The sequence below is a fragment of the Podarcis pityusensis genome (genome assembly GCF_964106645.2).
Source record: "Podarcis pityusensis genome assembly, chromosome: 5".
In the NCBI taxonomy this organism is placed as follows: Eukaryota; Metazoa; Chordata; class Lepidosauria; order Squamata; family Lacertidae; genus Podarcis; species Podarcis pityusensis.
The window spans coordinates 64,719,387-64,847,247 of NC_138032.1; the positions used below are offsets into that span (position 1 = coordinate 64,719,387).

Here is a 127,861-nt window from a genome sequence, read left to right on the forward strand (position 1 = left end):
GGGCTCACTCCCAAGAACCCCCTGGACCTGCCCCTCCTGCTCCCCATTGCAACCTACTTGGTTTCCTGCATCTCTCTCATTTCTGCCTAGGCAATGGTGCAGCAACAGGCAAAGGATCAGTTAGTGCTACTCTGCGCTTACTCATTAGCTCTCTGCCTGGCATGCAAGCAGGGGATAGCCGTGATAAGGAAAAGCAGCAGCAGCAGCTGGTGATAGTGTTGGTGAAGAGCAAGACTTGCTGTGGGAAGCTTATGGAGGATATCTAGCCAAAGTGCCCCCCCCCCCCAAAAAAACCTGGAGCCATCCCAATTGGGAGCTGTCATCTCTATCATAATTCTTATTGGCGAGTTCCAGTAACACCCACATAAGCACTGCAACTTGAAAGGGTGGCATACGTCACATGCGGTAGTGGGGCTGAAGACCCAACAAGCACCCATTTCTTCAAAGGCTTTCAGGCTGGGCGGGGAAGGGTCCTGGCCAGCAACTAGCTGTGTTTATGGGATTGTCAGAGGTGGCACTGATGCTCCAGCAAAGACAGTCCTCAACCTCTTGTGGCTTAGAGGAAAAGGTGTGGTGGCTCCACTGGCACTGTACGGATGCCATTACTAAACACAGAAAGCATCATGCAAGAGAAGATCTCTTCTACTAGCATACTTCATGGCCTTCTATGTCACCTCCCCACCCTGGTCTCTGTATGCAGCTCTTGCAGATGTGAGGTCAAATATAGGGCACCATCCACACTCTGCAATAGGTTCAGTTCACTTTGGAGCGTATCAGATAGCTGTCAGGAAATGGGTCTTTCTGCGCTCTCAAATCTGCACAGAAGCAGAGAATAGGGTGGTACATATGAAGCTGCCTTATCCAGAGTCAGGTTATTGGTCTAGCTCAGTAATCTACACTGACTTAGGAGCAGACCTCCAGGATTCCAGGGAGGGGTCTTCCCTGGTGTAGTGATAGCTACCAGCTTAGATGCCACCACTATGGCCATAATGCCAGTGCTTTGCCTCTATCAGTTGCTGGGAATCACAAGCGAGGAAGGTGCCGTTGTACTTGGGTCCTGCTTGCAGGCTTCCCATAGACCAGCTGGCTAGCCACTGTGAGAACCAGATGCTGGACTAGATAGGCCTTTGACTTGACCCAACAGGACAGATGCTAGGGACAAAAGGAGGGACTTTACGTATGCAGAGCAGATGCTGTACCGCTAAACCCTTCCCATGTGTGGTGGACTACATGATACAGAATGGAGAGGTGGTTCTTTGAAAGTGCCCATAGAGAAGACATTCATGGCAGAAGAGAAGCAGCAGCAGGAGGAGGTAGTGGGGAAAACAACAACTCCACTCACTGTTACTCTCAGCTGGCTGGGCCAGGCAGCCGCCCCCCTGTAGATTTGGGAACCAACTGTTCTGTAAGGAAGAGCAGCTTCGCGGGTGTTGGCACTGCAGAACCAACAAGGTGGTGTCGGATTCCGGCAAGGACTCAGAGCGCCAAGTCCTCATCCTTTAAGGTCAACAAGGTATGGCTCAATTGCAGCTACAGTGGTACCTCGGGTTAAGTACTTAATTTGTTCCGGAGGTCCATTCTTAACCTGAAACTGTTCTTAACCTGAAGCACCACTTTAGCTAATGAGGCTTCCTGCTGCTGCCATGCCACCGCCCCACGATTTCTGTTCTCATTCTGAAGCAAAGTTCTTAACCCAAGGTACTATTTCTGGGTTAGCGGAGTCTGTAACCTGAAGCATATGTAACCTGAAGCATATGTAACCCAAGGTACCACTGTACTTCCAAGAAGGCTGGCTACACCAGGCTGTTTCCCAGGTACTGTCAAGGCAAAAAACCCCCGCAGCAATCCCCTGTTACAAAAACTTCCAGAAGCACTGCAAACACCAAGATAACTCCACAATTAATTGGTAGATGTTGTAACAATGAGCTCATATATGTTTATATTCACTTGCTTTGATATAAGCTGATTGCCTTGCTTTGATGTTATCCTTATCGATGGGCTTGGGGTGCTGGGCTCTGAGCCCACAAAAGGGAACTGTCTGTAAGACTTGGGTATTTGCCACCTATGCTCTCATCCGGTCAGGTGAAGTGATGGGAAGTTCTGGCCAAAGTGATGCATGCTGCTTTGGGTATAAAGAATGTATAAAACGTTTGCTTGGGTGCAGACTAGTCATGACGGCTTCTCACTGTTGCAGTATCCGTCATGCATATGCAAAGGCAGTGGGGCTCTGCAGGCTGTGCTGTAAGCCTACGTTTCCTTCTTAAAATAAAGCACTGGAACTGATCACTTTGTTGTTTTTTGACATCTTTCTTCAGTGTGTCTGCAGCAAACCACTCCTACAAGCCCTGCTTTGGGCCGGTGGATCAGGACAAGAACCTTGTAACATCAAGGATTTGGTGCAGAATTTGCCAGTTGCCCTCTTCCCTCACCATCCGTTGTTCCTTTTCTGTCATGTCTGAAAGCAAGGACTCTGGTTGTTATATAAAAATATATAAATATATATCTCTAAAATGAACAATAAGCCATTCTGGAGAGCCTTTTTGGCTAAAGAATGGGATAAAGTTTTCTGAATGAATGTAGATTCTTGTATGTCATCTCCCTCTCTTGTTCCTTAAATTTAAAAAGATTTTTTAAAAATTATTATTCTGGTACTGTATATTGTTTACGCAACCAGTTTTTTGTGTTTTTATATGTAGCTTTTAAAGAAGTTTAGATGGAATGGAATCAATGACTATTATGACAGCTAGAGGAAACCTCCATTTACAGCAGTAGTATACAGTGGTACCACAGGTTAAGTACTTAATTTGTTCCGGAGGTCCGTTCTTAACCTGAAACTGTTCTTAACCTGAAGCACCACTTTAGCTAATGGGGCCTCCTGCTGCTGCCGCGCCACCGGAGCACGATTTCTGTTCTCATCCTGAAGCAAAGTTCTTAACCTGAAGCACTATTTCTGGGTTAGCGGAGTCTGTAACCTGAAGTGTATGTAACCTGAAACGTATGTAACCCGAGGTACCACTTTATTGCCAAACCCACAGTGCTGGAGACAACAGTCCCTCAAATTCACAGCTGGGATGTAAACTCCCCAGGGCACCTGGTTGTTTGCTGTCTGGCAAACTGATTTAGACAGTCTACACAGTAATCCAGCATGGGCAGTTTATGCTCATTTGTAGGTCTTATATTCCCAGGTGCAGGAAGGGGTTCTCATTTGTTCACATGAAGAGAGACAAGATTCTTCATGTCCCCTAGTACCAACTGCCAAGAAACTAGTCACTAAATGCAAATTCCAAGATGCCGCAGTTGATAGAATGCACTTGGCAATTGCAATGCTTCCTTTCCAACAAGATTAGCTGGAAGCTATGCCCTTTTTGACAGGTATTGTTCTGTCTTGTGGTTCTATTTTTTTTTTTTTAATCATATTTATTAAAGTTTCCAAGATACAAAAGATAAAAATACCAAAAAAATAAATAAAAATAAAATACATTTGAAACCTTACTTTCATTACCAACTTTCTGGGACTCCCCCATCCCCCTCCCTACCGCATTCCCCTTTCATTAATTTGGTTCTACAAGCTCTCACTCCCAATTTAAAACTTAATTTGTTTAACCCACTATTCAAATTTAAATTATACAATCATTCCACCATCCCTCATCATTAACAGAAAGAAAAAAAGATTTTTTCCCTGAGGTCCGCCCCAGTTTCCTTCCACGAATTCCCTTTTTTTAATAAACACGTCCAGTCAAAATAAGATGATATACAAAAAGCTATATAAAGATAGAAAAAATAAAAAATATAAAAAGATTCAAAAAGTAGTTACACAGCCTTTGGATTCTAAATCTCCCCCCCCCTTCCCCGGTTTGAATTCCCCATGTCCATCAGTCTGTCTGTTGTCCGCCTGGAAATCTTAGATCCATAATCAGATTTTCCCCAGTTCCACCTTGCCAGTTTTTTAATTTATTTATTTTTATGATATTTAACTTCAAGCATCCAATCTAAAAACGGCCCCAAAGGGCCTTTAGCTTCCTTGGTCTTTAAGGCTCCCCCCATTGTTCTTTCCATGTCGTAGTCAGTCCTTTGTTCTTTTTTTCTCACTTTCTCAGGTTTCTTGTCCTGTTCCGCTGCTAAAACGTTCTAATTCAGAAATTTGGTACCTCTACAGGGGTTATTGTTGTTCAGGAACAAAAACTTACGTCCAGTCCCTTCCTTTCTTCAACAGAAAATTCTATTGTCTCCTTTAATATAAACACCCCTGTAGACAAAATACTGTTTCAGTTTTGCAGCTTTCCCAGGAGATAACAAGTCCTGTACGATTCCAAGAGTATTTTTCCACTTACGACCGTTCTTGTAATGTCCCGAAACCCCTCTAGGGGGATTGTGATAACTTTGTTTCCTCTGATCCAAAAGTCCGATTGTTGTTCCTTATTTTCGACAGTTTATATCCAAATTGTAGCAAATTGTAACAAAATTAACTAGCAAAGTCCTCATGGCAAAGTCCTCTTTAAATTCTCCAACTTTGACAGCTACTTTGACAGCTGTCAAAGTCTCCGTCTCTCTTCACCAGGCTCTCTCGCAAATCGCCCCGGTTCCCAGGGGGGGTTACATTTTCCTTCTCACCCTCCACTCTTCTCCTCCAGCACAGTTCTTGTAATTTCCCATCGTGGAATTATTAATTTTTGTCAGAAATACGCTTCTCTCTCGACCTTGGTTACCCAGTCCTTGTTTTAGAATGTTTACGATAGGGGGGGGGGCTGACTTCCTTTTTGGATCCCCCCCGCTCGTGCCAAATCCGAAAAAAATTTTCTTTTTTTTCTCCTTTTAAACCCGGTTTCCGAATTACTCACGGGTTGTTATTGATAGTCCAAATTTTCAATAGAAGAAGTCAGCGCTCTCCGTCGAATGGCATGCGGCTTCGCTCGGCAGGGAAAGCAGAGGACTCACAGCACCACGCTACTCCCCGGCACCCGATCCGTAGCCTTTAAAAAGGCTCCTTCACGAGTCGGGAGGGCGCTAACGGTGCCAGCCGAGTCACCCATGTCCACGGGCTCCGTGCCCGTGGTTTTTAAGGGTCCCCGCGTCGCCGGCGCGGTAGGACCCAGCCCCTGCCGAGCAGACTCCCTCCGGAGCTCGGAGGGAGTCCGCCATTCGGCGATGGCGCCAACCCGGAAGTCTGTTCTGTCTTGTGGTTCTAAATGCCCCAGGCCAGTAGTGCAGTATAACTAGATGGAAGGTGTAACCCCCCCCCCCATGGACAACATGGAAGAGGGCACAAAAAGGGCGGGAAACACAAGCCCTGGAGGTTGAATGTGGCTCTCTCCCCAGGCCATACACCCCCTTGCCAGACCTGCTTTATAGAACCTCATTGACTTTTTTGTTTGTCTGGAATGTGTTCTTGAACTCTCATAATGGCTCTTGGTTGTCTGAATAGAGAAGGTTTGTGAGTGTGGATAGAACCAAGTCTACTGCACGCAGGCCAAAAAAAATAAAAAATAAAAAAAATATCAAACCCATTGTTTCACACACTTTTACCTCTGCCCCCACCCACCACTGGCATATGCCACTCGCCCAGGAAGGTTGCGCAGATGAGAATAAGGCCTGAGTATGAAAAGGGTTCCCTACCTTGAATATGTTGGCTTTACAATACTGTTAAATTATATGACATTTATTTATTTGTATACACTATATATATGCATATGGCTGTATCAAAACATCAGGGTAGTGTATAACAATAAAACATAAACACCATTAAAGCAGTGGAATGATCTGTTACTCAGAGGCTTGGACAGGGCAGCAGGCCAGGTGGATTGGCACCTTGCAGCATTTCCCTGTCCTTGTGAACACAACTTACTACAAGCACATTCTCCTGCCTGCTGAAAGGTTTTGGCAGGAGAGGCATCTTTTAAGCTAGGGTGGGGCAATGGCTAGTTGAGAGTGTGAGACGCAGGTTCAAGCCGCCACACCCCCCCCATGAAACTCTCAGGGGCTGCACAAGCACCATGCATGTAAAGCCCTTGCTTCCCACCACCCTAAAAAGAATCCTGGGAACTGCAGTTTGTTAAGGATTCTGGGAATTGTAGCTCCCGAGAGGGGTAAACTACAGTTCCCAGGATTAATTTCAGGTTAGCCTACACCACAGACTTATTGTGAGGATAAAAGCCGGCGGGGGTGGGTGGGGGTTAGAGAGGGAAAAACGTAGGCTGATAGTACCTTGAGCTTCTTGGAAGAAAGGCAGACTATCGCCACCACGTGTGAAATCTGAACAGGACCGGTGAGAATTTCGGAGCAATATTTGTGAAAAGTCCATCCTTAACACTGTTCTCTCGCTTGTTGCTTTTCCCACGAGGAAGGGCAAAAGAGCCCGAGAAGCATCTCCGCGAACCTCTTTGAAAGGATGTGTCGCGGCTCCGGCGTAACCGACTGCGGCGAGGGAAAGGCTCTTTGCCCATGCTCAGAGGCACTCTGGCCTTTAGCCAGACCTTTCCTTTCCAGGACGGAGCCCTGGCATCCACCCCGCCTTCTGCCGCGGAGCAGACACAACAGAGCAGCAAGCGAGGGCTTTTTCTCTTGGGCACCAACGTGGCCAAACAGCAGCAGCAGCAGCGGCAGCGGCAAAACCTTTTCTAGGGCGAGACGAAACACGCTTGGCTGTGGGCGCGGCGGCTGCCGGCTTAGCTCTGTCTCCCTGCCTGGGCATCTCCGCGCCACTTACTCCCGAGTAGACATGCTTCGGCGGGGCTCTGCGGGAAGCCCCCTCCCTCCTCTGCCTCCAGCTCGGCCCCGCTCCCCTCCGGCCTGGATTAAGCAGCCGCTTGCTCCCGCCCCCGGCTGCTCTCCGGCTAAATCTCCGCGGTGCCGAGGGCCCCAAATAAATCCCGGGGAGGGAGGCCGGCCGTGTAATCCGATTCCCGGCAGGGCGCGAGGGGGCCAGGCCTGCGCCGAGGGCTAACTGCCCTGCCGCCCTTGATTCCGCTGCACAGACGAGCCGGGGGCAGCAGCCGGAGCTGCAGGCTCCGAGGAGGAGCCGCCTCTCATGCGCTAAGTGACCCTTTCTCCCCGCCCTCGTCCCCCGCACAGACCCACACGCAGCCTGGCAGCCCAGAGGAGCCACGGCGGCGGCGGCGGAGGGAGAGCGCGCGCGCCCGCCCGCGCGGCTACAAGACGACCGCAGGTGAGCGTGGGTGTGTGGGGTGCGCGTGTATATATGTATATGTATATTGCCTAAAGGGTTGCTTGCCCTAGAATCCTAGAACTGTAGAGTTCGGAAGAGGGACCCTGAGGATCATCTGGTCCAACCCCCTGGACTGTGCAGCTGCCCACCACCCCTTAGATGGAGTCAACCTTCAGCCTTGGTGTTATGACCAGCACCATGCTCTAACCAGCTGAGCTACCTTACCCAGGTGTGCAGTAGCACTGCTGTGGCTTTAAAGCACAGCTGCACACGCCAGGCGGAAATTCAGCCGGTGCAACCTTTCGTCAGGCAACATTGTAATAATAATAATTTATTATTTATGCCCTGCCCATCTGGCTGGGTTTCCCAGGAAGGAAAGGCACACACCTGTTTTGTGTTCATGAGGGGTGGAATGGCAGGACGGGGAGCAATAGCGGTGATATATAACTTAAGCATGGTTTGTTTAAGAGTGGGAAGCGTTTGCTCAAATTATCTAGCTGGTCGTTCATATAAGAGCTTACTGCCTAACATAGGAGCTAACTCCTGGGGGCCGAGGTCCCTTTGCCCCCCCCATAAAATATTTGAGGGAGCCGGAGCCCCCAAAGTTGATGGGCATTGCCATTCAAATGGTGTGCGCCGTGTCATGTGTTCGATTATGTGGGACAGGGTCTACCTGACACGCGCCCCCCCCCCCAGTATTTTATTCAAGTTGGCCCTCCTGCTGCCTAACTTTTAAGAACCGGTGCCTGAGGACTGCTCCAGGTGACTAGCTTATTGAGCATTGCTCTGGACTTCATTGCACAAAGGTTGCCTGAGGTTAGATTATTCCAGGTCTTGGTTGAGCATTTGTTGATTCCTTTCAAGTTTCACCATGTCCTAGCATCCCTCTCCCACGAAACAGGTGATAGTCAGGCAGGTGGTAGTCAGGCAGCATCCTGAGTTTTGCTTGTTTTCTTTCTCCCTTCTCATCTCTTTTTGTTTTTTTTTCTTTTGTGTTGTATACTTTATTTTTTTAAAAAAATAATATTTATTACTTTTCCAAAAGCTTAAACACTAAAAAGACAATACAATGCAATACATTAAACTAACAAAACAAAACAAAACAAAACAAAACAAAACAAAACAAAACAAAAACAATAAAATAAATCAAACAATTTCATTATCCCATCTTTCATTCACTTATTTCCACGACCTCCTCACACCTCCCTTTTTGTATTCCACTTCTGTTAATTATTTCAGCAGTTCCTTTCCATCTTCCTCTGTTTTCTATCCTATAATTATCTTAACTCATTCTAACCTTATTTTTTCCTTTAATGCTCTATTAATCTATCTATACTTAATTCCTTATAACATTTCTACTAAAGCCATATAACTTCATTCCAACATTTTTCTAACATTCATTAATTTTACAGTATTTCTTTAAATAATCTTTGAATTTTTTCCAATCTTCTTCCACCGACTCTTCTCCCTGGTCTCGGATTCTGCCAGTCATTTCCACCAGTTCCATATAGTCCATCAACTTCATCTGCCATTCTTCCCGGGTGGGTAAATCTTGTGTCTTCCAATATTTTGCGATGAGTATCCTTGCTGCTGTTGTTGCATACATAAAGAAAGTTCTATCCTTCTTTGACACCAATTGGCCGACCATGCCCAGGAGAAAGGCCTCTGGTTTCTTCAGAAAGGTATATTTAAATACCTTTTTCATTTCGTTATAAATCATCTCCCAGAATGTCTTAATCCTTGGGCATGTCCACCAAAGGTGAAAGAATGTGCCTTCAGTCTCGTTGCATTTCCAACATTTATTGTCGGGCAAATGGTAAATTTTTGCAAGCTTGACTGGTGTCATGTACCACCTATAAATCATTTTCATTAAGTTTTCTCTTAAGGCATTACATGCCGTAAATTTCATACCTGTGGTCCATAACTGTTCCCAGTCAGCCATCATTATGTTATGTCCAACATCTTGTGCCCATTTAATCATAGCTGATTTCACCGTTTCATCCTGAGTGTTCCATTTCAACAGCAAGTTGTACATTTTTGACAGATTCTTAATTTTTGAATCTAACAATTCTGTTTCCAATTTGGATTTTTCCACCTGGAAACCAACTTTTTTGTCCAAATTGTATGCCTCCATTATTTGATAATAATGGAGCCAATCTCGCACTTTGTTTTTCAATTTTTCAAAGCTCTGCAATTTTAATCTGTCTCCATCTTGTTCCAGAATTTCCCAATATTTCGGCCATTTGGCCTCCATATTGAGTTTTTTCTGTGCCTTCGCTTCCATTGGTGACAACCATCTTGGGGTTTTCTTTTCTAACAAATCCTTATATCGTATCCAAACATTAAACAATGCTTTTCTAACAATATGATTTTTAAACGCTTTATGTACTTTTACCTTATCGTACCACAAATATGCATGCCAACCAAATACATTATTGAAACCTTCTAAATGTGTTGTGTACTTTAGATGGGAAGCTTGCAGGCAAGGACCGTCTTGTTATCCTTGCTGTTATGTATGTAAGTTGCTCTTGGAGGCTTTTTTTGCTTGAAGAACAGAGTGAAAAATGCTTAAAATAAATAAGTGTAAGGGAAGTAGGTTGAAGGAGAAAAAGTGGCTGGTTGGAAGTGGAGGTTAGGCTGGAGCAGGGGGTGGGAGACGTGTGACCCTCCCATTGTTGTTGGACCCTTGATTAAGGTTACCAGATGTCCCCGTTTCCTGGGGACAGTCCGCGGATTTGCAAATCAGTCCCCTGACAAAATCCATCCCCTTCAACTGAAGTTGAAAAGTGTCCCCAGATTCATTGAAAAAAATCTGGTAACCTTACCCTTGGCAGTGGTGCCTGGGGCTTATAGGAGTCCAGCAATAGCTGGAGGTCAGCCACACACCTGACCTAGAGAGGAGAGGCAGGCTATTGACAATGAACTGCTCACTCTGTGCACCCCCCCCCCCAACTAAGATGGTCAGAGACAAAAAGTGTACCAGGCTCCTGTACTTTTACCATTTGTGTAGAAGAGGAAATTTCAGCACATGTCGCTGGTCATGCAAGCTATACTTGCTGAAATCCCCCTTTCTACGCAACTATCAAAGATGCAGGAGTCTGGTTTTATTTGTTTGCTTGCACCTGACCATCTTTCACATGACCTCCAGGCCCAAGGAGCCTGCCCTTACTATCTGCACTCTCAGCTGCTGATGCTTCTATGTGTGAGCCAAGACCTAAGCCAAGTGTGGGGAACCTTTGGCCATCCAGATGTTGCCGAACTACAAACATCCCTATCTGCTGGTTGTGCTTGCTGAGGCTGCTGGGAGTTATAGTTCAGCAACATCTGGAGAGTCAAAGCACACCCACCCACCCACCCCTTGATCTTGGCAAGTAAGGAATGAATAAGAACAGAATTATTTTCTCCCGTTCGCATTGGTGGGGTAGATTCTTCTTTAGCCTCTTTGCCTGTGTCTCACAATGGAGGCACCATGGATGAACTGGGGAGGAAAGGATTAAAGAGATCTTTGCTTGTGTTTCGCCCAGTTTTTACCAGAATGAGTCGGCGGGTGGAGGAGCGTATGATGCTTGCTGGCTCTTCAGCTTTTACTCAAGGCAAAATATAGACTCTCTTCCACTCTCCCACTGTTAAAAAATAATTGCTAACCAGGATTCTAGAGAGAGTTGTGGAGCAAAGGTGTTCTTAGGAAGCTCAAAAGTGGCAAGAAAGCAAATTGTGACTCGCAGCATGGACTGAAGTGGAAGGAAACAAGAGCTTGGCTTGGTCAAGCTTTACCCACAAATCCCTCAGCTCCCCAAATTTTAGCTGAAACATGCCTTTTCTCATCCCACAAACCAGCAGAAGCCATCATAGTGCCTTCCAGAAGGTGTGGAACAACAACTCCCATCATGCTAATGAGTACTGATGGGAGTTATAGTCCAGCAACATCTGGAGGATGCCCTGCCATAAACTTAATTGTAAAAAGGGTTACTTCCAACCATCACCCCCAAGAGCTTGTGTGTGCTGGTCCTGTGGGTTTCCGTGAGACGTGGTCCGAGTCCAGTCCGAGGTCGAGGGTGCAGTAATGAGGCCGTCCATCAAAGTTGAAGCTGGGTCCAAAGCAGGGAGTCAGGTGAGGTCAGGAGATCCGGCAGGACAGGGTGCAGGCAGGAACAGGCTACCAACAACGTTGCTCCTGCAACTTGGGATTGGGGCTGGCTGGCTTTCATCTGCCCCAAGGCATAGGGCGGCCCCGGTCCACAGGTGACTCGCCTCTCCTGGCCCGGAGGCGAGCACTCCTCCTGCGGGAACTTAGTTCCCTCCGCCTCTCTGCCCTGAGCCTCTGCAGCTCAGGAGAGGCTGGAAGGTTACCGGACCCAGAGGCAACCTCAGCTTCCTCAGCCTCCGAGTCCGAATCCCAGGCCATCACATTGTGGGTACAGCAGTGTTTCCCAAACGCGGTCCTCAAACTGTTTTTGGACTACAACTCCCATCATCCCGAGCTAGCAAGATGATTGGAATTGTGATCCAAAACCAACTGGAGACCCAAGTTTGGGAAACATTGCAGTAGAGTTTTGCATCCCCGATGTAATTAGGAATATGGATCTAGAGAGGTTAATTATTCCAAATAATTTATAAGAAGAATAGAAGAGCAGGTGTTTGGTGTTGCATGATGTGCAGTGCATCTGATAAGCTTTTATGAGGCCAGAATTTCTATCTGGTTCTTAAGTAGAATACAGGATGTGCACCACATATATAGGATCACATAATTGCACCTCCTGCTGATTACCGTATTTTTCGCCCTATAGGAGGCACTTTTCCCCCTCCAAAAATGAAGGGGAAATGTGTGTGCGTCCTATGGGGCAAATGCAGGCTTTTGCTGAAGCCTGGAGAGTGAGAGGGGTCGGTGCGCACCGACCCCTCTCGCTCTCCAGGCTTCAGGAGAGCCCCACCGCCAGGCCCACAAGCTGTGCTGCGCCTCCCCGCTGTCCCCAGACTTGGTTAGAAGGCTGGCGGGGGGGGGGGGGGAGAAGCCTGCTTCTCCCCGTCACCAGCCCCGCAAACTCGGGGGACAGCGGGAGGTGCAGCGCGTCTTTCCTGCTGTCCCCCGACTTGGTTAGAAGGCTGGCGGAGGGCTTCCCCCTCCTCCATCCCCGCAAGCTCCCAGAGCCATGCCAAAGCTGCACGCAGCTTCGGCATCGGTCTGGGTCCCGTTCTGGGGGCTGGAGGAGGGGGAAGCTCGGGCTTCCCCCGCCCCAGCCCCAGCCCCACGCCTGGGGGAAAAAATAATTCCCCCCCCCTTATTTCCTCCCCCAAAATCTAGGTGCGTCCTATGGGCCGGTGCGTTCTATAGGGCGAAAAATACGGTAATCTTGGAACAGGGAGTATCTCGGAACAGGGAGTCCCTGATTCTGGCTTCCCAGTTGCCCATTAAACTGAGGATTCTAATGTGCATTAGTGACCTGGAAGATGGAACTGGGAGTGGCTGTCTGTTTAGATTAATTAACAGAGAACACAAGAATGTGGTGGTGTGCTTTTAGACCCATAGGCGGAGTGCTAAAACTACATTGCCTATTGTGCAGTGCAATCCTATACTGGCTTACTCAGAAGTAAGTCCCACTGTGTTCAGTGAGGCTCCCCAGATAAGTCCCCAGAGGACACACTTGCCATGCCCCTATAAAACACAAATTCAGGGTTTTTGTGTGTGTTTTTAAAGGGAAAACTGGACATTTCCCATTCTTTCAATTTGTGGAAAGAACATTCGGTCCATGTGAATTTTGAGCAAAGGATTATAGGGGAGATCTGTCAACATATTTACCAGTTCAGTGGGTTGCCAGGTCTCACTGGAGAACTTGTGCTTGTATCTGAGACAGCTGCTGCACCTCCTTTGGTCCCTGCCTCCTCCTGGGGGGCTAAAACTAGGCATTTTGCTTGCTAAAGCAGGTGAGGAAAGAGAGCAGACAAAGGCAACAGTGCAGCATCTTCAGCATCTCCTACTCTACTGCCCTGGAACGAGGTCTCTAAGGTGCAAATTAATGACCCTAGTCAATGTAGGCAACCAGCTGTTCTACTCAGGCACATAGTTTTAAAAGGATGTACATTTTCCCAGCTGCCTAGTACGAGTATGCCTTCATATCCTTTGCTTGCTCTCTTGGGTGTAAGCCCCATTGATCTCAGTGCACCCGACAGACTGAAACAAGCTAAAACTAGTAAGTATGGCAATTGGAAGCATTGCTTGTTTACAAGCAAGAATTTGTGCCTTGCTAATGCCCCCCCACTGGCCGCCCCTCTCCCTCCCCTTCAAATCATTCCTTTTGCCAGAGCATACTTCAAAAGCAGGAAGCAGCGGGAGAGGAAGGGATGCAGTGCAGTGAGGAAATACGCTGAGAATGGGTTATCTAAATGCTCCTCCACCCAGATCTGAAGCATTCATCCCCCCCCCCCACCATGCCAGACTAGGCTGTAGGTAATCAGATGCAAAGTCTTTTGCATCTCTGCAGAGTTGTGCAGAACGACTTTTGCCCACCTGGGGCTCTCTGGATGTTTTGAAATACAACTCCCAACAGACCCAGGCAGTGCAGCTGGTTGGGACTGATGGAAGTTGTAGTCCAAAACATCTGGATGGCAAAGGCTGGGGTAGAAGGTTGGTGCAACTTTCCTTGTCCCTATATTAAAAGATGCATATACATCAATATTTTCTCTTCTGCTGGATGGGCCACCTTTGTGTCTGGGGAGGTTCGTCTTGAGAAGGGGGCCATGATTCAGTGTTAGAGCACATGCTCTGAATGGATAAGGACCCAGGTTCAACCACCAGTGAAAAGGATCAAGTAATACATCATCTCCCTTTCTAACCTGTATTCTCTTGTCACGTATTGCTCGTATCATTGCTTTCGTGGACAAGGGTCATATAAAAGCCTCCCTGCAGTAGAAAAACTCATCTCTGGAAAGGGTGGAAAGGGAATTAGCCACAGTAGTCTTCTTGGATGGATGCTTGATTTTAAAGGTTTGGGATTGACATCTTTATGGATTTTATTGCATTATTTGTGTGAATTGTCATAAGCTTTTCCAGGAAATCTGCAGATAAATTATGGGCAGAGTCAGGGGCCTAGCCAGGATTTATTCGGGGGCGGGGCAGGCTTTATGCTAGGGGCCCCAAACCGAATTATCTGTGGTGTAATTGGTCAGTTACAGTGGTGCCCCGCAAGATGAATGCCTCGCAAGACGAAAAACTCGCTAGACGAAAGGGTTTTGCGTTTTTTGAGCTGCTTCGCAAGACAAATTTCCCTATGGGCTTGCTTCGCAAGACGAAAACGTCTTGCAAGTTTGTTTCCTTTTTCTTAAAACCGTTACAGTAATACAGGGTGCATTGCTTGAAGAGGTGCAGTTGCGACTTGACTTCGAGGAGCAACTCATAGCACGCGGTGTGGTAGCCTTTTTTGAGGTTTTTAAAGACTTTGGTGATTTTTGAAGCTTTTCCAAAACTTCTTTTGCAGCCATTTGGTAAGTTAAACTTTTAAAACTTTTTGGGGGGTTTTTGGATTTTGGGTTGGGGTGTTTGGAATTCAAGGACTTGGTGTTGGGGAGGGGTTTGCAAGAATCTGGAAGCTTGTTTCCCCCCCCCCTGCATTTTTATGATTTTTTGTGACCATTGGGCCACTCTGCTGTTTTTTAAAAAAATTTCTGGATTTGAATTTCTGTGTGGTGGGTGGCTGGGGGAACAGTTGAGGAGGGGTTTGCAAGAATCTGGAAGCTTGTGTGGTTTTTTTCTGCATTTTTATGATTTTCTGTGACCATTGGGCCACTCTGCTGTTTTTTAAAAAAATTTCTGGATTTGAATTTCTGTGTGGTGGGTGTGACTTTAAAGAGCACTTAATAAACTCTTGTTGTGCTAAATTTGGCTTTGTTTGGACTTTTTTTGACCATAGGAACGCATTAATTGAATTTCAGTGCATTCCTGTGGGATTTCGTGCTTCGCAAGACGAAAAATTCGGTAGACGAAAAAACTCGCGGAACGAATTAATTTCGTCTTGCGAGGCACCACTGTAGTTAAGCATTTTTATTTATTTATTTGATTGGGTGGGCAGCTGCACCCCCGAACCTCACTGGCTGCACCCATAGGCGGGGGTGGGGGTGGGTGGTATGGAATTTGTCATCTGTGTTATGGGTCTTGGGCGGGGTGTGTATGTGTGTGCAACAGTCTTCCTATACTTGGTCTCATTCCCTTCCTCCCACTCTTTTCGTTGTGTAATGGGGAGAGTGCCATCACTGGATATGGGACACTGGACAGGATGAACTTGTGCAAATGCACTGATAATTCTTTTTCTTCAAATGAACTTAGGAAGCTGCCTTACACCAAGTCAGGCCGGTGGTCGGTCTAGCTGAGTATTGTCTACACTGACTGGCAGGGTTTCAGACAGGGAGGGACTGCATTTCCAGACGTACCTGGAGATACTAGCAATTTAACCACTGCATTGAAAGCAGATTAAATTTGATGCTCTGCAACTGAGCTATGGCTCATTGAATATAGATTTCTTTTGCTCATGGTCCGCGGGAAAGCAAATTTTCTTTAGGTAAGTATTTGGGCCAATTTCCAGTAGACCCCCAGTAAACCACTACAGGAGTTTATGGGATGCAAAACTTTCCTTCCATGAAGTTCCTTCCCTTATTATTTTTTTAGGATCCAAGCCTTATCGAAAACAATTTACTTATTTACGGTGAAATTTGGGCATAGATGGAAGTCTGCAGAAACTTCTTAAGGCTTTCAGCATTGGAGAAACATGCTTATTTTATGCTGCCATTAGTTCGGTCCTGCGTCAGGATTTATTTATGGAGCCCTCTAGACTAGCTCTCATTTCTCTCAATGATGCCGCCAGATTGCACTTACTACCTTAGAAAAACAAACAAAAGTGGCCTAGTGATGAATTCATTGCTCAGGAGGAACTGGTTCGAGTGAGTTTTGCATGGAGGCTTTTGAGTACAGTGATTTGATTGTATTAACAAGCAGATTGGAAGGCCACCTTCTGCTCACAGCTTTCCATGCCTGTTCCCTGCAGAGCTGATGAAGGAACGTTTCCTTCAATGCTGGCAAATTACTAGGACAACAAGAAAACTTAATGAAACGCGGCAGGATTAAGGCGTGCTCTAAAAGTTATGCCTTGATTACAGGTAGCACCAGTCTTCGTAAAATCCATTTTCATTGCTACAGTTTATTTCAAAGTCCCACTGCACAGCATTTCTCGATCCAGAAATATTTTTATGTGCAGATTCCCAGAGTGAACACAGTGGCCAATTTCTCCTTCCTCTGAGCTAAGCCATGGTTTGGCTTAGTGTGTCATCGGAAGCACGCATTGCCCCACCAACCTCAGCCTCCCCTCCCCTCCCCTGCCTGCCTGCTGTCTTGTTACATACAACCAGCCCATGGAGTGGCATTGCTTGCCAGCTTCTTCCTCCTCAGTCTTGTAGAACTTTGCGGGGAAGGAGGATGGGAGCAAACCTGGAATTACCTGGCTGTTCCTGTCTTTCGCTGTGGCTCTGCTTACTGCTGGTCTCCCTTCCTTCCACCCTCCCAGTCTCAAGAACATCTGCAACCACTGGAAACCAGGGTTATGGTTGACTCTCCTGGACAAATCACAAGCTGTAAACCACGGTAGGTCAAACCTCGTTTATAGCTTGTGGTTTGTCTGGACAGTGCTGTATCATAAGTCCAGGTTATGCCAATCCATGACTTGGCTCAATGCAGGGCAGAAGCAAAATAACCAAGGTTGAGCAAAGTGGCTATAATCTCCTCTATAGGAGCCTGCTCGCTCATACTAAGCCATGGTTTGTAATTGATCTTAAGGGGACTGTTCTGGAGCAAAGGAACCTCAAGTGGAGACTTCAGTGTGAAACTCCAGAATTACAATTCATCAAGAGGTTCAGTGCTGTCATTTGTGGATTGCATTGTCACAGTGGATTCTTTTAAAAAAACACAAATCACATGACATGGGTTAGCTGACTTGCCAGTGTGAAGATGTCTGTGTTATCCACACAACTTTTTGTGTGTGTGAATGGCCACGGTTAGGAATGAAATACATGCACACTTTCAACTCAGAATAGCGTCTCATGCGTCTAATGAAGTGGAGTGTAGTTGACAAATGCTTTTGCCGTAAAAAATATATATGGTTGACTTTCATGAATGCATTAGCCATGTGACTGTTATTTTTGCTATAGTAAAGTATGCCACTTAATTATACATTTGCCTGCTTTGGTTCTTCATGAAGCAACAAGTGTAAAAGCCTTTTTTCATTTGTACATGTGATAAATGTGGAAAATCTGTTTCTAAAAGTGATTGGGATAAATCTATGGAATTGTAGTTTCCCCTCATAACATTCTTTACAAACTAGGGTTCCCATTTTTTTTGGGGGGGGGGGGAGTCCTGGACTTTAAAAGTGAGTTGGATGTGCTTTAAATGTATGGTATGGAGTTGTCCTGGGAAACTCCTTGTTTTAGCTGCATATTTTGCAACGTAGGCTCTGCACATGGAGTGTGGGGGAAAATTAAGGAAAAAGCAGGCTTCATCTTTTTTTCTTTTTTTAAAAAATTGATTGTGCATTGCTGCAGTCATGAGACAATGGAAAAGATCCAAAGAGTTATTTTCTTTTGTTATTAAATAAATAATAGAGCAAAGTCAACAGCCTAAGCCTTAAGCTGTTTTGCCTCACTCTTTGCTTTACTGCTGAGTTTTCAAACCTCCTGTCTTGCTTCGTTTCTGAAAACAGATTAGGGAGCAGCATTATTTGTTTCCTCAACTCTCTCTCTTTCTCTCTGTTTTTGCTCAAATGTCCCCCCCCCCGCCCCCGGTGTGTATTAAGTGTGCTTACTAACGTTACAGTATGTTTGATTCTGGATTCAAAAAAGTTTGGTTTAAGAAAAGAGTTGAAGTGCTTTACACGGAGGAAGTCACGCTGAATAAAAAAGCATAGAAATGGTTGAGTTCAGGCTTTCACCTTGGTTTCCGTGTCAAGTAAGCAGCAAACGTGTTCTATAGGATTGCATATTGTGCTTCCTTACAACTTGACTTTCACATGCCTGTGCTTTCTCTTGGCCCGTTCAGGGTCCCCCCCCCCACTCCCTCCTTTCTTAATCCTTTACACTTCAGTCCTCATTTGAAATGGAGCTATATGTTCCTAGTTCTGTGGCTTCCTTTCCATCTGTTTCCCTTTCTACTGAATTTAAGTTGTGAACTTGACCAGGTTTGGTGGGCTGTCATTTCCTCCTACTTTACTTTTATCTATAAAGATAGCATAAAAATAACCACTTCTGCTGCTACTAGAGCTCCTACTATTAATACATTTTTGCAGAAAGGAATGTTTTCATGTTGGCCAACTCGACATGAGCCAGTCTGCTATAACAGAATATAAGTCTGGAAAAAAATAAATACAAATAAATCAAAGAAAGTCTTGAAGTATAACATTGCTTCCTAGATACGGGTAGCCCAGAACAATAATAGTGTTCTAGAAAAAAATTGGGGTTGGCTTTTACAGCCCAACTCTCCATCAAAGGATTCAGTTTCCCCCTAAGTCGATCGGCGAAAATTGAGTGAAAGCAAGGAAGATCTTTATTTTTCTGTTGCAACAGAGTCCCACCACCCCTTGCAAGGAGGTGAGGACCCAGAGCAAAGGTGTGCCAGAATGACATTTTGAAATTGCCCAACTCCTTAGCCAAAGACCACCCAAAAGGCATAATATACGTGTCACAGAAAGAGGCGGTCTATAACAGATGAGAGTGTGGCTTGTCCCCTGTCTGACAAGATACCTGATAATGGTCACTGATTGCATTACCTGGCCAGGTCACAGACATACCCTATTCATACACAAAATATGCCCTTAAGACAGGATTTGTAAGTGAAAAGAACGATTGGAAAAGGATCCTCCAATATATTTTCTTCTGCACAGGAAATAAGGGGGGGTCATTAAAGGTCAAGATGGCTTCAGGATTGCTCTCTGTACTCTTTCAGACTTGTGGTTTATATACTTATATGTGTGTATTTACCTTGTGTACCTACAAACATTTATTTTATATTTGAAACCTTAGAATTTTTGTAACAGTTGGAAAAACATACTGTTTGTGTCACTACACAGCAAAGGCATATCCTCTACCAAAAAATGTAGCAGTACTGGTAGTAGCGATCCTGCAATCAAAACAGCATTTGGGAGGGAGGGAAAATAAAATGGCTTGACTTTGGTTTGCGTTTTGCAAAGTGACCTGTGGCTGAGATGTAAAATTGGCAAAACAACAAAGTTGTACAGCGGCGCCATTGCTGCACATCTCAGCAAGGGATTGTTTCCTGGAGGAGGAGATGTTGTGTCCTTAGATAACATTTTGTAATTCTATGGCGCATGATGCAAATATCCGGAGCAACTGAAAAATAAGCATTTTGGGTTGCTTTTGTCTACCCGGAAGTCAGCTCCACTGAGTTCAGTGGGACTCCCAGCAATACTTGGTAGACTCATTAGCTGTACCAGTTTGCTTCAGTTCTCTTTAGCTCTTCATAAGTAATGTTATTGTTTACAATTTTTTATTACACTTTCAGAATTGGCTGAAATCTCATTGAGCTGGTAATTGCTAATTGAAGTAAGGTAAAGGTAAAGGACCCCTGGATGGTTAAGTCCAGTCAAAGATGACTGTGGGGTTGCGGAGCTCATCTTGCTTTCAGGCCGAGGGAGCCGGCGTTTGTCCGCAGACAGCTTTCTGGTTCATGTGGCCAGCATGTCGAAACCGCTTCTGGCGCAATGGAACACTGTGATGGAAACCAGAGTGCACAGAAATGCCATTTACCTTCCCGCCGCAGTGGTACCTATATATCTACTTGCACTGATGTGCTTTCGAACTGCTATGTTGGCAGGAGCTGGGAGAGAGCAATAGGAGCTCACTCTGTCACAGGGATTTGAACCACCGACCTTCTGATCGGCAAGCCCAAGAGGCTCAGTGGTTTGGACCACAGCACCGTCCCTTTACCTTGCTAATTGAATTATGCATCTTGCTTCAGGGTTACTGTCTGTTGGAAGTGAGGTTGAGGGGATGATGCACCTTCATCCCCTGCCTGGAGTTACTCTTCTTGGTGACTTTTTTCTTGCCATCTAACCAATTTACATTGTCAAGCAAATGACTGCCCATTTCAATGATTGTTGCTTTCGATTTTTGGACAGATTTCAGGGCACTGTATGTTTATGGTCCCCCCCGCCCCCAACCCACATGCTCTGTCCAGAAAAAACAACAACAAAAAACAACAATCCACAATACAGTATTGGGTATTTTTGCATGGATTAATAATGAAAATTAATAAGCATAAACAGCATGATGGAAAAATTAACTGTTTATTACGATGTTATAAATTTGTCACAATGTTATTAGTAAAATATACGCATCCAGCTCACATTTTAACACTCACAAAATACAATGGTACCTCAGGTTACAAACACCTCGGGTTACAGACTCCGCTAACCCAGAAGTAGTACCTCGGATTAAGAACTTTGCCCCAGGATGAGAACAGAAAACGCACGCCAGTGACAGTGAAAGGTCCCATTAACTAAAGTGGTACCTCAGGTTAAGAACAGACCTCCAGAATGAATTAAGTTTGAAACAGATTTACCACTGTACAAGTAAAGCTCATTTTTCGCTACATTAATAAATAACATAGACTCACATTTAGATGAAAGACAATGACTGTGCTTTCTGCTTGCGTCACAGGGCCAAAAAGTGAGGGAAAGATTAACAATAAGCCAATATACATCAACAGTGGTTAATGGCTAACATAATCATCTCAACAGTGAATAAAAGAAGTTAAACTGAATGCACAGTTAAGATCAAAGATGGTAGCTGACCAAATCCTATGGCAGGCATAGTCAAACTTGGCCCTCCAGATGTTTTGTGACTATAGCTCCCATGATCCCTAGCTAACAGGACCAGTGGTCAGGGATGATGGGAGCTGTAGTCCCAAAACATCTGGAGGGCCGAGTTTGCCTATGCCTGTCCTATGGGAACAAAGGCTGTCGAATTCAAAAACTTGTAAAAGGGAAAAAAAGCCCAGTATTAGAGAAATTCACAGAAAGACACTGCAAGCAAAACTAGAGAAAAGTGGACTGTGGGCCAATTTGATGCTTGATCTACCCTCCCTATTCCCAGGTTAGCATGTATAAGGTTGCAGCTTCTGGGGCCTAAAATGTGGAGACCAGCAGGGGCATCCTTCTCACTTTTTATTTATTTCACTTCACATGAAGTGAGACGCTAGCTGTGCACCATCTTAATCAGGCCAGAGACATTTGTTTTAGTATTACTATGACATACACAGCAGTACAGGCTGCAGGTGGGGTAGAGGGCCCAGGCCACATATAGTGTTCTGAGCCCAGAAAATCCTCTTGGCAGTCAGTGTTTGCAGTCAGGCTACATTTGCATCAATGTGTATTACTGTGCATGCCCCAATCTTTGAGCAGCAAGAGATTCCAGGGGTTCCAGGAGCTCATTCATGGTTTGGTTTCCTTGGAATGCAGGTCAATGGAGATTGTAGTGTCTTTAGGATACATGGTTGTATTTACACACATATACAACCTGAGCATAGGATGGAATGGATTATTACATCAATGCTCCAACAGATCTTGCTTCCCTGTTAGGGTTCTAGGGGTGGGGTGAGGGGTCCCCAATGCCATAGCTTTGGATTCAGTAGAGAGCAAGAAGCCTCCCTGTCTTTCCAGCTTCCAGTCAACATTAAACATGCCAACCAGCCTTTGCTGTTCTCCTCCTTACAATATGATGTCACCTCCAGCCAGGTGAGGGGGTAGAGAAAATGTTTGCCCCCTCCTGTATAACACCATCCCTCCATTGTCTCCATGATAACATGGCCGCCTGTTTAGTCATGCAAATGGGGGTACTTAGCTTGGCTGGCTAGGGCCATTATCTTACAAAAAAATTGGTTTCTTTCACCAGTACAGCAGGTTCTGTCTTGTACAGACCCCCTTTTTGCAGATTCAAAACCACAGGTTTGGTTGGAACCCATTAGCACCCTCCATACCCAAAGCATCAACTCAATATCTGCACTGGGGCTCATGATTAGGCTCTCTCCTTGCTAACCACAAGCTTCAGCCAAGGTTTGTTCTTGACCTTAGCTGATAGTGAGGAGGAGAAAGTTAATCGTGAGTCCTGGTGTGGATGACACACTAGAACAAATCTTGGCTTAGCTTAATTCAGCAGCCAAGAGGGGCAGGGGAGGAGCAAAGTACTGTGAGCTCCTCTCTGGGAACCTGCAAATTCACACACAAATTGGCTCACTGCACCATGCAGACCAGGTCATAATATTGGAAGGCATCTGGGTGGGAAAAGAGGTTTCCTCTGCATTTGGTACATCCGTTCATTGAGTTCCCTGGAGGAAGGATTGGATCAAAGCATAAAGTTCAGTACTTTATTGATCATTTTATTGATTTTATTGATTTCTGCCATTTGCCGTATATTGCCGTATATTAACACCATCATTTCTAAGTGGTCACAAAAGAGATATAAAGGATATAAACCATTTAAAATTAGCTATAAAATCTTAAGCTTACTTAAAATTTCTGTGGGAAAAATGGTCTTCACCGAGTGCCTGTCTGGTCTCTCCTGGGAGTGAATTGGAATCAATCATTTCTTAGCTTTCATATTTTGTATCGTATTTCATGTTATAGTAGAAGATTGTAATCATTCTCACTAAGCTTGATCATTTAGCATTTTTGTGAGAAGCTAATGGCGTGGGCGGTAATCTTTAAGGAAATAACATTTCTTTTGTTTGTGGTGTATTCTGGGGGAAAAACCCCATAATGAATGGATTTGATTTTAAAAGGAAGTTATGATACAGACACCACCACCCCCCGATCTTTTTCTTGTTTTCATTTTTTAAAATTAAACTTTAACCTCTTATTTTCTGCCAAAAGGAAAGAAAGGAAATAATATATATCCAAGGCGAAGTGTTTCCCACGAGAAAGTTATCTCTTTGGTGGTTTAGTTGAAAGGGGACAGACCTTTAGGATAATGACTTTAAAGCTGGCTGATACATTATTGCTATGGAAAATCAAGTAGATCACTTGGTTATTATTTTTATCCTCTGGTTCTGTGGCTTAACTTTTCAGTAACAATAATTGCTCAGGAAACCATTAGATTATTGTTTACTTTTCTCATCATACTTAAAAAAAAATAAATCATACAAGGATTAATGTGAACAAAGTGATCTTGCATTTAACCCTTTGTTGATAGAAACATTGACGCTTATCGTTTTGGTTTTGGGTATCCAAGAAAGCTATAAAGATAAAATACTTAGTGGAAGGTACTGAGGGTGACCCCATTTACAAACAGAAAACTATGCTTTTATTGATAAGGTTCATTTTGCAGTAAAACAATGTAGTGATACATAAGTCATGGGAGTCAACAATATCCCACTATGTAACATTCTTCAATGTCCACAAATGGTATGTGTGATCTAACTGACCCCACAGCTTGTTAAACATAAAACATTAATATACATATAGTGTAATTATAATAGCTGCACAAGTGTAGGAGTAAAGAATCTCAAAAAAAAACACAAAAAACCTTGCAACCTCAGCACACACTACTTGAGGAGCCTACGTAAAAACAACCCATTGCACAACTGCATTACTAAGACAGACTAAATGGTTACATGAAGCACATGGTTGCTGTAAAACTATGCCCCCAATGATATTGAAAGCCAATGAAAGATCATGAAGCAAAAGCGAGGTCCCACTCCCCCGTCCCACTTTCTACAAAGGGTGATCAATGACATCTCAGTCTCGTGGCCAGGTCTGAACTAGATTGGAATGGAACTGAGTAATGCTTGTCATCCGATAATGCTTGCCACTGCCCCAGAATAAACCTGAACTTCTGCAAACATTGTGGCTTCCCCAAGCCTGCTGCTACTTTTGTCTCGGGCGTGGGTGGGGCTGTCTTGGCTCCATAAGGAATGGCACCTTCATGTCTGAACCAAACCGCCACACAAGAAAACGCAGCTCAGACAGTTCCAGTTAATCCTATCTATTGTCATCTCTCTGCAGCCGTTGGGTCTCTTAAATGCATTGTTTCCAAGGGAGGATCCTGAGAAGAGCTTAACCAGAGGTAGACCGCCTGATCTTTCTTTTATTCGCATGGTCCCTGATCCCTTTTCTTTTCTTTTTCTTTGCTTTAAACAACCGACCTGTCATTGCACACAGCCAGAATTCTGCAGGGGCAATGATCCCATCGTTGATTAATCCTTTCCAAATGAAGCAAAAAACAAAGCAAGTATTAATGAAAAGCTGGCACAGATGTGTTCCATTTTCTTTGGAAGGTTCGCACAAGGGTGTGTTGGTTACACACATGGCATAGATGCAAGGGTATGCCTTGATCTCACGTGGCCTCTTCTCCTGTCCCTGGCCCCATATGACCTTTAATGGGAACAAGAGCATTCTTGCATCCATGTCTACTCAGGCAGGCACTGCATACATTAAGAGTGTAGAACAGAATGTTCCAATCAGCAGCAAGCATCTAGCTCATGCTCTCCTCTCCTCTCCTCTGGCACAGCTGTTGGAAAGAGAGCAGACAGCTTTCTGTTTCCATTTTCCACGGAAACCACTTAGAAATGTACTTCAAAGGCAATGTTGCGTCCCAATGTCATGATGACGTCGGGTGATTGACAGGTGGGTGGTCTCGCCCACCTGTCAAACTTGCCCCCTGGGTGTATGTGGAGATTAGGACTTGGCCCACTGGCCAGGCTCAGTTCCCCACCCCTGTTTGAATTACTCAAGAGTAGCAGCAACTTCACTACTTCCTTTATTTATTTATTTATTTTAAACAACACGTATATTATACTTAAGAGTCCAATCATACATTCATATATTGCTACAAAAATTAAAATGATGACACCTATATGAAACATACCTATGCAGATATTCATAGAAATCATAATAACTAACAATCTGGTATACATAAGGACCTTGGAAATGATGGAGTGGGAGAGAGACATGTTTATAAGAGAGGGAAACTAAGTAGATAGTTGATTATTCTAAAACAGTATATGCAAACCATTGCAAATACCATCTTTGGATAAGCCTATTTTTCTGATGTTCATTTGTCAGTCTTTCACTTCTATAGCATGTTGATTTAGTAAGACTGTGATATTCCATATTTTCCCATGCCACTTGGCTACCAGACAACTGCTGTGCTAGTCTCTTGCTGCAAAAAAGAATGAGTTTTGTGACACCTTAAGGACTAACACATTTCTTAAAGCATAAGCTTCCATGGACTACAATTCACTTCATCAGACACATGAAGTGTTCCCCTGAGTTTTTGTTGGCATCCGTCTGTCTCAGGAGACAATGGAGGAGTGTGCCATTGAGGATGAGGTCAAGCTGTTGGACAGTGCCTGCTCTGACTGTAGAGACCGATGCGGAGGAGACATGTTGGATTGCAGCTGGGGCAGATGAAGGTGTCCGGTTTTGCTGCTACAGGTGCACCATGGTGTTTCTTCTTTCTGCAATCCTCACAGCTATCATTCCTCCTCTGGTCACTGCTGTGGAAGCACAACCTGGCTGTTTGTCTCCAGGCACAAACATACAACGGAGTTCATGTTCCAGAAGACATCTTTGTAACACAGAGTTGGTCTGCCAACAGGCCTAGTGCCTGAAGCTGGCTCCCCATAGAGCATGTTCTTGGGGATCCTGCAGGGATGGAATGACAATGGGAAAAGTCCACTCTGTAGGCTTCTCACTCAGGTTTCTTTTCCATGACTAGTTTGCCTCAGATTCCTGCTAGAATCCCAAATCAGCTCTGCTTTAGTTTACACACACTCTCAGGCTTGGCGGGGGGTGGATTTACAAGTACAGTGGTACCTCAGTTTATGAACTTAATCCGTTCTGGAAGTCCGTTCTTAAACCGAGACCGTTCTTAAACTGAGGTGCACTTTCCCTATTGAGGCCTCCCACCGCCAATGCCCTTCCACCATTCGGATTCTGTTCTTAGACCGAGGTAAAGTTTGCAAACTGGGACACTACCGGTTTTGCGAAGTTCGTGAACCAAATCGCTCTTAAAGAGGACTGTTCTTAAACCGGGGTACCACTGTACTTCAGGAAAATATCATTGATCAAATCCTGAAGATAGCGTAACAGAACTACCTTCAGATCTTGTGGTATAGTATAACCAGTCATTTCATTAATTAAATGCAAAATTTCTATTCAGAAGGGGTAAGCAGTTGTTCTTTAAAAATCACTACTTCTCCTAAAAGGCATGAGGGCAAGAATGTTCCTCTTTAACTAAGCCTTTGGATGATTGACAGCCAATGCTATCGGGGGGTGTGTGTGTGTTATTGGGTTGTTTTTGTTTTTATTTTGATTATTTTTTTAAAAAGTTATTGAAATATGAGCACACTTAAGTAACATGGCAAAATGGACTGGGGTTCTTTTTCTAAATGTAACACTCTTGGGTAGAAAGGCAGGGGAGAGAATCAACAACTAAATGGAAGAAAATGGCAGCTCCTGAAAACCTTTGTCCATATCAATTACAGTCAGGAGCGCACCTCTGCAAATCTGTAGGACACCCTGCCCCCCCAATAACCATTCCCTGTTCATGCAGTTACTGCTGGCTGGTTACTCAGATAACAACATGGTCTTTTTCTTTTGTTCTACTGTGGGAGTTCAAAATAAAGCTTTTGAGAAAAGTGTGTAATACAGAAAAATAGACATTTGGGAATGTGAGTTATTCAGCAACTCCAAATTGCTCATTGAGCACAGAGAATTTGCTGACTTGCCTGGCCACACCAGTTACCTTTAAACTTATGGAATGCGATTCTCTCTCTCTGAAAGACTAGAGCATTAGTTGTGTGACCAGTTCAAAGTTTCCTAACGTCCATATAGGTAAGAAAAAGTGCTTTCCCTTGACCTCCACTTCTTTTTCTTCTCTTTCATTGTTTCATTTCATTTTATCCAGTTGATACTTTGCTTGTGGTGTTGCTTTTAGCCCAACGATTCTATTCTAGACTTAAGATGAGAGCAGAAGTCATGTACTCTAAGACAATTCCGAGATTTTCCACCTGAGTTGAACTACCTCATGCTGCCTAGTGGTAGCACTCATCTTGACTATGCCTTTATCTTTGGAACACGTGCCAAATCTAGACTTCAGCGTAACACAATATGGCTACTGATTGACAAAAATTGGGGTGAGGTGTGTTTTGGAGTGACCACAGTATAAAATAGGGATAGGGAATTTTTTTTCACCTTGCGAGCCAGATCCAGAATTATCCTACCCTCCGTGGACCATTTTTGATAAGAGTGTGGAGCCAATCCCCTGATGTTACATGTTATCAGGCGCAGGATTATCTCCCATCTTAGCTTCAACTCCTCTGCCATTCCTCTTGAACTCCTTAATGTAAGATATGGATGTAAAAGTGTGGACATGGCCAGCTTCTCATGTTGCGACGTACAATGATCTTTATATAAATCCCTCTTTTTTTTTTTAAAGAACCACCTTACGTTTATTTACTTACAGATATGTCCTTCCATCTCTTTGCTCTGATCTGCTGACAAGTACATATCCCGGCAGCTCCCAAATCCACAAGGTAAGCAAAGCGTTACGGATTCAGATACACACGGGGTTTACATTATTGTTGCTATTACTGTTATTTATTATAATAAATCGCAGGGTGGTTCACAACTCAAAAATACAAAATAAGAATGCAAAATACATAACACAAAATACAGAAGAAAACAAAAATGGAAGCAAAATCATTTACTCCATTAACACATTTAAAAGGCCTTGGAATGATAATCAGCCCAAGGCCTGGTCAAAGAGAAACATTTCTGCCTGGTGCCTAAATATATATAATGAAGGTGCCAGGTCAGCCTCCCTAGGGATAACATTCCACAAATGGACAGCCTCCACAGAAAAGGCCCGTTCTTGTGTTGCCAGCCTCCAGACCTCTTGTAGAAGGGGCACTCAAAGAAGGGCCTCAGATGATGATCACAACATTCAGGTTGGTTCATATGGAGGGAGGTGGACCTTGTGGTCCTGAGCCATTTAAGGTCAAAACCAGCACTTTGAATTGGGCCCGGAAAGTAATCGGCAGCCTGTGCAGTTGGGCCAGGGGCAATATAATATATTCAAACCATCTTGCCCTGATGAGAAACCTGGCCACCAAATTCTGCACCAGTTGAAGTTTCTGAACCGTCTTCAGAGGTAGCCCCACATATTGCCTTTATTCCTTAAAAAAACCACAACAACTAATGTTGCCATTCCAAACTGTTTACATTATTTAGAAATCTAATTTTTTTTTGTGTTGCAATACAATTTCATGCATTCATTCATTTCTGAACCTCTCTGCTGGCTAATAAAACTTTTGGTCTCTTTTAAAATCCTAGTCCCACCTGGTTTAGAGGATAAACTCACAGGCCGTGTGTGTTCTTGATACACAGTTGCCTGCTAATAGATATGAAATAACATTGGCACTGATAGCAGCAGAAGCAGTTGTAGCAGCCGCAGCACTGAAACAGAAGCAGTATGTTCTTTATCCTCTGTGACTGCCTCAACTTCAGGTCAAGGGTTGAAGCGGGATTGGCAAAGGAGATTTGGAGGCGGTTCAGCCAGGGTGACACAAATGTATCCAAACCTTTACATGAGGTCAACAAACATCTCTCAGGAATCTGTTCTCACCTTTGAGCTACGCTGTTCCTTGTTAGGACTGTACCACCTCAGAATTCACACGGGGGTGGGGAGGATTGCTGCTTCAAAGCTGCTCGATCAACCTATGGCTTCTAGGCAACTTGGTTTATTCAGGAGCACTGAATAAGTTTTCAAGTCAATTTTGGGAATTGAGTATTTGGTGCTGCCAATACAGTGCCATATTAGGCAAGTGGGCTACGGTGGCATACAACAGATCTTGGTTTTTGGAAGTGAAAATAAATGAGGCATGTGTGATCTCTTGTGTGAGTGCATCCACACCCCAACCTCATTTTCTTATTTACCGCTTATAAAACATTAGCAACAGCAACAACTTCTCTCGTAGTCCCTACAGATCAGTTTAGTTGAACAAGGCCTTTCCAAATTCACCTCTGGTTTTACTTTAGGTGAAATTTTGTGGAAACTCCAGCGTATACTGAAACACACCCATTTCCCACAAACTCAATGAGCTCTTAAAGCAAGGAGTTTCTAATAACTTGGTTAATGGGGATTCTGTCAGATTTATGATTTGTGTTTGCATTGCTGGCTGCACTGCAGTATTGAGCCTCATTGTTGCAACATGTTCATCAATAACTGACATGTTAAAGCCCCCTTTTTAAAAAGCCCATACGTCTAAAGAAATCTCACTTGATTCTTGTGGTTGAGCTGTGGACATCCCCTACTTTTGGATATGTTCTTTTATTGCTTCCATAAATCCCCTTATGGTCAACAGTGGTGGTAGTTGAGAGAGGGTGGAATCAATACAATGAGGCTTGATGATATACAATGATAGGCATCATAATTTTCAGAAGCATAGCGCACAAAGCAAACCTGCAATAAGTGGAAGTAATGGCCATTGAGAAAGATTAATATTATAGTACTAGTAATGGATTTTGTCCATTATCAGAATACATGCTTGATTAAAAAAAAGCCAGTGGGTCTGGTTGGGTATCTTTTCATGCTCAAGACTAGGAAACAATTGATCCTAGCCTTGTTTGATTTCCACCCTGATAGCAAGGAAGACCTCACTTACATCCATGTAAAAATGAGAGAGCACTAATTAGGGATGGAAAATACCAAGAGATATAGTTGAGGAACTGGAAGTGCTCATTAAATAGGTCATTGCTCAAGTTTCTTTTCAAAATTAGGAATACTGAAGCTCCAGCTTGCCTCCAGGACTGGCTCTCTGACCTAGAAATTCTTCCCCTGGAATCCACAAAGGGTTGGAACTTACTTCTGATGCCGACTAATGGAAATTGTTGGTTGGTTGGTTTCAGTAAGTGTTTTCCCTCAAGATCATGTACCCAGTTTGCACTTTCTGTCAGGGTTTGTGTGCAGTCCAGGATTTCTGTGCTATATACATATTACATAGGTATTAATTAAATAACTGGAGGAACAAGGTGTGGTTGGAGAAAAGGTGGGTGGGAGGACTGCGGGGAAAACAAAGTGAGAAAGATTACAGCGACATCATGATTTGCAGCTTTTAAAGAGGCAGGACGGTTTCACATGGCAACCCTGTATTTAACAAGGGAACAGGTGTAATGGTCTGGGAAAGAGATCTTGATGGGAAATGTAGCCCGAGTCCAAAGCATGGGGTGATTAAGCATGGGGTGTGCCCATTGGGTTTCTGTTCCTTGATCATCAGGCTTCTAAGTTCTATGTTTGAAACTGAGGTGTCATTTAGAAACAACACTGACACACAACCTTGTGATGTTGTGTGGGGTCTACTGCCTAAAAGAAAATGTCAGAAATTCCATTGGTTTTCTGATTGCTTCCTTTCCTTCTAATTGTTCAGGCTCCATCCTGTGCCCCTTCAGCTCCCAATGTAGCTGACGTGCTGCCATTGTATCATGTCTAGCCCTTAATACTTAATCCCACACTGTTTTGCAGTTATCCAACCAAGTGGATGCTGTTTCTGACTTCATGTTGATGTGAACGAGAGCTTGTACTTATTCCGCTTTTGGCTTCTGTTACATGTACAGCTTCTCATAGTACGTGTTTTTAGATGGCGACTACTCACGAGTTCTAGAGTTGAGGCAGATTAAGTATCCTCACTCTGATGTATCTGATTTCCATTTAGCTTCACCATTCCCGTCCTTCATGGGGCTGCTGAGCTTTTAACAGCTGTCCAGTTTTCATCAAGTTTCCCTATCACTTATTCACTTCTGGGAAATCCCCCCCCCCCAAGCAACAGAAACACAGAGATACCACCTAGGAAAAACACCTTCCATTTTATTGACTTGCTGCTATGCTTGCTCTTCAAAGTCTCTTGCCCACGGTGATGGTGATGCTGGTGATGTTTTTGCCTTGAGGAAATACAGAGATTAATTTCCCCAACATTTGATCTACAGATTAGGAAGGTGTGTCTCATTGCACTAAGATGAATACAATGGTATTTCCAAATGGCCCTAAAAAAAACAAAGCCTCAACAGGATATTTCTATTAGTTCTGTGCCGAAACCTGTCCTCCATGTTTTCTTCCCCTGAAAAAAAAAATAAATCTTCAATTTTCCTCCTTATTCTCAGGGTTTAGAATTTCTTTATCATTTCGTGGGGTGCAGGATTGAGCCTAATTTAACATTGCACAGCGGCCATGGATGGTGTGTTTTCTTTATTCCCATTGAACATTCCTTCACTGCTCTGACTACAGGCTTCACAGCTGCCTCTGCTTCCTGGTCTGAAAAAGTCCAGCAGTAGAAAGTCACATCTATACCATACATTTAAAGCATATGACTCCCCCCCCCAAAGGATTCTGGGAACTGCAGTTTGGGGCTAAGTGAGGAGTAAACTACAGTTCCCAGAGGGGGAGGTCATGTGCTTTAAATGTATGGTGTGGCGGTGACCTTTCCCCCTGAAGTCCCTTAGTGGGCTAGAGAGGCCAGCTGCCAGTTGCAGGATCCAGGCTCATTTGCTATCCTTTCAATATGCCCGTAAGGTAACTGGGATTGTAAACTCTCTTCTACGAATGCCCTACTGAAAGCAATGCAGAAGAGTGCATTTCAGCAGGTACAGCTTCTCGCCCTGCATGACACTTCACACCCACTGAGATGTCCTTTTCCATGCAGCTCTTAAAGCAACCTCACCATCTCCCTGCATGAATGGACTGCAGCCTAGCACACACAGCTCCTTCATTCAGCTGCCCACTGCAGGAGAATAACAATAAAAAAATGAACAATGAGTACTGCAATCAACTCACGATAATATCACCAAGGCAACTATCTGCAAACAAACAATAAACGTTCATAAAAATGGCTAAGGCAGTTTCTTTCCCAAATAGGTTTTATCCTAAACAATAGCAAACACGGTCAATAAAGAGTTCACTAGTAATATATCAGTGGTTCAGTGTTCATTTCTTCTCTTTCCAAAACAGATTTTATCTTGAACAATTGCAAATGCAGTAATAAAGAGTCCACTTGTGATATACCAGTGGTTCAGTGCTCGGACGTCGTTCCGGTAATCCAACGTTTCGTCACTAAAAAGCTTAGTCATCGAGCTTTGTAGTAAATTATAAACAAGAGAAGACTGTATGTAAACGACTTAAAGCAGGGGTACATCTGTCCCCATCTGCATGTTTCCATCGGGAGGAGCATAGAAAGAGGACGCTGTTCTTCAGTTTGTTAAACCTGAACCACTGATATATTACAAGTGAACTCTTTATGTACTGTGTTTGCTATGTTTAAGATAAAACCTATTTGGGAGAGAAACTACCTTTGCCATTTTTATGGATGTTTATTGTTGCCTTGGTGATATTATCCTGTGTTGTTCACTGCAGGAGCAGGTAGAAATCGCTGCCTTTTAGAGAAGCTCTAGGTTTAAGGTCACATTTAGATTTGACACCTTTGTTTTCCAGACGAAGTCTCTTGGGGTTGTCTTGAACTAAGGCCTGTTTAGCATAGACCCACTAAAATTAATGAACCGAAGTTAGTCAATAAACTTCAGTGGGTCTACTTTGAGTAAGACTTGGTTGAAGGCAACCCTTAGGACTGGTTTAAATTTAGCTGGCACACTAACAGAAACCAGTGCAATGGCTTCCTCTCGTGCAGTGGGGCTCCCTCCCCTGCATCTTCCCCAAATCCTCATCGGACAGCTGGGAGAGCCCCCAAAACAGCACTTAGAAGAGAGGAGGAGGGGATCATTCTGTCTGACAAGCAAGTAGCGTGGCGTAGGGGGAAACTGTACCTGTTGCATTTCTTTCAGGCATGAGTTAAAGGCAGCACACCATTATCGGGGTGGGGGGGTGGGGATTGTAATGGTTTTTAGGGCACTTCCAGAAACATGACAATGGGTTGTTATGGCATCAGGTGTTTGTTTTTTTAACTCATTGGATTTCCTTCAGGTAGGGTAAATCTGGATTAGATTGGGGAAAGCTAGGTACTGACATTTTAATGTTCACTATGTCACAAGGACACTGGAAATAATCTTGGGTGCATGTGGAGCACTGATACATAATAAACCTCTTTCTGGAAGCAGACTGATTTTTCACTCGGCACTTAAAACAGTTTGAGTAGAGTGGTCAGATGGAAGGGGGAGCAGGGCCCCCCTGCTGCAATCCTGATTTTCTGCAGCTGTTAAAGGTGCCAGGAGTCCTGCCCTCCTTTTCATCTCACCACCCTTCTTCCGAACCTCTCTTCCACTTTTGGTGTGGTTGCATGTAAGTCATGTGCACGGCTATAAAGGAGCAGCTTTTATAGAAACGTTTGGGGGAAATGGAATGTAAATGTTTAAAACAAGTCATGCATAAAAGTTAATATGCAAAATCCTGAGATTCTTAGGAAGTACTTTCCTGCCAGATCTCCTGTTGATCTGAGAACCACATCCCACTTGGAGTTGGTGTGTATGTTCAAGCAGGGCACTTGATGCACAGCAGAGGATACGAGGCAGCTTTAATGATCACAGTTTTAAAAATAAAGAAGGGAGACCCTTGACAACTGGATGAAAGACATGAATACTCTTCTACCCAGCACAGATATACAGGTATAGGGAAATGTGCAGAACTGCTGCCTGTTATGAACAGCTCATTCCACTGAACGGGACCTTGGCCCTCTGCCCCAAAGTCCTGGCCTGGCTGGCACCACACCAGAGTTCTGTCAAGGTAGGGACCATTGCGCAAGCTATTACAAATGCGAGTCCTGGGCACATTCCTGGTACTTTATTGTTAGTTATGATGTGGGGCCATAACATTAGAGTTGGCCTCAAGATCAGTGCTAATAAAGCTGAAATGGAACTAAAAGCTTCTTCCAAGCTGCTTATCGTTGTTTATCTTGAAATGGACTCAGTTCCCTCCTAGAAATGGCATTGGATAAGGTTTCAAGGGACTGCCTGTGATTCTTGTCAGCAGGAATATTGTGTGTTCAACCACTAAAGGATTAGGCTGCAGCTGGGCTATTTTAGGTCTCCCTCCAAGGAAAACTATATCACATACCAGACAGCTTTGCTTAGTTGTTTTATTATTATTATTTTTTAAAAAGAATTCTTCATTCAGCAGGGGAAGAAACATCCTTTTCAACGGAGCAACAGAATGTTAATGTTGATGGTCCAAATGAAGTGCTTTTGCTTGAGTAAGGTAGTGGAAAGTGTGGTAGTGTCTTAGCTCCAGGGTTTCTCCAGATAATTTAGGCTCTCTGACCAGGAAGCCATTTCCCTTGTTCTCAGATGAACAAGAGGGCATATCCATACTATGAACTAATAACAGTTCATAAATATGAGGAGGTTTTTCCTGTCAGTGTAATTGTTAAGACTTTCTCCAGAGAATTCTGAGAACTATACAACACCACAGTTAGAAAATCCATTCATATCTATGAGGCAGATTTTATATCCATTTAATTGTTAAGGTTTTCCCCAGAGAATTTTGGGAACTGAGAATTCTGAGAACTGGGAATCCGTTCAACACAGCTTCCTACCCCTGTCCAATAAGACTCTAAAATTGGGCCCTGACAGGAGTACAGACAAGCAACTGACAGGTCCAATGAAAGAGGTTGTGTGGGTTTTTAGATGAAGGTATAAGGTGTTTTATTCACTTTCGTTCGGTAAATTTGCCTACCACTATTCACCTAATGGTGATTTACAGCACAATTAATCCCAACAATAATAAAACCATGATATACCCATTTGAATAAAACTATGAACAACATCACATTCTTTAGAGATACCTGGGTCATTCTGTTGGTATGCTGGCTTGCATATGACTGGAACCAAACTGGATATTTTATTTCTTTTACTGGCTTCTCCTTTGGATTTGATGGATTTATATTTGAACATGGTTGTAAAACTCCTCTGAGGGGCAACTTAACCTAAAAAGTACTGTATACAGTATAAAAGCTTTTAAACCTAACAAATAGGGAATGGGTCTAGGAAAAGGAAGCATATTCTGCAGAGACTGCATTTGAAACTGGCTGGCTGTCTTTGGGATTTAGTGGTGCCCATCTTTGGTCTGGCTTTAAATTCCAGCTTGCCGATACAGTTCCTCATTCACGCAAAGCTATAAGGGAGATGATCTTCAAAGGCACTTTTGACAGTTGGGCTGCTTGATGTTAGTTATGCCTTTGACATTCTACCCTTCCCAACTTTAGAAAGACGTTAAGTGCTTTTTTTTCCACCACTGGGGCGAAATGCTATTGTCTCAGCCATGAAAGTTGCATGCATACCTTTTAAGAGTCATTACTCTGCACTTCTGGAAGATTAGCCTGTGAGGCCGCCTCCTCCTCCTCCTCCTTCTTACATGAACACAGATGTTCTATCATACATCTAAGGCTGTGATCCTGTGCATGGTTACTTAGGAATTAGTGATGTTAATGGAACATCTGAGTAAATATTGGTTTGTGGACTGGACTCTAAGCCACCTCACCTCACCAGCTCCCAAGTATCGAAGTAAAACAACAGGACATTGCAGTTCAGGATTCAGTCCATTCAAATGCATTTTGAATGTTAATGTGCTATGATTTAAAAATATTCTGATGATAGATTTTCTGTCAGATACAGAGATTCCCTCTGTTATGGGTGAGGCAGAACATGAAGTGAGATCAATGGAGTGACTCTGGATTAAAGTGGCGAATATGGCCCATAGTCAGCTGCTGCCAACAATGCATAGAATTTACTCCTGCGGTTGTTGGGAGTTAAAAATAAAAAGCTTAACTTTAAACAATAAAGATTGCCTCTCCATTGAACTATTTGATAGTGGCCTTTGACAGAGCCATGTGTGGTTTGCTTTGATCTGTTCCCTATTGTTTCTTTTTTGCTTTTTTGTTTCAGATGTCAAATAACTCATGTGCCAGGTAACATTCCATTCATGCCTTGCCTGTCAACTGGCAGGTCTTGCAGAGTGACTCTGGACAGAAAGGAAGACTCCCTATCCCAGCCATGGCTGCACCAAGGAAAGGTTTAAGCGCCTCCCCTCCCGATGGTGGCTGGGGGTGGATGATTGTGATCGGCTGCTTCCTTGTTACTATCTGCACGAGAGCTGTAACAAGGTAAGGGCGTTTATGGGTGTGATTCTTCACCCAGCTTTTGTTATTGTTATCCCGTGCCTGAAAGCGGTGGGAAATACTACCTCGTGGTCCAGGAATGGAGGATGTTAATTAATTTATCTGGACACTTCTTAGCCACGTTATCTGCAGAATGATTACAGCAGTCCACTGGATAGCTCAGTTGGTTAGAGCATGGTGCTGATAAAACCAAGGTCACAGGGACAGCTGCATAGTCCTGCATTGCGTGAGATTGGACTAGATGATCCTCAAAGTTCCTCCCAACTCTATGATTCTAAGTCTAATAACAGCAGGATTGCTTTGCTAAGGCAGCATTAAAAGTGTGTCACATACACTGAGAAAGACCCAGGTGGATCACCTGAGGGGAGTGCATTGAACTATGGATGTGACATCCCTCTGCATCCCTGATACATGATACCTTCCTCTGAGCCCTTCCTCTGATACCTGATACCATCCCTGATACCTTCCTCTGCAGAGCCGCAAAGACATGTAGGGTTGTAGCCAGCTGTGTCATACTCTTGAGTACACCTACTGAACTTGTTGGCTTTGAGTTAGTCAACCCATAGAGTGGATGAGGGCCATCAAGCTGATACTGAATCCAGACAAGATGGGTTCCATCCAGATAAAGTGAGTGGATGGAGGCTTGCAACCAGTGCTGTTTGGACATGTACTTCCCCTGGAGGACAAAAAGTAGAATTCTGGAGTTCTCCATGCCAACTGGGGAAGCTCGAGTGGTGATAGCAGCCAGGAGTGTTTTTTACCAATTTAGACTGGTATGCCAACTGTGCACCAGTCTGACCTTGCCTCAGTTATCCAAGTGTTAGTGATATGCGGGCTGGATTTCTGCAACGTGCTTCACATAGGACTGTCTTTGAAGACTGCCAAGAACATAAGAAGATCCCTGCTGGATCAGGCCAGTGCTCAATGTTCTCTTCTCGGTACGGCCAACCAGATGACTTCAATTGGTACAGAATGCAGCTGGCTGTGTCCTGTTAGGAGCCTGGCAATTGGTTCACGAGGCACTTATCCTGATTGCCAGTGCATTGCTAAGACCAATTCAAAATGAGGTGGTTATATTTATTTAGCAGGGAGCAGTTTGCATCCCCATCAGGGCACGGGGCTGAAGCTTCTCTGCCCACCTCAGCACTGTGCCAACTTTTTTCCATTTTGCTGCCACCTTCAAAATTGGTGGGCTCTTGGGAATCTATTTTGAGCAGGACAGAAGAATTTGTGGGGGGCGGGGAGCAGATCAAACCATTGGGAATCAGAGTTAGGCATCTTAGCTTTGAAAACTTAAATGCTTCGGATCTGAGTTATTTCGAGGACTGCCTTTGCAGCCTGTCCATATGTTAAGATCTGCAACGGAGGCCCTCACATGCCTGCCACTGAGAGGGTGGAGAGCACAAGAGGGAGGCCACAGTGGCCTCACATTTCTAGAAGACATTTCCTGCTGGGATTCCTCAAACCCCATCGTCATACATATCCAGGAGAGCCCTGGATACCCTCCTTTGTTTCCTTCTGATTTCCTTCTGAGATTATTTTCCTGTAGCAGTTTTGCTTGGATAATTTATGTGTGCATTTCTTGCTTTTATTAATAAATGTGAAGTTTTAATTGCAATTGTACTGCATTGCATTTTCTTTTGTAATCTGCCTTTGCGGTGGTGGTGGTGTTTGACCTTTACAAGGCAACTTAAAAGTACTGTTTTTGGCATTGGATTTAGTAAAACTGCAGAATAAGCTCCTTTTCCAGACCTGGGCATAGCCTGGGGTGGGGACTCGTTAAGGAATACAAAGGTGCTGATGACCAGTCAGATTCTTGAGGCTGAGCAAATGAGGTTGCCAGGGTAACAGTGGGTGTGATGTCACCACAGGGGAAAATGTCCTTTTTTAAAAACGAGGCTTGGCTTGCATTTTTAGCAAGGGTTTTGGGGAAGAAGAAGGGTGGGGCTAGAGGTCATGTGGGCCGAGGGACGGACAAGCTGCATGGAGGAGGAACAGGAATTATGTTTTGGTTGCATTTAAATCCAGTGCTGTGTCGCTGTAGCAAGCAAGTCCCTCTTGAGATGTGATGCTCAGAACCCTCTCTCCATCCAGACTCAGGTGTAAATAACAAACCATATTTCATAAAGACCCTACAGCCTCCATTGTGCCCAAAGGAAACATAAGCCCTGGTTGGGTGCCAAGACCCCTTGTATCTTGCACTGCTCAGCAGAGGTTGGGGTGGCCGATAACAGTACTTTAAATAACTAAAATTAGTCTTAGCACCCGAGGCCACAAGGGTCTTTTCTATCCAATAACAGATTAAGTGGCTTATACAACTCGCTGCTCTTTCATCACATCCTAATCTTGCTGTCTGAGGCTTACTCTGCTTAGTGATAGCACTGGCCTAAGTTCACAACCTTTCCAAAAATTATGCAAGAGGATAGCAAATGAAAGAACCAAGGTGAGGACGACCTCTTGTTAGCACTGCCTCCTTGTCAGAGTCTCTACCCAAGGAAATCCTGACAAACCAGCTCCCCCTTGACTTTTCAAAGGTTGTCTTGCCCTGTACAGGCGACACCCAAGGGTGTTCTTGGCCCACATACATGTCACCGGAGCACACATAAACCCATTCTACCCCTGTCCAAAGGGACCCATGCATTGGTGGCTGCACATCACTTGAATGCACGCAAAATTATTGCCATCTGTATTCTGAGTAGTTTTTGCCCCAACCATTGTTAATGTTGATTGATTGGTTGCAATGTTGGTGTCAGGGAATGGTCTGAAGGCGAGTACTGGAGAATGCATTCTATGGCAGACCAGCTTCTCTCTGATGGAGAGCTGGAGGGAGAAGAGTCTCCCCCCTTGTCCACATGTTCAGAAGCAGAGAGAGAGAGAGACAGGACCTGAACAGCTTAGGGAGGAGTTAGCCAGTTTCAACATAATGACAAGAGAACCAGAAGAGAGGGGGCATCTAGTTGAGACGTCTCTTGAGAGTGTGGGGGACCCCCACCCCGTTCACCATGGACTCAGAGGTCCAAATGTATCAGAGAGCAAAGGAGTCAGAGGGAGGGACGAACTTCCCATTGACACCCAAAATGCTGCGGAAGTCAGAAGGAGAATTAGACTAGCCAACTGCCCTCCTTCCGGAGAGCTGTGTATTTGTACTCGCGACATGATGCTGTAATAAAAGGACTATAAATCTATCAACTGCTCATTAATTCTTATCTGTAAAGTTTCCGAAGGGAGGGGAGGACTCTCCATGCCTGACAGTTGGTGACTTTTTAAAAAGTTATAATTTTGATGTGAGCCGCCTTGTGCAGAACGTGACATATCAGTTTAGGAAATATTTCCCATGACCAAGACGCTTTGTAATATGATTTACACTTGTTCAAAAAGTAATTATTAAGTTTGTTTAATAATAATATTTGTTCAGTAAAAAAGATCCCTATCCAATGGGACTGCTGCACATACCTGATGGGCTGTATGCTGTTTTGTCTCGGTGGGCAACGTGAGAGACAGAGAGAGACAGCAGGTTTCTTGGTTCTGCCCTGTTTTTTGAGGACTTGCCTGACATGACTCATGTCTCAGACATTGGTTGTGCAATCCCTTTCCACGACTACCCTCAATGAGACGGGTGAGTGACCCAAGAAGGCCCCTTCTCTATATATACTCTTCAAGCATCTTAGATATTCAGAAAATATCTGATACTGCCTTCCTTCAAAATAGAAAATAGAAGAAGAAAAAATTGGCCAGCGTTCAGCGTTTGCGTAATACACATGTGTTTTTTTTTTTTTTAAATGATATTTATTGAGAATTTTAAGGTTACAAAGAAATAAAAAGGAAAAAACAAAAGAGAGAGAAAAGGAAAGAAAAAAGTAGATAAAAGTAACAATTAAACAATACAAATCAGTAAAAACCAGAGTCAAACAGAAAAAACAAAACACACAATACATCAAATTCAAAAAGCAAAAGTAAACAAAAAAAATTAAAAACAAATCCAATATTCCCAAATCCTTAACTGTCATTACCTTATTTCATCGACCTCCTCACACCTCCCCTTTTTGTATTCTAGTTATTAATTATCTCAGCAAATCCTTTCCATCTTTCACAATATTCTGTCATTAAATTACCTTAATCTATTTTAACCTTATCTTACCATAAAAAATCCTGAAACTTAAAACTTAAATCTTATTTATACCAAATTCTCTTAACCATTACATATTCTTACAAAATTCTTTTTAACATTTCTGCTAAAGCCCAATAATTTCATTCCAACATTTTTCTAATACTCATTAATTTTACAATACTTTTCTAAATGAATTTTTAAAACTCCAATCTTCATCCATCGTCTCTTCTTCCTGGTCTCGGGTTTTGTCAGTCCTTTCTATCCCATCCATCTAGTCCATCAACCTGGTGACCTTATGTCCGAAGCTCTTAAGTCTCTTCTATGTCCCTTCCGCAGGTCTTCTTCATATTTGTACCTGTACTTTACTTTGTCTTCTGCTGCTTTCACTCGGGGAGACTCCAACTTGACAATGTTTTTGTCCCTTCTCAACACGTCAGCCCCTTTTCCATAGTCTGCACTGAAATCCACATGGTATGTGAAGGCATGTTTCGAGGCCCCTCCAAAGTTAGAGGCCCCCACAACTCCGAGCTCCCCCCAGCCCAAGGCCAGACTTGAAAAATCAAAATAAAAATCAAAACATCCTTGCATAGGGGGGTCAGTCCAACCCCCCATCTCCAAACCAAACAGAACTCCATCTCGCCAAATCTGACTTTTTCTAGGTTCATTCGTCAATTCCAACAACTCATGTTCCTGCTGGGCCACAGCTCCCCCCATCTCTGCCACCCGAGGTCCAGCAACAGCCTCCTCCTTCATCTCATCTGTCAAAGCACATTCCTGAATTAATTCCTGAGTGGGTTCTATATAGGTACCCACTGCCTGTCCAAAATTTCCGATCGCAACAGTCATCAAATCCATCTTCTCATGTAACTGTTCCAATAAAGCACTTGTCTTGCAAAAAGCAAGCACCAGAGCTTCCGAGTACATTCTTGTTCAAGGTTGAAGTCTGGTCCCACGATCTTAATCTATTGCAGCTGCAAAGCTCCCCAGTTCAGTTTTAATAACAGTTTCACAAGCTCCCTCTAGGGGAAACAATTTCTATTTGTATCTATCCTTTTTTTTTTTTTTTAAAGCAGATCTAGCAACAAAGTTTTCCTTTTTCGGATATTTTGTCAATATTTTGTTCCTTTTAAATGCGAAGGGGAACAATGGAATCAATATGTTTCTCTTCTTTTAACTATCTGTCAAAACGTTTCTCCATAGTCAATGAACTTCCCCAGAACGTCTGTCCTGACACCCGCTCCCAGGTTCAAGACGGTGGAAAATTGCCTTTCTTTACTCTCTCTTCTGCAGGTTTAAACAGTCTAAAAAAGGTTCCCCCCTCTTCTCCTGCTTCCAAGGGGGGGTTCAGTGATTTTAAATGATGGAATTTTGGTCCTTTACAAACAACTTTCTAAACTCTAGCTTGCCGTGTCTTTGCTTTGATCTATCTACAAAAGCGGAAGGCGGACTTCCTGTTTAGACCTTCCCGCTTCAGTGCCAAATTAAAAAATTTCTTAATCCAATTTTCCGTTCTACTCACGGGCAGTTGTTAAAAATCCAATTGTCCACAGGTAAAAGTCAGCGCTCTCCGGCAACAGCAATGGGGCTTCACTCCATGAAAGAAGCAGTCGATTCAAAGCACCGTGCCACTCACCCCACGTCACTCCGGATCCCCGAAACCGGGTTTCCCCGCGAGTAGGGACGAATCCCACGTCCACAGGCTTCTCCCGCCTGTGGTTTTTGATGGGTCTCCGCCTCGCCGCGGCGGTTCAGACCCTGTTTTCCACGGAGCGGATTCCTCCTGATCGGAGGAAATCCGCCATTGCCAGAGGCGCCAACCTGGAAGTCCATAATACACATGTGTTTTGGAGACAAAATTATTCCACCAGGTGTTGCTCTTCATCCACATAACACATATCATGCAAACTACAACACTGATTCAGAGCCGCTTTTCACAAACTGTGCAAGGACTGTTCAAGAGTGCATTGCACAAATTAAAATGCATTTGGCCCTGAGGTGTGAAGGAGATTTAGGCAAGCCTGTCTCTGTTGGTTTGCAAATGTGGCTTCAGTTCCATTTTCTTCCTGATGATAAAACTTTAAGAAATAGAATTACACATGGAATCTTGTTCCCACCAACCCAAAGAGGGCAGAAACATCCAGCCAAATATTTAACACTGCAGGCTGTGTCTGCTAAGTTGTCTAGAGGAAAGAGACTGAAGCCTCAGAGTATAGACCAGGAGGAATATCTTGCAGCTATACCAAGTGTGACAGATGACATACCTGGGGAGCACATGAAAATGGGCCTCAGTGTTCCAGCCAAATCAGCTGGCACGGAAAGAGAGCTCCGAGTTGTTTTTCAGAGGTGAACGTGTTTCAGTTAATGCTGTATCATGATGAGCTTGAAACAAACACTGCCATTAATCATCAGTTGTGCACACACGGGCCCCTCGGAAGGGCAGTTTTCTGTCATGTTTGCAGTTTCCCCAGGAGGAAGCTTGTTTATCTGTGTGAAGCAAGATAAAATGGAGAAAAGCCTTTTTAATCCACACCTCTTGGGTGTGTGTGTGTGTGTGTGTGTCTTGCACAGAACAGTGAAAACTGATGTATAGATCACAATAATCGGACATAAACATTATAAGCTTCAAGCTCCATTTCGTATTCCTTCATAAGAACACCACTCAGTAGATCTGTGTTGTTCAGAACAATGCATCTGCTTGTAGAGGCTCTGTGCATACCTGGGATAGGAGCTTTAGTCTGAGACTACGCAAAAGATGGTCAGCCACCGTCACCCACCTGTTTCTTACAGAAGCAATCTTTCTCATTTCTCTTTGCCATCAGAGGGCTTATTTGAAAGAAGGGGCCCAGTAACCCTCACAACAGGGTAAAATCCATGGCTAAATAGTCAATGTCCATTGGCCACGAGGCCCATATTCTCCCTCCACAGTCGGACACAGCAGGCCTCTGAGTGCCAGTCGCTGGGAAACACAAGTGAGGAGAGTGTTGTCGGGCTCAAGTTCTGCTGGTGGGTTTCCCAGAGGCATCTGGCTGGCTTCTGTGAGATCAGGGTGCTGGAGTAAATGGGCCATGGACCTGATCCAGCAGGGCTCTTCTTACTCTATTAAAAATAAGTCTCCCTGAAATAACAAACTGGGCCTTGAGCCCAAAGACATTCCAAGGCCCCTTGGTGCCCTCAAAGTAAAAACTAAATGGAGTCCACACACTGGTGAGGAGAAATGGACAATTTGCCATTCTTTAATGCTAATCTCCACCCCCCAAAAAAAGAAATCTGTAAAATTTTCAGGTTTCCTTGCTTTGCTAATGGTAGGGCTGCTTGATTATCAGGAGTTACCAACCTTTTGGGACCTGGGGGCATATTTTCAAACCAAAGAAACTGTTGTTGGCAGCACACAGGAGCCCCAACTCTCACCTCCCCTACACCCTTGAAAATCCCTCTGTGCCTGGGCATGGAAAAGGGTAAAAGAGTATTGGGAAATGATTTATAATGAATTGAAAAAAATGTTTAAAATTACTTTCCCCCTCCCAAACCCCCCAGAGTCCTTTCTGTTGGGGATAATTCAGACTGAAATTCCTACGTGTAAGAAAAGGTGGTTTATGTATGCGACAACTGCAGCCCATGCTTTGTTAGCCTAAAAATGGAAAACTAGCAAGGCCCCAACCAAAGAAGATTGGCAATTTAAGTTGACAGAATATGTACAGCTTGCAGACTTAACATATAGAATAAGAGAACAAGAAGAACATACATTTAAAGAAGATTGGAAAAGGTTTATTGAATATATTTAAAATAATTCTGTACATCTGAAAATGCTGGCAGTATTAAGATAAATTCAATGGTGTAAATAAGTTTTGATGGATGTAATAATGGAAAACCAACTGGTATAGTTTTTGTAAGATATGCAGGGATATAAGATATGTAAAATGAACCATGGAAAGAGAAGAAGGGAAGTCAGTGATATCTTAAGTATGTAAAATGTTTATCTGAAATTGTAAAACAGGAAATTTAATAAAACACACACACACACACACACACACACACAATCCCTCTGTGCCACAATTTGGGTTTTTTTGGTTGAGCAGTGGGGAGTATTCTGTTGGCTAAAGGTCCATGAATGTTACTTAACTTTAGATAAATGATGATAGATAGATGATAGATGATAGATAGATAGATAGATAGATAGATAGATAGATAGATAGATGATAGATAGATAGATAGATAGATAGATGATAGATAGATATAGACAGATGATACATAGATATAGATAGCTAATAGTGCTCATATTCGTTTCTATTATTTCCATTCCTGCCCTCGGGTGAACACGTGAATTATGGCAATTTCCATGCCCCTTTCCCTTGCTTTGACATTCCTAGCTCAAAAAGCACAAGGAACCATGTTGAATGCAACTCTCTGCCTTTCACTTGGAATCCACCATACATCTTAAGTTAGTTTGCATTTATTCTTTAACTGCAGTAGCTTAACATGTTGAATTAAATGTGTGTGTTTTTTCCAGGTGCATCTCAATTTTTTTTGTGGAGTTCCAGACTTACTTTGCTCAAGATTATGCCCGGACAGCTTGGATCCATTCCATAGTAGACTGTGCTACAATGTTTTGTGGTGAGTATTTGGATCAATTGTGTGTATGGGTGAAGTACTTTTAGGCTGCAGTCCTATGCCTAAAAGTCTCATTCAATTCAGTAGGACTTCCGTCTGGGCAAATATGCATAAGATTGTGCTGCACGTCTCCTTTTAGTAACGGTTTGATACATAGTCATAAAAAACCAGAACTAAATGAGCAGAGTTTCTGGTTTAGACCTGCCTGGTGATCAGAACAAGCAGTTCCACACAATCTCTCTGGTTTCCAGTTGTTTCATTTCATTTATAGTGCACTGCTTTCCTGTTATGGTTTAAAATACACAATATGCATTTTAGTAATTAGGGAATCAAAGTTTATTTTTTATTTTTTTATAAGATATTTATTAAAGTTTCAACATAATACAAAAATAAGCGAAAAAAGAAAGAAAAAAAGAAAAAAAAATAGAAAATGAAAATACAAAATAAAAACAGTTAAAAAACAGATTAGTCTTTCCATATCTTTCATTTGCTTGTTTTCCCGACCTCCTCACACCTCCCTTTTTTGTATTCCTGTTCAAATTAGTTAATTCAGCAAATCCTTTCCCTCTTTGATTCTATCTTAATCTTTTATCTTAATATATTGTAACTTTAGATTATCACCTGTTAACAATCCACTTTTACATATTCCTTTATAACATTGCTGCTAAAAACCATTTAACTTCAATCCAACATCATTCTAACATTCATTAATTTTACAGTATTTCTGTAGATAGTCTTTAAATTTCTTCCAATCTTCTTCCACCAACTCTTCTCCCTGGTCTCGGATTCTGCCAGTCATTTCTGCCAGTTCCATATAGTCCATCACCTTCATCTGCCATTCTTCCAGAGTGGGTAAATCTTGTGTCTTCCAATATTTTGCGATAAGAATTCTTGCTGCTGTTGTAGCATACATAAAGAAAGTTCTGTCCTTCTTTGGCACCAATTGGCCGACTATGCCCAGGAGAAAGGCCTCTGGTTTCTTCAGAAAGGTATATTTAAATACCTTTTTCATTTCGTTATAAATCATCTCCCAGAATGTCTTAATCCTTGGGCACGTCCACCAAAGGTGAAAGAATGTACCTTCAGTTTCTTTACATTTCCAACATTTATTATCGGGCAAATGATAGATTTTTGCAAGCTTGACTGGTGTCATGTACCACCTGTATATCATTTTCATAATATTCTCTCTTAAGGCATTACATGCCGTAAACTTCATACATGTGGTCCATAACTGTTCCCAGTCAGCCATCATTATGTTATGTCCAACATCTTGTGCCCATTTAATCATAGCAGATTTCACCGTTTCATCCTGAGTATTCCATTTCAACAGCAAGTTATACATCTTTGACAAAGTCTTAGTTTTGGAATCTAACAGTTCTGTTTCCAATTTTGATTTTTCCACCTGGAAGCCAATTTTATTATCCAGATTATATGCCTCCATTATCTGATAATAATGAAGCCAATCTCGCACTTTATTTTTTAGTTTTTCAAAACTCTGCAATTTCAATTTATTTCCCTCTTGTTCCAAAATTTCCCAATATTTCGGCCATTTGGCCTCCATATTGAGCTTTTCAGAGCTTTCGCTTCCATCGGTGACAACCACCTTGGGGTTTTATTTTCAAGTAGGTCCTTGTATCTTATCCAGACATTAAACAATGCTTTCCTGACAATATGATTTTTAAATGCTTTATGTGCTTTGACCTTGTCATACCACAAATATGCATGCCATCCAAATACATTGTTAAAACCTTCTAAATCCAAAATGTCTGTGTTTTCAAGAAGTAGCCACTCTTTCAGCCAGCAGAAAGCTGCTGATTCATAATAATGTTTAAGGTCTGGCAGGGCAAATCCACCTCTTTCCTTTGCGTCCGTTAGTATTTTAAATTTTATTCTAGGCTTCTTGCCCTGCCAGACAAATCTAGAAATATCTCTCTGCCACTTCTTGAAACAATCCATTTTGTCCACAATTTGCAATGTTTGAAACAAGAACAACATTCTAGGCAATACATTCATTTTTATCGCAGCAATACGGCCTAGCCGTGAAAGCTTCAAATTTGACCAAATTTCTAAATCTTTTTTCACTTCAGTCCAGCATTTTTCATAATTGTCTTTAAATAAGTTCCCATTTTTAGCTGTCATGTTAATCCCCAGGTATTTCACTTTCTTAACCACTGTTAAACCTGTTTCATTCTGAAACCTCTCTCTCTCAATCGCTGTTAAATTTTTCTCTAAAACCTTTGTTTTTAACTTATTCAGTTTAAATCCTGCAACCTGACCAAATTCTTGAATCAGTTCTAAAACTCTTTTGGTACTAGATTCTGGCTCGTGTAATGTCAATACTAAGTCATCTGCAAATTCTCTCAATTTGTACTGTTTAGCTCCGACTTGTATACCTTTTAGGGAATCAAAGTTTAAGGCAGGTACTGATTGGAGAAACTTTTAGGATGCACTCCCATCGCTTTGTTTTGGACTACAGTGGTACCTCTACTTATGAACGCAATTTGTTTCAGGGTGCTGTTCACACCCCAAAGGTCCGTAAGTAGAGTGCCGCTACTGCGCGTGTGCAAAGCACAATAGAGCGCTTCTGCACATGCATGAAGTGCACAGATTGCTTCTGCGTGTGCGGCAAACCTGGAAGTAAACACTTCTGGGTTGGCCGCATTTGTAACCTGAAAAGCCACAACGTGAAGGAAACGTAACATAAGGTGTGACTGTAATTACACAAGCTGAAATGCAAAACTCACAGGGTACAATTCACTTCCTGGCCTCCGAAGCCATATTTGCGCAAGCAGAAGGGAATTGGCACTTCTTTTCATGAAAGACCTTTTAAAAAACGGTGGTATTTGACTTAAGTTTTATTCAGAGCAGACCTACTGAAATGAGTTAAGCCCATTCACTTCAGTGAGCCTACTCTGAATAACATTTAGTCGAACGCCACCCAGTGTGAACTTTTGTACGTTTAAAAAAATTCACCGACCAGCATGGAAAAAAGACAGAACAGATTTATGAATGGGTATGTTTAGAACTGAGACAGAGTAGAAACAGGCCAATCTGCTCATCCCAACTCACATCTGTTGTCAAGTGTCACCTGGGAAGGGGATGACATGGGCTCCTTTGACCCGTATGTCTATTGCTTCCCCATCTGCAAATCATCACTCACTGGCAATTCCCTTATGAGATAATCTCTACCCACATTTCATTTATGAGATGCACAGAGTCATTATGGGGCATAGAACCTATTTTTTCCTCGTCGGAGGATAACATTTCAACATAACTTACGGAGTGTGTTATTAATTTAAATGCGCAAATCACCTGGGCTCTAGAGTGGATGCCAATATTTTCTTTTATCCCCCTCCCCACCGTTCTTGATTTTTTTTTGGGGAGGGGAAACAGCCATGGTTGAAAGCTTTATGGAGAGTAGGGTGCACAACCTATGGCGTCCTTTCTCTCTGTTTGATTTGGGAGCACCACAGATATGTGTGTATCCCTTTTTAGTACACAGAAATCTATCCCCAATGTGCATGCTGGTCCATGTGAAAGTACGTGTGTTCAAATGGAGATGCACCCCACTGACTGCCTTCATTTTCATTTTAAGCTCCACTGGGGAGTTTCATCAGCAATCACCTCTCCTGCCAAGTGGGCATCATTCTGGGAGGACTTCTTGCATCTGCTGGACTTATCCTGAGCTCCTTTGCCACAAGCCTAGAGCATCTTTACCTTTCCTTAGGAATTCTTACAGGTATCATATTATTATTATTGTTGTTGTTGTTGTTGTTGTTGTTGTTGTTGTAGTAGTAGCATCAACACTATTAATCTCCATGCTTCAGGAACCTCCTCTGAGAATCCAGTTTGTGCATTTTTCTGGGAAATAAGCTCTGCTGCTGAATTCATTGAGACTTAATCCCAGATAGGCATCTAGAGGACTGCAGCCTTGCAGCAGAGCTCCATGCATGTTGCTCAGGAGACTAATTTGACTAACTTGTGTGTGTGTTGTGTGTGTTTAGGGCTGCAGCCGCTGCCTAAAATCCAGATGGTCGTCCTAGTGCTGTTGCTTCACCAGAGGCAGCCACTAATGGAGGACAAGAGGAGATGATGTTGGCTGATTCTCTCTCCACCCGCAGCCCCTGGTAGTCCCTGAAAATCTGTCCTGAAGGGTTGAGGGACCCCTCAGAGCATATTTGTGGAGGAACACTGAAGGCTGCAGAGAGGAAAGAAGATGGGGTGTGGGGTGTGTGTGGAAACTCTCCCCTCCTCCTCCATTAGTAGACATATCTGTTAATGTATCAGAATATCTTACGCTTTTACGTATGACCAGCTGTCAGTTTCCCAACTATGTATTTGAATTAGGACACCATAATTCCATTTTACAGATTGGGAACTGAGGTAAGGAGACAGTGACTTGAACAAAGCCATACAGTGAGAACCATAACTATGGTGAGATGTGGAGAGGGGAAAAGGAGGGAACCTGGTCAACAAAATCAGGAATATGAAGGAAACAATCAGAACAAAGCCAAGGTTACTTTTGAAAAAATAATAATAATTCTGACTTGGATTCTCAGATTGCAAATTCAAATGTTGAAAATCACAAGGGGATCTTAATTTTGAAATTCAGAAATGCAGGTTTGTTGTTTTGGTGGAATGCCATAATTGTGTGCCTATGGCTGTTCAAATGTTGGTGTTACAATGTGAGGCTCACCAATGACACCTTTTGAAGTTCTGGTCAAATTTCCCACTACTTCTCACTAAGATTCTCAAGTCTGCAGCTGAAAATTCTGCCCCTCAAACTCTGGATTCTGAAAGTTCATCAGATTTCAAGTGATTACATGATCCCCCCAGTTAAAGGCCACACATTGTGACAGTGTGAAGTAAGCACACCAGTTACCCTTCTGTGGTTAATTCACTAAATTTAAATGTGGAACCAGCATCTTCAGCTGATTACATTGCCCAGGATCATCCCCAGTGATTTCAGCCGCGCGTGCGTGCGTGCGTGTAATAACCTGCAATGTTCTGCTAGTTCGTTTTCTTCAAAGATGAGGAACGGAAATGTTTACACAGAAATTGCTGACTTGTTAAAACTCGCATTATAGCCACGGTGATGGGAGCTTAGTGCACAGACCCCTGCAGTTTAATAACAATTTTGTAGAAATGCTGTACTCAAATGCTGCCAATAGCTTGTTTGCTAAGAAAAAAAGGTCCCTGTTATAGCACATATTGTGCGAGTGCTTCAGTATCAGCCTTCAGCTCAGCTATTGCCCAAAAATAACCAGCACTTTGTACTAGCAGATTTCCTTCGTGCCTTGGCAGCTTCCTGAATGACAATTACTATGAGAACATCTATGGAACTCACTGCTGCAAGATATGATGGTGAGCCCTCAGTTCAGTGTGCCTCTTGAACATAGCAAAAATCTGAGAGCAAACTATGGAAGGAGGGCTATTTTCTTTATGCTGATCTCATTGGCCTCTTGCATGGTTAACAGAGAAAAGAAACAGTGATGGAATCTGCATTGCTAACAAATCATGTTTTGCATGTGTTTGTGATTTTCTTCTTCCAGGCCTGGGATTTGCACTTTCTTATTCACCAGCCATAGCCATGGTGGGCAACTATTTCAACAAGAGGAAAGCCCTGGCTTATGGGATGGCCATGTCAGGCAGCGGCATTGGCACCTTCATCCTGGCCCCGGTGGTCCAGCTCCTAATTGAACAGTTTTCCTGGCGGGGAGCCTTGCTCATCCTGGGAGGTTTTGTTTTAAACCTCTGTGTCTGCGGTGCCTTGATGAGACCGGTTGCGGGCAAAGAGGACCGCAAGAGCGTGCCCGACTTCTCGGAGCAGGAGTTTGGGCCGGAAGCACAGAAGCAGGACTTGACACAGTGGTCGGTCTGCTCCCCTCTGATCAAAGTCTGGTCCCACAAATACCTGTGCCAGTGCTCGTGGCAGGAGTACCACTTTCTGCTGATGCCGGACTTTGTGGTGCTCGCGGTGTCCGTCTTGTTCATGGCTTACGGCTGCAGCCCCCTCTTCGTTTACCTGGTGCCTTATGCCTTAAGGGTCGGGATGAGTCATCAGCAGGCGGCCTTCCTCATGTCCATCCTTGGGGTCGTCGACATCATTGGCAACATCACTTTTGGATGGCTGACAGATAGACGGTAATGGCCAAGAGCGATGACATAGAAAGCTGGGTGATGTGGGATAATGACCCCCATTGCATTCCCCACGGATTATTTTCCACGTTAAGAAGAGTGCATCTTTCCTTCCTCCCCCCTTCAGCATTAACAATTTTATTGTGGTATCCATTTTATTCAGTACATCTCGGACTGCGTGTCCCTGCTAAATATTACAGGCTAGTTGGGACAAGGGTGGCGCTGTGGTCTAAACCACTGAGCCTCTTGGGCTTGCTGATCGGAAGGTCGGCGGTTCAAATCCCCACAATGAGGTGAGCTCTCGTTGCTCTGTCCCAGCTCCTGCCAACCTAGCAGTTTGAAAGCATGCCAGTGCAAGTAGATAAATAAGTACTGGTGCAGCAGGAAGGTTTCAGTGTCCTCTGGCACTCGTCACGGTCCTGTGTGTGCCAGTAGCGGTTTAGTCCTGCTGGCCACATGACCTGGAAAACTGTCTGTGGACAAATGCCGGCTCCCTTGGCCTGAAAGTGAGATGAGTGCCACAACCCCATAGTCGCCTTTGACTGGACTTAACTGTCCAGGGATCCTTTACCCTTTTATTACAGGCTAGAGTCCACAACCAAAGGAGACACAAATCCAACAAATGCAACAGAGCATGTCTAGGCAGAAAACATGAGGATCAGCCCATGGAGTTGCCGATAGATAGATAGATAGATAGATAGACCCCAGCTACAGTGAAGATCACAGATATCAGATGAAATAAATATTACTTCATTGCAACTGACTCTCTTGCCTACTGCCTTGCAGGTGTTTGAAGAAGTATCGTTATGTTTGCTACTTCTTTGCGGTGGGAATGGATGGCCTGTGCTGCCTTTTCCTTCCAGTTCTCCAGAGCTTTCCGCTCCTTGTGCCTTTCTCCTTCACCTTTGGGTATTTCGATGGAGCCTACATCACGCTTCTCCCAGTGGTGACTGCGGACGTGGTGGGCACGGCTTCCTTGTCATCCGCCCTTGGGGTGGTGTACTTCCTTCACGCAATACCCTACCTAATCAGCCCACCTGTTGCAGGTCAGTTTTGTATGTGAATCAGCTTCCCTGGTTATGTATGAATCTCAAGTACATGGCTTTACCGGCTCCTTCCTTTTCTTTCCAATCGCTGTTTGGATTCCTCTTGCACTAAACTGAACACCAGAGGGCAATACATTCCTTCTGTATGCAAGGCAAATGCAAGAAAGAGGACCCTAGAGAGGTCCAGTTAAGAGGAAACGAAAAAAACAGCAGACACCATACTGCATTGTTGCTTTAAAGCCAGTAATATGTGACAGATCTGAACAGATTTCTTCATTGTCTTCTGGGTATTTTTCTTCATTCTCTCACTGTGAACTTTCAGTGCAAAATCACACCTTGTTTTCCTTAACCGCTCTAATGCAAAGGCCGCCTGTGGATACTCTTGAGCTGCTATTTAGAAGCAGCGTTTGCCACTGCCACCAAATGTCTGCGTCAAGGCAACTCAAATTATCTGCCGAAGAAATTGGAACCATTTGCCTTATGTGAGCTATGCAGACCAAACAGTCTGGCAGGTCTGGGTTTAAACTCTTACTCAGCTGTGAAGCTCATTGGGGGACTGGGACTCAGTTGCTCTCAGCCTGACCCCTCCTCATGGGATTATTGTGAGGACAAAGCAGGGTAACCCACATCCATGCAGATGACTATGGGATACAGAGGTTGTTGATGATAATACCTTCTGCTGCTTCTAGTTTGGATTGCACCTGCTTCTAGTTGCACTGCACCTGGCAATGCAAAGAGTGGAAGCCCTGCCTGTCATAATGCTCAGCATGTCCTCTGGCTTTCGAGATTTCACCAGGTATCATCAACACATTTTCAAGGGTGACCTTTGCAGCCATAAGGGTAGTCAGCGGTTCTCAACCTGTGTGTCCCCAGATGTTGTTGGACTACAACTCCCATCATCCCTGAGCTCTGGCCTTGCTAGCTAGGGGTGATGGGAGTTGTACTTCAACAACATCTGGGGACCCACAGGTTGAGAAAGGCTGGGTTAGGTTCTCCCTAATGCATTAATAATATTGTACACGACCCTGGAATCTTTTGATAAAGGGTTGTATATAAATTGAAGTAATAATAATAATAATAATAATAATAGCAGCAATGTTGTATCTTTCCCTACAGGTTGGCTTGTGGACACAACTGGCAACTACATGGCCTCGTTTCTGCTGTGTGGGTTTTCCATGATATTCAGCTCGATGCTACTGTGTTGCGCAAGACTAGCCAAGAAGGCGAAACGGACTCCCTTGAGGCCTGGGGCCAAGCAACCAAGCTGGACAAATGGAGCCATTGTCTATTCTGTAACTAGAGAATTAGATCCCAGAGGTGTGGAGCTGCTGGCCAGTGAGGCAAACAGTTATAGCAAAAGATGACAACGTGCTTGAAAGGGCCCTCCCCCTCTCCTTAGTGTACCCAATAACCCTTTGCTAAGATAGATTTTTGTTAAGTCTTGCTACACTATTTGAAGATGTTCCTCCCCACTGGAAGAAAGGAGAGAAGGAATGCGCCTTTGCATGGGACTTTTGTTTTCTGTCCTTTCAGCAGGTAAAAAGCCTGTGCCCTAATGAGGGTAGCAGAGAAGGAGGAAGTTCTTCTCTGAGGATGTAGTTAAGATAGTTTCTAACGCAGTGCCGGGGAGGTTGAGGGTGGCCCTGTATGCACAAAGAAGGCAAACTAGACATTCAAATAGATGATAAAACTGTGTGTAAAACAGTGTTGACACAGTAAAAAACCTTTTAATTTTGCACGTGGCTGCTCTTGCCTGGAATAAGCAGGGATGAAAAAAGGTTAAATGTGTTCTTTGGCTAACTCTGAAAATCAACAGATGCCTACTGCCTTCTGCAAAGGAACTCAGCTGCAGAACTGCTTTATACTGTGGTTAACTTCATTTCAAAAGGTCACAAAATATGCTTTATGATGTGCCTGGATTTGATAAACAACTGGGATGTGGCTTTTGGAAGGCTGGCGATTCTCACAGGTTTCTTCTTTAAAACACCTGAAAACAATTTGTAGTAATCAGAGGGAACAAATGGAAGGAACGAATTTCCATTTGAAAAAACTCATAGCAAAGCTGGCTCTAGTATCACAAGGAGTTGTTGCGACATTGCTGGTATGGAGGCAGCTTTCTACTGAGCAATACTGAGCTTTTGCAGTATTGATGTGCAAAGTAAACACACTTGAATATCTTGAGTACATGCATCCAACCATGGTGGGTTCTTGCTTGTGATGTAGCCACTTAAGTGCAGTTGTCTATGGTAAGCTTCGCCCTCTTGTTTGGGAATCATAATACAATGAACATCTAGAAAGGGGCTTTCGTTAAATTTAACTAAGGTTTGTTCCTATATTTTAAAGCCTTTTTGATTTCCTAAAAGGCAGTTAATTTTAGCTTTGAAATTCTTTGTGTGCTTGTTCTGCTCAGTTGCACACATATTAAAACCCAGAGAACATTCATTGTTGATGAGTGCATGCTAGAGATGGGGGAGAAATGAGTTCAGTTTGCATTTGAAGTTGATGCAGATGAATTCTTCATTCCTTCAGTGAATGCATCCGGTGTTAATAATGCAGGTGGCACTGTGGTCTAAACCACTGAGCCTCTTGGGCTTGCGGATCAAAAGGTCAGGGGTTCGAATCCCCGTGATGGAGTGAGCTCCTGTTGCTCTGTCCCAGCTCACGCCAACCTAGCAGTTCGAAAGCACACCAGTGCAAGTAGATAAATAGGTACCATTGTAGCGGGAAATTAAACTGTTTCCATGAGCTCTGGCTTCCATCACAGTGTTCCATTGCACCAGAAGCAGTTTAGTCATGCTGGCCACATGACGCAGAAAGCTGTCTATGGACAAACGCCGGCTCCCTCAGCCTGAAAGCGAGATGAGCACTGCATCCCATAGTTGCCTTTGACTGGACTTAACTGTCCAGGGGTCCTTTACCTTTACCTTTTTTTAATAATGAACATTCTCTGGGTTCAGATGATCTTGATAGTGAACAGATGCAGTTTACACTTCCTGAACAATTCGTGAGCCGAAACACAGTGCTCCTTAAAAATTTGCATCTTTTGCCTTGTATTTCTCCAACCGAGAATGTGTACAGTACATGTGATTGAAAAGTGCACGTGGAATGCATATATTAGCGAAATCCAGCCCCTGCCCAACAAAGATGCTTTCTGTCAGAAGAAAACTGCTTGACAAAATGCATATACTAAGCAGAATTATGCAGCACAAATGGAAGGTATTTCTCTGCGTTTCAGCCACATCTCCTGCTTAATAGCACAACAATTATAAACCATTGCAGTGACTCTGTTTCTAGGTGTAGCTAGCCACATTTGCTTGTTCATGATGCAGTTATGTGGGTGCAACCTGTTTGTGTGAGGCAGCTCTCTCTCTGCAGTTGTGGTCACTTCAAGTAACCTGTTTTATGGCATGGCCGGAATCTGCACATCTGTACTGAAGTGGTTTTATATATATAACTTCCCACGTAGGTGGCAAATGGTTTTGCATTGTTCACGGTTGGTGTGTTTTGGGCCTTGCCTGTTCTATTGGCCAAAAATAAGAATTCTAGTACATGATTACCTACATGCAGGAGAGACATTCCAATAATGGTTGATCTTACAAATGGCTACTAGACCTCTTCAAGGTTCCTTTTAAAGCAAACCATGAGGAAACTTTTTTGGTCACTCAGGGGTAATCCATGAGGTGACACATGCTGGTGGTGTGCAGAGCCAGAGAATTAAGTGGGTGGGACTGTCTCTTCTTCCTCCTCCTCCTCTTCTTCTTCTTCCAACCTTCTTTCTTTTCCCTCCCTCCTTACCCAGCAGGCTTTGGGGACTGGTGATGGGGACCAGATCAATCTAAACTGACTGCTTGCAGAGGGGATTCACCTGTTAAACATGTAAAGCCAACATGTTCTCAAAAGAAACTTTGGGAGCCATCACCCCAATTATATAAGGAACTCACTATTGATCTTTGAACATGTCTGTTGTCACCACTTGGACATTCCACAGCTAGCTGCTAAAAACCGATGATTTTCTGAGCTAATCCTTCCATTGTAAATCAGAGTCTGGTGAGTCTGTTGCATAAATAGCTAGGCAATTTAATATTAAATTAACAGCTTGCTTTCATCAGTTTCAAAAGGTTAATCAGTATAAAAATTTCCAAACCAAACCAGTGATCAAAGACTAAACACACACTTCCCCAAAGCTACATTTGGCTAAATATTCTACTGAATTTAATTGTGTTCATGAGTAACTCAGGGGAGTTAGTGCCTGCAGTCCATGCAGTATGCATGCCCCAGCCACAGCGAAGTTATCAATTGCTGTTCCTTTCACAAAGATGTTCAGATCTCACACGACACACAGTCCTGTATTGCCGGGACTGGCAGGTAGACATCTGGTGCTGCCACAAGGATACAGCCCATTGTTTCCTCCATACAACTTTTCACAGTATGCTTTCTTAAGGCCCTCCTAGGTAGCCAACACAGCTTCCTCCAGGTGTTATAGGTAACAACTCCCACTAGGCCTTGACAGCTTGTGTTGGCTGGGGTGGATGGGAATTGGAGGGTATCCAGTTGGCCAGGGCTGCATTAGTACAGACATATTTTTCTGTCCTGAGAAAATGAGTAGGTTTTCACAGTAGCCCATTTAGCTCAGCACAACTTTGGGGCAATGTTTTAGCACCCGTGTTACAAATCTTTGAACACCTGCAGTGAACACTATTCCACAGAATAGACTTATAAATTTGCATTTCAGCTTAGTTGGCAGAACATGAGACTCTTGATCTCAGGGTTGTGAGTTTGAGCCCCATGTTGGGCCTAAGATTCCTGCATTGCAGGGGGTTGGACTCAGGGTGCCTTCCAACTTTACAGTTCTGTGATCTATGAAAATGCTATTAAATAATAGTTATTAAAGAATAAGTACAACGAGCTACAGACTAGAATGAGACATCAGAAACAACAGTGTTTCATTTGAAATGCTTGAAGGCTGGTACAAATATTCCGGCTGTGTCTGTCTTTAAATTTACTCCCTTTAAATGTACTCCCCTGCACAACCAACCTACAATCTCTGTTGCGCCTGGCATCTCATTTTCTACTGCACAGCAGAGGACTGTAAACAAATTGTGAGTACTGTGAACACGGTCACAGAATTCATACCAGAAGTCAATCCTATTGGGAGGCTAAGGATGGAGATGGCCACTATTGCTACACAAAAGCCTCCCATTTATTTACATCACCCTTATGATAAACATTCCAGCTTCTAGCTACCACTTTTACAATTGCAGATTTCAGTTTGAAACTTCAAATGTGGAAGATGAGCCATTAAATGGCCGAACTGAGCTCAGCAATTCTTTGCTGTGACCAAAGTATTGTAGTCTGTAACTTCCTGGTTCAGTATTGTTTTGAATGTGCCATTGTAATTGAGATGTGCTTTGTCCCCAGTTGCCTTTTTGCCAGATGAACCTGGTTGGGAGAGCGAGGGTGATGGATTAAGCCAAGTCAGAGAATACACAAGCAACAGTTACCAGAAAAGTACATTTCATAGGGCAAAATATTCCTGCACTGCAGGGAATTGGGCAAGATGAGCCTTGTGGCCCCTTCCAGCCCTACAGTTCAATGATTCTATGGGAGAAAGGGACACAATGGATCCCTGTTGTGTGCTTCCCAGTCCCTTGTCTTCAGGAAAGGATTGGGAAATGAGATTGCAAGCAGGCAATTACCGGTAGTAGTTTTTTATTGGAACGTGGGCAAGCTAATGACTATGGGATGTCCAGATAGCTATTTGAAATGTCACAGTTTGCATTTCATGGTGTCTGCTTCCTATGCCCAACTGGGATGAGCAAGGGCCCTGATATTACGAGCAACAAATTTCAAATTAGATGTTGAGACATTTAAAGCCATTATTGCTGAAGGTTAACATAATATACCTATATATAAGCCAATTCATCAACTTCGTATTTTCACATTTATACTTCCCATTTCTACTGTATGAAACAGGCTGCATCAGTGATAATGTTGCACAAAAAGGAATGCAGTTGCCTGGTGGCCCCCAAATTGATAAAAGATTGCACCAAGCAAGCCTCCCTGGGGAGTGCATTCCACAAATCTGGAAGCAGAGGTGCATGTCATTGCTTTTGGAGGACATAATCAAGAACAAGCTACATGACACATGGGGAGGCTTCGAAAGAAAAATTCCCTCCCAGGTTGTGGTCCCAATAAAAACCACTGCTCTGTAAATTGCTGTTTGGAATGGAATAGAAGCTCTCACTGGAACCAAGAAGAACTTGCATCTTGTACCAAGGAATTTTCGTCAGTACTTTGGCAGAGAAGCATAAGGGTTAAATCTCCCTGCCTACAATTGTCCCCTCTTAAAGATGCTATTTGCATTTTAAAAAAGAGGATTGCTGCAACCTGCAAGCAATGCTTTTAGGATTGTGAAAAGGTTGGCCCACAGCAGTTTGAGGAAAATGTAACTCCTGCCAGTTCTCTGTATTATTATTTTTTTAATTGGCTCACCTGGTGTCCCATGAGGCATCATCATGCACTACTTGCCAACTTCTGGAAGCATTGTCAAATTTCTCTACTATGAGAAATGTGAAACTGGTCTGGAAAAAAAAAAGTTTACAGAACAGTGACCCAGAGATTATCACGAGAAGCATGAGATGAGACTTGCCTCTGCAGAGGCGCGTTGGCATAAATGTTTTTTTCAAACAATGTGTTTTTAAAGTTCCCAGTGCTATTCCTTCCTCACCTTTGTTTCCTCTCGGTATCCCTTATGCTCCCATATTTCTTGCACCTCAAATCTCTGCACAGAAATGCAGGGAGATGGGGGGGGGGGGGCTGGAAACCAACAAACCCAGAAAAAACCTGTCCCTGAAGATTCTTACCATATTTGCCGCAGAATTCCTTGGATTTGCACCAACAAAATGAACATCGACAACTTCGCCCTGAGGTGTGAGAGAGAATTGTTCTTGAGGAAACGAACGCTATGTTGTGTGTACACACCACACAACACTGCTCCTGCGCAAGGAGGTCAGGTGATGATCACTACTTCCCTCTGAGCACTAGGGTGGTGTTTGTTCAGCTCCTACTATAGTAGCAGCCATTAAACAGACATAAAGGAATGTGCTGTATTGTACAGTGGCTTTGAAAAGAGGGTGGGGTTATTTCTTTGTTGCACAAATGGTGCTGTTTTGGTTCAATAAAGAACTCAGAGGAATGGAGGGTAGTGGCTATATTTTTACCTTTTTTGGGGGGGGGGTTAAACATTATTTTCGTAATTTATTTTGTATGTTTTTCATTTGTATTTTGTTAATTCAGATTTAGTTCTTCTGTATTTCAAAATTCAGATTGCATTTCAGAAGCTAACTTTGCACAGATCTGCGCAGTAGGGCAAAAAAAGTCCACTTCCAACATAAAAGCATTGGGGGGGGGAACACCCCTTCAGTTGCCCAACTTTCATCATGTGTGTGTTGGAGTAGAGTGTGTGTGTGTGTAGAGCTAAATAAATCTGGAAAGGGTGTGTGTGGAAAAAGAAGGCTGAAAATAATTAATGAAAAAAGTGTTTGGGGTTATCTCATTTGGAGTTCTTTTGGTTCATGTCTATTTAATCCAATATGAATATTAATGGGGCTACTACCATTCTAACTTCTAATTCTATTTCCTAAATGCATATCCTTAATTAGTATATTTGATGTAAGTTAAGAAACTGCATAATTTCCATGTTCAAAATAGTACAAAGAAGAACACCGTAGTATTTTATTTTTTAAAAAATGGTATACATACCACCCTGTACGTTGACCGTGCATCTTGTACAACGTCCCCAAATTTGCTACCAAGTGGTTTTGCATCAAGAACAGGAAGCAAAAGGTTCAGGCTTATGTTGAAAATGACTGGCTCTGGGAGTTTGGGCAAGTCTGGAACAGTATCCTGAAATGAGTTAAATTTGCTTTGAAATGGCAATGGTCTGTTGCGTCTTAATGATGTACAGTGGTACCTTGGGTTACATACGCTTCAGGTTACATACGCTTCAGGTTACAGACTCCGCTAATCCAGAAATAATACCTCGGGTTAAGAACTTTGTTTCAGGATGAGAACAGAAATCGTGCTCCGGCAGTGCAGCGGCAGCAGCAAGAGGCCGCATTAGCTAAAGTGGTGCTTCAGGTTAAGAACAGTTTCAGGTTAAGAACGGACCTCCGGAATGAATTAAGTTCCTAACCCAAGGTACCACTGTACAGGCATGGAAAAGGGAAGAGGCAAGAGCTTAGTGCTGCCACCTTCTACCTAATGGTAGAGCCGGTCCTAAATACTGAGCGTCCAAGCTGCATTACGAAATAGCCCTTGAAGAACACAAAAGAAAAGACCGCACTTCTGTTTCAATTAAATATAGAGAGTCCCATCTGTACAGCTCAGCAATTACCTTAGCAATAGCCCTGGCCAGAGCACGGAATGACTGGATGTAAGCAGAAAGGGTGTGTGGTCCAAAAATGGTGGATGCTCCTTCGTATCGTTGAACCTGTGAAGTGACATAGGAAAACACCTGAGTTCTGGGCTGGCATCAAGGGCCTCAGAACTTGCCAAAGTGCCCTGCCTGCCCCTGCTGCTTTTGTGTGGTGGTGGTGGCTTCTTCTGGAGACGTGCCGAAGTTGCCATGTGACCCCTGTAAGCTAGGCAGAGGCAGGGTGGCATCTTCCTGTTTTGCCTCAGGTAGTGAAGGAGGACCGGCTGCTCTGATCTGGCTTCTGTGCGCAAGGACAAGGAACAATAACCTCCACTCCCTGTGGGAGTGTAATGAGGTGTAGTGGCATCAACAGAAAAACAGGGAGCAGGCCCTCTGGGGTTTATTGTTGTTTCATGCTCCTGCTAAATTACTAGATGACAGGTACCTTCGAAAAGTGCCTTTATATGGACATGGGGCTTCCAATCTATCCACAATTTTTCTGGAGGTAATTTTGAGTCATTCATTTGCTGGTGTGGGTGTTAATGAGTTTGCAGCTGTAATGAAAGATGGTCAGATATGAAAGAAAAAGAAATTTTGTACGAGGGTGGTGCCAGTTTATTTACCTGGTATTCTTCGTAAGTAGTTACATAGTGGGTATAAATATTACACAGTCCCGAAAGTATAATATTCATTCCTGGTTTCCCTTGACTCTCAAATTCCTAAGAAACAGGTGCACAAATGAGTCAATCGGCATGAAGCAGAAGAACTAATTACTATTCAGAACTAATGACCTTGGGATTGAATCATGCATTAACTGCATGGGCCTGTAGGGTGCATAGCCAAAGCAGCAGAATTTGACCCTCCGCTCATCAGCTGATAAGTAGGGTGGGAGTTAAATCCTCCTCAGTTTAGCAAGACTGTGGCAGTGGCATGTGAGCAGGACGGGATGGGACTAGTAGAAAGAAACTATTGCCCAAGCTAGCTTTTTATAATAGTCTATTGATTCAGCCAGAAGCGGCTTAGTCATGCTGGCCACATGACCCGGAAGCCGTACGCCGGCTCCCTCGGCCAATAAAGCGAGATGAGCGCTGCAACCCCAGAGTTGGCCACGACTGGACCTGATGGTCAGGGGTCCCTTTACCTTTACCTTATTGATTCAAAGGGGAAATGAATAAATCAAGAGCGGGAGAATTGTCTTATGGGCAATCCCATATACTTTTAAAGCTGTGAACTTACACTTTTAACAGCTTCACGCACCCTTCTACCAGCCATTGTCCTGAGAAACATGAAAACAGATACATCAGTGTCCATACCCTCCCACTGAGCTGTAAGTAAATCAGGTTTCAAGACTATCAAAGCACCTTGAAGGTTTGTAGGTGATTGGTACAGAACCGATTTTTTATGTTGTGAACCACCCTGAGATCTATGGATGTAACGCAGATATTACTACTACTACTACTACTATTAAGCATCCCCCCATTTGGTGCCCTCTAGATGTTATGGGCTATCCCTTCCATGGTCATGCTGACTGGAGTTGATGGGATTTGTACTTCCAAAATCTGTAGGGGATTTAGGAGAAGGGCAAAAACAATTACTGACATCTCTGACATTGCACAAGGGAATAGAAAAGGACTTGTAGATCTAGATCAGAGCTACTCTAAGTTAAGCTGAAACTTAGAGAACAAGCTAGTGACTAGATTAAGTCCCATTGCTTTAAATACGACTGATACTGCAGCCCTATATTACTGCAGGTAATTGGGCACAGAATTGCAACCTTAATCATGACTTATCTTTTGCTCAGTTGTGTCCACTGTGTATTAAATATAACATAGTTACTATGCTAATGTGTACAAAGTCAAACGGGAATGGATCTTTTCCAGTGCTATTTTTTCTGGGAGTATTCAAGGGTAAACGGCCTCGGTCCAGTATACCTGAAGGAGTGTCTCCACCCCCATCGTTCTACCCGGACACTGAAATCCAACGCCGAGGGCCTTCTGGCGGTTCCCTCGTTCCAAGAAGCCAAGTTACAGGGAACCAGGCAGAGGGCCTTCTCGGTAGTGGCACCCGCCCTGTGGAACACCCTCCCACCAGATGTCAAAGAGAACAACAACTACCAGACTTTTAGAAGACATCAGAAGACAGCCCTGTTTAGGGAAGCTTTTAATGTGTAATGGACTATTGTATTTTAATATTCTGTTGGAAGCCGCCCAGAGTGGTTGGGGAAACCCAGCCAGATGGGCGGGGTATAAATAATAAATTATTATTATTACTTAGTACCAGCTCCACCTTTCCCCCACCTTTTTTTTTGCAAATGTTGAAAGTGTGGCACTTAATGGACAACTTCATGGTGAATACTGGCACCTTTTTTATTATTAAAAAAAAAAAAAGCATTGGACCTTCTCCTTTTAAGTTTGCAGTACTTTAATACAGAACTAATATGCCACTCATATTGTCTGTTTGACCTTTCCACTTTCCCAGCTGTTTTTCATTCCATTTCCAAATGCACAGCTGCAGGTCTTTCAGAACTATCTCTTTCCCTTCAACTATTTATCCTGCTTTTGAACGCACTGTGAAGGTCCTTAACACACATTAATGAATGCACTTTACTATCAACGTAGAATGTGAATACATACGTAAACTCTCCTGGAAGAGCCACTATTGCCACAGATCCAATGGTTGCTATTTGAACATCAATCACATGTGGGTGCCATGGGTAAGGTTTTGAAAGCTTAAGAAATTCAGGAAGTAAATGAGAATCTCATGTTAGCTTTTATTCTGAAAGATGCCATTCTGGCTGAATCTAGACACATCAAAGAAGCGTTTCAGTTAAAAGCATTCTAAATTTAAACAGGGAAAACGTGTAGAGAAAAACGGGGCTCCACAGCGCTATCTGGTGGCACAATGTTATATCGCATATATAATGCATATCAATCGCTTTTTCTTTACCAATCTAGCTGAGTCCTCTGAAACAGTCCATCCTCATCCTCACCAAAATTGTGGGGACTAGTGACTGATCAGAGAAAAGTGAATGGAGGTATGAGGAGATGCGCCTCTATCTATGCTCCACCTATTTTATTTGTAAATAAACTCAAATATTGCACAATGGCAATCAGCCTCTTCCAGGAAAACCAGCCTGGGAAAGTGCCTTTTTGCTCAGAGAAGACTGGTGTGCACAGCATTATGTTGACTATCTAGGTCCACATCAATTAGATTACTCAAGTCTGAGCTGAAATGGATTCACTCCTGGCAGCAAATTCTCATGTTTCATACCTCTCCTGTAGGAATCAGGATGGGCTTCGGACTGTGGCATTCTTTTGTTTCATTGGATGGCTCAACAAGTAATGCATCACGAAGTGCATCCCACAATGAATTGCCTTCTGTTGTGCCTGTCAACAAATATGTAAGATAGTTTAAGAGGTGTTTATTAGATTTTTTTTTTTTATAATAATCTTTATTAAATTTTCAAAAGGTTGCAAATAACAGAGCAGAAAAGAGAAATAAAGAGATAAGAAAAAAGTAGGAAATCCAGAAAAAAAAGAAAAACAACAACAAAAAACAGCAAAGAAAATTTCCACCTTTTAACACTCATTTTCAGTAACTTCTTTTCAGAGCTTCCCCACGTCTCCCCTTATTGTTTTCCAACTCCAATTATTTATTCAAGCAAGTTTTCCCCTTAATATCCTGAAACATAGTTTATTAAAATCACTTAACCCTAATTTAATTAAAATAGTTTTTATAGTAAAATTAAACTTTAGTTCATTGTTATACCTTAGCATTTTATTAAGATATATACCTTAACCCTATATATAGAGGGGGAAAAAAACAAAAATGTAAGCATAAAACTAAAAAAGATACCTTTCCTAAGGCTGCCACTATTTCCCCTCCACGAATTCCCCATTCTTATGACAATAAAAAACCTATAATTTTTATACTGCAAAAACACAAAAGAAAAAAAAAAGATACAAACCCCCTTCGGACTGTTAAATCCCACCCTTCTCTCCCCGGTTTCAATCCTTAACCAAAATACATTTAGTCCATCTTTTTAGCCTGGTGATCTTACGTCCGAGGCACGCAAATCTCTCACAGTCCCTTTCAGCCGATTTCTTCGAAAGTCTCTCATACTTAACTCCCAGGATCGAAGAAGTAATTTCTCAATGCTGGCCATGATTCTTCCAACAAGACCTACTTGTTTAAAGATGGTGCTCCAACGCTGTTTCATACTATATGTCCCAAATAGTCCAACTTTGACCTTGGTCAATTTGAGTTTCTTCTTAGCAGATCTCCGTCTCTCTTTTCTCTTCTGTGATGTCTCAGCCATCCCTTCTTTCAGCTCCTCTTGCTTGGCAGATGTCTTTTCCTCCTCAATCTTTGGTTCTTTTTCTTGTCCAGCTGCCTGTGTTTTGAACAACGAGTCCCTTTCCAATTCAGTTGGTATATTTTCAGATAACTTCAGGTTTGAAGGGCTCGTAGACAAAACAAGGCCTTTCTCATTCATCTCTAACCACTTTCCCACGAGAGAAGTCAGCTTCTCCAAGCCAGCACGTATTTCCTGTATTCCCTTTTTTAGTTCCATTCTTGTAATGTCCAAGAATCCCCTCTAGAGGGATTCTGGTTACTTAGTGTTCCTTTCCCTTCCGATCCAAAAGTCAAATTTGTTTGTAACAATCTTTCTTTATTTTCAATATTTTGTAGCAATTTAATCGGTTAGAGTTTCAGTTTTCAATTTTTCCAGCTTTGACAGCTAGTTTGACAGCTGTCAAAGGTTCCCGTATATCCTCAGCAGGCTCTTAACACGGGTTGCTCCCGGGCTTGAGAAAAATGGTACTTAATTTCAAACAGAGTGAACTCTAGTCCTCCAGCACATTAGCTTAGTCATTTTAAATCCGCTTCTCGGTCTCCATAAAGCATACTTTTGGTTAAAGTTTATCTCCACACAGACCTTAATCATCCTGCTTGGGTCAGTTCAACCGACGGTTCTAATGAGGAGGGGTTCTTGTAAATCACATAGAAGGAAAGTAAAAAAGGTCCCCCCCCATTCAGCCCCATTGTCAACATACCCCGCCTTTAGTGTATCTTCGTCGTAAAATATTCCTGTTTCTCCAGCCCGTCGTCTTCTTTCGTAGAGGTCACTTAAATTAGCAGATTTCACTCCCCTTCTTCACTTGAAATATGTGCATTTGCTTTTTTTGTAATTAATTATTCCAAATTGCTGCAACTAGTGCGCGATCAGAGACAGCGTCCAGGAGAGCCGATGTCCACATGGGGGCATTCTGCCTAGGGCCCTCACCCCCTTCTTTCGAATTAGGGGGTGATTTATGGGCACAGCAGGCAAGGGCAGTGTTCCCCGTTTCCTTGGGGCAACAAGGGAGGCTGCCTACTCCCATAACAGCCTCTTAATTACCCCGTGTGGGTCGGAGAGATGGTATTGTCGGCCATCTTCCAATGCGCCCCTAGTGGCCCCCCAATAATTAGCAAACATATACAGACAACTTACAACTTGCGTGGGTATTAGTTTCCAGGGACTGTACACAAAGGGAAAAATAGTGCATAGCCTGAACTTACCATGTGTGATCATCCCTCTCTCCGGAACCCAACATGCCAGGCATGCAAAGCTGTAATTGCGCAAGTTAAAAGTGTGCAAGTTGCAAGTCAACTGTAATGTTTATCTCCACTTGCCTTGAGTGAAATTCAGGATGCCTGGTCCATCTACAGTACCAGCAGCAAAGCTGTACCCCATAGCAGGTTTACATGTTTTTCCCTTGAGAAAAGCATAATGAAAAAGTTAAGGTGCGCTTTGTAAATGCCTCTGTATTGTTGTTTATTTGCTGACTTTCTACCTAGCAACAGACTTCCAAGGTGGCTGCTGATACTTTACCGAGTGAGTAGCATTGAGCTGCACAGTGAAGTTAGCCATGTCCACCCACTCGTGACTTGATCTGATGGGGCCACTTATCTCTTCGGAGGCCTTCATAGACAGTTCCTGAAATACAAATGGCAGTCATGGGAAAACCCACCCTAATCTGCATGCTTATATTTCCAGAGGCTCTGTCCTACCAACTTCCCCTACACATAGGAAGGCTGGAGGCCCTATTGCATAGCCTCCCCCTCCTTGCTTTGCTATTTGCTCCTGAGATGGAGTGAGTCTCAGCCATGTCAACAGTTGGTTCCTGAGGGGGTGAGAAGTGGAGGCAGTGGTACCCTTCCGGAGGCAGCGACAAGGCATTTGGGATGGGGCAAGGTTGGGTGAGCTCTGGGGTGGCAGCAATGGATACACTTTTGGGAACACTGCACCTGCCCCAGACATTTGCTGATTTCACTGCAACCCCAGCACTGTCCCGACAAGTGTAGTGCTATCGTGTACAGAAGGATGCCATCATCTCTGCCCCACTCCCAAGAGTCATCTCTGCACGTCATATTAGCCTTGGGTGAATCATCATTACTGGCGGTCCTTTTTCTGTTCTATTGTTCTCTCTCATGCAGCCGATTTAATCTTCTCTGCTAGTTAGGAGGGGGTAATACTGGAAGAGAAGAAAGCCAGAACAGCGATCAACTACTCTATGGAATAGAACTGCTTCTTCTGAGGACAAGAATGATCTATATCCTTCCTGGGTATCTGAACTGAGTCTTAATAGGTCATGGATATTTGCCTTTTTTAAAAAAACAACAACAACAACACACCACCTCCCCCTACTAGAATGGTAGGAACTGTTTATGGCACAGCTAGTTTTGTGCACAATAGTGATATTTATTCCCACTCTATTGAATAGGAGTCAGGCTGGTATTACCAACAATATTTCAGAGGAAGAAATTCACAGCAAACTATTCAGTCATCACTATTCAGTAGCGCTTCCTGGGTTTGAACTAGTTACATACCATCAGCCTTACCTGTCAGATAAGGTGCCTATCAATATGAAGTAAGATAAGAATGTATTGTGACTCTCCCTATGTCCTTGGAATGGACTGGAAAAAGAACTCTGAAGCGAAATGGGTGCCGCACCCCATAGCTGCCTTTGACTGGACCTAACCGTCCAGGGGTCCTTTACCTTTACCTACCTATTTCCAGCTGGAAGAAATGGTCAAAGGCATTTTCAAAGACTTACAGATGAAAACTTAATTGTCAGAAGAATGCTTGTTTTTAAAACACAAAGGCATCCTAGAATTTCAACCCATCAAAGCTTACCTTCGCTTTCAAGTAGATGTTTCTGCCAATTATTTTGGAGCTCTCAGACATATCCTTGCCAGGACCTGAAGCTATGCACTTTGTGGCCTAACATTGGAGAGAACAAATAAAAGGGGAAAGGCACAAACTGTTAATATATAGTTTTATACTATAGTATACAGAGGCAAAAACTGTTGTAGCAGTTTTATCAAAGAGGGCAGCTCTTATATGTATTTCCATCATAATTCCATGAACCTGCACTGTCAGGAAACTTATTTATATTACTCCGCTATTATGGGACTCCTACATAGCTAGGAAAATATATGAATTGGGCCTTAGGGCCGGCCAAGATGCTTGCTAGATACAGAACAGGCACCTGTGCATCTAGTTTTCCTTGCTTAAATTCAGGCATTGAAGGGGAGGGACCCTTATCAGGAAGTGGGGAGGCTTATCTCTTTTCTCCCAGTGTGATCAGAAGGAACTGTCTCCCCACTTATCTCTTATCCCAATAGTACATCTCTCCCTGTGATCTTTGCTCCTGCAGCTCAGTTCCTATGTTCTACTCTAGGTGCACACAATTGAGACAAACACACCAGTTGCTTCTCTAGTAACTCTCCGCCTCTCCTCGCCTTCCTCTTGTTGATAAAACCATTGATTTGGCACAAGTTAAAACCAATTAAAACTCAATTAAAATCATGTGATCAGCAGAGCTCCGGAGCCAGCTTTCTGACCTGACACCATCTTAACCAGAGTCCCTTCCTCTTGTTGATTTTCTCTCAGTTGATTTTTGGATTGTAAGCACCCTGAGGCAGGAACGTGGCCTCTGGTGCTCTGTAAAGCACCGCACATATTTATTTATGCTAAATAAATAAATATTTCCCTTTCACTCATCTTGTAGGGAAGATAGAAAGATGTCCTGAATAGAATTCTAACACTGCCACAGGCCACTCTGGGGGCACCAGGGAGGATGCTGTTTCTCCACTACTGTGGAATGGATTTCATTTGTCGTCTTTGCAACCCCCCACCCCCACCCCAAAATGAGATCAAACCCACTATTTGATCTCATATGTCCCTTTCCTTGTTTGCCAGTCTGGCATCTCATTGTGAGTTTCGAGGAAAGGCACATGCAAATAACAGAAGGAGGATTGGTACTGAATGGGAATGGGGAAATAGCATTTGCATCAGCCGCACACCACGCCTTTAAACTGAACTGTGACAAAAACCTCAACAGCAGCTACAGAAAACTGGGTTATTGTGGATCATTGTCCTGGTTTGAGAGATGCTCAGAATGACTCCCCAAGTTCATGAAATTGGTTGCTATAAACGTTGGCTGCATTTCACCTAGGTTCTGGCCAAATTCACAGGCTGAGCTCAAGCCATTTGGTTGTGCCATCAGGATTGCTACTGGCCTAATTCATTATGTCAGCTAGAATGGTGCTGGATGAAGCACCATTTGCAAAAGCGCAGTACAAACAATTCTAAACTCTTTCCGTGGGTAAAGATGTAATTAGCCAGCGGCATTTAACTTGGGCAGCAGTAGTGTAATTTTGTATTTAATGAGTATCTGAAACTCCTCTTGAGATAATTTATGTACAAAGTATGCTGAAACAGAAAGACCGAGACATTTATAGATGGCTGAGTATGTAGGAGTTGTGGTTTTGCTAAACCTGCTTATTGAGGTTTTACAGGGTGTGAGGGAAGCACTGGGAACCCTATAATTGAAACTGGAGAGGAGACAAAACCAATCTAGACATAGATTGATTTTAGCAGTCGGTTTTAAGGAGTATTTTATCCTGTGCTATGTGAGCCACTCAAAGGTTTTTGTTGATTAGGCAATATTTAAACCTTGTTAAATAAATCAAGATAAAATGATACCTACCCCACCTACTGGGCAGTAATTGTTGAAGTTCTCACACGACTCTCCCGTGTTAATGCAATGTGGACCTTTTGTGTTCGGAGACACATCTCCCAGGTTAGATGATGCAAAACCTGCTACGTACGGCCCCTGCAAGGGGAGGAATGGTCTCATTGGTGATGCCATCCAAAATATTGCTGCAAAATGTCTGCCACACATTCATTTTTGTGCCTCACGGAAAATGTTTGTAGATGCAAGAATGTGAAACCAGTTAATGCTCACTAGATAGCATGCATCACCTAGATTCTCCCATCCACCTCAGTTAAGTCATATATGGCATGATATAATGGAAGTAAATGGTCCTTTATCACAGTGGAGCCCAACATCTCTGCTATCTTTGTTGTTTCCCTTCATTTCATGTCCCTCAACTTTGTGTGATGTAATGTTTATACACTGAGCACCTGTATAGGTAGACATTTCCCTTACAAGGTGAGAAACTATGTGGCAGGAGGGGGAGTCGGACTTCTTATGCTGTTGTGTGAAAGTGGTGTGACTGTCCTTTTTCGCTGTGCTGAGGAGCTGCTATGGAGCTCCACCTGCCTTTCCCATTAGATCCCCTTTTTAGGAGATTGTGCTCTTTTTTTATGAGCACCCTAATCTCCAAGCACTGAGAAGTTACAGGGTTTGCAGTGTGTACTTCAGGTTTGCTTTCCTTCAAAGGAAGGCCACTAGAGACTGTAGTATCTTTGCAATATATAACATAACACAACAACACCCTGCTGGATCAAGCCAATCAGGGCAGATCTACTGGGAAACTAATGAAGCTTAAGCTTCAAGGCCTCTAATCCTTGAGGGACTCCAGAAGCGACTTTAGTCCACACTGCTTAAAAATTGTGGGTCTAGTAGACCCAATTTGAGTCACACGACTCCAGTTGGTTACTTTTTTGTTGTATATATTTCAACAATCCCAAAGTTTGAGAGTCGGTAATACAGATGTTGTAAAGGTGTGGTGATCTGTTGCGGAACAACCCCACTGAAGAAGATAACAATGGTTACCCAGACCTTGTTGCTGGTTGCCAATTATACAATTATTGAAAGCCACTGTAAAACACTGAGGTAAAAATTAAGGGCACCATCCAATTAAGTGCTGGTACATCATATTGGTTTCAGCTAGAGAGTGAATAATTTCCTGCCTTCCATATAGAGAAGTGGTATCTAAAACTGGCTGGATTGTGACTAATATTTTACAAGAATTTGGGCATAATTTCTGAACTAGAATTCTGTGCTGGATTGAGCAGGTGGAATTAGAAAGGGGAGATTACAGCTGGGAAAAGGTGATATCCACTACTGTTTTTTAAAAGTTCCTTTTTAACTTCTCCATGCTAAGATTAAAAATAAAATACGAAAAATAAATTATACACTATAGAACTAAAAAAATACTTAAAAAACAAAACAAAAGTAGTATGAAAACTGACAATTGGGAAACACCAGTCTGTGAGAGCTCCAGTTGGAGAACAGCCTCTATCAAAGGTGTTATGGACTTTAAGATGATCGAACTCAGGATGAAAGGGAGAAACGTGCTAAGAGGAAGCTACGTTTGGCAAACCCTCACCATGATCAGCTCCCACCTGGAAACCTATGTCCTCACTGTAGAAGGACATGCGGATCCAAAATTGGCCTCCACAGTCACTTACAGACTCACTGTTAAGATCGTGATCATGGGAGACAATCTTACTCAGCTATAAGTGATCGCCAAAGAAGAAAGAAGATATCACTGGCTGATAAACCAGTGATGCTGACTGATCACAGTAGCCTGAACATTGGAAAGTCTTGATAAGGTATTGCATTGGTAAAATCCTAATTTATTTTGGGAGCACAGTAAACGGTTCCTACCTTTCCTTGAAAATATCCTACGTTTTTCTCTTCTTCAAGGAGATGAGCTGCATAACCAACGTTGTCACTACATGTAAGACGGTTGGTGTTGTTCATACTGACAGGGTGAATTGGAAACCACCTAAGAAAAATTAATAAGAATTTTAAAAATTTGAAAAATATTCGGGGGGGGCGCTAGGGGTGCCTTGGAAGATGGCCGACAATACCATCTCTCCAGCTCACACGAGGTAATTAAGGGGCTGAGATGGGAGTAAATAAGCCTCCCAAATTCTTCCCGGTGGAAGGGAAGATGCAGCCTCGTCCGTGGTTGCCCATAAATCACCCCCGAGTGCAAAAGAAGGAGGGGATGAGGGCACTGGACGGAAAGCCCTCGAGTGAGTTCGGATATCCCGGACGCTGTCTCTGAGAGTGACTCTAGTTGCATTTCTTAAGATGAAAAATTGGAAATAAGAATTATTGCACATGCTTCGAGCGAAGAAAAGGGCATGTTAGCTGCTAATTAAGCCTGCCACTGAGAAGTTAAGAGTGATGGAATGGACTGGAAAGTAGATAACATTAAAGAATAACATCTATGCCAGTATGTTGAAATGGAACGGAAAGGGGGGGGACTTTTTCTTTTTTTATTATGATAATACCTAACAACCCCCCCCCAAAGAACCGTCATACAACCTATAGCAAGTGAGATTGGAAAATAAACTGTGTGAAAATAAAAATATCAACTAAAGCCTTTGTTTTTTGATATATCTGGAAATAAAATAAAAGGCTCTCTTGTGATGCAGTTTTTAATCGGGATCCGCCATTATGAGACAGACTATGTTGCGAGATTAATAGTCAAAGGGGGAGGCGAGCCATTACTCTGTTATCATATTTGTATTCTAAGTTCGACTTGGCAAATCTTCTCTGGAAAGACTAATTTATGGTGCAACCTGTCTGGGAAAATTAATGAGCAAAGGTCTAGATTGTATTTCATCGGAACTGAGAAAAATGGCGTTTGCCGCCCGAGGAGGATTTTTGGATCAGCGTGTGAAGATTTATTGCAAACAAAAGGCTTACCAGCTTTTTAAAAAAGGGAGAGCCTTACAAAGTTCACACAGAAGTATAATATTGCTTACTTTAACTCGCCTGTGGAAATAACTCAGAGGCTATTAAGAAGAAAAAGGATAACAACAAGAAGATTGAAAGATCGGACGGGTGAATACTAAAAGCAGCAGAAATATGAGATGATTGGACCCTTACTGAACTCGAAGCATGGGAACCCCCAACAAAAAAATTATAATTTGGCAAAATATTTGGACTTTATGATATGTATTGGTATAATTTGGAATAATTAATGTGGTATGATTGGTTTGTTAAATGGAACTTAATAAAAATTATTTTTTAAAAAATTTAAAATATTCACTAATGCAGCCTTTTTAGATAATTCGTGTATATCACATAAAAAGATTATATATATATATGTATAATATATATATATTACACAAAGCAGGAAGCATTCAAAAGTCACCTCATTCTGCCACATGTATAGACCAAGGGCTACTTCACATTTTTATTAATTCATAGAATCTTAGAGTTGGAAGGGACCCCAAGGGTCACCTAGTCCAACCCCCTGCAATGCAGGAATCTCAGCTAAAGCATCCATGACAGTTGGCCACCCAACTTCTGTATAAAAACTTCCAAGGAAGGAGAGTCCACCACCTCTCGTGGGAGTCTGTTCCACTGCTGAACCGCTCTTGCTGTCAGAATATTTTCCCGAATGTTTAGTTCAAGAGACTCAAAATCTGTATTTCCTTTTTAACCCAGTCTCTATTAACATCCCTTTGCCATCTAAGCCTACAGCTTGATTTTTCTCTTTATCTATTTGCAATGGTTGCCCTTGTGCTCGCAGAACCTATTTGATCAAGTGGGTGCTTCTATCAAAAGATGATTCTTGCCAATTCTCCATGTCCCCTGCAGTGCCCGCCCACGCCCAGCACCTTCCTGTTCTTGTGCTGCTCTGGAGCTCTGTTTCCTAGGAAATACTAAGGGGCTGTTGTTGGCATCCATCTCGAGAGACAACGGAGTGCACCTCCAGGGGTGAAGTCAAACCGCTGGAGAATCACAGCGCCTGCTGTGGCTGCAGAGACTGGCAACTCATAACTGATTGCCTCCTCTCTTTATTAATAGAGACATCCACTGGATCAAAAGCCCTCCTGTGAGTGTGAGGGTCACCAGCTGGATTCCACTCAATATCACAGGTCTCTTTAAACTCCCCTCTCTGCTAACTTTCTTTAAATTTCCATTGTGTGGTCTCTCTTTTCTCTCTGTCCCACCACACCCACCTGCCAGATCATCCTAATCTTTAAAAAAATTAAAGTGACTGAAAAAAATCATTCTGATATAGTATTTACCTCCCCTTGATTTTTTTAAATGGAACATTCATAATTCTTACATAAACAGTCCAATGTCTTCGCCGCTGTCAGCAACCATCTTCAGCACCACCATTTCTTGGTCTGTATTTGATGAATACCTGGATAACGTGAGGAAAAGAGATACAGTCATACCTCATGTTACGTCCGCTTCATGTTACGTTCTTTCAGGATACGTCCTGCAGCGACCCGGAAAGGGTTACTTCCTGGTTTCACCACTCGCGCATGCGCAGAGAGGAAGAATGACATCACGTGCATGTGTAGAAGCGGCAAATTGCAACCCGCGCATGCGCAGACACACCACTGCGGGTTGCATTCTTTTCATGTTGTGAATGGGCCTCCGGAACGGATCCCATTCGCAACCAGAGGTACCACTGTATTCTTCACAATGCAGACTTGGAAACAGATGCAAGTCACAATTGGGGAAATGAAATTCTCCTGCACTCTCTCTCTCTCTCTCTCTCTCTCTGAATTAATGGGAAATCTGCAAGAACCAATGGTGCTGTAATGTAATTTTAGACTCTGGACTGAATAGTCTTACGAAGGCGCCATCTTTAAGGGGGAAAGCGATTAACCAGTCTCGCTTTGAAGGAGTTCTTCTGCTGAGTGAGGCTGTGGACCTCTGCCCCAAAGTTCTGCCCTGATTGCACCACTGTCCAGAGCACTACTGTGCTGTAGTGCACAGGGCTGGCACCAGAAATATGCATCATCCATGCCAGAACCCATGTTCCAGTAACATGCTAACTACCACCCCCTGGAGCCTGCTGTCCCTGACATTTCTCCTTCCTGCAGTTGCCTGTTCACCTGCCGTCTCTAAGGGAGCTGTCAGTCGAAGGCTGCATGCCTTTCCCTCAGGGAGCTCGTTCACAGTGGGCACAGAGGCAGAGGCATGTGAATGAACAGTGGCAACAGCACCAGGAAGAGATGCATATGTTATAAATGGAGCACTTGGCACGCATGTACAGGATCACTATAATAATAATAATTTATTATTTATACCTCGCCCATCTGGCTGGTTTCCCCACCCACTCTGGGCGGCTTCCAACAAAACACTAAAATACAATAACCTATTAAACGTTAAAAGCTTCCCTAAACAAGGCTGCCTTCAGATGTCTTCTAAAAGTTTGGTAGTTATTTTTCTCTTTGACATCTGGTGGGAGGGCATTCCACGGGGGGGGGGGGGGGTGCCACTACCAAAAAGGCCCTCCGCCTGCTTTCCTGTAACTTGGCTTCTCGCAGTGAGGAAACTGCCAGAAGGCCATCGGTGTTGGACCTCAGTTTCCGGGTAGAACGATGGAGGTGGAGACGCTCCTTCAGATAAATCGTTCTTATTTCCTATATTAAAGAACATCAAAATACTACAGGACGATAATCTCACTTAGTCTGTCTATGTGATGATTCACAAACAAAGGTTTGATACACATTGTTAACGCCTGTTGTTGGGTTTTTTTTGGTAAGGTCAGGTTATGGTTAACAGAGACCATTTCATTTCTAAGCAATTCCCATAGTTTCACATGCATACATAAAGTACATGAATAGTCTTGGGATAAAAATGGATCTTCTTGGCACACACAGCATGTCATATTCAATGCTATAATAAGCTGGGATGGCAGGTGCTGCCCCTCTTATTTTGGCAGTCATTTCTGTCATATCAAAAAGTGAACTTGCATTTTTTAGACATTCATCTGAAAAAGTAGATAAGGAATTTTCACAAGGTTAAGATTTCCTGTTTGGTTAGAGCCTTAGTTCTGGAGAGCCAGTGTGGTGTAGTGGTTAAGAGCAGTGGACTCATAATCTGATGAACCAGGTTCGCTTCCCGGCTCCTCCATGTGCAGCTGCTGGGTGACCTTGGGCTAGTCACACTTCTCTGAAGTCTCTCAGCCTCACTCACCTCAGAGAGTGTTGTGGGGGAGGAAGGGAAAGGAGACTGTTAGCCGCTTTCAGACTCCTTAGGGTAGTGATAAAGCGGGATATCAAATCCAAACTCCTCCTCCTCCTTCTTAGTTGGCATCCTAGAATAAGTTCACCTTGTTCCTTGTCCAAAGTGCAGACCAGCTTGATCTTCTACTGTATACGCAGCACTATTTACTGTCATTAGTCTCCTGACCAAAGTGCTACGTAGCTTATCTTTGATTCCCATCTAAGTATGATATTACTTATTGCTCTTGTTTGCTAAGACCACATCTTTCATAACAGGCCATTGCTTCCCCCTGCCCCCACTTTTTAGAACTATGATAACCATTTATTCATGACCTGTAAAGTGGTACATATGCTGCTAATAAACAGATCAGAGGAGAGAGTTTGTATAATTGGATCCAGACCTCTGTCTTCCCTCCAGAACCAGTGCCAGAGTTACGTATAGCTAAACAAGCTATAGCTTAGGCCCCCAAAAAATTTAAAGGAAAAAACACCTAGATGTACATTTCCAAAATATAAGATAAAAAAGAAATAAAATAAAACCTACATACAGCAAGAGTGTTTTTTGTTGTGTAGGCTCCTATGATGTAAGTAATGGGCCCCGCTGCTAGCCTGCTCCCTAATATATTACTGGTTTGGTCATTTCTATATATAGGGTGCCTACATTCTGCATGGACTGGCTCATGGCAACATGTAGCATGCAGCTGCAGACTGCAGTGCAGCACAGTTGAATGTAGGTAAAGCTGTTGTACCTGTCACCTAATACTAAAATACACATTTTGTTATGTGCAAATGGCTTTAGATACCTATTAGGTCTATAAATTACCATATAGCATATGTTCAACACAAAAAACAGTGACAATGTGTTGTTGACAAAGGACAGCTGGACATAGAAAGGGCTCCATTACCTTCAGTGGCTTAGGGCCTCATCAAACCTAAATCCAGTCCTTTCCAGAACAGCTGATGGACAACAGAGCTGGCACATTATTCTGGCTCTTCCACCCCATCTCCTTTCTGCCATTTTGCTCCCTCATTGCTGCGAGCCCAGTCTTCTTTGTCCTGCCCCTCCAGCTTCTGCTTTGCCACTGTTAAAGTGGTAACAGCTATGGCGGTGATGTGATAAACCTCTGCACCATTAGGCCAATGGATATCGAAGCTATTCAATCCAGTGTTATGAAGACAAATAATCTTGTCACAGCGGAAGGTGGCTGGCCCCAGTTTGCGGTAGGAGCTGAAATTTGTGCCAGGATTATGCAAGGTCCTGCTTCCACCCACCTTGACACACCTGTTGTGCATGTCACCAGGGCTGACATTCCCACGCCTTATGCAAAGATCTCGGAGAAGAGCTGCATACCTCAAGTAAAAGATATAATTTTTGCAGTGAAGAAAATGCTAAATATCTAGTTCTGTGTATGCTGTATGTGGATGTTGTTCTTCTGGAGTTAAAAATAAAAGTTCCTTCTTCAGACTGAGGCATGCTAGACTCAGTGGCCCAAAGTTCATGTGCTGTCATGGCTAGAGAGTGTCTTTTAAATGTCTAAGTTACTAGAGAGTCTCTTTTCAATTACTAAGTTACTTAGTAATGCAAACCTTCAAAAAAATCTAATACAGTGGTACCTTGGGTTACAGATGCTTCAAGTTACAGGTTACAGACTCCGCTAACCCAGAAATAGTACCTCGGGTTAAGAACTTTACTTCAGGATGAGAACAGAAATCGTCTGGCGGCGGCACAGCAGCAGCAGGAGGCCCCATTAGCTAAAGTGGTACCTCAGGTTAAGAACAGTTTCAGGCTAAGAACGGACCTCCAGAATGAATTAAGTTCTTAACCTGAGGTACCACTGTAAGAATAAATTCCAGTATGCTCACTCTCCAAAGCTACCTTGCCCAGAAAGCCTTGCTCTGAAGAAGGACTCCTTTCCTCAGCAAGGCAGGGGAAGCAATGGCAGTGCCATTGCTGCCTCCACTAGCATTTAACTACAGTTAACAAGCCAGGTGAGATGAGGAGAGAAGGAGGTATGGTGGTGGAGGAGGACACAAGATTACTCTGGCAAGCCAGTGATAGGGACTCAATGGGTCGTGTCTGTTGATGAGACAAGTGAGATGAAAATTACAATCTCCACCCCCTGCAGCAATTGAAATTAATCAGCTAACCCTGATTAATTCCCCACCCACTTGCTGAGGGAAACACATGTGGAAGACTAATCAACCGGCGAGAGAAATGTGGAAAACGATCACTACATTTAAGCTGGTTTTTTTTAGCCATAACCATCACAGACATGACAAAATTCAGTTCATATTCTTTCATGAAACAAGAAATAAGTGATGGCTCAGTACAGAACCCTACAAACATATTAGTATCTCAATTCTGTTTCCTTCCCAAACTTTACCTGAGCTTTTCAGACTCGGGATTACGAAGATAAGAAAAGGGACTTCTGTTGATTTGAGAGTTCTCTATCAAGCCTTTATTGATAAAAACGTGTCCTTTTGTCATATTTTGATGAGCCATATCAACACTCTGTTGATTAGAAAATAGGAAAACCATTGAGATACTGGTCATCACAGCACAAACAAGATGTTAACATGAGAAGGTTGGGGGGGGGAATCAACAAAGATCCCTGTGGTATCTTAAAGATCTAACAGATTTATTGTGGCATATGGACTAGAGTTCACTTCACTGAATACACGAAGGTTTGTCTTCATTCAGCTGGCAAGGAAAACTGTAAACAGTGGGGCCAAATAGCTTTGAGGTGCAAAAAGCAGTTTTATGTTAATTCCATTTAAAGCTAAAGATAAACAGAGTGATCATTCCTCGGTTGCAGTAAATGTGAATGGCACAACCATTCTAAGCTTTGCTGGATTAATTTAGACTTGTAGCATAGCAGGAGACCATTGTCTCAACTGAAGCCTAAAGAAACAGAATCAAACATGCTGAGAAGTTCTAATTCAACAATTTCAGACTGCAGTCACATTGATAATTTCTCACATTATCACAGACTGTCCTTTTCGTATTTCATAGTGATATTTCAGAGCCCCCCCTTCTACATTCCCCCCTTTTCCGTCAGTAACCATATACTATGTATATGTGACAAATGATGATAAGACTTTATGCATCTGATGAAGTGGAGTCTAGTCGATGAAAGGTACCATCCCTGCTTTTGCAGTAACAGACTGTCGAACCAAAGGTGAGACTGTTCTGTACAGGGGTGCCAACTTGAATGAAATATTGGGTGGGCCAAGGTAAGTCCTGCCCCGCACAATAAATCACATGATGGGGCATACACATACACCATTTGAATGGCTATTAACATTGCCCCGCCCCGTTCCTCAAATATTTTATTGGGGAGGCCAAAGGGACCTTGGCCCCTAGAAGTTGACTCCTATGGTTCTGGAAGATCCGCAAACACCTTATTGGTAGTCTAGATAACTAAGTGGACTACCAAAACTAACTGGGAGTTGTTATGGGAGCAAGCTCATATATATCTATGTATTCACTTGCTTTAATTTATGCTCATTGGCTCACTTTGATGCTGTGCTTATCTGTGGACCTTGGGATGCTGGGCTGTAGGCCCAGAGAGGGGAGATGCTTTGGACACTAGGCCTCACCCAGTGGCGGAGGAACCCTTTCTGACACCTGGGTCGGAATGCCAAGGGGCGGGGCAAACCGCCCGGTGATGCAGGCGCGCCCTCCGCTGCTCTACAGCTGGGGGGAGGCAGCGGGCCATCTTGTCACCCCCCTGGGCGGTGCCTGGGACAGCCCACCCCCTCCCCCCTTCATACACCCCTGGCCTCACCAGCCCGGTGTGCTGGGAGGTTCTAGGTAAACTGATGTATGTTGTTTTGTGCATAAGGGATGTATACATGTTTGCTTTGCTGCTGACAAGCCAGCTCCTTGCTGTGGTGTCCATCCTATGTCTGTAAAAGGCTGGGACACCCGGCAGGCTGATTTGCTGTAAGTCCATACCCTTCTTTAATAAAGCAGTAGAACTTAACACTCGGGCGTTTTTGACATCCTTATTTGGTCTCCCTGTACCCACTTACTCCCACAAGCTCACCTTTGGACTAGTGGACCAGGACACTAACACAGCCAACTGCTGGCAGCAGCATAAGAACATGGACAATGATGCACATCAGACTACTTAACATGTTTAAGCAACACTAGCTCAGATGCAGTCATGAATTCGCATCCAATGCCAGCAGTTTCTAGGCTAGGAATCTATACTGTAGTTCTGCACATGCTTACATGGACAGTGGAAGTAAAGCTCACTCAGTTCAATGCCACTTACTTCCAGTTGAGCATGAGTAGGGATGCTCATCAAGTTGCACATTTCACGATAAACAGACAAGTAGCAGCACATGCATTGCTTAAACGTTCGACTTCCAAAACGTTCGGAAACCAAAGCACAGCTTCTGATTGGCTGCAGGAAGCTCCTGCAGCCAATTGGAAGCCGCTGAAGCCCTGTCAGACATTCAGGTTCCAAAGAACGTTTGTAAACCGGAACACTCACTTCAGGGTTTGCGGCGTTTGGGAGCCAAAACGTTCGACTCGCAAGGCGTTTGGGATCCAAGGTCCGATTGTACTTTAGATTTGTACTGGTCTGATGATCTCTTTTAATTAGCCAATGAATGTACTGTATTTTTTGCTCTATAAGACTCCCTTTTTCCCTCCTAAAAAGTAAGGGGAAACGTGTGTGCATCTTATGGAGCGAATGCAGGCTGCGCAGCTATCCCAGAAGCCAGAACAGCAAGAGGGATCGCTGCTTTCGCTGCACAGCGATCCCTCTTGCTGTTCTGGCTTCTGAGATTCAGAATGCTTTTTTTCTTGTTTTCCTCCTCCAAAAACTAGGTGCGTCTTGTGGTCTGGTGCGTCTTATAGAGCGAAAAATACGGTATATAGAAGATTAAGGAACTGCTTTATTGGCTCTCAAAATAAGTCTCCCAGTTCATCTTAACCTTTTCGTAGACTATCAACAACTCCATAAATATTTCCCTACAGAATGCTGCAGTAGACTTGTCAAGCGCTAAAAGTGAGAGGCTGGGGTGGTTCTTACCTCTAGGATCCCATTGAGAATGGCATTCAAGGATGGCTTTATAAGCCCCTTCCCTGCTATCATGAAGAGAGTGTATTGAAAATACCCTGCAGGCCCTGAATGGGTATGAACTGCAGACAGTATTACGTTGTCATGCTGGTAGAGATCGCCATATCTTTCCTTCAACTGTTTCATTACCTAAGGACAGCAATGGTGCAATTACTGCATTTTCTGATTTGGTATGTTTATTAGATTAGTTGAAAAGAAAAGAAAAGAAGAAGATGATGTACCTGGTATGGAACCTTATAACTTTGACTTACAAAGGATGTGCTCTACCACTGAGGTACCATTCCTGGCAAGTTGGAAAATAATACTCCACAAACCTCATCCAGTGGCATCCTAAAGGCTAACACATTTACAATGGCATGGGTTTTTTGTGGCAAGATTCTACTTCCTCAGGTTGTTCAGCAAAATTAACCTCAGAATAGTCATTTCAAGAGGTTGTTAAAGGCATTAAAGTACTCCAGGAACAGAAGGCACAGCTAGAAATGGAAAGACTACCTGGGTTTCTTCTGCTGAGCAAAACACACTGGAATAAAATGGAAATCTTGAAATAGATGAGTAAAATATATTGTATTAAAAGAGCTGGAATTATATTATATATTATGAGTTATGAATATATATACCTTCACAAACATTCAAACACTCTGACAATAGACAAGGCGTGAATCCAAATATATGCCTTTCTTTATATAAGGTCATGATTTTCTGTTGCATTTTCTTCCTCACTCACCACATTTTCTCTTTTTTTCTTACTTCACAAATATACTTCTTTTGATTTAGGATATTTTATAGTGGATGTAAGATCATTGTAGATCTCTCAGCTCTTGGCTTGCAGGAGCTGTTATATTTGCACCTACAATATATATAGACATCTCAGGGATTGTGGTGGTTAAGACACCATACATTGTTCAAATCGATTGTTGTGCTGCACACACACACACACACACACACACACACACACCATATATTTATGCCCATCACAATTCCATATATAAGGGAGTAGGGGAGAGAGACAATTCTTTGAGGCCAATGATTTTTGGATGATATAAAAACCTAAAAGGAAAAAAGAAAAGAGAGCTACTCTATCTCACCCCTGCCCCACACTTACCTCCAGCCTAAGCCTTTGAGACATCATTCCTATCTCAGCAGTAACATACAACACTCGTTTGCTCCAGTCGTCGGGCTCTGCTATGATGAATGCTCTACAGTACAGTCGTGAGATCATGCCAGCACCAATCTGATCTGGATTCGCATAGCCCATCTACAGGGGGACACAACATCTCCTTAGCCACACACAATGTGCAATCCCATACTTATTTATTCAGAAGCAAGTCTCCCTGCATTCAATGTTTCCAGGCCATGTCGCTTTTGTACTGTATTTACCCATAATTCCTTTCTTTTCCATTATGGCACTGAGCTATGGGTTTGTTTTAACCCCGCACCCCACCCCCACAAAAAAGTCTTTTTCAACATCGTATTTTCTATCAAAATATAATTTAAATGTTTATTTTGATATATTTCAGCATGCTAAGAACTGCACTGCAACATTTGCAGAAGCATGAAACCCAGTGCATAGCTAAGAGGTGCAGTTCAGGTCACTTCATTCAGGTCACTTCATTCAGGAATTTGCAACAAATGAATTGCTCCAGCATCCTTAATTAAACAGAGCTTACTCTGGGGCAAGAGTGCATAATGCTTTTGTGTACTTGTAATGCCTTGATACACATTGGGGAAGGCTCTTCTCATTTCTCCTGCCCTGGCTTCTGAAGCAAAGCATGTTAATAAAGGAAACATAGCAGTTTCTTTCATGGTGCATACACATATAGTAACGTACTGTCAGGGACCATGATGAGGAGGGCTGCACTGAGAAAGAATGGTGGGAGCCACCCCCCACCTCCTCCTCCCCCTCCTCCTGATCCCGAATCTTCTCAGGAGCAGGAAAACAGTATAGATTTGGAACAGTGGTTTGCAGAGGAGCATAGTTCAAAAGGCAGAAGCTGGGAAATACTGGATGGGGAACAGCTAACAGAAGAAACACTAGGAGAGAGAGAGTTAACAGATTCACAGTCTCTGGAGAGTATCCACCCCTCTCCCCCAAAGTCCCAGAAAGCTCAGAAAGTGTCAGAACTGAAAACACAGCGGCTCCAAATTCAGATTACAAGATGTAGGAGTGACGTAGATTAATAGGGACAGAGGAGGGAAAGACCTTAATTGGGAGCACTGCCATCCTTCACTAATTGGTAAGAATTCTCTTTCGTTTGATCTGCTCATTTGTGGCCACGGGGCAGGAAGCCGATTCCCTGAAGCCTGACATTCTTCTTATCATTATCATTATGATGCTTTTAATAATTATAATTATAATTATAATTATAATTATAATTTTTATTTGCATCCCGCCCTTCCCTGGATGAGGAACATAGACATTTCACTCCTACAAGTATATGGGAATCTGATGCAAACAAACCCCATTACTGTCATCGTTATTTCAAGTTGTAAGTTGCTTCCCACAAAAGTCTTGATGCAACTTACAAAAAAATAAAAACAAAATCCAGTGACAGGGCATTACTACTGAAAATGCCTGCCTTCTCTGAGTCCTCCTCTGGGCTACTATATAAAGGCCTTGTAGAGTGTCAAAAAAAGAAGAAGGAAAAAGCTGAAAGGGGGTGGAAATGGGCTTGTGCTTTCAGTGAAAAGAAGAAAGAAAACTCAGATTGGGTACTTACAAAAGGAATCTCTGCTACAGGGCCGGTACAGTCAGCTCGACCAACACCAATCATGTAGCCAGCTAGAGAAGGTATGAGAATAATACTGCAATTAGAAGCAGAAAAGAACAGGACACTTCTTCCAATGCAGGGGCCCAGGACAAGACAGATGCCACTTGCCACTTAAAAATATACAGGCACACCTTGGAGAAAGTACAGGTTCAGTTCCAGACCACTGCAATAAAGCGAATATTGCAATAAAGCAAGTCACACAATTTGGGGGGGGGGTTCCCAGTGCATATAAAAGTTATGTTTAGACTGTACTGCAATCGATTCAGCCAGCATCCACTGACATCAGGGGTGGGAGGGAAAGCCCTGTCTCCAGCCCTAGTCAGCTCAGCTCCATTTCCGCTGCCAGAAGAGGACCACCACCACCAGCAGCAGTGGGGAGGGGTGGGGCTTCCTTGTCCCAGAAGCAGCTGGGCTGCCTGCAGCTACACCTGCATCCTCATAAGGGATCTTCGCTCTGAAGTGAAATACAATAAAAAGAAGTATGCCTGTATCTGAACTAGGCTAGAACCCTTCTCAATGACATCTTTTTTTTCTGTGTGGAAGGACGTTTTCGTTTGGTTTGGTGCAGTGGAATGTTCAGTCATGTGATCTTGCACCTCTGATACAGGTGCAGTCCAGACATGATTTACCAGTTTGTTGAAAACAAGGTCTAAATATGAAGGAATATTTGTTCTACTTTTCTGTCGGAAGGACTACCTTTGTCAACTGTTAGACATATGTGGCTGCTTTTGCTTTAATTCACCTCACCAGATGAGGTGAAAATGGTTACTGAATATAATGTAATCTGGGCACCCCCAGCTATTTGGGAGGCACATCGCCTTCAGGCTGATATGAATTATTTATTTTGATATTCTGATACCACCTTTCAGGGCAGAAATGCCCTTCCAAAGCAGCTCACTATATGGAAGTAATTAATTAAGTAAGATACTTCGCTATGCTAAAGCAGCAGTTTACAACCAAGTCTGAGCTACAGTAAATCCTTCTCAAGTGTAAAAATCAGTTACACAAATATTAAAATAGAAATGTTCATAATTGGCACAAGAAAAATATAGTAACAATATACAGTCGTACCTCAGGATAAATATGCTTCAGGTTGAGCTCTTTCGGGTTGCGCTCTGCGGTGACCTGGAAGTAACAGAGTGCGTTACTTCCAGGTTTTGCCACTCGCGCATGCGCAGATGGTCAAAATGATGTCACACACACGCGCGTGGAAGTGGCAAAACGCAACCTGCGCACGCGCAGACATGCTGTTCTGTCTTACGTTCTGTTCGGGATGTGAACAGGGCTCTGGAACAGATCCCGTTCGCATCCTGAAGTACCACTGTATAACATATTAAACTGAACACCAGGGTAAAACAGATCAAACCCAGACTGTATTATTTGGTGCAATGGCAACTGTAAAATGCTACTATTGCTCCCTGTTCACATTGGGATAACTCCTTGACTGTGACCAGGCTGAAGAATATTACCTGATTGAGGCATTCTACTCATGGCTAAGGAGAGCACATGAATGGGTGTGGCGTTTGCCCTCCTAGGTGGGTCATAAGGAAGGGGTTAAATGAGTGTGAAGTGATTGGCCAGTGGGAACCGAAGGGGGGGAGTTGAGAGTTGGGAGTTGGAGAAGGAGAAGGAAGAGGGAGGATAAGTCTGTGGGTTGGTCGAGTTGTGTTGTGAGAGAGTGAGAGAAACTGATAGGAGGAGTCAGATAGACAGTTGAGATAATCAGCAGTTATTAAGAAAGGTATAAGCCGGTATAGAAACTAAGATTAAGAAACTGACAAGAAAAATTATCTGAAACCATAAACTTGTTAAGGCTAATAAAATAAACTTGTTTATTTGATTTAATGTTAACAACTGTCTGGACTCTGTGTGTATCCGAGAAAACCGGGTTGGTGGCAGCGGGAAAGCAATCACAGTGGTGGCACAGGGATCAATAGACCGTCAAACGTCCGGGGACCCTGTGTGATTGCCACAATGGGGTATTTGCCAAACAGTCTTTTTCCTTACAGTGCAAACATCTGAAGGAAACTTTCACGCTTACAGGCTGTCACACAATCTGGAACATTATTAGAGATTTCATTAACTTTTTCTTTAAGAGGCCACAAGACCTTCATTGTTTTTGCTACAAAATATTAACAGAGCAACACTTCTGGAAAATCTTTAACTTTGAGGGAGAATACACATGACCCGCAACCCCAGAGTCAGCCATGACTGGACCTAATAGTCAGGGGTCCCTTTACCTTTATCTTACACAAGGAAGGTAACTGGTGGATAAATATCAGCCGCTGCACATCTGCTATGTGCTACAATACATAAAAGTAGTTCTATTTCCATATCAGCACACCACAAAGTAGAAGAAAAGCTTGTGCAAAATAAATCAATTTGCATTGGAACAGAAAATACAGTGGTGCCCCGCAAGACGAATGCCTCGCAAGACGAAAAACTCGCTAGACGAAAGGGTTTTGTGTTTTTTGAGTCGTTCCGCAAGACGAATTTCCCTATGGGCTTGCTTCGCAAGACGAAACGTCTTGCGAGTTCTTGCGAGTTTGTTTCCTTTTTCTTAAAGCCACTAAGCCGCTAATAGCCGCTAATAGCCGCTAATAGCCGCTAAGCCGCTAATAGCCGTGCTTCGCAAGACGAAAAAACCACAAGACGAAGAGACTCGCGGAACGGATTAATTTCGTCTTGCGAGGCACCACTGTACTAGAAGAGAGTGTTAATGATTGTCGGAATGGATTAAGGCAACTTTGTACACACAATGTTGCTCAGAATCTTTCTTCAGAATGCTGCCATTCACCACCAAATCTCTTAGGTACCACAATATAGATATTACAAGACATTAAGTAATTGTTGTTACCATTTTTCTCACTGAAGAAATAGTGGACAACGAACAGTGTCACAAGAACCACTATCACCAGCACCACAAAGACAGTGATGACAATTGCCAGCCGTGAGAGAGTTGTCTTAGGCTTTTTCATTCTGAAAACAACACCTATAAAAAGAGAAGTAGAGGTAACTGGTAAAATAGAAGAAGTAAAAATCCTGAATGATGTATCACTTCACAACTTTGACTATTGCCTACGTTGTGTGTACAGAACCTGAAGAAACAGCTAGTTCTCTCGAACTGAAAAAACAACAGCAAAACATCCTTACCTTATTGTTAATAGTTGACTGAAATCAAAGACGAATTATTCTGGAAATTTGGATCTTCCTTGCTAAACGGTGCAGCCTTTGGATCTTCTTTTCTGATCACACCTTTACAGACACCTCAAAATTTATCAAGCTGTGAAAGAAACATATTAAAACAAAACGACAACTTTGTGAGACTTTTGTAAGGGTATGAAATGTATGTGCAAGTTACTTATGGACCTCGCCACCATGCACATTATGTCAATGCTCGCATATTTATATATATATGGCCAGCTATCAAAAATGACATATTTGGTGCTGTTTCCTTGATAAGGTGCACTGCATTAGCTAAAAGCAAGAGATCGCTAACACATGATCAGCTTTCATCTAGCCCTTGAACTTTCTGGCATTTATTGCATTTAGGTTGCGAAGTTCAGCGATCAACAGATATAGATTATTCTTTGGCCTTTTCAAAAGCAAATCAGGCACAGCACTGATTTTTTTCAGGTCACTGATTTTTCACTACCTTTGTTTCTTACTCCTGGCCCCAGCTTCTTAAAATGTCCAATAGCCAGAGACAACTTTCTCCTTGTTGTGGATTAAAGTGGCAGCATTAAGGCAGTGTATGGGAATGTAAGAAGGGGGTAAAGGCAGGTGCTAGTGACTGGGGGGAGAAATGCAGGGAAGTTGTGGACAAGAAAAGTCAAGAAGAAATGACCAGGCCAAAGTGGGGAAACTATAGAAAGCCCACAAGGGGAGTTGATCTCACAGACTTCACAGGTAATGGAGGCAGAACGAATCGGGAGGAGACTGATATGCATATGGCTTATAGCCTTCTCACAAATGAAAACAGGTTTGGAATATTGCATCAAGCAGCCACTTTGTTAATTATAAAGAAGATCCAAGGACAAATCATTGCAAAGATAAGATTAGGCTAAGCAGCCTCGTTGCTATCTCTAAGGGTAAACTTTGTTCATTAAGGTCTTAATCTGAACTGCTTTGCAACTATAAGCATTATTTCAGTAATAACCTTTATGGTACTGGTCACAGCCTGATCGCTGGCTCTGTCTTTGTATTATTAGCTGAGTTTCAGCAAGCCTTTTTGTATCATTAGCTTTGCTTTGGGACAGGGGAGTGGAAATGTGTATATTAATAGTGAGATACAATTAAGAAGAAGTAAAATAATTATAATAAATTATGTATGCAATAAATTATGTATTGCATGAAATCAATCAGTAGGCATATGATTCATACCCTTAGTCCATGCCATAGCTGTCAACTATGGGAAAGGGAAATTCCCTTATTCCGAATAGGATTCCTCGCAAGAAAAGGGAAAAGTTGACAGCTATGGTCTATGCTGCCTGATCATCAGTCTACAAGCTCTCTTTAATATTAGATAACAGGTACAACAGCTTGACCTGCATTCAACTGTGCTGCACTGCAGTCTGCAGCTGCATGCTACATGGTGTCATGCAACCAGTCCATGCAGAATGTAGGCACCCTATATATAGAAATGAGCAAACCAGTGATATTTTAGGGAGCAGGCTAGAAGGCAGGGCCCATTACTTACATCATAGGAGTCTACACAACACAAAACACTCTTGCTATATGTAGGTTTTATTTTATTTCTTTTTTATCTTATATTTTGGAAATGTACATCCAGTTTTTCCCCCTTTAATTTTTTTGGGGGGCCCCCAAGAGAGTGGGGCTCTAAGCTATAGCTTGTTTAGCTTATACGTAAATCTGGCACTGCCGCAGGTTGTTCTGCCTAAATTCAGCTGCATTGAGGAAGCCCTGTGGGAGAGGAAGAGGGAGATCTGAAATGGATGGAGTGGGGGAGGCCAGAAAGCCATCTGCAAACCATCAGTTAAGACCTCTGGCTAGAGGTCCCTTCTGCAACAGGATGCTGGGCCGGGAGGAAGGAGTGAAAGAAAGTGTGAGAGTAATGAGGATAACTTGATTCACTCTTTATTTTGAAGCAATTTAACACACCCTGCTCCTGAACCAGTGCTCGGATTGGAAGTAGATATATGTCCATGTATCTTTGGTCACATCCATGCCATATATTAAAAGTGCAAGGCTTTCCCCCGAAGAATCCTGGGAACTGCAGTGTGTAACTGCCACAAATCTACCATTCCCAGCTACTCTTAACAAACCACAGTTCTTGGGATACTTTGCAGGAAGTCATTAACTTTAAATGTGCTTTAAACGCATGATGTGGGCATGAGTCTGCACACAGCCCAACTACTTGCAGTTTATGAGGCAGTTCAAGGGCTGTCTTTCTCTTCTTTTATAGCAGGGATGGAGAACCCCAGGCTCAGGGGCCAAATGTAGTCACCCAGGCCTCTCTTTTTGGCCCCAGGAGTAATGCGTCCTGCTAACCTAGGCTTAGAATTGTGGATGGAATTGTGTATATAGAGACCTCTGGCTTTTGCCTGACTGGAATGTAGGTAAGAGTCACAAGAAGTGATCCATTCACTTTTGCCACTGCCCAGACTCACCTTTGCCCACAAAAGAAGGAATGTTGCTCAGAAGCCAAATAAGGGCCCTCATACATTTTGCAGTTAAGAGCATTCTCTTAAAAAAATGTTTAAGGGTACTCTCATTTTCCTACTCATATTGAAATACTACCCCTCAATGAGGCCAAACTTAATTCACAAAAGGTTTAGGGGTATGCGTACCCCTGCGTACCCCCAGACAAAAAGCACTGGTTAAGAGAAGCTAGGAAGCATCCCATGGGTCTAGAACTGACTTTGAACATGCTCCAGGAAGCAGTCATACATCATTATGTGAAGTTCCTTTCTGGGGAACTCTGTTGGGGCAGGGAAGTTAGCAGCTCCTGTGTATGGATGAGGGCAGCCATATTTTTCCATCTAATTTTTGTGGTAGCAATATACTGTACAAATGATATTTGGGCATAATTTCTGAACTAGAATTTTGTGTTGGATTGAGCAGGTGGAATAAGAAAGGGGAGATTACAGCAGAAAAAAGGTGATATCCACTACTGTTTTTTAAAAGTTCCTTTTTAACTTATCCATGTTAAAATTATAAATTATACTAAAAATAAATTACATACTATAGAACTAAAAAAATACTTTAAAAAATGTAGTATAAACACCGACAACTGGGAAACACTGGCCTGTGAGTGTTCCAATTGGAGAACAGCCTTTACCAAAGGTGTCATGGACTTTAAGATGATTTAAGAACTCAGGATGAAAGGGAGAAACATGCTAAGAGGAAGGCATGTTTGCCAAATCATTTGCCATGATCAGCTCCCACCTGGAAACCTACGTTCCCACTGTGGAAGGACATGCGGATCCAGAATTGGCCTCCACAGTCACTTACAGACTCACTGTTAAAACCGTGTTCATGGAAGACAATCTTACCTGGCTACGAGCAATCACCAAAGAAGAAGAAGAAGAAGATTTGGTAACCTAGTAATTTAATATTATTTGGAACAATTAAACTTGTGATATACAGTGGTACCTCGGTTTACGAACTGTCCTGTTTACGAATGATTCGGTTTACAAACTCCACAAAACCGGAAGTAGTGTTCCGGTTCGCGAACTTTACCTCGGTCTACAAATGGAAGCCTAACGGTGGAAGGGCACTGGTGGTGAGAGGCCTCATTAGGGAAAGCGAGCCTTGGTTTAAGAACGGATTTGGTTTAAGAACGGAATTCAGGAACGGATTAAGTTCGTAAACCGAGGTACCACTGTATTCACATACAAAGCTTTTAAAAACATGTCTTGGACATCTTTATTCTATTTTTTTATTCTATCCTTTTAAAAGATAAGAAAACTATTTTTAACTGGATTGAAAACTTGTGAGCTATGCAGAACAGAATGTATCAACTTTGATAAGATATGGATAGCAATCAGAACAGAACTGTTATATTTTTCAGTGTGTTTGTTTGTGATTGGTTTTTGCTTACAGGACACCAAAAAATCAAAGAAGCAAGTTTGGTCTGGCAGATGACCAATGTGAGCAATCTGAACTTTATGTTACAAACTTTGGCCCTAATCAAACAGAGGATGTTCCCGTTCATGTGAAGAGACAACTCAATCCTGGATCTTGGCAAAGAGGAAGGTTGTTTCCACAACTGGATTTCTGGATCCTATTGGATAAGACAAGGCTTCACCATCCCCGGTGTGCACAAAGACATTTCTGTCTCAGAGGCAGCTCAGAGAAGGCAATTGCGGAAGAAAGATTGCAGTAGATTGCAGAAGAAAGAAAAATTGCGGAAGAATTGCAATTTTGGCAGAGAAGTCGAGGCAGAAAAGCCAATTTGGGGTGGAAAAGGCTTAGAACTTAGACTATGGAACTGAGAAGACCGAGGAGATAAATGGGGGGCGGGTATTGCAATTCACAGAAAGGATTACAATTCAGAGAAGTCTTAATATAGAGAAATGTGTCACCACCATTCACTTTCCCCTCTACTTCTGCTTGTTACAGGATCCATAGCCCGGGTCCCGAGTGTGAGTGTGTGTGTGTGTGTGTGTGTGTGTGTGTGTGTGTGCATATCCCCCACCCTTGGTGTGTCTGAATTAAGGGTTTGTCTGCCGAGGTCAGATAATTCCTTCACTTCAGTTTTGATTCCTCATTTCCGGGGTTATTCTTCACTAGGGAGAAAATACCCTTGCTGTAACATTTAGCAAATAAAACTGCGAACAATCATTTTCGGTCAGATTGTTTATCCCAATATCCTTGCATTTCCCATTTGCAAAGAAAGGATCCTGCGCTCTGTGTCTCAGGCCTGATTAACCTGGGCATGCACAGCAAAGCTGATGTTTAAAGTTCACAATCTAGTTCCACCCTAACAGGGGTTCGTGACAACTTGTTACCCCACAGTCTGCCAGCGACTTAAAACACTATTAAAAGCATAATTAATTACACCATAAAGCAGAATAAAAACAACCCCCATAACAGCTGCAGAAAGCTTTGATAGTGCACTAACAACAAAAGAACATCACTTTCAATCCAGTGAAAGGCTGAGGAGGGAGAGGGAGAAGATAAATATTTACCTGGTGCTAAAAAGGATAGTTTTGGACAGGGAGCCACAACTGAAAAGCCCCTCTCCCTTGTCACCACCCTCTGAGGGGACTGTACATGACAACAGCATTCATTTTGACAATAACAGGGACACACTTGAGCAGGTCAGTCCTAGGGACTTTCAGTCCCTCAGATTGCAATAAAATTTACTTCCATAGAAATGCACAGGACTGTAAACATGATTATTATCTATTTGCATAGGAGACATTTAATCAATGAGTAAATACGGAAATAAGGCACCTGCAATGCCAGATAGGAGCTCTGCTGGATCTCTTACAAGGCCTGTGTAGTACAGATTCCTGCTCCCCACAGGGCTCAGCTTACAGTGGAAGGTAACTCTGCTGGAGAGGAGGGAAAGTTCTTCACTCAAAGCTCACAACATCAAAACAACAAAACAGGGCTATCATGGTGCTCATGGAGAAACAAGAATTCTGAAAGTCACAGGAGATATCTATGCCACAACATACATCTAATCTATACATCTTCCAAACATCGCTGTGAAGCATCAAGACAAAACCACTCTCTCAAGAAAGTCGCCTCACACTCCTTCCCTTCTCTTCCTACTCAAGCACAGCAAGTGGCAAGCTAGTGATCTGAGTTTCTAATATTTGTTTGGCCATCCTCTTGCTCCTCTTTTTCCTCCCCCAAAAGAAGATTATGGTTGATATTTCTAAGGAATGACCTAGTTTAATTTTAAAAGGAAGAGACTCGAATGCAGCATACTCACTTATTGCATAATCCCACGAGATGGGTGCTCACAGTAAGCTGCCTCTTGCTTTTGTGTCTTAAATATACCTATGTAAGTAGCTATTATGAGGACTCTGACCCTCCCAGCAAGTGACTCATTAGCTTCCCAACTCAGTAGGCGTCTCTAAAATGGGAAACCTCTGCCTGGGCTTTACCACTAGGGCACAGGGTAAGGCTCATATGAAAGAATACTCCTCTATCCCAAGACTACCACTAGTATAACTAGCCCTCAAAACCCTTTCCCCAGAAAAAAACTAGACTTGAAGGACAAGAGTTATAGCCTGTCAGGGACTGATCAGATGGGGCGGAGTGGTGAAGACTGCCACTCCAAGAGGCTTCCAAGGTGGGGGCAGATGAAGATGGCATGGAGCCAGGTTTGGTGTGTGGGGTGGGGTGGATGGCAAACAAGACACACCCCAGAAGAAGAAGAGAAGAGCTTGGAAACAATGGAGAGTGAGGAACAGGAGCATGTTCTAGTCCTGAACAGAGATAGGAGTCAGGTGTGCTAGATACAGTACAGAAGCCAGTTGACAGGAAGGTTTGCTAGGGTAACTGGGTATCAGGTGACAGAAAAAGGGAGTCTTTTAGCAAGGTTTGCTGGGAAGAAAGAAGGCAGGTTGGGAGAGATGCCTTGGACTCCGAGGCTGCATTGCTGTCGGGGATAAGCAGCTCTTGAAAGGACCATGCTGTAAGATCTGGACTCCCTCCATGCAGACTGAAGGTCTAAATAGGCGAATAAACCCTATTTCTTAAAGCTACGACCAGAGGCGTCTTTCCCATTGGGGTTACTGGAGTGTTGCGCCAGGGTGCCGGCCTCTCAGAGGTGCTCCAGCAAGTGGGGGCTGCGTGGCTTTGCTGGTGGCCTCCCGTTTCCCTGCACGCCAGCCAGCTGCGCCTTGCCAACCATATGGCTGGCGTGCAGCTTCCTTCCTAAGCCTCGGCGGGAGGAGAGCGATCCCTGCAGAAGCTTAGGGTGGCAGCTGCGCCCTGCCAACTATATGGCTGGCTGGCTGGCATGCAGCGCTCTCTCTCTCTCTCTTTTGCCCGCCTGCCCTGTGGGAAGAGTGAGTTGGGCAATGGGGAGGGGGAAGCAGAGTGCGAGGAGGAGGAGGGTGGAAGGAAGGAAGGAAGGAAGGAAGAAAGGAAGGAAGGAAGGAGAAGAAGAGGAGGCGGTACCCCCTGACTTGCTCCGGTTCTTCCTCCTGTATCCTGCCTCGGAGCCACCACGCTGGGTTTGCAGCCCTGCTTGTAGGGTCCCCTTGCCCGTCCTGTTCAGCTACATCTAGCCCGAGCCGTTAGTAGCAGCAGCTGCTGCCCTGGTTTCTTTCTCCCTGGAATTGTGCCCTGTGTTTAATGTTATGGCCAACTCTATCCCGGGGAAGGGAAGCCTCCTCCCTTCGTTCTTCTTGTTCTTCTTCTGTGGGCTCCTTCTCTGCCCCCCTCCCAACCCACCAAGAAGGTCCCTAGGGGTTGTAAAGCTAGCCAGGCCATTTAGTACCTACCGCATTCATTCCAGCAGCTGGCCATCACCCACTCACTCCAAGCCCTGTGAAAAATACCACCATTATTATTGTTGTTGTTGTTGTTGTTGTTGTTGTTGTTGTTGTTGTTGTTACTACTACTAGTACTGCCCTCCACCCATAGATATCAGGGCAGCTCACAGTCTGAAACTACGGTACTATGCACATGCTAAAAACTAGAACAAAGGCAAACCAAATCAAGTCAGCAACCTTCCTTCTCCCTTATTTGTGAAACAAGCCTGTTAATTGCCTATCCAATTAAAAAAAAAAAAAGACACTGAAGGTTTTTGAGATCAATGCAAGCTAAAAAGCATTGCAGGGGGTTGGGCTAGATGACCTGCAGGGTCCCTTCCAATTCTATGTTTTTCGCCCCAAGCAACTCTGTGAGAGACTTCCTCCCCAGAAAGTGTGCCTTGTCTTGCTACCTGTGGTTTTTGGTCTCTTGTCAGCCCCCTCCCCCCAATCTATTCTCCAATATTACATTTTCCTCTGGTTGAGACTTAAAACAGAAAGCCCTACTTCCCAGCTGTGTTTCTTGCTGCAGTCCTACTGTCTACTCAGAAGTAAGGTCCTATTAGATTCAGCAGAGCTTACTTTCCAGTAAATGCTGGTAGGGATGCAGCCTTTGTGACCCAAGTTTTGGGTCCTTTTTAGGTTCAGGATGTCACTGCTTTACACACACACACACACACACACACACACACACACACACACACACTATTTGAAAAAGTCAGCTTTGTACTTAAACACAAATTGGCCTGGAACTTAATTGTGTCTTTATTAATTTATTTAAAGAACAACAAACTGGTGGTTGCTTTAACTTTTTGATATGTGGTGATTTGAATCATGAGTATGAATTAGAAGAACTGCTGAATCTTGAATGAGTCTTGCTTTGGAATTGAGGACTTCAATAGATTTTTCTTCTGCCTTTTCATTTTTTTTTTCATTTTCTTTTCATTTGTTCTAAGGGGTTGTTAGAGATAATGTGTAAGTGTGGTGTCAGCTCCCTAAAAAAAAAAAAAGGACAACTCTGGGGAACCTTTCCTGAAAAAGGTCAACAACTTTGGGGTCCCCCCCCCCTTAAAAAAGGTTGAAAACTCAGGACTTCCGGGTTGGCGCCATCGCCGAATGGCGGACTCCCTCCGAGCTCCGGAGGGAGTCTGCTCGGCAGGGGCTGGGTCCTACCGCGCCGGCGACGCGGGGACCCTCAAATACCACGGGCACGGAGCCCGTGGACATGGGGACTCGGCTGGCACCGCTAGCGCCCTCCCGACTCGTGAAGGAGCCTTTTTAAAGGCTTCGGATCGGGTGCCGGGGAGTGGCGTGGTGCTTTGAGTCCATTGCTTCCCCTGCCGAGCGCAGCCGCATGCCATTCGACGGAGAGCGCTGACTTCTTCCATTGGAAATTCGGACTATCAACAACAACCCGTGAGTAATTGGGAAACCGGGTACAAAAGGAGAAAAAAAGAAATTTTTTTCGGATTCGGCACGAGCGGGGGGGATCTAAAAAGGAAGTCAGTCCCCCCCCCGATTGTAAACATTCTAAAACAAGGACTGGGTAACCAAGATCGAAAGAGAAGTTTATTGCTGACAAAAATCATTAATTCCACGATGGGAAATTACAAGAATTGTGCTGGAGGAGAAGAGTGGAGGGTGAGAGGGAAAATGCAACCCCCCCTGGGAACCGGGGCGATTCGTAGAGCCTGGCGAAGAGAGACGGAGACTTTGACAGCTGTCAAAGTAGCTGTCAAAGTTGGAGAATATAAAGAGGACTTTGTTACAAGGACTTTGCTGGCTAATTCTGTTACAATTTGACACAATATGGATATAAACTGTCGGAAAATAAGGAACAACAATTTGACTTTTGGATTAGAGGATATAAAGTTACTACAATCCCCCTAGAGGGGTTTCGGGACATTGCAAGTGGTCGTACGTGGATTCGCTCTGGGATTCGCACAGGACTTATCTTCTGGGAAAGCTGCAAAACTGACATAGTATTTTGTCTACAGAGGTGTTTACATTAAAAGGAGACAATAGAATTTTCTATTGAAGAAAGGAAGGGACTGGACGTAAGTTTTTGTTCCTGAACAACAAACCTCTGTAGAGATACCAGATTTCGGAATAAGAACGTTTTAGCAGCTGAACAAGACAAGAAACCTGAGAAAGTAAGGAATAAAAAGAACAAAGGACTAACTACGACACGGAAAGAACAATGGGAGGAGCAGCAAAGACCAAGGAAATTAAAGGCCTCTATTAGACTGGATTTTTGAAGTTAAACATTATTAAAATAAACAAATTAAAAGAAAACCGGCAAGGTGGAATGGGAAAAATCTGGCCATGGACTTGAGACCTCCAGGCTGACAACATATAGACTGATGGACATGTGGAATTCAAACCGGGGAAGGGAGGGGGGAGTTTTGGAATCCAAAGGCTAACGTAACCATCTTTTTGAACCTTCTTATATTTTTTATCTTCTATTTCTTTATATAACTTTTGTATATCATGGTATTTTGATTTGGCATGTTTAAAAAAAAGGGAATTCGTGGAAGGAAATTGGGGTTGATCTTGGGGAAAAATCTTTTTTCTTTTTTTGTTAATGATGAGGGATGATGATAAAATTGTATAATTTAAATTGGTTAATGGGTTAAACATATTAAGTTTTAAACTGGGAGTGAGAGCTTGTGGAACCAAATTAATGAAAGGGGAATACAGTCGGGGGGGGGAGGAGGAGGGAGTCCTAGAAAGAAGATAACGAAAGTAAGGCTTTAAATGTATTCTATCTTTTCTTTTCTGTTATATTTCTATATTATTGGAAACTCTAATAAATATGTTTAAAAAAAAAAAAAAAGGTTGAAAACTCTGGGAAAGGTGGGTGGGGGGGCGCCGGAGGGATCTTTGCACTACAGCACTTGATATGCTTAAGACAGTCCTTGTTAGAGGGGTTTTTTTCCTCTGGTGGCAGATGGCAGAAGCTATGACACCATGAGACCAGTGTAAAACCAAATCAAATAAAGGTTTTATTACAAAACAACAAACAGCAAAGCTTGTGGGTGTTTTTCCTTCAGGTAAATTCAAACTGCAGCTTTTCCTCCTTTTGTAGTCATGACCAGCTGTACCCAATCTGCCCAAAGCTCACAGAAACTGTTCTTAAAGGTACAAACATCTTTACTGTTTCTTTGTAGAATGACTCCCAACACTCCAAAACGTCCAAAACGCAGCTCCGTCGTGAACCAGAGAATCAATCATACTGCGTTCACACTTTTAGCCCGAAATGCAGCATACCTTGAACTTTGTTGCTCTGGAAAACACCTCTTCTTTCCACCAGCTGTCTGTTGAGCCTCTGGCTTTTCTCAGACGCTTTTCTTTCTCCCTTGGAGCAGAGGAGGACAATCCACCAGCCTCTCATGGAGAGACAAACAAACATGGAGAAACAAACAAAACAGTACTTTCAACATATACAAAACATATTTATACATCATGCACAACAATTCCTAATTTTGTCACTAGTTGTGCATGTTTCTCGAAAGTTAGTGCTTTCGTAAATATATCAGCCACATTTTGCATGCTCTCACAGTATTTCAGCATTATCAGGTTTTGTTTAACATTTTCGATTACATTTTGATACTTAATTTCTAAATGTTTGGATTTATTTTTAAACTGCTCAGAGCCAGCCAAAGTTATTGCAGCTTGATTGTCTTCCCATATTTGAACTGGATAATCACATTGTATATCTAAATCACTGAGGATTTGAATGTAAAATTTTATTTCATTACACAACTCCGATAAAACACAGTATTCAGCCTCTGTTGAAGATGTGGACATGATTCCTTGCTTTTTGGACTTCTAACCTATCAAGGAACCCCCAAATTGAAACACCATACCAGAAATGGATTTTTTATCAGGCAGGTTGGCCCAATCGCTGTCAACGTAACACTGCAATTTTGTAGACCCTGAAGATGGTAATCTTAAACAATAATCAAGTGTATGTTTTAAATACCAGAAAAATACGTTTTAAGCCTTTCCAGGCATTTTCTGTGGGATAGCTTACTAGTCTGCTCAGTATTCCAACTGCATAATTCAAATCTGGTCTGCTCCACAATGAAATGTATAATAAACTTCCAACTATTGAATGGTACATTTCAGGATTTACTGGTTCTGTGCATTCTCCTTCATTCTTGAGAAAACCTATTTCCATTGGGGTTTTTACTACCTTGCTGTTTTGCATATTGTTTCTTTCAAGTAATTCCATTATTTTATCTTTTTGACTCAACAAAAAACTTCCACTGTTTGTTCTTTGAATTTCTAGACTGAGATAATTTTTTACTGGTCCCAAATCTCTTACTTTAAATTCCTTTCTTAGTTATTCTGCAATTTTTTCCACTTGCTTGCCATTTTTTGTAGAATAAAGCAAATCATCAACATAAGGTAAAGGTAAAGGTACCCCTGCCTGTACGGGCCAGTCGTGTCTGACTCTACGGTTGCGTGCTCATCTCGCTCTAGAGGCTGTGAGCTGGTGCCGTCCGAAGACACTTCCGGGTCACGTGGCCAGCGTGACGAAGCTGCAGCTGGCGAGCCAGTACCAGCGCAGCACACGGAAACGCCGTTTACCTTCCCGCTATAAAGCGGTACCTATTTATCTACTTGCACTTAAGAGTGCTTTCGAACTGCTAGGTGGGCAGGAGCTGGGACTGAACGACGGGAGCTCACCCCGCTGCAGGGATTCGAACCGCCAACCATACGATCGGCAAGTCCTAGGCACTGAGGTTTTACAAGCAATTATCAGTGTACAAGCAATTATCAGCTAAGCTTCTTCTAAAGCCAAGATTTTTTAAAGCATTATCAAGATGCTCGTTCCAATTTCTAGCTGATGGTTTGAGCCCATAGATTGCTTTGTGTAACCTATATACAGAATTCTGTTCAACTGCCTCAAATCCTGGTGCTTGTTTCATAAAAATTTCTTCATGCAGATTTGCGTTAAAATAAGCTGTTTCAATATCAAAATGATTTACCTTAAACCCACATTGTGCTGCAATAGCTAGCAATAAATGTACGCTTTCACTCCTTGCAGTAGGAGAAAAGGTTATCAAAACTTTCACCTTTTCTTTGAGTAAAGTCTCGTGCTACCAGTCTAGCTTTGTACTTAACACTACCATCTGCCAAGTGTTTTATTTTATACACCCATCTACAGTCCACTGCCTTTTTTTCCTTCTGACAATGGCTCAGTAGTAAATACATTATGCTCTGCCAAAGATTTCATTTCTGCTCTCATTGCATTTTTCCATATTACTATTTCCTGGTGTGGTAACTTTAAAACCTCCTCATAATCACAAGGTTCTTTCTTCACATCAACAGTTTTAACTTCTTGTATAGTAAACCTTTCTGTAGGTACCCCCTTATTCTTTCTTTGTGATCTTCTAACTTGAACACTTTCCCCCTCTGAACTATCTTCCCCTTCTAATTCATCTTGCTCAAGAGAAATTGGTTCAGCTTTAGGAGATTGTGTACTGGAACCCTCATCCCCTGATTCCTCATCACTATCACTTTCAGAACTTTCTTTAATTTGTGGCTTTTCTTCCTCAGATTTCACAAATTTTTCTGTATCATCTGAAGATAAAACAACTTCTGAATTTCCATGTAAACGAGCCCAACCATCCTGTTCACAAAACTCTGCATGTCTTGATATCACAACTCTGCCATGCCCTAGTGCAAAACGATACCGTTTTGACCAACTTTGAAAGCCAACAAACCTAAGTCTCTTTGCCTTGGGATCTCCTTTCCTTCTCTGTCCTTTTCGGATGTGAATCCAAGCCCAACAACCAAAAGTTTTAACATGGTCCAAAAAAGGTTTTTTTCCATAAAGCAAAAAATGAGGGGTATTGTTTATGGTAGAATGAAACAATCTGTTCTGTATGTAATTAGCACAGAGAATTGCTTCCCCCAAAAACTTCCTGGGTAAGCCAGAATCACATAGCATAGAATCTAGCATTGTTTGCAAAGACCTTATCTTGCTTTCTGCAACTGAATTTTTCTTCAGTTGAAAAAGGAAACGATTTATGGTGACTAATACCATGTTTTTTCAACCATATCTAAAGGGCTTCAGACATGAACTCGCCTCCACGGTCACTCTGCAATTGGGTAACGTTGTAGGAAAATTGCCTTTCTATATAGTTGACCCAACTTTTAATCAGTTGACCAGTTACACTATTGTGCTTTAACAAGTATACCCAAGTATACTGGCTATAATCATCCACAAGAACCAGAAAAAACTTTGCTCCTCCTTCAGATTCCGCAAATGGCCCACAAAGGTCTGAGTGTACTAAAGCAAATGGCTTCTTGCTAATTCTATTACTTTTAGGATAAGATCCCCACTTACTTTTAGACTCCTTGCAGGTATTGCAGTCCAGAAAACCTGAACATTTTTTCATTTTAATTCCCTTACTTAATTCTGGCATTTTTGCAATACTGCGGAAATTGGCATGCCCCAAATGACGATGCCACAAATGCTGGCACTCACCATGCGAGGCTCTATTACAGGCTTTAACACATGCCCCAGACTCACTTATTAGCTGGTCTTTCAAAACAAACCATTTTTTATTGACGCTGTAACCACTTTTCCAGATTTCTCTATTTTACAGCCTGAACTAGAGAAGGTTACCTTAAACCCCTGCTTAGCAAGACTTGTAACTGAAAGCAAATTATTTTCTAAACTTGGTACACATAAAACATGGGTAAATTTGGTGCTTAAGCAGTTAATATTCACATTACCCTTTCCAGCTGACTCATGCACTGTTCCATCAGCTAGTACTACATTTACAGATTTACAAGGTTGCTTTTCTATAAGGGCTTGTGCAGACAACAAAAATGTTTGTTGCTGCTGAGTCTAAAATCCAGTCCTGTCCAACGTCGTGACTGGTGCCTCGAACTGCTGCAGAAACATACTGGACTCGACTCTTCCTGTCTCCTCGCTTCCCAGCAAACACAGGCTGCCCTTTTCTTGTGTTTTCTCCCACAGACACAGTGCACTGTCGTACTAAATGCTTTGTTGACCCACAACAATAGCATCTTTTGACTGTGAAAGCTGCTTCCTCTGCGTGGTGAACAACCTCTTTAGGTTGCCACTCCTCATCAGTTGCATATCTTTTACTGGACCACCTCCCATTTCCGGAGTTACGGTGAGGGGTTGTCGCCTTCCTCTCATGGCGTCTTTCCTCCTCATCAAGCAAATGCCCAGTTAAGAAATGCATTGTTAATTGGCTTTCTGGAATTGCCTCCAGCGTCATCACTAAATTATCCCATGACTCAGGAAGTAAAGACAGCACAATATAAACCTTTTTCTGCTCAGAAAAATGTTCCCCAAGTTCATTTAACTGTGAAAATAAATCACACATTCTTTGAAGGTGTTTTGAAACACATTCACCCTCACTTAGTCTGGCTCGGTACAGAGCTCTCATTAGAGTAATTTTGCTGCCAGCAGTATATCTAATGTGTATTGCTCAGTGCTTTCCAAATCTCACTTGCTGTTTCAAGGTCTCGCACATGAGATAACTGAGACTTCTCTCAACTCAAAATTAAATTGGCATATGCTTTGTCCTCCAGTCTTTGGTCTGCTTCATCTACTTCTTCATCCTCATCTTTTACAGGAGGGCTAACAATAACAGTCCAACATTGTTCTTTCTTTAAAAATGCCTGCATCTGTAAACTCCATGACATATAATTGGACTCTCCCAGTTTCTCTACTGGAAAATATGAAGCTCCCCCTTGAGCTCCAGCTCCAAGTCCAGCCATAGCTCCACCCAGCTTTCAGCTTTCCACTCAGTCTTTACTCACACATGGCTTGAAGAATTGTTTGGCTCCTGGTCTCAGACACTCACTGCCGACGCCTTCACACAGCCAGCTGATTGAGAAACACTGAGTTGCTTCCAGTCTCTGGGTTCTTTTCCACACTCTGTCTCTGCCCACTCAGGACTGGCGCCCATAACCTGTTAAAAGGGTTTTTCCCTCTGGTGGCAGATGACAGAAGCTATGACACCACAAGACCAGTATAAAACCAAATCAAATAAAGGTTTTATTACAAAACAGCAAAGCTTGTGGGTGTTTTTCCTTCAGGCAAATTCAAACTGCAGCTTTTCCTCCTTTTGTAGTCATGACCAGCTGTACCCAATCTGCCCAAAGCTCACAGAAACTGTTCTTAAAGGTACAAACACCTTACTGTTTCTTTGCAGAATGACTCCCAACAGTCCTGGCTTCGACAGTCTCACTGTGTCTTAATTCTTCAAAGGGACACAAACCCTGGGTGAGTGCCTGGAATGCCCCTGGAATCTTGCTATCACTCGGCAGAGAGAGGGAGACGCTTTTGTAACAACGATTTTATTGCTGGTTTGTGTTATATTGTTTTGCTGCTAACGTCAAGATATTCCCTTGAGCCTCAGTTGAGGACCAGCATCTAAACCACTTAAAAGGTTTAATTCAAACTGTGTGGAGTCATCTTGGGTTTACGAACGCAAATAGAATTGCTGAATTCTAACTCCTATATATACAGTAAAGAGACAAATTGCTTTGCCCTTGATTACTATTATTGCTGCCCTTTATTAACTAAACTAACTGGACTTACCGATCGTCAGGTCGGCGGTTCGAATCCCCGCGGCGGGGTGCGCTCCCGTTGCTCGGTCCCAGCGCCTGCCAACCTAGCAGTTCGAAAGCACCCTCGGGTGCAAGTAGATAAATAGGGACCGCTTACCAGCGGGAAGGTAAACGGCGTTTCCGTGTGCTGCGCTGGCTCGCCAGATGCAGCTTGTCACTCTGGCCACGTGACCCGGAAGTGTCTGTGGACAGCGCTGGCCCCTGGCCTCTTAAGTGAGATGGGCGCACAACCCTAGAGTCAGACACGACTGGCCTGTATGGGCAGGGGTACCTTTACCTTTACCTTAACTAACTAACTAACTAACGGCTCCTATATTACTCCCAGTATTGCGTTCCCAGCATTGTTATATAGTGGTACTTCTGGTTACAGACGCTTCAGGTTACATACGGTTACAGACTCCGCTAACCCAGAAATAGTACCTCAGGTTAATAACTTTGCTTCAGGATGAGAACAGAAACCATGCGGTGGCGGCACAGAGGCAGCGGGAGGCTCCATTAGCTAAAGTGGTACCTCAGGTTAAGAACAGTTTCAGGTTAAGAACGGACCTCCAGAACGAATTAAGTTCTTAACCCGAGGTACCACTGTACTGAGTTCTGCAACTAGGATGAGACATACTGTAAAATATATGCCAACATTTCAGTGAGTCTCCCTACCCCCATAATTGTAGTTTTGCCCATGCCATAACCATGCAGCAGTGCTCTGGGCCAGCTCACCTGTTTATATTCTTTTGCCGGCATCATTTTTTTGTCTTTTCAACAAACCCTTTGGGGAGTTTTGATTGGTTAATTAATTCATTTTGGAATTTTGGAAGTGCCCTGAATTTATCACTGCATTTTTGAATTTTTGTTGGGCAACTTTTAATAGGTAAGAAATCAAATTACAAAAGATGTGTTCCTAACTGGATTAAACCTTCATGCTCGTTTATTGTAAAAAGATCACAGTTCTTTATTAATCCTTTTTGCATCCATGCACCTTGACTGAAATACTTCCTTCCAAAAGAAACAAAAAAGGCACCAGCGTTGATCTTACACCAGGTAAAGTTTGTTCTGTATTTCCCTTATTGCCAGTTGTATTTTTCTACAAAACGTGGTGCCGGAGCTCACCATGAATGCCTCCCTTGTTCTTTTAGAATGGCAATGGCGCCTACCTGAGAGGTGCTGGAACTAAGTCCCAGAGAGTTCCAGCTGAAAAAAAGCCCTGCTTATTGCATCTCTAACTGCATTTAGTTGAATTGTTGCATACTCTTTATTTTCCCATATCCATTCATTTAGGAATACCTACCATTTCAGGAGGGACGCGGGTGGCACTGTGGGCTAAACCACAGAGCCTAGGACTTGCTGATCAGAGGGTCGGCGGTTCGAATCCCTGCAAAGGGGGTGAGCTACCGTTGTTCAGTCCCTGCTCCTGCCAACCTAGCAGTTTGAAAGCACGTCAAAGTGCAAGTAGATAAATAGGTACCGCTCCGGCGGGAAGGTAAACGGCATTTCTGTGCGCTGCTCTGGTTTGCCAGAAGCGGCTCAGTCATGCTGGCCACATGACCCGGAAGCTGTACGCCGGCTCCCTTGGCCAATAAAGCGAGATGAGCGCCACAACCCCAGAGTTGGCCACGACTGGACCTAATGGTCAGGGGTCCCTTTACCTTTACCTACCATTTCAGGATACTTATTGTTCTACCCTCTGAGACCTTGGCTGCTTAAACTGGGATGTGGGGAGATTTCAGTCTGGGCCATAATGTGTTTGTAGAAGAGATCAGTGTGGGATGGTGTGGGCATGGGTGTATCTGGGTGTGAGTGGGGCAGGATGTTGCAGTAGGAGGTGCATGTGTTATTGCCAGGTGTGATCCACTGCACACCTAACCACTGCATGACACTGTCATATTCCATAACTAAAGGAATAGGCATTGCATATAACACTCTGCAAACAGTCCAGTCCGGGCAAGCTTCAGAAATAGATCTCTGCCTGCCATGCCTTATTTTGCCAGCAGAGACTAGCAGATTGCATTATACATTTACAAATCTCAGTGTATTTTTTTTGGCTTCTTATAATTCCCGTGTGACACCGGGTACTTTCTGCTAATATCCATGCCTTTTAAAATGTAAACATAGTGGTGGCAAAAAACCCGAAACCTCTTCTTAGCCCTATGCATGCTTGCACTGCCTTGGAACATCCCAGAATGAATACATGTTTTTGCACCACCATGTTGAGAAAGAGGATATGCAGCATCATCCTTAAACATATCAAAGAAGAAGAAGATAGGGAGGGAGCTGGCCAGGGTTTCAATTTCTGTTTGCTTTCTTGGAAGATGACATTCTTTTCACATGGTATTAGGTTATTGGATCAGCAAGTACTTAAAACTTCCTCGTTCAATATGTATCTTGCTCTGTAGTTCTACAACAATAACATTACTATGTGGCAATTTGGAGAACATACCTGTCAGGGGTTCAGGGACAGAGGCACAGGGTAGGCAGGAGATGGAGAGCGATGGGGATGAATCCCAGGACAGCGAGGAAGAGGATGACAATGACTCTAGAGATTCCATGAGTCTTTCCAGCGAATCAGAGGATTCCCAGAAGGGGGCGCCGGTGGTCAAGGCCAGGGGAGCCCCAGGGGGGACGTGTCAGGAGCAGGGGGCCAGCGGGGGATCCCAAAGTGGCAGCTGGGCGTCAGGACCAGCCTCCCCGCCAGAGTGCAGCGAAGGGGGTGGAGGTTCCAGTGTATCAGGGGAGGCGGCTCCGGCAGTAGAGAAAGGAGGGAGGTCGGAGCAAGCCACCCTCCCGGAAGGGGAGGGGAGTAGTGAAGCGTAGCTGTCAAAAGGAAAGTTAGAGGTTGGGGGCGCGCGCCAAGTTCAAATGTAGAGGCGCGCGGAAGTACAGGGAGCCCGGAGGAGGGGCCAGGTCCCAAAGCCCGCAGGAGGGGGCAAGAGCAGTCTGATTCCGCGTCGGAGGAATCCAGGAGGGGCGAAACCCCAGCGGGCAGAAAGACCCTGCGGAAAAGGAAAGAGAGAAAGAGGTGGAGCAGCGCAAGCCTCTTAAACTGGTGCAGAGGAGGGATGGATTCAGAGGGGACTTCAGCGGTCTAAGCCTAGCAGACGTAGGGCTGCGTGCCTCGGATCTGAAGCAAACAATGAACTGCAATAAACACTTTTGTATATAAGAAAAGATAGGCGTTGGTCTTTTGTGAGCTGAGACTTGAGGCAGCCCTGACAGTAAGTCCCCTCTCCAAAACTGCAAAAAAATTTTTTTTTGCAAAGCTCACGAAGTTTGGCAGACATGACTATGGAGGAGCAGATAACGACCCTGCAAAACGCAGTCGCTGAACTCTCCGTTGCAGTACGGGTCTCTCAGAAGACAGTTGCCGAAGCAGAAGCGCGATGCCAGGATCTGCAAGCCAGGTGGGATCAGGCGTGCAAACAGGGGTTCCCGGGGTCCAGATCAGAGGGAATCGGTCTCGGACGGAGGGGGGGCAATTTAGTAGCCCACTTCGATGGGAACCTGAAGCATTATCCCAATTTCAGAGCAGACGTCCTATACGCGCTGCATTTGCTTCGAAAAGACTTCAAAGATGAGGAGGAGAAAGTAGGCTTTATTGTGTCCCATTTGCATGGGGAAGCTAGAACCTGGTTACGCAATTTGTGGCGCGAAGATGGTCTTGCCCGCAGGGACTCTGACGAATTTATCAAAGCCATGGACGCTTGCTTCCAATCTACCGTTGACGTTGATGTGGCGCGCCAGGAGATGCATGGATTGCGGCAGGGCAAGGCTACAGTGCGTCAGTACCATTCTCGCTTTTTTGCATTGCTGAATGTGCTGGGCTGGGAAAAGGACTCCCTGGCAGTGAGAGACTTGTTCTGGGAGGGGCTTCATGGCTCAGTAAAAGATGAGCTGGCTAGGGGAGACAGACCTCAAACCCTAGCAGACGTCGTGCAGAGGGCACTCACGATAGGGGTGCGCCACGAAGAACGCCCTTGGCACAGTGAGGAGGGGCGTCACGTCCGCCCACCAGCTAGAGCGCCTCCTTTTCTTCTTCCCAGGGACCTGGGACGTACAAATCCCTCGCCTATGCTGAAGGGAGGGGAGGAACCAATGGAGCTGGGTCGTGCAAAGGCTCAGCCAGCTGCCGGAGCCTCAGCGTCCGGAGCAGTCAAGGTGAAGACTCCTAGAGGGACCAGGAAGTGTTACATCTGTGACAGTGCACAGCACATGGCTAAAGAGTGTCCCCAGAGGCTTCAGAAGCACACTGCAGCCTTAGCAACAGTAACAGGGGAAGCGTTCCAAGGAGAACAGTTTCAGGGAAACGAGAATGCCTGGCTGGAAGCAGAGATGCTGGGGCTCCGCCAGGCAAGTCAGTGAAGCAGTCCCCAGCGCTTTTGCAGCCTACAGACCCCTTACCACCCAAGCCAGTGGTGCAGCTCACTGCTACTCTCCAGCTACCTAATGGACTCACCCTGGAAGTCCCCATTACGATTGACTCAGGGAGCAACGCAGACTTCGTGGGGATGCAGTTCATCAAGCAGCATCGCATAGCGCTACTACCAGCCACACTGCCTCTGAACGTCGTCACGGTAGATGGCAGAAAGTTGCTGGGTGGGCAAGTGGTACAACAGACGCCACCCATGCTGCTGAAAATTGGGAATCATCGCGAGGTCATCAGTTTCAATGTCACCCAACTGTCAGACACGCCTATAGTGTTAGGCATGAGTTGGCTGGATAGACACAGCCCATCCTTAGCGTGGTACCAGCGGCAGCTCACCTTTGGCTCGTCCTACTGCGCACAACATTGCATCCAGACCGGCCAGGAGGAGGAGGGCCAGGAGGAAGGGCAACAGTTGCATCTAGGCATGGTGCAGGCAGTGCCCCACAAGTACAAGGGGTTTTTGGAGGTCTTCTGCGAAAAGGAAGCTGACCAATTACCACCCCACCGGCCCTACGACTGTGCAATTGACCTCTTACCAGGGGCGACGCTGCCGACTGCGAAGCTGTATTCCATGTCTGAAGATGAGATGCAGGAACTCCGGGAGTTCATAGATCACAATTTGAAGCGGGGATTCATCCGAGAATCCAAGGCCGTGGGGGGCAGTCCTGTGTTTTTCGTGAAGAAGAAGGACACGCCCCAAAAAAGGCTCATTGTGGACTATAGGGCCATCAACTCGATGACAAAGCCCAAGGCCTTCCCCATGCCCAAGATTGACGACCTGCTCGCGACGGTGAGGAAGGGGAGGATCTTTACCAAGTTGGATCTACGCGGAGCATACAATCTAATACGCATGAGGGAAGGTGACGAGTGGAAGACGGCCATGTTCACGCCGCTGGGCACCTATGAATACAGAGTTATGCCGTTTGGTCTCCAAAATGGCTCCCACTGTTTCCAAGCATTCATGCACCACGTGCTAGCAGGACTCCTCTACAAGAAGTGCGTATGCTTCCTCGACGACATTCTGATCTTCTCAGAATCGCAGGAGACTCACGAGAGAGATGTAAAGGAGGTCCTGCAGAGGCTACGGGAGCACAGACTCTACGCCAAACTGGAGAAGTGCCAGTTCGACGTGACGGAGGTGGATTTCCTGGGCTACCGGCTGTCCGACAAGGGACTAGCCATGGACAGCGCCAAAGTCCGCGCGGTGTTGGACTGGAATAGCCCGCGCAATCGGAAGGAGGTCCAGAGGTTCATCGGTTTCGCCAACTTTTACCGCAAGTTCATCAGGGGTTTCGCAAAAGAGACGGCAGCTATCACGGACACCCTCAGTTCCAAGAAGAAAAAGTTCACCTGGACGGACCAGGCGGAGCAGTCCTTCAGGAGACTTAAGAGTCTCTTCGCGTCCGAAGACCAGCTGCTACACGTGAATCCCGGCAGGCCCATGCGGGTTGAGACTGACGCATCTGACAGAGCAGTGGGGGCCGTCCTCTTGCAGGAAGATCCACAAGGGAACTGGAGGCCCTGCGCTTTCTATTCCCGGAAGCTCAGCAAGTCGGAACAGAACTACACCATCTGGGACAGGGAGTTGTTGGCCATCCACGCGGCTTTCAAGGCGTGGCGGCACTTCCTCATCGGAGCCAAGCACACCGTGCAGGTCCGCACGGACCACAAGAACCTAGAGTATTGGCGCACGGCGAAGCTCCGGAGCCAGAGGCACATGAGATGGGCGGAGTTCTTTGCGGATTTCGATTTCCGGATAGAGTATATCCCGGGAGACAACAACGTCATAGCGGATGCACTCTCCAGGAAACCGCAGTATCTCGAGGAAGCGGCACCAGTGGCAGCCAGGCACATTTTCGCACCGCAAGCGTGGGCGTGTGCTTCCGCCGCCGTGGACCTGGACGCGGTACGACGCGCGCTACAGACGGATCCGTTCGCACAATCCAAGATGGAGGAGGTGCGAAGAGGGACAGCAAAGGACGGCAAATTCCAGATACGCGACGGCCTGCTGACCCGCAAAGGTGCTCTCTACGTGCCGGGAGACGATCTCCGCGCGAAGGTTTTACAGCAGTTACACGACGCACCCAGCGCGGGTCACTTCGGCAAAGAAAAGACGGCGGACTTAGTAGCCAGAGACTTTTGGTGGCCCCAGATGCGGGGAGAGGTCGCGGATTACGTCGCCAGGTGTGACACTTGTCAGAGGTCCAAGCCAGTGCACAAGAAGCCAGCGGGATTGCTGGAACCGCTGGAGACGCCACTACAGCCGTGGGAAAGGGTGGCGCTGGACTTTGTTACTGATCTGCCCAGTTCGCGGGGCAAGACGGCGGTGCTTGTGGTTGTAGACCTGTTCACCAAGATGGCGCACTTCATTCCTTGCGCGAAGGTGGCAACAGCGGAACAGACCGCCAAGCTGTTCATAGACCACGTGTTCCGGGTGCACGGCTTACCGCGGTCCATCCTGTCCGACCGGGGTCGCCAATTCATTTCCAGTTTCTGGCAGAAGCTCCTGGGCATCCTGAATGTCAAGATCAACTTAGCGTCGGCGAGACACCCGCAAACCAACGGCCAAGCGGAGAGGGTCAACGCCATCATGCAGCAGTACCTGCGATGTTACGCCAATCAAAAGCCTGCAACTTGGGTGGACTACTTACCGATGGCCGAGTTTGCCTACAACAACACGAAGCACGCGTCAACGGGGGTGACACCGTTCTTCGCCAACAATGGGCGACATCCCAGAACCTTCCCGGCGTTGGAGACAACGACGCAGGGGGAGTCGCAGGGAGCTGAGCATTTAGCAGCAGAATTGCAGGAGGTCCACGAGGAGCTACGACGGCACTTGGAACTAGCTAAACACGCCTACAAAGTGCAGGCAGACAGGCACAGGAGGGCAGGAGAAGACATCCAGGTGGGGGACTGGGTATGGTTAGCAGCCCAGGCGGTGCCGGCCAAGTCGTTAGCTAAGAAGAAGCTAGGACACAGACAGCTAGGGCCATACCAAGTTGAGGGCAGGATCAATCCCGTAGCTTTTCGGTTGACCCTCCCAGAAGGTTCCCGAATGCACCCGGTCTTTCATAGGTCGGTGCTTACACCCTACAAGGCCCCACACAGATTTCAGGAGCCGGGGACGGCACCAGACCCACGTAGAGAGTCACCGGGGGGGGGAAGTCACCGAGGACCCCGACACTCAACGAGGTCACGGAAATTCTGGACTCGAGATGGGGGGAGGAGGGAGTGGAATACCTCCTCGCCAGGGAAGGTACCCCGGCCAGCGCCAACAGTTGGGTGCCAGATTATGCTCTGGAGGAACCTCTTCTTAAAGACGAGTTCCATGCACTCTTCCCACACAGGCCCATGCCAGCGGAGTATTTTGACGACTGGCTTTTTACGCCCACACTTTCAGGCAGCACCTTCCGGGGGTTCTCCTCCGCAGAGGAGACCACGCCGGAATCGAGCCCTCCAAGGGGATCGTGCTCGGGGCTGGACACGGACCGCTCTTATTGGTGGGACGATCAACCAGAAGTGGGGTGGCGAAGGGGGCCTTGGCAAGCAGCATCGCCTGAAGTAACAGGGGGAGGGAAGGGTTTGGATGTGTTGGGGGAGGACCCCGGTTTCGAGCACGCATACACTGAACTGGAAGCAGAGGAGATCGACGTCGATGAACTGTATCCAGCATCTACCCCCGCTACAACGGAGCTCCCGGAACCTGCGCCCGAGCAGCGGGAGGGGGGAAGGGGGGGCTTCGAGGGGGGGATGGATGTCAGGGGTTCAGGGACAGAGGCACAGGGTAGGCAGGAGATGGAGAGCGTTGGGGATGAATCCCAGGACAGCGAGGAAGAGGATGACAATGACTCTAGAGATTCCATGAGTCTTTCCAGCGAATCAGAGGATTCCCAGAAGGGGGCGCCAGGGGTCAAGGCCAGGGGAGCCCCAGGGGGGACGTGTCAGGAGCAGGGGGCCAGCGGGGGATCCCAAAGTGGCAGCTGGGCGTCAGGACCAGCCTCCCCGCCAGAGTGCAGCGAAGGGGGTGGAGGTTCCAGTGTATCAGGGGAGGCGGCTCCGGCAGTAGAGAAAGGAGGGAGGTCGGAGCAAGCCACCCTCCCGGAAGGGGAGGGGAGTAGTGAAGGGAGTAGCGTAGCTGTCAAAAGGAAAGTTAGAGGTTGGGGGCGCGCGCCAAGTTCAAATGTAGAGGCGCGCGGAAGTACAGGGAGCCCGGAGGAGGGGCCAGGTCCCAAAGCCCGCAGGAGGGGGCAAGAGCAGTCTGATTCCGCGTCGGAGGAATCCAGGAGGGGCGAAACCCCAGCGGGCAGAAAGACCCTGCGGAAAAGGAAAGAGAGAAAGAGGTGGAGCAGCGCAAGCCTCTTAAACTGGTGCAGAGGAGGGACGAATTCAGAGGGGACTTCAGCGGTCTAAGCCTAGCAGACGTAGGGCTGCGCGCCTCGGATCTGAAGCAAACAATGAACTGCAATAAACACTTTTGTATATAAGAAAAGATAGGCGTTGGTCTTTTGTGAGCTGAGACTTGAGGCAGCCCTGACAATACCTTATGTCACATTTTAATGTGGTAGGGAGGATCCTTCAGATGTTGTAGATATGGTAACACCTCGAGTATCACAAACACTTCGAGTATCACTTCGAGTATCACAAACAAGCTCAGACCTGAAACATGGCGGCGCGTGTAGATGCTGCTGCTGGTTGCTCCTCAACTCAGAATTTGGCTTTTTTGTCCTGCCAAAATAGACTTGTTTATAGTCGGCAGGATATGTTATCTGTTCGGCTATGGAGTGAGTGCTGCACAAATTGTGAGTGTCTCCGCGTCTGCAAGGAAGATTTTTTGACTTCAAAGAACTGGGGAGTAAAGAGACACAGGAGAGACCGTAAACAGAAGAGAGGCTGCAGAGGAGGAAGGCGATTAAGACAATTAAGGTTGAAGACACAACATTATAACTTACCGCTTCCCAGCATTTTCTATGCGAATGTGAGATCTTTGGTGAATAAGCTGGAGGAGTGGAAATTGTGGATAGCAACGGAGAAAACTGTGAGTGAATGCTGGTCTTCTGCTGCTTACAGAAACTTGGCTGACACCAATTATTCCTGACTCAGCCATAGAACTAACAGGCTATACAGTGTTCCGCCATGATAGAACAGAGGACTCTGGTAAAAGAAGGGGGGGAGGTTTGTGTGCATACGTGAATAACAGCTGGTGCACAAACCACGCTGTGATAGCTAGCTATTGCTCCCCAACTGTGGAATTTATGACGCTTAAATGCAGACCTATATATATCCCCTGAGAATTTACAGCAGTACTGATAACTATAGTATACATTGCACCTGATGCGAACATCAATGAGGCAATGGGTCTTCTGCATGATGCCATTAGCAGGCAACAAGGCAAGTACCCCGAGGCTGCATTTCTTGTATGCGGGGATTTCAACCAGGCAGATTTGAAAGTGGTCCTACCTAAATTCTATCAACACATAAAGTGTGAAACCAGGGGAGAAAAGACTCTGGACAGGCTGTATACAAATGTCAAACAGGCCTATAAGGCCGAACCATTGGCACATCTAGGCCAATCTGATCATGTGTCCCTGCTCCTGACTCCTGAATATATTCCATTGAGGAAACGGACTCCAGATATAAAGAGGGATATTACAATATGGCCAGCTGAAGCATCCCAACAACTACAAGACTGTTTTCATGACACCGATTGGGAGGTATTCACCCAACAGGATGTAGAGACTCATATTGAGCAAGTGTTGGACTATATTAGGTTCTGCACTGACAATGTAACACGGAGGCGCCGGATAAAGATCTACCCAAACAGGAAGCCCTGGATGACAAGGGAGGTCCAGGGGTTGCTAAAGGCAAGAAATACTGCTTTCAGAAGTGGAAATAAGTCGCTGTACAGCTTAGCTAGAGCCGATCTAAAGAGAGGTATCTGTGTAGCAAAGGAGGCGTATAGACAGCGGCTGGAGAATCATCTACAAAGTAACGACACCAAGCAGGTGTGGCAAGGTGTACAAGAATTAACAGGGTATAAATCCAAGGACTCCCTGGCAGACGAGGGAGGGGCATCCCTCGCAGAGGATTTGAATGCCTTTTTTGCCCGTTTTGAAGTAACATCTGCAGCAACACCTGCTGAGGCGTTACCAACACCACCACCACTCCCTGTGAAGGCTTTGCCATCATCACCACCATTACCATCATCAGTACAAAGGAATGTAGTAGTCTCTGTGGAAAAAGAAGAGATGAGGAAGGTGTTGAAGGGAATCAACCCAAGGAAGGCCACAGGGCCAGATGGGGTAGCTGGAAGGGTATTGAGAGACTGTGCAGATCAACTAGCAGGAGTTTTCACTGGGATTTTAAATCGATCCCTAGCCCAGGCTATTGTTCCATCCTGCCTAAAGTCCTCTATTATCCAATAGCAAAAAAATCTAACCCTGAAGATCTGAATGATTTTCGTCCAGTAGCACTCACACCTATAATCACGAAGTGCTTTGAAAAGCTGGTACGAAATTATGTCATTGCCTGCCTACCAGAGGGACTGGACACATTCCAATTTGCTTATAAAACGAAAAGATCGACAGAGGACACTGTTGCGATTGCCCTCCATGCCGTCCTTGCACATTTGGAGCAGCGGGGGGGGGGGGGTATGCCAGACTGCTTTTTTTAGATTTCAGCTCGGCATTTAATACCATTCTACCACAACGTCTGATGTCTAAACTGGAAGATCTGGGGCTTCCGTTATCACTTTGTGGGTGGATATTGGACTTTTTGTCAGACCGCCCCCAGAGGGTTCGGTTGGGCCCTTATACCTCTAATATGCTTAAGACTAACACAGGAACACCACAGGGATGCGTACGCAGTCCGCTCCTTTATATTCTCTACACGTACGATTGTGTCGTACTCACCCTAATAACAGGGTTGTTAAATTTGCAGATGACACAACCGTGATTGGGCTCATCCCTGAAAGGGAGGGTGAAACGGATTATAGAGATGAGGTGGAGCGGCTGACAGAGTGGTGCAGAGCTAACAACTTGCTCATAAATACAAGGAAGACAAAGGAGCTTGTGGTGGACTTCAGGAGACAGAAGAGCAACGTCCAGCCACTTTTGATTGATGGGGTCTGTGTGGAGAGGGTAACAACGTTCAGATTTTTGGGCATTGAATTACAAGAGGATCTGTCCTGGAGTGTCAACACAAGGGGGCTTGTGAAGAAGGCGCAGCAGAGACTGTACTTTTTGAGAATACTAAGGAAAAACCATCTTCCGCAGAAACTGCTGCTTGCCTTCTATCACTGTGCCATTGAGAGCGTGCTTACTTATGGCTTATGTGTGTGGTACGGAAGCTGTACTACCCAGGACAGGATGAAGAAGAAGAAGAAGAGTTTGGATTTGATATCCCGCCTTTCACTCCCCTTCAGGAGTCTCAAAGCGGCTAACATTCTCCTTTCCCTTCCTCCCCCACAACACACACTCTGTGAGATGAGTGGGGCTGAGAGACTTCAAAGAAGTGTGACTGGCCCAAGGTCACCCAGCAGCTGCATGTGGAGGAGCGGAGACGCGAACCCGGTTCCCCAGATTAGGAGACTACCGCTCTTAACCACTACACCACACTGGCTCTCACTGGATGGGGTTGTGCAGGGTTGTTAAGGCAGCAGAGAGCATTGTTGGCTGCCCACTCTCCACCTTAGAGCAGATTTATGCCACAAGGTGCCATAGGAAGGCACTGGACATAGTAAAAGATCCATCGCATCCTGGTCACTGTCTCTTCAAGCTCTTGCCGTCGGGACGGAGATACAGGACGACGAAGACAAGAACGAGCCGTCTTAAGAACACCATCTTCTCCAGAGCGATCTCGGCCCTGAATGGGAAGCCCGGACTTTGAAAGTCATCTAATCTCCCTTGCTGTATTATACTGTATTGTTTAATTAGTGTTTTTATGGAGCAGTCAAGTAATTTTGTTGTCCCCGAAGGGGGCAATGACAATAAAGATATTATTATTATTATTATTATTATTATTATTATTATTATTATTTCCTCTTGCATGAGAATAGGTGAAGGTTTTGGTTCTCTATCATATCACTTAATCAGCATCATTATCATTTATTTGTATCTCACCCTCCCTGGCTGAAACCGGGCTCAGGGCGGCTAACACCAGATATATAACATTGGTATAAGATCAAACAACTGATGTGCTTAAGATATCCTAGCGAACTGCCAAGGTATTTCTTTCCATGATATAGAAAATCAGGTACAGTAATAATGAGTGTGTTTGTATACAGTGGCAGCTGGTGCTTATTAGGGTTCATAGGGCAGAAGATAGGGAGAACCAACATCAACAGGGGACAAAGCCAATGTCAGGCAGAGCAAATTAGTGGTTGTTTTGTCCTCCTCTTCCTGCTGAGTTCTACAAGGGAAACATTGAGACTAATGAGACCTAAACCATAGAAATTTGTTATGGTTTCAGACCAGGCTTAGATGTTGTTGAGTAAATGACATCTTGGTCTTCAATTCTGTGAAATCTAAACACCTTGCCAGACAGTTTTGTTGTTGTTTAGTCGTCTTAGTCATGTTTGACTCTCCGTGACCCCATGAACCAGAGCATGTCTTGGAAACTCTCACTTTCTTCTCAAAGCTTCTCCTTTTTGTCCATGGAGTTTTCTTGGCAAAATACTGGAGTGGTTTGCCAGTTCCTTCTCCAAGTGGATCACATTTAGTCTAAACCAGGCTTCCTCAACCTCGGCCCTCCAGATGTTTTGAGACTACAATTCCCATAATCCCTGACCACTGGTCCTGCTAGCTAGGGATCATGGGAGTTGTAGGCCAAAAACATCTGGAGGGCCGAGGTTGAGGAAGCCTGGTCTAAACTCTTGGCTATGACCTGTCCATCTTGGGTGACCCTGCATGGCATAGCTCATAGCTTCTTGGAGTTCTTCAAGCCCCTAGGACCCTCGTACCTACAGAACCGCCTCTCCTGGTATGCCCCATGGAGGACCTTAAGGTCCCCAGATAACAACACTTTGGAGGTCCAGAGCCGCAAGATGGTTAGATTGGTCTCAACTAGGGCCAGGGCCTTTTCAGTACTGGCCCCAACTTGGTGGAACACTCTGTCACAAGAGACCAGGGCCCTGTGGGATTTGACATCTTTCTGCAGGGCCTGCAAGACGGAGCTATTCTGCCTGGCCTTTGTTGGACACAGTCTGACCCTTATGTTTCCCTCCCCGTATGGTTTTGATTTATGGGCTACTACTAAAATGAGGCTGCATTTTAAATTGTATTTTAACCCGTATTTTAATTAACTGTTTTTTCTTTTTCTTTTATGTTTTATTGTAATTTTATTGGTGTTATCTGCCCTGAGCCTGGTTCTGGCTGGGGAGGGCAGGGTATAAATAAAAATTTATTTTATTATTATATTATTATTATTCACCCCGAAAAGGCAGTGATCCATGAAGGGGCCCCAGACAGTTAGCTAACACTAAAAACATTGCATGTGCCAATTCACTTTTCCTGGGCCAAGCTGGAAGCAGAAAGGCGGCCTTCTGCGAAATGGATCAGTTGACCCAAAGGCACTCCCTCAGTGGCATGACCAGGAATATAAAAGGAACCGTTCAAAGAATACCATGAGGGGACTTTCATTCATTCCTCCTCACCACTATGAGCTGAATAAAGAGCATGAAATCACTTTGTGACTCTGAGTATATATATATATATATATATATATATATATATAACACCAAGGAGGCTATATCCCCACCTGAACCGAAACTACGGTACTCACACTGTGTCCACATTGCAAAGTGTGGTTTCTCATATTTAATTAACCTTATTGATGTGTGTGTTTGTGTGTGTTTATACTCTCATTGAGGGCTTTTTAGCAGGTATTTTACATTAACAAGGAGGAGAAGAAAGGGAGGAGAGGATGGAAATGATAGTATCAATACTTACATCCCATACAGATAAACATCTCTGTGCCCATTGCTGTAATTAAATAAAAACTGAAAGATCAATTTCGGAATTTAATCCTACCAGCTGTAATGTTTTAAATAAAAATATTAAATGTGCTTCTTGTTGTTTTAGTGTTTTTTTAATGTCCTGTTTACTATATTTCGCAGGAACAAATTGCCAGATCCCAAAGAACAATAAGTCCATATCACTATGTTTCATTTCGAGATAGTGCTGCGTTAAAGGAGCCTTGACTACCTTGTTACGGATTCTTGATCTATGCTCACCTATGCGTAATTTAAGGGGAACGTGTTGTATTTCCTATGTATAATTTGTCACATGGGCAACAAATACAATAGACGACATTTTTGGAGTTACAAGTGATTGTTGAATTAATTGTAAATGCAAAGCGCATGTGTGCGCTCTTAATTTCTTTCACTTGCAAGCTGTACGGGCACATGTTACAATGCCCACACCTATAGTAACCCCTAGTGGTGGTGGTTGGTAATTCGAGGCAGTTAGCTCTGACTAATTGATTGCAAAGGGATCTGTCAGGGAACTGCCATCGGAAGGAAGGGAGGTGAAAGGGCTCACACAGGTTGGGAGAGACTCAGCAGCTGAAGAGGGAACCAGTAGGGGGAGAGGAGGTGAGCTGAGGGAAAGTGAGCTGGAGGGATGGCTCCGAGACACTTCCAGCGAAAACAGTGGGGAGGTTTCAGGACCTCCTGTAGGGACACCCACTCCTCGCCGGAAACTGTCACGCAGAGAGTCCAGAAGACGTGTTTCCGTTAAGGAGCTTTTATGTTGGAAGCGATTCCGAAAGCAACCACTGTCGGAATCTGCCAGCGACTGACGGAGCCATGTTTAAGGGGCTCCGTTACAGACAGAGGTTTGCAAACTTGACCAAACTCTGAGGGACTTGGATTTTACACACAAGCAGCTCATCGTCCCATCACAGCATTCCGACAGTCTCCGTGAGCAGCTTGTGCAGGAGAAGGCATCATGAGCAACCCAGCCGGAACCGGAGAAGCAGGAGCTGGAGCGGGTCCAAGCCTGGAAGAAAGGTACCGGGCGTTGGAGGTCCAGCTAGCGCTGCAGACGGCGAGGCTCGAGGAGAGGAGGGCTCAAGATGCAGAGAAGGGGAAAACCACCCCGCTCGCCAGAAAGTTGCCAGGATTGGTACAGAAGTTTGGGGGGGGAGCCCAAGGACTATCATGCCTTTAGGACAGAGATGCAATATGCCCTTAATCTGCAGTTTGATGACTTTCCCGACGAGGAATCGCGGGTGGCTTTTGTGATTGGGGATCTCGAAAAGGGGGCGAAAGACTGGGTGAGGCCCCTGATGGCAACGAATAATGACATCCTGAAGGACACGAGGAAGTTTTTTCATGCCATGGATCTGATGTTTTCCAGCGATATTGAGCAGGGAGTGGTACGCAGACAGTTAATGGCGTGCAAACAGGGGAGCCGATCTGTTCGTGAGTACTGGACTGAGTTTACCATGTTGATCCATAAATTGGGGTGGGATCTATCGGCGGAACCCATTCAAATGCTCTTTGAAGAAGGGCTTTCTTCGGCTGTGAAAGACGAACTTTCCCGGGCGCCCAGGGCGGAGTCTATGGACCAGCTGACCAAATCAGCGCTGACCATAGGAGCGCGCCAAGAGGCGAGAGCCTTGGAGAGGCGGGAAGGGAAGGGGGAACGTTGGAGGGAGCTTCGCATTCCAGAGATTCCAGAGCCACCGTTCCCACCGGGAGAGCCGATGGAAATTGGAACAGCGCGCGCGCGGGCGCAGTTTCAAAGCCCAGTGAATAGCGGAAGAAGGAGGGGAAGGGCGCCAAGAAATGTTATCTCTGCCAACAGCCAGGTCATTTTGCCAGAGTCTGCCCCCAAAGAAAGGAATGGCAAGGAATGGCGGGAGCTGTTGGGGAGAGGGAGGAAAAGGTACCGGAGCAAGTAAAAGCCAACGCCTGGCTGCCACCGTCAGGGTACAGCAGCCAGGCCAAAGAGCAGTGAAAGTGCCCACGCCAGAACCTCCTAAACCCGCCCTAGTGATAGAGGTGTTACTAGAGCTGCCTAACGGACACCCACTAAAGATAAAGGCGCTATTGGACTCAGGCAGCTCCTGCAATTTCATGAGTAAGGAGTTTGCTGCTGAGCACCAGATACAGACTATCCCTTTAAGTAACCCTTTGCAGGTGACCACGATCGATGGAAGGGAGCTGCTGGGAGGAGAAGTCAGCCAGCAGACCGTCCCAATGATAATGAGGGTAGCAAGACACACTGAGCTAATAGCGTTTAATGTGGCTACCTTGGGAGGAGCTCCCATTATTTTGGGGATGAGCTGGCTAGCATTACATGATCCGCTAGTGGGCTGGCATCAGAGAGTGGTCTCCTTTGGGTCAGCACATTGTCTAGAACACTGCAAAGAGCGGGAGGCTCAAGGAGGGGCCAGAGCCACTCTAGCAGGGACGGAAGTAACGGAGAAGGGGAAGGTTCCCCAACAATACGCCGACCTGAGCAACGTCTTCAGCGAGAGGGAGGCAGACAAACTACCCCCACATAGACCCTTTGACTGTCAAATCAATTTACTCCCTGGGGCACAGCTCCCTGTAGGCAAGCTGTACGCCATGTCAGACAGAGAGATGCAGGAGCTAAGGGAGTTCATTGACAAGAACCTGAAGAGAGGGTTCATCAGAGAGTCCAGGGCGGTGGGGGGCAGCCCAGTGTTTTTTGTGGATAAAAAAAACACGGACAAACCTAGACTTGTAGTGGACTTCAGGGCCTTAAATGCAGTGTCAGAACCAGTGGCTTTCCCGATGCCCAGAATTGATGACATTTTGACAAGGGTCAGGAAGGGAAAGATTTTTACTAAACTGGACCTGAGGGGGGCGTACAACCTGATACGAATAAGGAAGGGGGATGAATGGAAAACCACCATGTTCACCCCTTTGGGGGCATTTGAATATTTAGTTATGCCCTTCGGCTTACAAGCAGGCTCCGCGTGCTTTCAATCGTTTATGAACCACGTCCTGGGGCCTTTGCTTTACAAGAATTGTGTGGCCTTCTTAGATGACGTGTTAGTATATTCAGAGAATGAGGAGCAGCATGTAAAAGACGTCAGGGAAGTGTTGGGCAGACTGCAAGCCAATCAGCTGTGGGTGAAGCTAGAGAAGTGTCAGTTTCATGCCAAGGAGGTGGAATTCCTGGGGTACCGCTTGTCGGACAAGGGATTGGCCATGGATCCTGGCAAGGTCCAAGCGGTACTGGAATGGAAAACACCGAAAACAAGGAAGGATGTGCAAAGATTCCTTGGATTTGGAAACTTCTATCGGAAGTTCATCAGAAATTTTGCCCACTTGACGGCGCCCATTACAGACTGTCTCAGCAGTAAGAGGAAATTCGTTTGGACGGCGGAGGCGGAGCGAGCTTTTGAGGAGCTGAAAAGGGCGTTCGCTTCGGAAGAACAGCTCCTGCATGTGGATTTACAAAAACCGATGCGAGTGGAAACGGACGCATCAGACCGGGCTGTGGGGGCGGTGCTTCTGCAGCCTGGCAAGGAGGAGTCGGAGTGGAGACCGTGTGCCTTTTTTTCGCGAAAGCTGAACAAATCTGAGAGGAACTACACGGTGTATGACCGAGAACTACTAGCCATTCATGAAGCGTTCAGGAGATGGAGGCATTTATTAATTGGGGCACAACATAAGGTGCAAGTGTGCACGGACCACAAGAACTTAGAGTATTGGAGAACGGCACGAGTGCTCAACCAACGGCAAGTGAGATGGGCCCAGGAGTTCTCCAAATTCCACTTTGAAATTTGTTATGTGCCAGGTCCAGAAAATGTTAGGGCGGACGCTCTCTCACGCAAACCTGAATATTTGGAAGGGGAGGGGGCACCCGAAGAGAGACATGTCATCTCAGAGGACCGCTGGGTGTGTGGGGCGGCATTGGTGGGGCAAAGAGAACTGGTAGAGGAAACAGAGAATGATGAATACGCCCAGAATAAGCTCAGAGGTCTTAGGGGTGAGGGAGAGGAACCAGGGGGTTTCGAGGAAAGAAATGGAGCTTTGTATTACAAAGGGGCACTGTATATCCCTGAAGGAGACTTAAGGGGGAGGGTACTCAAGCAGTTGCACGACAGCCCCACGGCGGGGCATTTTGGACAACACAAAACCATGTGGTTGGTCACCAGGGAATTTTGGTGGCCTAAGGTGAGGGAAGATGTACGGGAGTATGTAAGAGGGTGCGAGCAATGCCAGCGAGCCAAAGGGGAGAGGCGGGCGCCGGCGGGGCTATTAGAACCCTTACCAACCCCAGAACGACCTTGGGAGGCAGTGTCGATAGATTTTATGACTGATCTGCCGAAGTCCAAGGGGAAAACAGCCATCATGGTGGTGGTAGACCTACTAACAAAGATGTGCCACTTTGTAGCCTGCTCGCATGCAGTCACGGCGGAAGAGACAGCGAAGTTATTTGTAGAACACATTTTTAGGTTGCACAGGGTGCCATTGAGGGTGGTCTCAGACCGAGGAAAACAATTTACTTCCAGGTTCTGGAGGAAGCTCATGAGCTTACTGCAGGTGGAGGTCAACTTTTCGACTGCCCGGCACCCTGAAACCAACGGGCAGGCGGAAAGAGCAAACGGTGTCCTCCAGCAGTACCTGAGGTGTTATGTCAATGACAGAGAGAATGACTGGGTAGAAAAGTTGGCGCTGGCGGAATTTGCCTACAACAATGCCGAGAATGTGTCCACAGGGATGAGCCCCTTCTTGGCTAATTATGGGTGTCATCCCAGGGCTTTCCCAGGGGGAGAAGGGGAGAGATGGAGCGTCCCGGCAGCCGAGCATTTTGTAGAAGAAATGGAAGCAATCCATCGTCAGCTCCAACTCAACTTAGAAAGGGCGAAGGAAGAATACAAGAGGCAGGCAGACAAGAACCGAAGGGAAGGTGAAACCATAAGGGTGGGAGATAGGGTGTGGCTGTCAACCCAAGGGTTGCCGTTCAAAGGAGGTTGTAAGAAATTAAGACCCAGGAGATTGGGTCCCTTTGAGGTCATTCAACAGGTCAACCCAGTGGCTTTCAGGCTCCGGTTACCCAACCACATGAAACTGCACCCAGTATTTCACAGGTCGTTACTGTCACCGTATGAGGGGGGACGAGAAGGGATGGCCACTCGGGGACCGGTCATAGAAGAAAGGGAATGCAGCAGCCATGTGGCAGAAATCCTCGACGCCAGGTGGAAGGGGGATCAGGTGGAGTATTTGGTAGCGTGGGAAGGAGAACCGGAGTCAGAAAACACTTGGGTAATGGCAGAAGATATCAATGACGAGGTATTGATAGAAACGTTCCATCAAAGGTTCCCAAGGAAACCTCAGCCTGTGGAGAGGTTCCGGAGGGAATACTTTGGGACCACCGATGAGGAGGAGGAGTTGGAAGGATTCCCGGACTCGGAAGGGGAAGGGGAGAAGGACTCTGAGGAGGAGGAGTACTTCGAGACCAGGAACCGCAACAGGTGGAGAGAAGTGTTCGAGACATCGGAAGATGAAGGAAGTTCATTCCGGGGTTTTGCCTCCTCACCGCCCGTAGAGGAGGGGGCAGGAGGGGGTGAAGGGGGCCCTGGAGGGGAGGTGGATGTCAGGGAACTGCCATCGGAAGGAAGGGAGGTGAAAGGGCTCACACAGGTTGGGAGAGACTCAGCAGCTGAAGAGGGAACCAGTAGGGGGAGAGGAGGTGAGCTGAGGGAAAGTGAGCTGGAGGGATGGCTCCGAGACACTTCCAGCGAAAACAGTGGGGAGGTTTCAGGACCTCCTGTAGGGACACCCACTCCTCGCCGGAAACAGTCACGCAGAGAGTCCAGAAGACGTGTTTCCGTTAAGGAGCTTTTATGTTGGAAGCGATTCCGAAAGCAACCACTGTCGGAATCTGCCAGCGACTGACGGAGCCATGTTTAAGGGGCTCCGTTACAGACAGAGGTTTGCAAACTTGACCAAACTCTGAGGGACTTGGATTTTACACACAAGCAGCTCATCGTCCCATCACAGGATCCTTTCTTCCTTAAACCCAAAAGGGGAGGATCTTTGCAGCCGGGGATATCCTTGATTATATGCCAGTGTTTATTTATAATCTTTATTTATAATCTTATAATCTGGCAAGGGGTGTATAGTCCAATGCCGTGGTAAGGCGTGTTTGATATGTGTTGCTACAGTTAAGCAGATCATTCCGGTCTAAACCATTTGCGTGTCTAAGCGCTTCCTGCACAGTGTTACTAACTATTGGTTAGGGCTCTACTTAGTTGCCCCGCTGCTCTTCTATAATCATTTTCTTCCGTAGCATTCCTTTTTAACCTTACCAGCTGCCCATGAGGTAGATTTTTTCTTAAATGCAGTGGATGACTGGAAAAGAAATGAAGCAGAGTATACCTATCTGTGGGTTTCTTATAGGGCTTGAAATAGCACTGGCTCTTCCCCATCTTAATTTTCCTGGGCAGGCTAGCTGTGGAAACAGAGCTGGGAATCTTATTATTTCTGATGTGGAATGTTTGGCTTACCGTATTTTTTGCTCTATAAGACTCCCCTTTTCCCTCCGAAAAACTAAGGGGAAATGTGTGTGCGTCCTATGGAGCGAATGCAGGCTGTGCAGCTATCTCAGAAGCCAGAACAGCAAGAGGGATTGCTGCTTTCACTGCACAGCGATCCCTTTTGCTATTCTGGCTTCTGGGATTCAGAATATTTTTTTTCTTGTTTTCCTCCTCCAAAAACTAGGTGCGTCTTGTGGTCTCGTGCGTCTTATAGAGCGAAAAATATGGTATATGCCAAAAAAGCACTATCCACACATACCAGGACGGTATTGGCAGACTTTTGGTAAACCTGATGTTTCTTTAAAAACCTTACGGCAACATCACAAGAAGATCAAGCACATTTGTTGATAGGAAATCTTGAGAAGTGAACCATTTGAAAAAAGGACCTCTACATAGTTACAAACACCACATTTATATTAGCTGTTAAGTATAGGTCTGAAACTACCTGTATAAAGATTTCTCAGACAGTGACTAGTTTAATACCTTTAATTGTTACAGTTCACAACAGCAATTCAAATATGCTATTAAATATAAGCAACACTGAATTCCTGATAATTAAGCACTTATTTAAAAATGAGTGGACTCTCCTTCATTTGAGGTTTTTGTGCAGAGGCTGGATGGCCATCTGCCATGGATGCTTTAATTGACATTTCTGCATTGCAGGCGGTTGGACTAGATGTCCCTTAAGAGTCCCTTCCAACTCTAGAATTATATGATTCTAAGATCCACAGATTAGAATGACAAATGGTTATTATTGCATGCTGCTGCCAAATATAATCCGGTCACTTTCTTTGAATTAATTTGAGCTATGCAAATCTGTTTGAAGCAAAGTCAATGCACTTAAACTGGTACAGTTAAAATACAATCATTGATCCCCGGATACTAATTTCCACATATCCCATTTCTAAACAGGCCTGTACATTTCCAAATAAAAAAATCTGATGCAGCGATCTCTTAAGGCATATATGTGTGTGACAATGTATGGTAGTCACAGCAACAACATTAAAACTTGCAAAATGCCTAACTATTAGAAAGCTATCTTCCTCAGCTGAATTACTTAAAAGAAAACTCATAAGGAGCTACTGCCAAACAAGAAGTTTGTGACTAGTGTTGTTTTTTACATTACCTTACATTAACTGATAGGGAAAAGTGAAGAACATACAATTGCATGCATGTTAGTTTTGTAAGGAAAGTCTTAAGTCCAAAAGAGCACTGAAATATTCTTCATTATCAGGATCCAATTTCAAGGCTCGTTCATAGCATTCAATTGCCTGCTGCTTTTCTCCATCAAGCTGGTGAATGAATCCACGGATGCCAAAACTCTTAGCATCTGCCGGATCTATCTTGGTTCTTCTTTCTATTAATTTCTTCAGGTTATATTTGCATTTATTTCTCTCAAATGATTCATTTTCAATCTTCAGCCCAGCCAGATAATGTTCAACAGCCTCCAATTCTGATTTCTTGTGGTATACCAGAAAGCGCCCATAATTGAAGTGGAGCTGCTGTTTCTCTTCACAAGTAAGTTTCCTCATTGCAAACACTTCCTGAAACGTCTCTTCCGCTTTCTGGAGCTCTTTCCCTTCTGCATACATGTTTGCAAGATCCAAGTGAGCATAGACGAATTTGGTTTTGTGCTCCACCACTTCTTTGAAATGAAAGATGCACAGTCTGATCAGTTCTGCCATCTTTCTTTTGTCTTTATGTGGGTCTTCTGATAATTTGATTTTAAAATACTGTGCTCTGTAGCAAAGCCCCATCTGGTGATGTAGGAAGCCTGAGTTTGGTGTCAAGCTCAACGCCTCCTTCAAAAGCTCCAGGGATCTTTCCACATCACCTTTTTTCCTGTAAAATATGGCAGCGTACCTCAGCACATAAGGGATGCCAGGGAATTTGCCTAGCGCTTCTTCAATGAGCTCTTTTCCTTCTTCCACTTTATTAGTTTCCTGCAGCTTCAATGCAAGGATAGGTAGGAGAAAGGAATTATTGGGATTCAGTTTTGCTGCCTTCTTCAAGGGTTCCAGAGATGACCCTTCTGCTGCAGATTTTTTCCCATAATAATCTTCCAGGCGATATACTGTGATTGCATAGCCAGCATTATATTCTGGGTTTTCAGGTTCTTTTCCTAGTGCCTTTAAAAAGCTCTCCTTGGCTTTTTCATGATACTTTCCCCCAAATTTTAGGAGTGCCCATCCCTTTTCACCATCGATATGTGGGATTTTCATTCTATAGGGAGAGGCACTTCCATGTTCCTTGCAGGTTGTTTCCACCTTCTTTATGTAGCTTTGTACTTCTGCAAGTTTGTCCATGCGGTAATACACCCAGGCAAAGTTGCCCCATGTAATAAGGCTTGCCTTTTCAACTTCTTCTGGGTACTCTGTTTTTATACTCTCTTCAGCCTTCTGCAGATTTTCCAGAGCCTCTTCCTCCTTGCCATTCAAGTACTTCACATAGGCCAGCAGGTTATAATTTCTGACTTTGGACTTGGACGGTAAAAACTTGATCTGTTCAGCCATTCTTTCCTCTAATTCATCAAGATCAATATCTTCTTTCAGCAACCTCCAAGTAAAATGGCATTCAAGTTCCAACAGGATCCGTTTTAAAGATTCCTTGGAAATTTCACTACAGACCATGAGGGAAGAGAAAAAAGACAGTCACATTTATATGCTGAAAAAACCACAGATCCAAGCATATCCTCATTTGTCATGGAAGTTCTTTCAGAACTGACTAGATTTCGTTTCTTTGCCACATATGCATGCAGTACTTCAAATGGGAGAACTGCGAAGTTTCACGATGCAGCTGGTTCAAGTCTGACCTGAAAGCTATCATATGTAGCTGTTACACATGTAATAAATCACCTTTCCCACATACTGAGGGTCTTTTTAAAGTTTTTTTTAAACGACAGCATATTTTTATTAAAGATTTCTTGGTTTACAAAAGTATGTGCAATGTCTCTTTTTTCAAGTTACATTTTCTACAGATCAGTTTCATTTGTCGAGACGTTAGTGTTACATTAGGAAGAAAGGGGGAAAGAGGTGGAGGGGGGCATGGTGAATGGGGATGGGGTCAGGTGGCAATGGTTCTATTCTACTTAAGTGTATGTGTGGGGTTTTGTGTCAGTGTCGTTTGTGCAGGTTCTCTTTACTATTCACTTACAGTCATACCTTGGGTTACAGACGCTTCAGGTGGCGTTTTTTCGGGTTACTGACCTGCCGAAACCCGGAAGTACTGGAACGGGTTATTTCTGGGTTTCGGAGGTCACGCATGCACAGAAGCACTAACTCGCACTTTGCGCATGCGCAGAAGTGTCGAATCACAACCCGCATGTGCACAGACACAGCGCTGCGGGTTGCGAATGTGCCTCCCGCATGGATCACGTTCGCAACCTGAGCGTCCACTGTATCTGGTGTTTCTTTGGTGGTGAGAGAGGTTGGGGTTGGCCTAGAGTGTGGTTGTTTGTTTGTGACTGGATGTGGTGAACTTTTTCCCCATGTGTGATTGGGATGGGTGGGTGTTTTTGGATCAGGTTAGCCAGATTGATTCGAATGCTGTTGGTGGGTTCTTCTTGTTGTCTTGTTGGGTTGTGTATGGGATAAAGGGTAACCATATCAGGGTAAAGGCGTCTTCTTCTATTTGTCCCCTTGTCAGTTTCAGTTTGTTGGTTAGTTTTTCTAATAAGGCTGTTCTCCATACTATTCAATACCATTGGTCCATGCTTGCTCCTGACAGGTCTTTTTAAAGTTCGGTGTCAAGTGTGTCCAGAGAAAAAGGCTGTTTTAAGGATTAATAGCATGGAACAACTCAGATTAATCCTTTAGATCAGTTTCCCCAATTTGTGGTCTGTGTAATCCACCCAGGGGTCCATGGCATCATTCACATAACGAAAACTACCGTTATAGGGGGTCCATGGCTTAGCTTCTGAAAAAATAAGGGGTCTGCATTACGTAGCCAATTGGGAACCACTGCTTTAGATTATTTTCTCATTTTAGATTAAAAAGGGAATCTACAATACAGTTTTAATTTTTTTTAAGCAGACTGTATTACAAACAAGAATTTGTAGGATTGAATTTAGCCATTCAAGCTAATAGTTCTAAAGCAAACAAAGATAAGAAAAT

At 44.3% G+C, this 127,861-nt stretch overlaps 3 protein-coding genes and 1 long non-coding RNA gene across 8 annotated transcripts in view; 1 reads left to right on the plus strand and 3 right to left on the minus strand.

The window, feature by feature from the left end:
• Positions 1 to 6,959: 6,959 nt before the first annotated feature.
• On the plus strand, positions 6,960 to 57,125 carry SLC16A12 (solute carrier family 16 member 12). 3 transcript variants are annotated; one of them, XM_081004565.1, is made up of 8 exons: positions 6,960 to 7,162; positions 27,674 to 27,743; positions 36,088 to 36,305; positions 44,936 to 45,039; positions 48,632 to 48,775; positions 50,589 to 51,180; positions 51,961 to 52,220; positions 53,337 to 57,125. In XM_081004565.1, exons 3-8 carry the CDS (start codon positions 36,196 to 36,198, stop codon positions 53,582 to 53,584), a joined length of 1,458 nt encoding a protein of 485 aa, XP_080860691.1. In that variant the 5' UTR covers positions 6,960 to 7,162; positions 27,674 to 27,743; positions 36,088 to 36,195; the 3' UTR covers positions 53,585 to 57,125. The 3 variants fall into 3 exon arrangements, with proteins under 3 accessions (XP_080860691.1, XP_080860692.1, XP_080860693.1); XM_081004566.1 differs by lacking the exon at positions 27,674 to 27,743; XM_081004567.1 differs by lacking the exons at positions 6,960 to 7,162; positions 27,674 to 27,743 and adding an exon at positions 31,712 to 31,845.
• LOC308476782 lies at positions 31,121 to 43,634 on the minus strand. The gene is made up of 3 exons (XR_013986090.1): positions 43,203 to 43,634; positions 42,690 to 42,912; positions 31,121 to 31,322 (listed from the first exon to the last, which is right to left on the minus strand). It is a non-coding gene; the product is annotated as an uncharacterized lncRNA (long non-coding RNA).
• A 158-nt stretch (positions 57,126 to 57,283) lies between the features above and the next one.
• On the minus strand, positions 57,284 to 92,741 carry ASAH2 (N-acylsphingosine amidohydrolase 2). Of its 3 annotated transcripts, none has more exons than XM_081004560.1 (23): positions 92,638 to 92,741; positions 92,151 to 92,248; positions 86,883 to 87,012; positions 86,587 to 86,721; positions 83,679 to 83,740; positions 82,064 to 82,216; positions 80,914 to 81,090; positions 78,253 to 78,380; positions 73,972 to 74,049; positions 71,544 to 71,664; positions 69,675 to 69,800; positions 67,817 to 67,903; positions 66,512 to 66,616; positions 66,313 to 66,394; positions 63,907 to 64,022; positions 63,270 to 63,364; positions 61,873 to 61,912; positions 61,260 to 61,355; positions 60,616 to 60,711; positions 59,982 to 60,125; positions 59,084 to 59,143; positions 58,713 to 58,801; positions 57,284 to 57,659 (listed from the first exon to the last, which is right to left on the minus strand). In XM_081004560.1, the coding sequence occupies exons 4-23, from the start codon at positions 86,705 to 86,707 to the stop codon at positions 57,485 to 57,487; spliced, it is 2,151 nt and encodes a 716-aa protein (XP_080860686.1). In that variant the 5' UTR covers positions 86,708 to 86,721; positions 86,883 to 87,012; positions 92,151 to 92,248; positions 92,638 to 92,741; the 3' UTR covers positions 57,284 to 57,484. The 3 variants fall into 3 exon arrangements, with proteins under 3 accessions (XP_080860686.1, XP_080860685.1, XP_080860687.1); XM_081004559.1 differs by having other exon boundaries at positions 92,151 to 92,251; positions 92,638 to 92,718; XM_081004561.1 differs by having other exon boundaries at positions 92,151 to 92,251; positions 92,634 to 92,649.
• A 31,479-nt stretch (positions 92,742 to 124,220) lies between these two features.
• Positions 124,221 to 127,861, minus strand: part of LOC308477587 (interferon-induced protein with tetratricopeptide repeats 5-like) — a 4,260-nt gene continuing 619 nt past the window's right edge. Inside the window, exon 2 of the mRNA XM_081006318.1 lies at positions 124,221 to 126,368. Within this exon, the coding sequence (XP_080862444.1) occupies positions 124,925 to 126,368 (1,444 nt within the window). The 3' untranslated portion in view covers positions 124,221 to 124,924. The remainder of the gene's footprint in view (positions 126,369 to 127,861) is intronic.

Excerpts from the sequence above, each read along its gene's own strand:
- SLC16A12 (XM_081004565.1), top strand. The coding sequence starts at position 36,196 with ATGGCTGCACCAAGGAAAGGTTTAAGCGCCTCCCCTCCCGATGGTGGC. Across the intron at positions 45,040-48,631 it reads CTGTGCTACAATGTTTTGTG|CTCCACTGGGGAGTTTCATC; the intron begins GTGAGTATTTGG and ends TTTCATTTTAAG. Across the intron at positions 51,181-51,960 it reads GGATGGCTGACAGATAGACG|GTGTTTGAAGAAGTATCGTT; the intron begins GTAATGGCCAAG and ends ACTGCCTTGCAG.
- ASAH2 (XM_081004560.1), bottom strand. The coding sequence starts at position 86,707 with ATGAAAAAGCCTAAGACAACTCTCTCACGGCTGGCAATTGTCATCACT. Across the intron at positions 71,665-73,971 it reads GAAGACATTGGACTGTTTAT|GTGGTTTCCAATTCACCCTG; the intron begins GTAAGAATTATG and ends AATTTTTCTTAG. Across the intron at positions 61,356-61,872 it reads TGCGTGAAGCTGTTAAAAGT|GAATTTGAGAGTCAAGGGAA; the intron begins GTAAGTTCACAG and ends CCTGTTTCTTAG.